The 134,947-nt window shown below is 45.1% G+C and overlaps 5 protein-coding genes across 9 annotated transcripts; 3 read left to right on the forward strand and 2 right to left on the reverse strand.

The window, feature by feature from the left end:
- Positions 1-264: 264 nt before the first annotated feature.
- On the reverse strand, positions 265-4,193 carry LOC139552514 (zinc finger protein-like 1). The gene is made up of 8 exons (XM_071364317.1): positions 3,872-4,193; positions 3,489-3,605; positions 3,261-3,372; positions 2,960-3,153; positions 2,664-2,739; positions 2,244-2,450; positions 1,279-1,402; positions 265-1,076 (listed from the first exon to the last, which is right to left on the reverse strand). The coding sequence occupies exons 2-8, from the start codon at positions 3,588-3,590 to the stop codon at positions 890-892; spliced, it is 1,002 nt and encodes a 333-aa protein (XP_071220418.1). The 5' UTR covers positions 3,591-3,605; positions 3,872-4,193; the 3' UTR covers positions 265-889.
- A 3,691-nt stretch (positions 4,194-7,884) lies between these two features.
- On the reverse strand, positions 7,885-11,724 carry LOC139552515 (putative nuclease HARBI1). Of its 5 annotated transcripts, XM_071364322.1 has the most exons (9): positions 10,604-11,724; positions 10,452-10,513; positions 10,283-10,369; positions 9,912-10,195; positions 9,797-9,832; positions 9,144-9,698; positions 8,959-9,074; positions 8,751-8,862; positions 7,885-8,656 (listed from the first exon to the last, which is right to left on the reverse strand). In XM_071364322.1, the coding sequence occupies exons 6-9, from the start codon at positions 9,613-9,615 to the stop codon at positions 8,286-8,288; spliced, it is 1,071 nt and encodes a 356-aa protein (XP_071220423.1). In that variant the 5' UTR covers positions 9,616-9,698; positions 9,797-9,832; positions 9,912-10,195; positions 10,283-10,369; positions 10,452-10,513; positions 10,604-11,724; the 3' UTR covers positions 7,885-8,285. The 5 variants fall into 5 exon arrangements, with proteins under 5 accessions (XP_071220423.1, XP_071220421.1, XP_071220424.1 ...); XM_071364320.1 differs by having other exon boundaries at positions 9,144-10,195; positions 10,604-10,780; positions 10,868-11,724; XM_071364323.1 differs by having other exon boundaries at positions 9,144-10,085; positions 10,154-10,195.
- Positions 11,725-11,912: 188 nt separating this feature from the next.
- On the forward strand, positions 11,913-15,606 carry LOC139552516 (sororin-B-like). Its single transcript, XM_071364324.1, has 6 exons — positions 11,913-11,996; positions 12,211-12,265; positions 12,738-12,805; positions 12,941-13,009; positions 13,124-13,630; positions 14,789-15,606. The coding sequence occupies exons 2-6, from the start codon at positions 12,232-12,234 to the stop codon at positions 14,867-14,869; spliced, it is 759 nt and encodes a 252-aa protein (XP_071220425.1). The 5' UTR covers positions 11,913-11,996; positions 12,211-12,231; the 3' UTR covers positions 14,870-15,606.
- An 18,678-nt stretch (positions 15,607-34,284) lies between these two features.
- LOC139552518 (RDS/peripherin-like protein xRDS35) lies at positions 34,285-37,455 on the forward strand. The gene is made up of 4 exons (XM_071364326.1): positions 34,285-34,434; positions 35,725-36,155; positions 36,337-36,583; positions 36,787-37,455. The coding sequence occupies exons 1-4, from the start codon at positions 34,285-34,287 to the stop codon at positions 36,976-36,978; spliced, it is 1,020 nt and encodes a 339-aa protein (XP_071220427.1). The 3' UTR covers positions 36,979-37,455.
- Positions 37,456-38,764: 1,309 nt separating this feature from the next.
- On the forward strand, positions 38,765-105,875 carry LOC139552517 (ribosomal protein S6 kinase alpha-4-like). Its single transcript, XM_071364325.1, has 18 exons — positions 38,765-39,768; positions 40,365-40,436; positions 40,644-40,711; positions 40,813-40,963; positions 41,137-41,252; positions 41,422-41,529; positions 41,777-41,857; positions 41,991-42,094; positions 42,458-42,608; positions 42,724-42,885; positions 51,994-52,119; positions 52,684-52,817; positions 53,545-53,638; positions 100,394-100,564; positions 100,919-101,110; positions 101,206-101,374; positions 102,804-102,967; positions 103,673-105,875. Exons 1-18 carry the CDS (start codon positions 39,675-39,677, stop codon positions 103,895-103,897), a joined length of 2,382 nt encoding a protein of 793 aa, XP_071220426.1. The 5' UTR covers positions 38,765-39,674; the 3' UTR covers positions 103,898-105,875.
- The last annotated feature ends 29,072 nt before the right edge of the window (positions 105,876-134,947 follow it).

Consider the following 134,947-nt stretch of genomic DNA (forward strand, 5'->3'; position numbering starts at 1 on the left):
GTCTGAATACTGTCCGAATGCACTGTACTTATTTTAGAGGTCCCATCAACACACCTTTCGTAGCACTTCAAACTCAGGAGAAAGTAGATCACTCTATCAAAGAGTGTCTGAGCACAGGGCACTTGTGGATTTAAGACTGCATTTGCCATTTTAATGCTAAACCAAGACCAATGTCCAATGGGTTAACCACTACTTCAATATCCTCACAGTATCTGTTGTACATTTTGTTTATCCACAAAATATGAACGTATATTGCATACAGAATTTGAGAATTGGTTAAACATTTATTCCAGTTCAACACAAAACACACACACCATCATCTCATTCAATTTCTATATTTACAGACTCATTTAATCACCATACAATACAGTGTGTGAATGTCAGACGTAGCATTCTTCCAATTCAACACAAACATCACTCAGTCAATTAACTTATCGATGCCCACTTCAAAAATGCGTTTTAGCAGATGTTGCAAAAAGCCGTGTGTCATAGAATACAGTATTTCTGTTGTGAATCTGTTTCCCCCATCACCATTCATTCCAACATTGCAATCTCATTTGATGTGGAGTGGATCAAAATATATATAAATTCATTGTACATCTAAAAGCAACGTAAATAATAAATTTGAAAGTGTGTACACACAAGTCGGTTATATATCCTATTAGTTCTGAGAAGTAGATGCTTAGGAAATCTGCACCTGCCTATCCCAAAGAAGGAAAAAGGGTGTAAGATTGCCATCATTTCCAGGACAAAATGCACCATCCCATCCTCTTTTCTTTCATGTCTGAGAGAGAGAGAAGGTATCTCTGCCTTTACTGGTCCCACCATCTTAGATGGCCTATATCGGCACCATGTTCAACACTCACTAGGACTTGGAGGTGGGTGCTGGTCAGTTGTTGCCCACTCGGATGTTGGGATTTAGTAGGGGGTCTAAGTTGGGGTCGGAGTCGGCTGAAGCACGGCCCAGTTTAGCCATAATGATGATCAAGGTAAAGAATCCCAGAACTCCAACCAGAAGGAGCATGAAGACCCTCTGCTTCCAGGACAGGCCTGTCCTCTTGGAACCCGCCCGGTTTCTGAGAACACAAATTAATTTACATTTTCAGAGTTAAGAGAAATTGGAAAAAGGACTACCTTTGGAGACAGAGTAATAGATCGGATCTATAAAAAGTAAATCAAATACTGTTGTCATATGTAAGGAGGTTTGCTAGGAAAGATGTACTTGCTGTGTAATAACAAAATGAAGCAAAACTTTAAATAAATAGTAACATTACTGACTTGAGAATCCGTGCAAACCAGCTGAGTGCTGGTCGTCGCCGGTACTTGTCGTCATCAAAGTCGATCTGTGTCACAGAGCTGTGTGCAGAGTCCCTAGTGTCATAGATCTTCCTTGGGGATGATGCTGGAAGCAATAATTCACATTAAATGAATAAACCAAATATATGAGGATACAGCATACACCCCCATCTACGTGAGGAATATCAGATGTGTCATCAAAAATGTCAGGAACTAGGATTAGAGTTGAGGCTAAGGTTTGGATTAACATGTATGGCATGTGTGGCGGATTAATCAGAATTAGTTGGGTAACATAGATAAATAAGATGTTTATTTACATAATATGCTTATGTGAGATACTTGTCATTAGAATGTATCCCTTTGGACTATACTGTTGGCAGTTGCACTTTTCCCTTCTCAGCTAGGGCTCAGTCACTTGGGGCCCAGAGAGGGGAGAGGTCAGGCTTGTCTTTTACAATGTCTTTGGACAATAAATCCTAAAGAGCATTCCAGATAGTAAAGGCAATGTTTTGGTACTATGAAGTACCAGGAACGAGATTAGAACCTCGTTTTAGAGACCAAACTGAGCGATAATTTATAGCGAATGCAATCTGGCTAAGGGATACTTCTTTCTCAAGTAAAAGGCCCTTTGTGAAGAGTTCCTAAGATCTGTGGTTCGTCATGTAACTTGAGGGGTGTATCTTTTCTATAAAAGATCTCAGTTGCCATTATGTTGGGACTCTCAACAATTCATTATAGATAGTGAATTGTTGAAAGTCACAGGGCTATGGTAAAGCGCATATTATTAAAGATGAAATTTAAGTATAACTCTGACTGGTGTGTGGTTAGTAACTCTCCTCATTTGGTAATACAGGAAATTGCCACGACACATGACAACACTGTGTGGCTGGTAATGGTTAGGATTAAGATAGCTCTACTAAACCTGGGTACCATTCATAGTCCTTTACCTGTGTGTAGGGTGATGGTGTCACTGGTGGTTGCAGTGATCATGTTGACCAAAGAGTGTTGTTCATGAGCCACCATCTCCCCGTTGTTGTGGAGACTTCCATGATCTTCCTGTACTGTGTTTGGAACTGGAGTAGGGGCGAGGCTAGGGTGTGGTTGGGAGGCGTAGGAGTGGGTGGGGTAAGCTTCAGTAGGCTCCAATGCTGGTGCTAGCAGAGTAGGGGAGAAGGGAAGGCAAATGTTACAGTAAACTCCCAGATTGAAACAAACAATTCCAACATTCAGCTTAGCATATGTCATGACGCCCTAGATAAATAAAAAAAAACACATCTGATAAATGGCATATATTATTATGTATTGCAACACAGGCTCCCTTACTGTGGACAAATAAGGCAGTATCAACAGCAGAAACAATAACTTACCATCAAACGTGGACCAGTCAGCATAATCAGTGACATCCTGTGTGCTGTCTTGAATAGCTTTTACAGGTTCTTCAATCTTGCAGTAGAGAAATGATGTACCTGTTAGAGTTGAATTGTCACAGAATACCTATTTCATAATATATGGGGTCCTAAAAAGTGAATATTGTTTAAGCTCTAACATACAGTATTTTACACTAATATAATACACAACTGAATGTCAGCCAGCATTTGAACCAGTATCCCCCTTGTCACTATCCCTGACTGCTAGTGTGACTCAGCCCACCCATATTCCTCACCAGAGGTAGGCCTAGTCCAGCTCTGGCCCAGTTGACTACGGACAACTGTTCCCTCAACATGTCAGCTATTGGGCTGGCCAGGTTGGAGGGGGGGAACACTGGACCCTGGCAGCTGGGGCACTGGTATCCTGCAGGAGCAGTGTGTAGGGGCAACCGGGCTGCCAGGTGATGAAGACAGGCCCAGTGGAATACATCTTGGATAGAGAGAAAGAGCAATGAACCAGAGGGTTTGAGCAAATCCCATACAGCAGTAATATCAAGCAACAGCAATAAGGATCTATCCTAATGTTGACATTCTTACCATAGCAGACCAATCTGATAGTATCCTGGGAGATCAGTGGGTTATTACACAGTCGACAGTTAGGGTTGTAATCACTATCCTGAAGCCACTGGAGGTAGGACTGCACTATACACTTGGGATCAGACAGGTAGAGAAAATACCTTAGTTTAGTGGCAAACACAACTACTATGTGGTCTATATTTAATTTAACATGACACATTGGGTACTTAGAACTGCCCATCCACTGACCTTGTTGTGGTTGGAGACCAGGCAATGCTCACACACATTCACCCGATGTTCAAAGCAGAACAAGTTGGTCACCTTCCTCTTAGGACACTTGCACAGACCCATGGTCTGTCTGTCGTGCTGTAGACAAGTGATCACCAAAACAATCTTCAGCAACGACATAACTAGTTAACGTAATAGCTATTAACTAAGCAATAGTCTGATAACCAAGGCAAATCTACTCATGGTTCAAATGTAGTTTTATTATTACATATTGCATAGGTGCAAGACACTACTTGTATGTATTGACAATGTAGATTTATAGTTAGAGCTAACGTTAGCTAAGCTAGTTCACGAACATCAGATGCTTTTCGTGTCGCTTTAGTTGTAAGTTAACTCAACCTTACCTGTCACACACGTTTTCTCCTCGATGATTTATCGTTTGAAGGAAAAGGTTGTACAAATAACTAAAGCTAGAAAATGCGAATGTTTTCAGAAGCGGACATTTTGCCACGTCTCTTCCGGCAGTCGCAGTATAATGATGTCACATAAACGCGGAACATATACGGTTATGTTTGGAAAGGATCCAGCTTTTATTCAAATTAAATTCAAAAGTTTCTATTTTTTTGCACTTTAGCTAACCTTTTACCTAATTATCCTAACCGTGTACGTTAATTCTCCTAACCTGCTTCGAAAAATCAAATCTGACGTTAATTTGACAAAAGGTGGAACCATTCTAGCCAGTGACCCACATTTATACCAGCTGGTCCACGGTCAGGTTTTACAGTTTGAACTTAGGTTGTCATGTTACGATTGGTTTGGCGAGAGCTGATCATCAATTATATTTTATTTTACATTAGAAAGAATCGTTGGCGCACTTAATGGGCGTGTCAGCCTCACCCACATTAAAGTTCGATTTATTCACTAATTTAAATCAAAATCAAATTAAATGTTATGTCACATGCGCCGAATACAACAAGTGTAGACCCTACAGTGAAATGCTTACTTGCAAGCCCTTATTAACCAACAATGCAGTTATAATAAAATACCAAAAAAAAAGTAACAAATAAAAGTAACAAACAATTAAAGAGCAGCAGTAAAATAACAATACTGAGGCTATATAAAGGGGGCACCGGTACAGAGACAATGTGCGGGGGCACCGGTTAGTCGAGGTAATTGAGGTAATATAGATGTTCAGGAGTCTTATGGCTTAGGGGTAGAAGCTGTTTAGAAGCCTCTTGGACCTAGACGTTGCTGTGCGGTAGCAGAGAGAACAGTCTATGACTAGGGTGGCTGGAGTCTTTGACATTTTTTAGGGCCTTCCTCTGACTCCGCCTGGTATAGAGTTCCTGGATGGCAGGAAGCTTGGCCCCAGTGATGTACTGGGCCGTATGCACTACCCTCTGTAGTGCCTTGCGGTCGGAGGCCGAGCAGTTGCCATACCAGACAGTGATGCAACCCGTCAGGATGCTCTCGATCGTGCAGCTGTAGAACCTTTTGAGGATCTGAGGACACATGCCAAATCTCCTGAGGGGTAATAGGTTTTGTCGTGCCCTCTTCACGCCAAGGAACTCTCAACCTGCTCCACTGCAGCCCCGTCGATGAGAATGGGGGCGTGCTCGGTCCTTAATGATGGTGTTGGAGTCGTGCCTGGCCATGCAGTCATGAGTGAACCAGGAGTACAGGAGGGGACTGAGCACGCACCCCTAAGGGGCCCCCGTGTTGAGGATCAGCGTGGCAGATGTGTTGTCACCTACCCTTACCACCTGGGGGTGGTCCGTCAGGAAGTCCAGGATCCAGTTGCAGAGGGAGGTGTTTAGTCCCAGGGTCCTTAGCTTAGTGATGAGCTTTGAGGGCACTATAGTGTTGAATGCTGAGCTGCAGTCAATGAATAACATTCTCACATAGGTGTTCCTTTTGTCCAGGTGGGAAAGGGCAGTGTGGAGTGCAATAGAGATTGCATCATCTGTGGATCTGTTAGGGCGGTATGCAAATTGGAGTGGGTGACCAGCCTTTCAAAGCACTTCATGGCTACAGACGTGAGGTTGGTAGTCATTTAGGCAGGTTACCTTAGTGTTCTTGGGCACAGGGAGTATGGTGGTCTTCTTGAAACATGTTAGTATCACAGACTCATACAAGGAGAGGTTGAAAATGTCAGTGAAGACACTTTCCAGTTGGTCAGCGCATGCTCGGAGTACTTGTCCTGGTAATCCGTCTGGCCCTGCGGCCTTGTGAATGTTGACCTGTGTAAAGGTCTTACTCACATCAGCTGTGGAGAGCATGATCACACAGTCGTCCGGAACAGCTGATGCTCTCATGCATGTTTCAGTGTTACTTGCCTCGAAGCGAGCATAGAAGTTATTTAGCTCATCTGGTAGGCTTGTGTCACTGGGCAGCTCTCGGCTGTGCTTCCCTTTGTGGTCTGTAATAGTTTGCAAGCCCTGCCTCATCCAACTCGCGTCTAGTTCTAATACACTCGCGTCTTTATCATAGTTTATTTATTTAGATAGAATCACATATTTATCATTAATTTAGTATCTGTGCAGTGCTGAAGTAAAAGGTTCTGAAGAACACCTCCAAAAGAAAGGCCAGGCTGTATCACAACCGGCCGTTATTGGGAGTCCCATAGAGCGGCGCACAATTGGCCCAGCGTCATCCAGGTTTGGCCGGCGTAGGCCGTCATTGTAAATAAGAATTTGTTCTTAACTGACTTGCCTAGTTAAATATAGGTTAAATTAAAAAAAGACATGTGATTTGGTAAGAATGCCCCTCTCCCAGTGACTGGCAGAACAGGTGTTGTATGTTGAGGATGAGGGCTGCAGTAAATATCTCAGATAGGGTGGAGTGAGGCCTAAGACGGTTTTATAAATAAGCATCAAGCAGTGGGTCTTGCGACGGGTATACAGAGATGACCAGTTTACAGAGGAGTATAGAGTGCAGTGATGTGTCCTATAAGGAGCATTGGTGGCAAATCTGATGGCCGAATGGAGAGCACCCTTACCTGCCGATCTATACATGACGTCTCTGTAATCTAGCATAGGTAGGATAGTCATCTGAATCAGGGTTCGTTTGGCAGCTGGGGTGAAAGAGGAGCGATTATTATAGAGGAAACCAAGTCTAGATTTAACTTTAGCCTGCAGCTTTGATATGTGCTGAGAGAAGGACAGTGTACTGTCTAGCCATACTCCCATGTACTTGTATGAGGTGACTACCTCAAGCTCTCTTAACCCTACCTCAAGCTCTAGTGTGTTAAAGGTCCCAAAAGCATACACATCCCTGGGTTGCTCCTCTTTTCAGTTCACTCCTGCTAGCGACTGGAACGAGCTGCAACAAACACTCAAACTGGACAGTTTTATCTCAATCTCTTCATTCAAGACTCAATCATGGACACTCTTACTGACAGTTGTGTCTGCTTTGCATGATGTATTGTTGTCTGTGCCCAGTAAAGTTTGTACCATGTTTGTGCTCTTGCCATGTTGTGTTGCTACCATGTTGTTGTCATGTTGTGTTGTGTTGTTACAGTACCATGCTGTGTTGTCATGTGTTGCTGCCATGCTATGTTGTTGTTTTAGGTCTCTCTTTAGGTAGTGTTGTGTTTGGAGGATCTAAAATGGCGCCAGAAGAATGGCAGCTGTTTTACGGGTGCCCAACCAATTGTGCTATTATGTGTTTTTTCACCTTTTTTGCACTATTGGGGCCTGTTGCACAAAACTAGGATAAGGGATTAAGCCAGGATATCTTGGTGATCCTGGCTCAATTGATCCGTAATCCGGTTGCACTAAAGATGGATAGGGGGCAGGAGGATATGTTATGGTATAAATTACCATGGAGATTTATTCTGTGGAGCTAGCCTGCTCCAGACCAGGCTAAATTCCAGGATCTATTTAATCTCATCCCTAATGTCAGTCAGCAGTCACCACAAATGGAAACCAATAGTTATTTCACTGCTCACTATACATTGTTATCACATATAACTAGACCCACTGTTATTATTTAAACGTTTGTGATCATTAATTTCAATGATTTTGGATAAAAAATGATTTTTAGATGATGTTGCTATCATTAGATAATTTACAGTTTCCCATAGACTATAAGGCTATATATAAAATTATAGAATATTAGGGCCACAGAGGGGAAAAAAACACAAGTCATAATATTGTAACCAGTTGTTTTAAAGGAGGACAGTTGTTAAAATGACAGATGTGGGGCATTTCGTGAAATTGTACTTCAGTATGGTTTCATAAACAAAGACATGCTGATGTGCCAGAATATTAAGTATCACATTGTCATAAGTATCAAAACTGTAAAAACAATATGTAGCTTTTCTGCAGAAAGAACCAGTCTCATAAATTTATGACTTTATCCTTTTTCTTCAGTGTGGCCCTAGTACTCTGTCATATAAACAAATACACATTCCATATGAATATAAAAACACAATGTGTAACATTATGTTCCTTTATTGAATAAGGACAAAACAAAGCAGGTAAACCATCAGCTCCTTTCGAAACTGAAGTCACAGTGACTCTACAAGATGGAAAGCACAGAATCCAAGCATATTATACAAAATGATACATACACATTCAAAGGTCTGTATATAACACACCCTGCATGTCTGCACACTAAAATAAATGCAGGACAAATCCATACACATCAACTGAACAGACAAATGAATGGATGCAGTAGCCTCCCTGCAGCCTTGTATTACACACAGTATACCGCACAAACATCATAAGAGGCCAAATTCGTCAAAAACGAACCCAAAAAAACCCAAATTCCTCTGCCACCGCAGGACATATTTAACCAAAATTGAAAGCACACATACTAACTAAAATAATTCAACACATATTGGTCCCTCAGCAGCCGACCACTGTCGTCATCAGGGAAGATTGCCGGATTGTCCCAGTCCATGGCTGGTGGCACTCTGGGGGCCCTCTCCTTCCTCAGGCAGGCCACATTGTGGAGGACAGCACAAGCCACAGTAATATCACATGCCCTAACAGGGCTGACCCTTAATTTGTGAAGGCAGTGAAAGCGTGCCTTCAGGAGGCCAAAGGTCATTTCAACTCTGGCCCTGGTCCTGGCATGGGCATGGTTGTAGGCCTGCTGTGCTTCCTGGGGGTCTGTGAAAGGTGTCAGGAGAAAAGGCTGGCAGCCATACCCCCTGTCTCCCAGCAACACACCAGAGAATTCACCTGTCAACACAAAATCTCATCATTACTACCTCATAAACACAGTGATATTCTTGACACAGCCATGATGGTTATAAATAGGGGTTGTGTGGCTTACCTTGTGATAGGCACTGATAGATTTCAGAGGCCCGAAAGATTCTGGAGTCATGGACTGAGCCAGGCCATTTTGCCACAACATTGCTGATCACACAGTCAGCATTGCAGACCATCTGAAATCATAAGATGAGGAATATTACACCAATCAATGCACATCACTGGCAATGCAGAGTGTTCGTCAATGGACAATATCAAAAAGTTATGTTCACCTGAACATTAATGCTGTGAAAGGATTTCCTATTCACAAAATCGGCCTCATGGGCACCTGAGGGGGCTTTTATCCTTATGTGTGTGCAGTCCACTGCACCAATGACATTGGGGAAACCTGTCACACAAAGTAATGAGTATCCTACTATGTGTTAACAGTTGTCCTGTAATTTGTAGATCCTCTTACCTGCAATCCTATAGAACTCCTCTTTGATGTCACAGAGTCTTCTGTGGCCAGGGAAGGAGATGAAGACATCTGCTAATGCTTTGATAGCCAGACACACACTCCTTATTGTGCGGCAAATTGTGGCCTTGTTCAGCTGTTCTGCATCCCCCACTGAGTACAGGAAGGCTCCACTAGCAAAAAAGCGCAAGGCCACACAAACCATTTGCTCCACACTCAGTGCATGGCTCCGTGCAGTGCGGTGCTTAATCCTGGGACCCAGTAGTCTGCATAGATACCTGATGCCATCTGCAGAAAACCTGTATCTTTCATATAGATGGTCATCAGGGAAGGCCAGTGGGTCCAACCGGTCCCTGAAGACCCTTTCTCGCCTGAAGGCTCTCCTCAGCACAAGTGCTTCTTCATCCACCACATCTCGCACGAATGGGCATGCCATTGTCAGAGCAGAAAGGAACACACAATTTTGGGCCTTCATATAGGCTAGTGGCCACACCTGGTGCTGGGGGGGTGGGCAAAAGAGGGCGATGCCTTATAACGATGACTTGGTTGTACTGATTGCTGGGAAAATAAAAAAAACCTTAGAAAGATGCCACCGTCCTGTGTGCTCACAATAAGAGCTCATATGTCATGGCTCACTTGACTTTACGAGAATATACCTAATTTTTATTTTGAGCTGTGTCATCTTCTTGGAGCTGGGGGAGGAAAGAAAAATAATGATTAATACATTTGTGTTACAGTTAGCATACAGTGTACATTGAAGGCATATCTCACCTCCCTCTCAAGTTTTTTTATTTCAAGGTCCAGTTTCCTAATTGTCCTCTTTTTTATTTCGGACTCCAGTGCAAGATTTTCCATCTTTTTCTTCTTGTACTGAATGTCTATGTCTGCCAGTTCTATTTGGCGCCGGAGGTGGTTGCCATACAACTTTCTGATAGCTTGTGAGCTCTGTGAACACAATACAATTAGCGCAGCTGGAATTTGGCAGGATGTGGTGTCCTTTTATTAATACGCACTATGTTGCCAGGCTGGTTTTCCCACTGTATAGCATCTGGGTCCTGTAAAAGAAATTAGATTTTTTGATTTTGATGAGGACTCCTCACCATTGTAGAGTAAATAGTACTTTCACAGTCTTAACATGATACCTCATGCCTTCTGGAATCCAGAGAGATGGTCTCCTCCTCATCATCGTCTCCATCATGTGCTGTTGCTGCTGCACTGGGGCCTTCACCCTATCACATTTAATCGGATTCATATTGAAGCTAGTAGACAAGACATGCCAGGCCTACAGTATGCCTTTGATGGAGTACTCACTGGATCAGCATCGTCTGGTGCTTGTGCTGGTGGCTCTAACAGGAACACAGTGCTGCCAGACACTGCAAGGCAATAGGTAAACCAAAGTCAGACAGTCCAAATTGATTCAATATGAATGTGGTTGTATCCCATGTAGAGATGGAAGGACATACCTTGAATGAAGCGGGTGGCATCTTGGGAGGAACCTATGCTCGTCTCTTTCCCCCCAGGGATCCCCTCTAAGACGGGCCTGCCTTTATTTAGCTCCAAGGCCATGTCCTCTGCTGGGGTAAGGTCAGCCTTTGGTGACCCACCACCCGTGCCTTGTCTGTGGGTATTCTTTTTCACTGCTAAAACAGTACAGACAATGTGTGAGCAGGCACCTTCTGGGTACAATATATGCTTGTGCTTTGTTAAATATTAGTCAGGGACCATACCATTCTGCAGAATGTTCTTGTATTTGATTTTGACCTGCTGCCATGTCCGTTTTGGCCCGTTCATGTTTAATCTACACACACACACACACACACACACACACACACACACACACACACACACACACACACACACACACACACACACACACACACACACACACACACACACACACACACACACACACACACACACACACACACACACACACACATTTAATGGAGACACACTGCAAAAAATTACTTGGTATTTTTGTCTTGTTTTCAGTAAAAATATCAAAAAATTTATCATAGCTTTATACAGTGTGATGGAGTTACTTTACACAATTTCACTCATATCTGCAGTGCATTTCAATTAAAAATTTAACCGTTTCATAATTACAGTACAACTGCATTTTTGGAGATGTGAATTAAATATTTGAATTGTAATTGTGATGTTTCAGCGGAGCGGTGAGTGTGTAATTGTGCACTACTTACGCATTCAGGCGGTCTGCAATACTTTGCCACGCTTTTTCTCTTTGCTTTATCACTGTGGCGGTGTTGCCTTTCTTCTTAATTATATCTTTTACCTCCTCGTATGCCTCCATGAGGATTTGTGCTTCCGACGGGGAAAAGTACGCGGCTCTAGTTGCCATGGTAAATCAGTTAATCTGTGATCTGTGGCGGGGTCTATTTGAGTGAGCCGTGAGCGCGCACCTATCCAGGATTGGTTTCACCTGGCTTAATGAATCCGTGTCTGCTCATCCTGGCTTGGTCTTTGTGCAACCAATTAAGCCTGGACGCACATGTTTTGGCTTCATTGAGCTCAGCTGAGTCATTTATCCCGGATGTCTTAATTCTACTTTTGTGCAACAGGCCCTTGGTTAGAGCCTGTAAGTAAGCGTTTCATTGTATTCAGCGCACGTGACAAATACACTTTGATTTGATTTGTTGTCTCTCTTGTCGTGATGTGTGTTTTATCCTATATATTTTATTTAAGTTTTTATTTTTAGTCCCCCCTGCAGGAGGCCTTTTTGTAAAGAATAATTTGTTCTTAACTGACTTGCCTAGTTAAATGAAGGTTAAAAATAAATAAAAAAATAATAACGGACAGGAACTGCACTCCAATGTCTCTTCCGGTACTTCCAGGCGGGTAATTTTGAAACTTTTAGTTATTCAGTCGTAGTTTTGCATTGGTTATTTGTTGCCTAGTTAGCTTGTGTGATATATTTATTTGCTAATTAGTTAATAATTAGTTTTACTAATTTCTCAAGTTAGCTAGCTTGTTGTCGATAGCTACTAGCCAGATAACGTTCATGTCTATTCTTGCTAGCTAATCACCCACCGAATTCATGTATTAACGTTAGTAAGTTGGACAGAAGGCAAGGATGAGCAACGAGACACATCAATCCCTTTTGGCTGGTCAGTATGTTTGCTATTTTGTTCTTTATTTCTTAATTTAGAGAAGTGTTTCTGTTTATAGTAGTGCTTGTCTGTAATTAGCAGATGTGTGGTTCACTCCAATGGCGAGATTATTCTAAATAAGTCAAATTGTCAAATGGTGCCTATTGTGCATACTCAGTTAGACAGCTAGCTATATGCATCAATCTCAAATCAATGGCGAAGATGGACAGTACAATTATGGAAATAGATGGTAGTCTTCATATTGAGGCATACAGCTGGATCTTCACAACATCTCGACATTACTCCAAGTTTTTAGATAACAAAAAAAAAACGGTAATTTCAACTTTACCAGTCAATTGACTTTATCAGTCAAGGGACCAGTCAAGTCATGTTGCTAACTAAAGATCTCACATCATTGTTAGCTGTATAAAGGGAAGCCAATGAGCCAATATTGTTGATGGTTGTGCCATTCTTTGTTTTATCATACCAGATTCTACCAGCCAGCCACGAAGGAGGTCAGCGCGGTTGACCTCTCCAAATCAAAATGTCCCCAACTCAGTAAGTAGTACATTTTGTCAGCACAACCAGTAACATTTCAATTTACCTTTTGACGTAGTCAAACTGCATCCTGCAAGCATCTTCAGTCTTGTCAGTGCTTTGTCTAAGTATATATAATGTTACTGTAATCCACAGCCTCCTACAGACACTGTGAAACGCAGCATCACTGTGAGGAAGATTGCACCCAGGAAAACACAATTCAATGTGAGTTGAAAGAACACAGCAAATTCATTTCCAGAATAAGCTGCATAGTTTTAATGTTTGGTCCTGCTATTTCATATCAGCCCAGTCATATGTGCACAATTGCTTTTGTTTCAGGTACCCTCAGAGGACAACAAAGAAAATGAACAAAGATTGTCTGAAGGCAGTCTGAAGAAGGCCAAAATTTCTATCCCAGGACCTGCCCAGGTTCCTCCACCAAAAGCCACCATGCTCTCCCCGATCTTGGCCCCCTCACCACCCTATCCCCAGGCTGCAGCGAACTCTGAGGACTCAGCATGGTCACAGAAGGTGCGTCGGTCCTACAGCCGCCTAAGCCTAGGGGACCGTTCGTTTGAGCGTCCCCAAAGCCAGGACGTGTCCTCCCCATCTCTGCGTCGGGAGACCCTGTTTGGGTTTGAGAAGCTTCAGACACCCCAGGTTCTCCGCAAGGTGGAGGGGTCCAGGGTGGGCCCTGAGGCCTCCAAGTCATTCTGTGGGGTCAGCTCCTTCACCCTGATAGAAGGGGACGACAGTGCTGCAGCTGCTCCTGAGCCAGATGTCAACATCCCTGGTGTTGCTGTGGTAAAGGAGAAGAAGAGGAGGAAGAAGGTTCCTCAAATAAAAGTGAGACCATAACTGTATCGCATTAGTGGATACCCACTGCTCTCAGAGCAGGCCTGACGGATTTGACTAGCAGAAGTGACTACGTAGGAGGTTAGGAGAACTTATGCAGCAGGTTAGGACAATTATGAATAGGGTTAGCTAAAGTTGTCCACAACTTGAACATATCTAGCTATAACTACGCCTGCCTGAGAACAGTCTTGGTTTCCAATAATGTGATTCTGTGAGAACAGAGGGCATATGATACTACTGCGGTCACTGTTGACAACATTGATTAACAACTTAACCATAGTAGACTACAGTGTACATTCAATCCAATTTATTCATGAAGCCCTTCTTTCATCAGCTGATGTCACAAAGTGCTGTACAGAAACCCAGCCTAAAACCCCAAACGGCAAGCAATGCAGGTGTAGAAGCACGGTGGCTAGGAAAAACTCCCTAGAAAGGCCAGAACCTAGAAAGAATCCTAGAGAGGAACCAGGCTATGAGGGGTGGCCAGTCCTCTTCTGGCTGTGCCGGGTGGAGATTATAACAGAACATGGCCAAGATGTTCATAGATGACCAGCAGGGTCAAATAATAATAATCACAGTGATTGTAGAGGAGTAAATGTCAGTTGGCTTTTCATAGCCGATCATTCAGTGTCTCTACCGCTCCTGCAGTCTCTAGAGAGTTGAAAACAGCAGGTCTGGGACAGGTAGCACGTCCTGTGAACAGGTCAGGGTTCCATAGCCGCAGGCAGAACAGTTGAAACTGGAGCAGCAGCATGACCAGGTGGACTGGGGACAGCAAGGAGACATCAGGCCAGGTAGTCCTGAGGCATGGTCCTAGGGCTCAGGTCCTCCGAGAGTGAATTAGAGAGAGCATACTTAAATTCACACAGGACACCGGATAAGACAGGAGAAATACTCCAGATATAACAGACTGACCTTAGCCCCCCAACACATAAACTATTGCAGCATAAATATTGGAGGCTGAGACAGTGTCTCCCAACTCCTCCTAAGGCACTGTCTGACGATACCCCCAGAGAGGGCCAAACACCATCAAGAAATGAAAAGTAACACTTGTTACTTACTTAAACTATTTTCAAGATGGAGATGTGTAAGACCCTATAACATATGTACCTTTGTATTGATCTACTTTTCCATTTCCTTCCTACCCAGCTGGCAGAGCTGGACGACCTTGCGGCAAAGATGAATGCAGAGTTTGAAGAGGCGGAAGGATTTGATTTGGTGGTGGAATAAACTCATAGGTCATCCTCAAAGACTTTGACATGTAACTAGAAATCCTTTTTGCCAAGATTGGAGAAAGTAAACTTTTTACACTTCTATGATTGCATTTCAAAGGCGATGAGGTGTGAAAGTAGTTGATATTTGCATAAATATGGCACCTATGGGAACAACAAACAGGATTAATTTACAATGCAGAAATGTAGATGTAGGCTTTTTCAACGTTCTAAATGTGAGATTGGTTTAAAAAGTGACTTAATACGAGTTGTGTAATCTTAAAACCAGTTTCTATCTTCACTGATGTTCCTGTCACTTTGATAGGTTGATATTTCTTGTCTTTTTGAGATGACAACTTCATTAGGTCACAGGGACATTATCTTGTGTTGAAGAGCACCCTTTTATATTTTAAATGATTGTAAATTGGATTACAGACATCAGGTGTGTTTTAACTTGTACGATTTATTTACAAAGCATTTTCTGTGATGTTGTGCTTACAGCTGTTTGTTTTTTGCTTTTTTCTTTGTTAATTTCCTAAGTGTTCGAATTTGGGACAGAAGATGTCCAAACTAAGAATCGTTATCATGGCAGATTGTCATGTCCTACTATGATTTCAGAACTTGTGCTTTTGGTTTTGATTGAAACCTGTATGTCATGCATTCCTTTATCACATTTGATCTCTAGGGGGTGCTCTCACCCTCATTGTGGTTTCTTCCATCACTGTTTTTACATATAAAATATTAGTTTAAATGTCATTATTTATTCCTCTCATATACAGTTGAAGTCGGAAGTTTACATATACCTTAGCCAAATACATTTAAACTCAGTTTTTCACAATTCCTGACATTTAATCCTAGTAAAGAATCCCTGTCTCGGGTCAGTTAGGATCACCACTTTATTTTAAGAATGTAAAATGTCAGAATAACAGAGAGAATGATTTATTTCAGCTTTTAGAATTTTGGCCCATTCCTCCTGACAGAGCTGGTGTAACTGAGTCAGGTTTGTAGGCCTTCTTGCTCGCACACGCTTTTTCAGTTCTGCCCACAAATGTTCTATTCGATTGAGGTCAGGGCTTTGTGATGGCTACTCTAATACCTTGATTTTGTTGTCCTTAAGCCATTTTGCCACAACTTTGGAAGTATGCTTGGGGTCATTGTCCATTTGGAAGACCCATTTGCGACCAAGCTTTAACTTCCTGACATGTCTTGAGATGTTGCTTCAATATATCCACATAATTTTCCTCCCTCGTGATGGCATCTATTTTGTGAAGTGCACCAGTCCCTCGTGCAGCAAAGCACCCCCACAACATGATGCTGCCACCCCTGTGCTTCACGGTTGAGATGGTGTTCTTCAGCTTGCAAGCATCCCCCTTTTTTCCTCCAAACATAACAATGGTCATTATGGCCAAACAGTTCTATTTTTGTTTCATCAGACCCGAGGACATTTCTCCAAAAAGTATGATCTTTGTCCCCATGTGCAGTTGTAAACCGTAGTCTGCTTTTTCTATGGCGGTTTTGGAGCAGTGGCTACTTCCTTTGATGAGCAGTCTTTCAGGTTATGTCAATATAGGACTTGTTTTACTGTGGATAAAGATACTTTTGTACCTGTTTCCTCCAGCATCTTCACAAGGTCCTTTGCTGTTGTTCTGGGATTGATTTGCACTTTTCGCACCAAAGTACATTCATCTCTAGGAGACAGAATGTGTCTCCTTCCTGAGCGGTATGACGGCTGCGTGGTCCAATGGTGTTTATACTTGCGTACTATTGTTTGTACAGATGAACGTGGTACCTTCAGGCGTTTGGAAATTGCTCCCAAGGATGAACCAGACTTGTGGAGGTCTACAATTTTTTTTCTGAGGTCTTGACTGAAATTTCTTTTGTTTTTCCCATGATGTCAGGCAAAGAGACACTGAGTTTGAAGGTAGGCCTTGAAATACATCCACAGGTACACCTCCAATTGACTCAAATTATGTCAATTAGCCTATCAGAAGCTTCTAAAGCCATGTTCCAAGCTGTTTAAAGGCAGTCAACTCAGTGTATGTAAACTTCTGACCCACTGGAATTGTGATACAGTGAAATAATCTGTCTAAACAATTGTTGGAAAAATTACTTGTGTCATGCACAAAGTAGATGTCCTAACTGACTTGCCAAAACTATAGTTTGTTAACAAGAAATTTGTGGAGTGGTTGAAAAATGAGTTTTAATGACACCAACCTAAGTATGTAAACTTCTGACTTCAACTGTATGATGGTTTAGATTTTAGGGATTTAAGACTTTATCTGATCAAATTTATTATCAGATTTAACACTTCTTTATTGGCTGTCTTCTTCATGACTGCCTCCAGTATATTGAATTTTTGTTGTTGTAAGGTCTAGCTTATAGTGGTTGCTTTTTTGCAAATTTCTGTTTCATGAATATAATAAATAGTTTGAGCTATATTCTGTCTAATAATGGTTGTACGAAACACACTGAGTTGTAGATGTTTTGTCCTTTTGTATGAGTTTGGTATTAGAACTGTACTACATGATGCCATCATTAAGGTAATTCATTTTTCTTTAAACAGTTTTTGAAGGAACATTTTACCAGGCCAGTGATCCTGAATGTCAATTTGTTTATATTAAGTATCAATGTTCTAGGTCTCTGAAAAAAGATTGTTATTAGAATTTAAAGAGTCACTTGATTTCTGAGTTATCTAACCTATATTTGGGTTGGGTCTCACATTAGCCCCACACTGCTTTGTCCTTCCCTTCTCTTTGCTGGAGGGTCTCAATGCAGTACTGCCATTGATTGTGAGTGGAGGGTTGTGCTGCATCACACAATTGGCAATCGATTCGGGGAAAGGGGCTGCGGGCGATGGACAACTACAGACAATAGGATTGTATTGCTATAACCTCAGAGCTAGAAATTAATTAAAATTAATGTCTATATAACTGGTGTCAAACATCCCGAAAGCACTTGTGTCCCTCTGTACTTACCAACTGTCAGGGTCTAGTGATATGGTAATTTAATGTGATCATTAATTGCAAACAATCATGTTTCTTGGTATGTGGTTGCTTAACATGCTGTTGTAATTCAATGGAGTTCTCAAAGCTTTCCTTCATTTTCGTTGTCATGGTGTCTTTTGCAGTGATACAATAGGGACAGGCAGGTCAATAGCAAGCTGGACATTAATAACCAGTCAATCTCCTAAACACTGGAATCCAAACAGTTGAATTGTATACATAACTTAAGGGCAACTTTATTTGAGAAAATGCACAGGCAACATATTGGTTTCAGTCTAAACTTCCTTGACATGAACATAACAATAATGAATTCTTGAATATTGTTATTGAGTAAACTAAGCTTGTTGCACAAATAAGTATTTTTTTAAATGAACATTGCCCATACCATGACACTTGAATAGATTAGCTGACCAATGTTTAATTTTATCGGGTATGATAAAAATAGAAAAAGAGCACGTGTTTTGTCTATGAAGTAGTTTTCACATGAGATTTGAAAAATCGCTTGGGGCTAGTGGATGGGTGCAAAGGATTTATTGATGTTTCATGCATGCTCCACCGCAATTGGAAAATTGTTACATCAGATGGAGGGTGCAGGCAGAATCCTGGTACAAAACATCAATGATCATCTCAACCTGTGTCATTCTTATGCGTCCTCTGACAGAGTATGTGCTAGCACTCACTGCTTATGTGGTTTAGGATATCAGAATTAATGATTAAGATCAAGTTAATTGAGTTAAGTAGATTTTTTATGTTTCTTGACTTAGACAGATTAGGATTCTTGAATTACTGGCACGTCTAAAACATTTCACACCATGTTTTAGGTAAGTCTGACTGTGATTTGAGATTGATAGTATTTGCTGATATATTATGTTTGTGTTGACTTAAAGTATTTCAAGAATAACTTAACAGATGTTAGTAGTTTTGTAACCGCTGCATTTAGGGAAAAAATTGTTGTAGTTGATGTGGTTAATGGCCTGTTTTAAGTTAGCATAACTATTATACCCTTATGAAAGTGCTCAGTTAAATTAGCTCACAGAAAATGTATTCAGCATGTAGTAATGTCCTAACTTTGCTATAATTCTGTTATTTTTCCAAATAGTTGAGCTGTGGTCCAGAAAATATATTTGAATCATCAGAAAGTATCAAGGAAATAACACAGGGAGAGGAATAGTTGCAGACCGCACAGCAGGGAAAAGATTGTCCCTGCACCCAGGGACTACCACACAAAAGCAGTGGAGGAGGACTTGGGTTTGGGGAAGCAGCAGGTGATGGAGAAGTACTTCACTCCCGTACAGCATAAGCAGGGGACCAGGAGCCACAGGCACAGCAGGCCCCACTTCCATGACCATCACGAGAGGGACCACAAGCATTGCAAGATGGCTGACCAAAAAACTGATCACCACAAACACCATCTCCGCCATCACCACAACCATGATTATCATCACCATCCTCATCACCAGCACGAGCTAGATTGGTCAAAGGATCACAATTGTCATGGGTATGTTTGATTAAATTAGTTTATTAGTTCACTAATTTCTGAAATCTTGGATGGAATTTCTTGTTTTTATATTCAACATTTTGGACATTGTACATATTTTGAGACATATTCAGATGTGACAAAATTATCTTGTCCTAGTTAATTTAACCAGCACTGCGTTATTGTAAAATGTGTAACTCACAGGAGGTTGGTGGCACCTTAATTGGGGAGGACAGGATTGTTGTAATGGCTGGAGCGGAATAAGTGAAATGGTGTCAAATACATCAAACACATGGTTTCCATGTTCCATGCATTATTATGAGCTGTCCTCCACTCAGCAGCCTCCACTGGTGTAACTGAGCCCTAAGAATATGGTCTCTGAACACTGCTGTCATCCTGTTCTCCTCTTGCAGTAGCAACCATTCAACATCAGAGGGCAACATTGTCTGCCACCATCACCATGGCCACAACAATCAACCTCACCACCACAATGAGAAATCACACCACTCTCCCCCTGACCATCCTCATCACCAACACCAACCGCATCACCATGCTACAGATGATGTGACCTCCCACCCTCAGATTGCAGCAACTTCCAGCTCCTCCTCTGGTTCCTCATCATCATCTTTCTCATCTTCCTTCTCTTCCTTAACATCATCCTCTTCCTCCTCGTCATCCTCTGGCTCTTCATCCACCTGGTCCTCTCAGACCACTATAAATGAGTCTGTGAAGGATTACAAACATCCACTACAGAACCCCAAGTACTCACAGTCCTGCACTGAAATCTGTGAGGGGAGGAAGGCCTATGATGATGAGGAAGATGAGACATCTCCTTTAATAGATGACGAAGGCTATCTCCACAAGTCCCCAAGCCAGGAAAGGAGCCTGAAAGGAAAAAATAAAAAGAAAGCTGTGTCCTCTCATCTGACCCCTGCCAAGATCACCCTGAAGAAGCAGGAGAGTGCTAAATTGGTAGGAATGGGTGGCAAAGTCCGCAAGGCAAAGTCAATGGAGGCGCTGTCCCATTGTGAGTACAGGGATGGAGATGCAGATACCATTGTAGATCAGGAGGAGTTGGGGAAAAGCAAGGAGGTAGCCAATAAGAACTTAGTGAAGGACAAGCTGAAGTTCTCTGCCTTTCTGAACGAGATCACCAGGCAGGTGCTCAGCCCATACAGACTCACCTCTCTTGGAGTCACAGCTGCTCACAGGCCTAGCAGCCCAGAACAAGCCTCCCTGAGGTTCCCCAAGGTGGAACGCACAGGGGAGCAGAGGCAAAGACAGAAGAGTAGTCGGCCTGGCAGTGCAAGCTCTACGACAGTTAGTGTTCACTCCCATATCAGTAGGCATTCCCATTCCAGGAAGCACTCTCATTCCATCAAGCACTCTCGCTCCCATCTCGGCGCAAACCAGCATCACCAACACCATTGCCACCATCAGCCTGCAAGAGACATGCACCGCAGTCCTAGCAGCCACACCGATGACAGCAGTAGCCCAGAAAATAGCCCCTCATCAAGACATCACTCCCGTTCTTCAACACCACACCATCATAACAAGCATCTCTCCCATTCTCAATCTCACCACCATCACAGAGGTCTTCAAAGTCCATCTCATCACCATAGAGACCACCAAAGCCCAAAACATCACCATGGAGACCACCACAGCCCAAGCCATCCCCATCGCCATGGAGACCACCACAGCCAAACTAATCATCATGGAGACCACCACAGCCCAACTCATTCCCATCATCATGGAGACCACCACAGCCCAACTCATTCCCATCATCATGGAGACCACCACAGCCCAACTCATCACCATGGAGACCACCACATCCCAACTCATCACCATGGAGACCACCACAGCCCCACTCATCCCCATCACCATGGACACCACCACAGCCAAATTCATCCCCATGGAGACCACCACAGCCCAAGCCACTCCCGTGATCATGGGGACCTCCACAGCCCCAGTCATCCCCATCTCCATGGAGGCCAACACAGCCCAACTCATCCCCATGGAGACCTCCACAGCCCCAGTCATCCCCATCATCATGGAGACCCCCACAGCCCCAGTCATCCCCATCACCATGGGGACCTCCACAGATCCAGTCATCCCCATCTCCATGGAGGCCAACACAGCCCAACTCATCCCCATGGAGACCTCCACAGCCCCAGTCATCCCCATCATCATGGAGACCTCCACAGCCCCAGTCATCCCCATCACCATGGGGACCTCCACAGATCCAGTCATCTCCATCACCATGGAGACCACCACAGCTCAACCCATCACCATCCCCATGGAGATCACCACAGCCAAACTCATCCCCATGGAGACCACCATAGTCCAACTCATCCCCATCACCACGGAGACCACCACAGCCCAAATCATCCCCATCACCATGGAGTCCACCACAGCCCAACTAATCACAATCACCAAGGATACCACCACAGCCCAATTCATCACCATCGAGACCACCACAACCCAACTCATCCTCATCACCATGGAGACCACAACAGCCCAACTCATCCCCATCACCATGGAGACCACCACAGCCCAACTCATCCCCATCACCATGGAGACCACCATAACCACACTCATCACCATGGAAACCAACACAGCCAAATTCATCCCCATGGAGTCCACCACAGCCCAAGTCATCCCCAACACCATGGAGACCACCAAAACCCAACTCACCCCTATCACCATGGAGACCATCACAGCCCAACTCACCCCCATCACCATGGAGACCTTCACAGCCAAACACTTTCCCATCACCATGGAGATCATCACAGCCCTAGTCATCCCCATCACCATGGAGACCACCACAGCCCAACTCATCCCCGTCACCATGGAGACCACCACAGCCGAACTCATCCCCATCACCATGGAGACCACCACAGCCTAAGCCATTCTCATCACCATGGGGACCTCCACAGCCCAACCCATCACCATCACCATGGAGACCACCACAGCCCAACTCATCACCATTCCCATGGAGACCACCACAGCCAAACTCATCCCCAACACCATGGAGACCACCAAAACCCAACTCATCACCATGGAGAATATCACAGCCCAACACTTTCCCATCACCATGGAGACCATCACAGCCCAAGTCATTCCGATCACCATGAAGGTCACCACAGCCCAATTCATCACCATCACCATGGAGACCACCACAGCCAAACTCATCCCCAACACCATGGAGACCACCAAAACCCAACTCACCCCCATCACCATGGAGACCATCGCAGCCCAACTCATCCTCATCACCATGGAGACCACCACAGCCCAACTCATCCCCATCACCATGGAGACCACCACAGCCCAACTCATCACCATGGACACCACCACAATCCTCTCCACCCAGATTCACACCATCACCACGTCTCCCATTCAGAATCTCAGCATCACCACGGCACCCATGCAGAATCTCTCCATTCCCATGGCTCCCATCCAGAATCTTTCCATCACCATGGCTCCCATCCAGAATCTCTCCATCACCACAGATCCCATCCAGAATCTCTCCATCACCACAGATCCCATCCAGAATCTCTCCATCACCACAGATCCCATCCAGAATCTCTCCATCACCAGGGCTCCCATCCAGAATCTCATGATCACCAGGGCTCCCATCCAGAATCTCCCCATCATTGCGACTCCCATCCAGAATCTCTCCATCACCGCGGCTCCCATCCAGAATCTCTCCATCACCAGGGCTCCCATCCAGAATCTCTCCATCACCGAGGCTCCCATCCAGAATCTCTCCATCACCAGGGCTCCCATACAGAATCTCTCCATCACCGAGGCTCCCATCCAGAATCTCTCCATCACCAGGGCTCCCATACAGAATCTCTCCATCACCATGGCTCCCATCCAGAATCTTATGATCCCCATGGCTCCCATACAGAATCTCACGATCCCCAAGGCCTCCATACAGAATCTCTCCATCACCGAGACTCTAATCCAGAATCTCATGATCCCCATGGCTCCCATCCAGAATTTCACAATCCCCATGGCTCCCATCCAGAATCACATGATCCCCATGGCTCCCATCCAGAATCACATGATCCCCATGGCTCCCATCCAGAATCACATGATCCCCATGGCTCCCATCCAGAATCTCACGATCCCCATGGCTCCCATCCAGAATCTCACGATCCCCATGGCTCCCATCCAGAATCTCACGATACCCATGGCTCCCATCCAGAATCTCACGATCCCCATGGCTCGCATACAGAATCTCTCCATCACCACCATAGTTCCCACCAAGATTCCCACCACCACCTTTCTCATTCAGAATCTCACCATTCACACTCCCATTCTGAACCCCATCACATTTCTACCAACCCAGAATCTCATCATCATCACCACCATCCTTCAAATTCTGAATCTCACCAACATCCCTCACCTGCAGACACACAGCAGCACCATGATGGTCACCACAGCCCATCAAGCCATTCTAAGGAGCACTTTCCTGTCAGTGCACCGGCTACAGAGCTGGAGTCATTGTCCCATTCCAGCAAGTCTGGTTCTTCCAGGAATACCAGCAGCCCCACGAGTCAGGACGAGCGGCAGACGGGCTACAGCGGCTCAACTACCTCTCTACATAAAGTATGACATTGCTCCGGGGGTTGGGTTTATCACTATCGCTAGTTATGTCAAGCATTATCTACAGTATACTGTATATTTATTGACCATTTGGTACTGTTGAACGTGTTTTACATTCTTAATTAAGCATTTATGTAAGAATGTTCCACTCATTTGTTTTCCATCGATTGTGGAATTAAACATGCAGGCTCCTTCCTAACTACGTAATCATGGATGACACATGGAAAAAGTGATCACATGCAAACTCATGCACATCAAATTATCACACAATGTGTCCCTATTGGTTATCAATGTCTATTAACTAGAAGCTACACAATCAATTTCTATTTCTGAAATGCACGTTGTGGACGACTGTAAATACTTTTTTTGTTTTTTGTCCTTACCATACAGGAATCATCTGAGGTTAATCGAATAATGTGAGTTTGATTTTGTTTAATTTGATCTCCGTCTTATTGTTTATTGGGGGAATAATTTTTAATTGAGAAAATAACGTTTTTTTAAAATCCTCTCTTCCATATGTTTGTTGTTTAACAATAAATATTTTTCTTGAAGATACACATTATTATCTAACTGAGCACTAAACCCCTCCCCCTCCGCTCTCATACTTCATTCAGGATGCTTCAGGAGCAAAATGAGGATCTGCACCACAGTTTGTCCCAGACTGTCGTGCGAATGGAGTGCATGGGCACAGAGTTTAAGAGCAGTCACCAGCTCCTTGAGTCCGAACTACAGAACACTTGTGTCGAGCTGAGCAACCTCCTGGACAAATTCAAAAGGTCAGGGGTGTGATGAGACGTTGGGACGGGTTCCTCTAGAATTATGAGAGGGTTCAGAGAGGAGTGGCAGTTCCAATCCATTTTATTTGCCTTTTACAGGAACTCATTCAAAAGTTTACAAAAATTCAAATCAGCATTCATTTTGAGTTAATATGCATGACATTGTCAAGCTTAGATAGTGCTATTATTGTACCTCTTACAGTCCTTATGTATCTCTCTCCCATTTCAGACTTACAGATAACAAATCCTACACTCAACAGACCAAAAATCTCCTGGAGCAGAAGCTTCATTCAGTGGTGAGGCACCAGAAGATCAAAAGCTCATTTTGCATACAAGTATACATTAGATACGTCAATAGAAGGGATTTTGTTCACATATCTGGAAAATTGTATCACCATTTTCATCATGTTTATGTTTGTTCTGTCTTATGTGTGTGGTCTGTCAGGCTCAGAGTATGGACGGGGAGCGTGAACATCTGAACCAGCGCATCACAGCCCTGACAGATCAGCTGTCCTCAGCCAAGACCACCATCCACAGCATGGAGACTATTAACGTGAGAACTCCTGATGAACAGATCTAGCCGAGACAAAAAGACAACCTAAAACGTGCGCAAAACCAGACCAGAGTGGCCAAGTACAGAAAAATACTACTAGTACAGGCCCTGAAACAAATTCGCCTGACCTCTATGATCCCCTGACCCTCGAGCCCCAACCTAGGAATGCATTGCAATAAGAATCAGCTATAGTGCATGGTATGCACTTACACAATGTAGCAAATTGTAACTATGTTCCTCTTTGTATAGTATAAAATGTCTCCTACCTTTCACCATCCAAATCTCCCTTTAGTTTGACCTTCTGTTTATTCATCATGCCCATTTTAGTTGAGAGTAAAACCACCAATAGAAACCATTGTTTTTGTTTCGAGCTGCATGCAGTTAATAAATGTTGTTTTACATAACCCATTGTTTAAAAAAAAAAAAAAAAAAAACATTGTTATGAAGCTATGATTTGTCTTTTAGTCTTGATTTTTTTTCTCATTTTTTTCTTGATGTATAATTGTGTGTTGTTCTTTGTCAACAACATGCCTGTATTCTGTTCTGTGTTTTTAACGTTTGACCATGATTGACGAATCGATTGATTACTCCTTCACCCTTTAGGTAACATCATTGCTGCAGGAAGCCTTGGACCAACATTTCCACCGAGATGATTCTGTCAATCAATTAAATCTCCCTGTTGCGCCACCACCGGTCCAGTTCATGGATAGTCAGCATTATGGAAAGGTCACCGCCACAGGGGAGGACCAATCGCTGGGAACATTGCCAGAAGAGGAGGAATCTGATTGGTCGGAAATGGGGGATGAGGCTCCAAAATGTGTTCTGAGGTCAGGGGGAGATCATCATGGTGGTACAGCGTTTCAACCATGGAGACAAGAGCGTATTCGCTGGGCAGGGCAGGGAGAGGGAGAGACAGAGAGTGAGTCAGGGAGTGAGGAGATTGTCAGACAACACCCTCTCCGCTCCCAGCAGGTCCCCCATCTCCATGTTACCATTCACTCTGAGACCTTACCAGCCCCCATAGATGGTGTCACCCTCACCACCATTTTCAGGAGCTCAGCTGATGGCCCAACAGAGGATGTGTACAGGGCCACTGCGAGCCGCAAACTAGGCTCTCCCATCCGCATCCTGTCAGCCAGTCTGGATGAGATACCCTCCTGTAGGGGGAAGAATCAAAGACAGGAGGAGCAGCATGGCCAGCTGAAGGGCACAGAGGCCATGATGGACCTCCACCACCCAGAGGACGGTACCATGGATGACTCAGAAGATGAGATCATCCATAACTGGAGGACAAGGAGCGGGGACATGGGTGATGATGGCGGTGTGGATACCACGAAGGCAGATCCTGGCAGCAGTCTGGAAAACTTACAGTCGGCCCAAAATATGCTCAACCACTTCATCTGCCAGCTGCAGCCTAGCGAGGGGGAGGACAAGGGATACTGGACAAAGTGCTGAATGGGGAAAGAACACAGCTGTGACACCTGATCTCTTCACAGAGACACAGATGTTGACTGGGTTGGTGCATGGTTGTTTAAGTAATTCAACTTAAGAGTGATTTTTATTACATTTGATATTCATAATTCATCTATGAGTATGTTGTATTTTAAACATAAAGCTACAGAATTGGTCTTTATAACCAATTTAATAATAATAATTTAAATTATAATTCAATTATTTAAATCTGATTTGAAAGTTTCCAGGCCTAAATATTATTAATCATTAAAAAAACAGCCAGCAACAAGTAAGAAAGAAACTTTCAAACATTATTTTTGTTCTGCACCTGAAGCTATTAAGGCAAGCGGCCCAAGTTGGAGATCGAGGATCCCCAGCTCCACGTTTTGATATTTATGATATTTTTCTCTATTCATAGTCAAAAACATGTCCTGGTGTGTTTTTGTTGTTGTTGTTACGCTATGCAGGGAATGGCTTTGATGTCCTCCAGAGGTAACATCAAACAAAAATCACGTCGCTTTGATACCTCCTGTTCTCGGTTGCGATCTCTCCGGGAAACACTGTCCAGGCCTCCCTCCCGTCTCATCATAGCAGAGCACCGAGAACTTCACAGCCCAGTGCTTTCCCATCACCATGGAGACCACGGCCGAATCTCGCCCGTTCCACTGATTTATAGAAAATAGATCCTTTCAGAACCTCTTGTGCATAATTCATTATACTGGTTGGTGTGTGTCTTTCTCTCGGTGTGTGCATGTTAGATAAGACGACAAGTGTTTCACAGAATGTAGGTCCTTAGGTAAGATGTAAGACATGTATATAGATATACTTTGTTTGTCCTCATAAATTAATTCACCTCCAGACATAATGCAAGGTGTAGTTTGGACAATGTATACCATCAAATATTTACTACAAATAGTATCCGTTGGACATTCACGGTGGATTGGAAACAAGCTTTCTTAAGACCGGTTTTAGTTAATGGTGATAAAATGAAAACAGAATTTGGGGATGGATCGTGTGGTCTGGTGTGTATGGTTCCAACTGCTAAAATATATAAAGGTTTCCTCCCTAAAGTAATAGTTAAGAATCCTTGGAGAAAACAAAGAAACATATTTATTCTTCTTGCATGCAAACTATGTTTTATCTTATAATATTGATGTTTATGTCTCCATGTTGATATGATGGAAAAAGCAACATGACATAATGTAAAACTGAATCACCATTATAATTGTGGTCACCAGAGGCATGCAACCGTCCAGTGAGATACACTACCTTTCAAGAGTTAGGGGTCACTTAGAAATGTCTTTGTTTTTGAAAGAAATCCCCCAAAAATTGTCCATTAAAATAACAAAATTGATCAGGAATACAGTGTAGACATTGTTAATGACTATTGTAGCTGTAAACGGCTGATTTAAAATAAAGGAATATCTACATAGGCGTACAGAGGTCCATTATCAGCAACCATCACTCCTGCGTTCCAATGGCACGTTGTGTTAGCTAATCCAAGTTTATAATTTTAAAAGGCTAATTGATCATTAGAAAACCATTTTGCAAGTATCTTAGCACAGCTGAAAACTGTTGTGTTGATTAAAGAAGCGATACAACTGGCCTTCTTTAGACTAGTTGAGTATCTGGAGCATCAGCATTTGTGGGTTCGGTTACAGGCTCAAAATGGCCAGAAATAAAGAACTTTCTTCTGAAACTTATCAGTCTATTCTTGTTCTGAGAAATGAAGGCTATTCCATGTGAGAAATTGCCAAGAAACTGAAGATCTCATACAACGCTGTGTACTATTCCCTTCACAGAACAGCGCAAACTGGCTAACCAGAATAGAAAGAGGAGTGGGAGGCCCGGGTGCACAACTGAGCAAGAGGACAAGTACATTAGAGTGTCTAGTTTGAGAAACAGACGCCTCACAAGTCCTCAACTAGCAGCTTCATTAAATAGTATCCGCAAAACACCAGTCTCAACGTCAACAGTGAAGAGGCGATTCCATAGATGCTGGCCTTCTAGGCATTTCTTGCATGGAATAGCCTTCATTTCTCAGAACAAAAATAGATAAATTGTTTCTAGCCATTTTGAGCCTGTAATCGAACCCACAAATGCTGATGCTCCAGATACTCAACTAGTCTAAAGAAGGCCAGTTTTATTGCTTCTTTAATCAGAACAACAGTTTTCAGCTGTGCTAACATAATTGCAAAAGGGTTTTCTAATGATCAATTAGCCTTTTAAAATGATACACTTGGATTAGCTAACACAACATGTCATTGGAACACAGGAGTGATGGTTGCTGATAAATCGCCTCTGGACGCCTATGTAGATATTTCATAAAAAATCTGCCGTTTCCAGCTACAATAGTCATTTACAACGTTAACAATGTCTACACTGTATTTCTAATCAATTTTATGTTATTTTAATGGACAAAAATGAGCTTTTCTTCTAAAAACAAGGACATTTCTAAGTGACCCCAAACTTTTGAACGGTAGTGTATGTATGATACACTATAAGCAATGTTATTATGCCACATGACATTTCTGTTTTGTCCTGTATGGGATTTCCCGCTGGTGACCATAGTAAAGATGTTTGGATGGATTGGAAGAAGCATATAGGCAAAGTTGAAAAAATACTATAAGCAACATTTATTTATCTTCAACCTAGCATATGTTGGGAACAGATTTTCAACCAAAATCATAGTCACTGTGTCACATGTCAACATTTGAGGAAAGCACAGTGTGTTGTGATGTCTATGCTGCCATGCTCTCTGCTGCCTCGCCCTCCAATCCATACCTCTGTCCTCCATGGTGTATTACAGGACCAGTGATAGATAGATTTCCACTATTTACAGTATATGTTACATATTTATTATTTAGAAATGGCGGTTGCTATCACCATATTTCACCTTGTTCTAATTCCCTAGGTTGATCATAATTGAAATTAACCTTGTGTGATATGGTTTAGCACTGTAGAGCTGCTACTGTCTGTATTTTTATCGTTGTGTTGTGTCCTATAAATGTGTCTGAATGTTCTCAATAAATATAGTCACCTATAATTTACAAATTTATTAACATCAAATAATTCCATAAAACATCTATCATAATTGATTCAGTTGAATATGTTAGAAGGTGACAGCTTTAGATTGAGGGGGAGGAGAGTTAGTCAGTCAGTTATCACCAAGGGGAGCCACTCTTTGATTTATGGTTTCTCTGCATGCAGCAGCTTTACTGAGATATGAGTAATATATGAGTAAATGTATTTTCTACCCATTTCTCAGGCCATTTTAGTGGCCTGTTAACTTAGGGGCACTCTCCGCGGTGGTTGGCAATGAAGCGGATGTTTCCCGGTTTCCAGGGTATTTTCAACCTAACTTCCGTTTCCCCTGAAAAACGGATGTGGGGACTCCACTCAAGCATATTTTTTCACCTGCTATCTTAACTTAGGGGTTGGCTTGTCCCAAGGTTTTATTAACACTGATGTACTTTCATAAGGTCATGTCAGTCCACCTTCTTTATGGTCGTTACTAGTTACCACAGCCACAAAGTGAAAATTGGCTATATCGTAAAAATTCATGAAAACAAACATTTTCTTTTTGGTATTAATGTAAGATTAGGGTTAGGTTTAAAATCAAAATTGTAGAAATAGGCAGGTTTTAGCCATTATTGTGGTTGTGATAACTAGTGGCAACCCAACCCACAGGCCTTTCTAATCGACCTGGCCCGGGTACCCTGGAAGGATATTGACCTCATCCCGTCAGTTGAGGATGCCTGGTCATTCTTTAAATGTTACTTCCTCACCATATTAGACAAGCATGCTCCGTTCAAAAAATGCAGAACCAAGAACAGATATAGCCCTTGGTTCACTCCAGACCTGACTGCCCTCGACCAGCACAAAAACATCCTGTGGCGAACTGCAATAGCATCGAAGAGCCCCCGCGATATGCAACTGTTCAGGGAAGTCAGGAACCAATACACGCAGTCAGTCAGGAAAGCAAAGGCCAGCTTTTTCAAGCAGAAATTTGCATCCTGTAGCTCTAACTCCAAAAAGTTCTGGGATACTGTAAAGTCCATGGAGAACAAGAGCACCTCCTCCCAGCTGCCCACTGCACTGAGGCTAGGTAACACGGTCACCACCGATAAATCCGTGATAATCGAAGACTTCAACAAGCATTTCTCAATGGCTGGCCATGCCTTCCTCCTGGCGACTCCAACCTTGGCCAACAGCCCCGCCCCCTCCGCTGCTACTCGCCCAAGCCTCCCCAGCTTCTCCTTTACCCAAATCCAGATAGCAGATGTTCTGAAAGAGCTGGAAAACCTGGACCCATACAAATCAGCTGGGCTTGACAATCTGGACCCCCTATTTCTGAAACTGTCCGCCGCCATTGTCGCACCCCCTATCACCAGCCTGTTCAACCTCTCCTTCGTATCATCTGAGATCCCCAAGGACTGGAAAGCTGCCGCGGTCATCCCCCTCTTCAAAGGGGGAGACACCCTGGACCCAAACTGTTACAGACCTATATCCATCCTGCCCTGCCTATCTAAGGTCTTCGAAAGCCAAGTCAACAAACAGATCACTGACCATCTCGAATCCCACCGTACCTTCTCCGCTGTGCAATCCGGTTTCCGAGCCGGTCATGGGTGCACCTCAGCCACGCTCAAGGTACTAAACGATATCATAACCGCCATCGATAAAAGACATTACTGTGCAGCCGTCTTCATCGACCTGGCCAAGGCTTTCGACTCTGTCAATCACCATATTCTTATCGGCAGACTCAGTAGCCTCGGTTTTTCTAATGACTGCCTTGCCTGGTTCACCAACTACTTTGCAGACAGAGTTCAGTGTGTCAAATCGGAGGGCATGTTGTCCGGTCCTCTGGCAGTCTCTATGGGGGTACCACAGGGTTCAATTCTCGGGCCGACTCTTTTCTCTGTATACATCAATGATGTTGCTCTTGCTGCGGGCGATTCCCTGATCCACCTCTACGCAGACGACACCATTCTATATACTTCCGGCCCTTCCTTGGACACTGTACTATCTAACCTCCAAACGAGCTTCAATGCCATACAACACTCCTTCCGTGGCCTCCAACTGCTCTTAAACGCTAGTAAAACCAAATGCATGCTTTTCAACCGTTCGCTGCCTGCACCCGCACGCCCGACTAGCATCACCACCCTGGACGGTTCCGACCTAGAATATGTGGACATCTATAAGTACCTAGGTGTCTGGCTAGACTGCAAACTCTCCTTCCAGACTCATATCAAACATCTCCAATCCAAAATCAAAGCAAGAATCGGCTTTCTATTCCGCAACAAAGCCTCCTTCACTCACGCCGCCAAACTTACCCTAGTAAAACTGACTATCCTACCGATCCTCGACTTCGGCGATGTCATCTACAAAATAGCTTCCAATACTCTACTCAGCAAACTGGATGCAGTTTATCACAGTGCCATTCGTTTTGTTACTAAAGCACCTTATACGACCCACCACTGCGACCTGTATGCCCTAGTCGGCTGGCCCTCGCTACATGTTCGTCGTCAGACCCACTGGCTCCAGGTCATCTACAAGGCTATGCTAGGTAAAGTGCCGCCTTATCTCAGTTCACTGGTCACGATGGCTACACCCACCCGCAACACGCGCTCCAGCAGGTGTATCTCACTGATCATCCCTAAAGCCAAAACCTCATTTGGACGCCTTTCCTTCCAGTTCTCTGCTGCCTGCGACTGGAACGAATTGCAAAAATCTCTGAAGTTGGAGACTTTTATCTCCCTCAACAACTTTAAAAATCTGCTATCCGAGCAGCTAACCGATCGCTGCAGCTGTACATAGTCCATCTGTAAACTACCCACCCAATTTACCTACCTCACCCCCCATACTGCTTTTATTTATTTACTTTTCTGCTCTTTTGCACACCAGTATCTCTTCTTGCACATGATCATCTGATGATTTATCACTCCAGTGTTAATCTGCTAAATTGTAATTATTCGATTTATTGCCTACCTCATGCCTTTTGCACACATTGTATATAGATTCTCTTCTTTTTTTTCTACCATGTTATTGACTTGTTTATTGTTTACTCCATGTGTAACTCTGTGTTGTCTGTTCACACTGCTATGCTTTATCTTGGCCAGGTCGCAGTTGCAAATGAGAACTTGTTCTCAACTAGCCTACCTGGTTAAATAAAGGTGAAATAAAAAATAAAAAAAATTGAGTGTGTCACATGTATATTCGTTCTGAATTGTCAAGAGCAAGCCACATCATGGCAGTTTAAAATGTGTGTTACTGTCACAAAACCACCCAGTAAACAGAGAAGTCCATGTCCTCTATCTACCTTAGGTTTTTAGGCTGGAAATGGTTTTCCATGTTAGTTTAAACTCACCCTGTTGAGGCTGTTACAGGAGCTTTAGACAGGATTATCCTCACTTTCCCCCTCTCTCCCTGTCTCTCTCACTCTCTTTCTTTCTTTCCCCCTCTCAATTCCATTAAGGAAGAGTAACTTGGTATAGTATATCCTTGGTGAGTTTATTACCAATATGCTTGTAGATCATTTTCACTAGTGCTTACCTGCATCCTTTTCAGACTTTACAGTATATTCCTGATAACCAGATGTGTTAGTAAAACATATTGATTTGTGGTCATGAGATATATATTTGACTATATCAATCTAATCAAAATTGATATCAATCACCAATAAATGTTGACCACAGTGCTTGAGAGCAAGGCCATACACATAGTTAAAAATATATATAATAATTATTAGCTTCATGCTAACATTTCAGAGAGGTTATAGGTTATAGAGTGGCAAATGTATCAGTGCCCATGCTTATACAGTATCTTTCACCCTGTCATCTTCAATTTGGTTAGTCAGAGCTCATCTATGTCCCCACCCCTGGTTCAAGGGAGGCTAGCTTTGCTGACCAGACAGTGGCCTGGATTCCAATTGGAAAGGCCTGTTTAATAGGACAGGTGAGGGATTAGTGCTAAGACTCTCCCGATGTCCAACATTGTCCAAATCCATTGTGTCTCACCTACCTAAGCATGGGCACACAGGTGCTAGAACAGGACTAAAGGGTCACCTGGACTTTCTTTAATAACTTTTTTGGGGGATCAAGCAGGTGAACTTTGACACACTGCCACTAACAAATCCAGGAGATACCAATTAAGATACCAATTAAGATACAACGTTCAGTATTTTGTGGCTTTTATTTCTCCCCACAGATTTTGTTCACTAAACCATTTTGGTCTGATTATTCCTTATTTGCTTTTGGATTACAAACCCTTCTTTCTCCTACAAGAATCCTCTTACCATCTCTCCTTTGAAAAACACTCATCGAATCAGTCAACTCCATTTAAAATTCTGAATTCTACCTGTTGCACTTCAAGTTTTTCCAGACTTACTCTTCTTCACCTTTGACCTTACCCACCCTTTCCAGGTCGCCTCTCAGATCATTCCAGCAGTCAGTCGCTGCACTCTCCTCCTTCCCCTCAGATCCAACTCATCATCCCTTCATCACCACATTCCTAATTTATTTCTCCCAGTAACCCTCGGAGCCTCCGTGGGCTCCCACCACCACCATGGTGCTGATGAAGATGAAGTTCCCTTTTGAGAAGAGGGTGAAGCTGGCCCAGGGGCTGTGGCTGCTCTCCTGGATGGCCACACTGGCCGGAGCGTTCACCTTCACCCTGGGCTGCTTCCTCAAGACCGAGCTCCGCAGGAGGGCAGAGGTAGGCTACTGCAACGCTCTACAGCTTTACACTGTACGCTCTTAGAAAATGTTTGCTATCTAGAAACTAAAAGGGTTATTCGGCTGTCCCCATAGAAACCCATTTGAAAACCATTTTTGGTTCCAGGTAGAAGCCTATTGGGTTTGATGTAGAAGCCTTTCCCCCGAGGGTTCCACATGAAACCCAAAATAGTTCTACCTGGAACCAGAAATGGTTCTACCTGGAACCAAAAAGGGTTTTCCTATGGGGACAGCCTAATATCCCTTTTGGAACCCTTTTTTCTAAGCACGTACAACGCCACTAGGGTTCTTCCAATACAATACATATGACTTATCCATAAGCTTCACTTTCTCAGGGTGTATTCAGTGAAGTTCTACAGTATGCCTGAATCAGAGTGATACTTGTAAACTTCTGATCATAAACTGCAGGAAAAGCATGAGGGTGAAAGGGGGGGAATTTCATTACACCTTATTTGAGTGTATTGTACGGCCACACTTGGTCCCGTGTGGCTCAGTTGGTAGAGCATGGCGTTTGCAACGCCAGGGTTGTGGGATCAATTCCCACGGGGGACCAGGATGAATATGTATGAACTTTCCAATTTGTAAGTCGCTGTGGATAAGAGCGTCTGCTAAATAACTTAAATGTAAATGTATTGGAGCTTAAATTAAGAGTACATTTTTTGAGTGTTTCTAGATGACAATGAAATGCATTGGAGTGTTGAAGATAACATCTCATGTAGAATTCAGGAGCCTTTGATAATGCTCTCATGAGTGGGATTGGGATGAAGTATCTATAGATCTATTGGATAGGTGGTTAGATGTGAACGTTATGAACAAGGGGAAACTGTCTCTGGTCTGAACATACCGGTGATAAGCTCATAATAGGGATAAGATGAGCTGACCAACAGAATGTGGAGTGACTGAGTGATTGACAGTTTTATTATGATCCTATTCATCATCTATCTCTTGAGATTACAGTATTTGGAATAATATACGGTCAATTATTGCACTTGTTGAGTACATCAACAGAAACAAAATTCCTCTCAATGCAGCCTTTTGCAGCAAATATTTATGTTCAATTTCAGTAAAAATAAAAACAACCTAATTGATTTCCTCCAATATACAATATAGCCTTTAGTTATGTTCCCCACTGTAAACCATGAGATTATTCACTGACCTCTACATGTTCACTTTTCCTTAAATATGGGATCAATGGGTTGACAGCCTAACATATCAGTTTATACTGTATAGTTTGCTGCATCACTGATGCATGAGGTTCTTCTGCCTACAGGTAATGGACAACACAGAGATCCATGCTGTGCCCAACACCCTGATGATAGTGGGTCTGGCCTCTCTGGGTATCAACTACTTCGCAGGCCGTATGTGCCAGGATGCGCTGGACGCCGGACGCTTTCCCCGCTGGAAAACCTTCATGCAACCCTACTGGGGTGTTTCCCTCCTCTTCACCCTGCTCATGTTGATGGCTGTGATCATGAGCTGTGCCATGAAGGGGAATCTGGAGTCCTCCCTGAAGATCGGCCTGAAGAACGGCATCCGATTCTACAAGGACACAGATACCCCCGGCCGCTGTTTCCAGAAGCAGACCATTGACCGCCTGCAGATGGAGTTCCGTTGCTGCGGAAACACCGACTTCAAGGACTGGTTCGAGGTCCAGTGGATCAGCAACCGCTACCTAGACTTTAGCTCTAAGGAAGTGAAGGAGTGAGTATTAGAGGACCGGGAGCAGTCTGACAGTCTTTGGTAAAGGAAGAATCCCATGTCAGATTATAACTTAAATAAATAATTAAGGTTATAGGAAATTAGATGGTTGAGGTAATACAAAGGCATGATGTAGACCGTTTATTCTCTATTTACTTCCCTTCTCTCCTCTCTTCTTCTTTAGCCGTGTTAAGAGCAACGTGGACGGGCGTTACCTGTTTGATGGGGTCCCTTTCAGCTGCTGCAACCCCAGTTCCCCAAGACCCTGCATCCAGGACCGCCTCACCAACAACTCAGCCCACTACAGCTATGAGCACCAGACTGAGGAGCTCAACATCTACATCCGCGGCTGCAGGGAAGCTCTAGTCAACTACTACATGGGCCTGATGAACACTATTGGTGCTGGGGTCCTGTCTGTCTTCCTGCTGCAGGTACTGTGCAGATATACAGTACATATCAACCTATACACCTAAAAGTAAGCTAATGTCCTGTGTGGCAATCAGAAGGCTCCCGGACTCCTGTGAGTGGCCACAATTATACTTGTAGCTCGCTGTTGAGTAGTAATGCAGTATATCCAACATCCTCCTGTATAACCTTTCTCCCTTCTCTTCCCTCTCCTATCCTTTCCCTCCAGTCATCTGTGCTGGTAAGTCTGCGGTACCTGCAGACAACCATGGAAGCGTTGGCAGGGCAGGAGAACACTGAGATTGAGACTGAGGGCTACCTGCTGGAGAAAGGGGTGAAGGAGACGATCATGGAGTATGTGACTCCTGTGCTGGTTTTCCTTCAGCTGAACCAGGTGGGCAGTGAAGACACTGAAGCTTAGGCGACCCCCGCCAGATAAAGTGGAGAAATCAAAATGTTTCAGACAGGGTGGTGTAGGGGACAAACGTGGCATTTTATTGGGTGATAAATAATCTAACTAGACACTGGTCAATTAATCTGGTATTTTTTTGACATCACAATCCATTTTAATGCTGATATATTTCTGTGTTTAATCTTTTACCCCTAAATGCAGTGTTTCCCAAACTCGGTCCTGGGGACCCCAAGGGGTGCACGTTTTGATTTTTGCCCTAGCACTACACAGCTGATTCAAATAATGAACTCATCATCAAGCTTTGATTATTTGAATCAGCTGTGGAGTGCTAGGGCAAAGAGTTTGAGAAATTCTGCCTAAACGAGTGACATGAATGTTGTAATCTATTTCAGTCACTTGAGGGCTAATATATTTTTGTATCAGTTGTCCGGGGACAATGCACCTCAGTCTTAGGTATCCATGGCTGCGCTAACACACACACACACACACACACACACACAATACAGGCACATATTAATCACATTAACCTCACCCCAAACCCTCCACAATTCTCCATGATTAAATAAGCTTTTCGATGTTTAATCAATTACATATACTCCCCAAAGGAGAAATAAAAAACACATTATTATTGTAATTTTGTATTTTATAACTCGGGGTTGCTATGCATGGTTATTTCCACCTCACCATTGCAGTGTTTTCTCAGTTAATACCACAACAATATTATGGTTGACACTTAATAATGCAAAGATATCTCCAATTACTAAGGGATAGAATTATATGAACATTTTACATTTTTGGGAATATTTTAAAAAGCACATGTTACATTTTGCGTAAAAGACTAACAGAAATGTAAAGCTGACTGTAGAAACATTCAATGCTCTGCTATGTAACCCTCAGCAATATGACATATACAGCACTTTATTACAGAGCTATTATTACAGAGAATTATTAAAGGTTCAAGTTTTTAATTGATTTGTGGAGTTCTGTCATTTTGTCTATGTGTCTTTGTTTTGACCAGCTTTCCTTTCCCTACCATTTCCACCTTTTGACCGCCCCACCCACCCACACTTTGCTCACACACTTTATTTTTCTCATACTCTCGCATTCGACCTGTAACCCTCTCTCTAAGGGTGCATTCATACATTCATCAGTTATTCTGCGCTCCGTAAGTGTCAGTCAGTGGGAGGAATAGAATTATGAAGATGATGATTGATGTCATTAATGCAATGAAAGCTGTGAGTAGGGCTATGTCTGTGACCTCTGTCCTGACACCTTTCACAACTCTGCTAATCCCTGGGATAATACTCCAACTGCTGCCCCAGCAGTTGCTGCTGCCCCAGCAGGCCATGCAGCGGAGAAGAGATACATACAGACGTGGTTTATTATGCAAAACAGCAATAAAACCAAGGAACATTATATGGAATAATATTAAACAACTGGTGGTTTGTTATGCAAACCAGAAATACAAGGAGCATTATATGGAATAAGATTAATCAACTGGTGGTTTATTATGCACGCCAGAAATACAAGGAGCATTATATGGAATAAGATTAAACAATTGGGAATAATTATGTGTTGGCCTACTATATATTACTGAAGATTATGATAGCTGATAATTAATCAATATCATAACAATAATCATCAGCATCGTCATCATCCCCATTACTGTCATCCCCACAGTCAAATAAGCTATTATCAGCACAATTTCGGGTAGTTAGTAGAGCTAAAAGTATTACCTGTAGGCTGTAGCAGCCCACTTCTAAGCGGTCTAACCAACAGGTCTCTCTCCAAAAAGTTCCTAAAACTGTGACATTGCGGCTTCCGTACTATGGACTACTCCAGCCACAACATCAACTATCTAGCTAATCTACTTTTACAATCATTGTTGTCAAATAACTTCAAAAGTGGTATATCACATCCTATCCCGGACGAAATAGCATAAAATAGGTATTCGCAACATGCTAGCTATAAACAGTACGCTTGCTATGAAATTAAAATTAACCGACAGTCAGCAAGCTAGCTAACGTTAGCTAGCTCTGACAGGGACAGCTAGCTTTCTAGTTAGCAAACGACGTTAACCGTTTGGTTGTGAAGTTGCCGAGGTTTTACATAGTTTCGACGTATTACTGAAGGTTAGTTAACTAGCTGTAATCGTCTATAACCGGTTAGCGTAGCTACAAATGAGTAGCTAGCTAGTTGCTAATTTCAGTTTGTCAAAAATATTGTTGCAAAAGGTAGCTCGCTAGCAAGAGATAGGCCACTCGCTACTATGTAGCCAGTTTAAAGCTGTCTGGTCAGTTCGGCGCTATATTGTAACTCAGTGCTAGAGAGATCAGCAGCAGTTAACGTTAGTCTGTTGTAGTAGGCAATAACATCCTAGTGGACACAGTTATCTGCTAGCTACAGACGTACGATTCTGGTTTATTATTAGTAACAGTGTTAGCTAGTATTTTCGTTTTAGTAGTAGATTAGGCGGAACAGCGGGATGTCTAGGGGATTAAGTCTAGCAATGATATTGTTTAGAAAATAAAGCAACAAAACTATGTTTATAATGCATGCAACGGCTCCCAAATGAATTCTTACATAAGGCTACATTTGTTATTTTCTTTGACTACATAAAATCTGATGCGTCTGAGGTTATTATACAAAACACTTAAGCTAAATCGGTTTATTTATTTTGAAGAGTAGCCACATAAACATTTGAAATGTCTGGAGACGGCTCGGATAGTAGTAGTAGCGAGGACTCCGATACTGGGATCCGGAGGAAAGCCTGCACTGTCAAACATGAGATCACCAATGGTAAGTAACCATCAAAGTAAACTACTGTTTCATAATGTATTATTTGAACCTGTCAAAGGATTTGAATATGCTATACACTTTGGGTAAATGTTGCCCATCAGTATTTCAGTGAATGAATAGAACAGGCTTCCCCAATTCAAGTCGATGGTGGACTGGCAGACATTGCGGGTGTACCCATAGGAGTAAAGCAGGAAGTAAAAGCAGGAAGTATACCCATCAATATTTTTTGATTTAGTTCTACTGACGTTACAAAAAATGCATTCCATTGCATGAGCCACATCTGGTAACTTCATTTGAATGAACATTATGCATTACCATGGAAATTATTGCATCACAATACCAGGCAGCCATTGTGAGTGTACCCATGAGTTTAACAGTCAAAGGTTCCAAGCCCGTTCTATTCATTCTAGTTCTATGACCCGACACCTGGGACCACAGCAATGGATGAATGCAAGCAGACCATCAATCATGTTTGTTGTGGTGTCACAAAATATTCACAGTTTACTGTGCTCAGCTGTGTTTCCTCAGTGTGTGTGTGCACGAGCGTGTGTTGTGTGTGTGCAAGCACCGATACTGTACTCTCTCCCCCATGCCAGCAAACCTCACGGGCCATACTGAGAGAGTGGGCATGGAGAACTTTGAGCTTCTCAAAGTCTTGGGCACAGGAGGTAAGTTTCACTTTGCCGATCTGAGGTTCATAGCATTTGGTCATGGTGTTATTGGAGACCTGGAAAACTTAATTTTACTGTCTATTTTTTGTAGAACATTTTAGAATAAACTGTATCAAATGTAGTGGAGGCTCCTGGGTGGGTGGTAGGGGCTACAATCAAATGTGATGCAGAGTTTTCCATTCTGTGCTGTGTGTCTCTGTCTAGCCTATGGGAAAGTTTTTCTGGTCAGAAAGAACAGTGGTCATGATGAAGGGAAGCTGTATGCCATGAAGGTGAGTCTCTGTGACATTGGTCCAAAGAGCAAGCATTGACATTGTCTGATGTAGGGAGAATTTATGGGCGGGTTGACTGACTGTTGATGATTATGTCTCAGGTGCTGAAGAAAGCAGCCATCGTTCAGAAGGCAAAGACTGCAGAGCACACGCGTACAGAGAGACAGGTGCTGGAGCACATCCGGCAGTCCCCGTTCCTGGTTACACTGCACTATGCCTTCCAGACCCAGACTAAGCTCCATCTCATCTTGGGTGAGCACTGGGTCAAAAAGACCCATACATGGAACTCTCCGGCTTTGATCTTGAAGTGCTGAAAGTGTATCTTTCTGTGTGTATACTGTATGTTTCTGTCTATATGCCTGTGTATGTGTGTGGTTTGTGTTTGTCTATTCAAATGTTATATGTATCTGTGCACGTGTGTATAGACTATGTGAGCGGAGGGGAGATGTTCACACACTTGTACCAGCGGGATCACTTCTCTGAGGAAGAGGTGCGGATTTACATCGGGGAGATTATCCTGGCCCTGGAGCACCTCCACAAGGTATGTTATCGAGCATTTCTGTCCTTTACATTACTTGGCAGATATTCCATTCTATTTACTTCCTACATGTTAATCTTACATAATTACGTGAAGGCTAGATTCTATCCTCTCTCTGTTAATCGTATGTTATCCTGTGTATGTAACTTCCTGTTCGGTATGATTCGTACAGCTGGGCATCGTGTACCGGGACATCAAGTTAGAGAACATCCTCTTGGACAGCGAGGGACATTTAGTGCTGACAGATTTTGGGCTCAGCAAAGAGTTCCTGGAGGAGGAGGTACGTAAAAAAGGAACCCTTTTTCATTGATGCTTCTATTTGTGTGGACGCAATCTGTGCATGTATGTATCCATGCATATATTTTTGTCACTACAGACTAGTCTTATCTGGTTTTCAGGGATACATCTAATTCAATCTAACTTCCTTTTCCGCTGAAAACTGCATGTGGGAACTCAGACGTTTTCTTTTACACCTGCTACGTTAGGTTACTACAGACTGAGACGTGTGTTTGTTTTCCCTACTACAGAAGGAAAGGACGTATTCGTTCTGTGGCACCATAGAGTACATGGCTCCAGAGATCATCAGGGGGAAGTCTGGTCATGGAAAGGTAAGAGTTAACCCATCACACAGGGAGAGAACTTTGGACATGCGCTGTGAGCTACATCATTTTATTACACATCAATTACTGTAGAACACAAAGAGTCATCTTTCGTTTATTTTATCATCATTCCTTTCTCCAGTCGGTAGATTGGTGGAGTCTGGGGATCCTGATGTTTGAGTTACTGACGGGGGCGTCACCATTCACCCTGGAGGGGGAGAGGAACTCCCAGAGTGAGGTGTCCAAGTGAGTGCTGTGTGTCATACACCCCTCCTCACAAACAGTGGTTCCGTCCCACTCTTTCATCATTGTCTATGGCCCTCGGCAACTTATCAAAATAATGACATCTATTGTAAAGGTGGCTCCTTTCACCCTCTCTTTTAGCTTGCTGTCTGAACACAATAACAAAGAAATGAGTTGTGCTGCGTCCTTTGTGTAACAAAGCCTGCAGCTTAATTAGATATTCTGTTAATGTGTTGCTTTGCAATCGTGTTCTTTATGGCCATAATGGTTGGCTTATAATTAGGGCTGGGTTTACACAGTGTATACAGTGATTGTTCTTCCCTCTTTCTCTTTTTCGTCCCTCCCCCCTTCATGCCCTTCTCTCAGGCGCATCTTACATTGTGAGCCGCCGTTCCCCTCTATGATCGGCGCAGTGGCTCAGGACCTGTTGAGGAAGCTGTTGGTCAAAGACCCCCACAAGAGACTGGGCTCTGGGCCCCGAAGGGCCGAAGACATCAAGACTCATGCCTTCTTCAAGGTGCTCGTCTTCACTCCTGCTCTGTCTCTAGGCCCATCTCACTCCCTCTCTCTATCTCCCAACTGCCACACACACACACTCTCACCATTCTCTTCCCATTGCTCTATATTCATAGGGTCTCAGTTGGTCAGACCTGGCTGAGAAGAAGGTAGTCAGCCCATTCAAACCAGAGATCAGGAGTGAGCTGGATACAGGGAACTTTGCTGAGGAGTTCACTGGCATGAATCCTCTCTACTCTCCAGCCAGCACCCCACCAAGCACTGATCGACTGTTCCAGGTACCCCTTACACCCTACTCTCTGCAATACGCAGAATACATACTCTGTGCCTACACAGTCACAGAAAGACACCTTTTGATAGTCCCTCCACAAAGAAGACTCTTCTCATTATGGTAGGAGACTATAACATAGTGTTAAGTACCTCAATGGACCGTAAAGGAAATCACTCTACAAACTATCATCACCGTGCCCTTAAGGAAATCACAAATATTATGGACACATTCGAAATAGTGGATATTTGGAGACTAAAAAATCCTGACCTAGTGAGATATACATGGAGGAGACTTAATCAAGCTAGTCGTCTTGACTACTTTCTTGTCTCGTTGTCTCTTGCATCAAAGGTTAAAAAAAGTTTTAATAGGAGACAGAATGCGATCGGATCATCATCTAATTGGCCTTCACATAACTCTTATAGAATTTCCATGTGTACGGGGATATTGGACATTTTAAGTTTACTGGAGGACAGCTTATTTTTAACTAAGACAGAATAATTTATAACAGAATTGTTCCAGTATAATATAGGAACAGCAAATGCACTTATTGTTTGGCATACCTTTAAATGTACCATCGGAGGTCATTCAATTCAATATTCATCAATAATAAAAGCAGTTTCTGGCTAAAGAGACAAGACTAACAAGGGAAATACATGAACTAATAGTACAGGTAGATAGCAATAAAAACGATACTACAGAGCAGGGGTTCTTAAACTTTTTCAGCCTGGGACCCAAATTAGAAATTCTGTGTTTTCCTGGGACCCAAGCTTACAAAAACATGCAACTATACGTAAATATCGATACTTTCATTGCCTTTATGACCATTAACAAATGCAACATAGACAAAGAACAATTAAATGAAATACCCATATAAAATAGCTATTCATGTTTATTTTTCCCCATTAAAACACTCGGTTTTCCCCATTAAAACACTCACTAGGTTGGACCTGTTGCTGTTAAAATACAATAATTCACTGGAATAAACTGATTGATCACATCACGCAGATGTAGACCATAAAACAGACGCACACACACAGTCCTAATGATAGGTGTGTGACTGGTTGAAGTTTTCAACAAGCAGGTCTATTCTGGGCTCAGTTTTTGACAGTTGAGAACCCTGACTCGCACAGGTATGTGGTGCCAAACTGGATCAGAACATCTACTGCTTTCTCAGTCAGTTTCTCAGCCTCAAAAAGCATCTTGCGTCTATCGGTTTATTCCAGTTCAGAATAAAAATGATTGCTTGTATTTTAACAGCAACAGTTTTTTTTTCATCTTCATCTGTACGGTTACTAGGGTTGCACTACCAGTAGCTAGATAGCTTGCTTTGGCTAATGTTAGCTACTACTTTGAGAGTAGTAATCCCTTATTTCCGCTTATCACCTGTTTTACAATAACAGCAATGCCTTGCTAGCTGACTTACTTTTTCACTGTCAAAGCACTGCTTCCTTAAGTATTCTGCCCTGTTCTGAAAGAACTCCCTGGGTTTAACGTCATGCTGTGGATGTTTGGTCAGGACCTGTAGTTTTAATTTGTTTGTTTTGAGAGACTCATTACTAAACACTTCCCTGCACAAAACACATTGTGGGTGCTCCTCGTTATTTCTCAAAGTTTGTATGAAACCAAGAGAGAGAAACTCATCGCTGTATTTGGGTTTAATGACAATAGAACTTGTGGCTAGCTTGAGTCGATTTGATGACAGCGGTGAGTGATGGCGAGTGGGAATTACATGCCAGTGGCTGACAGCCCATCATCTGCTGCTGAACAACAGCACTGCAGCGTGTGGGTCGCAGAGTGATCTTCAAGAAAACTGCAGAAAATATCTGTTAAACCGCGAAGCACACGGGCATCTCCCTCTCACGCAGCTGCCAAACTGAGCAGAGACACCACTGCTAAGCAGAGAGCGCACTGAACAAATCAAATTTTATTTGTCACGTACACATGGTTAGCAGATGTTAATGCAAGTGTAGCGAAATGCTTGTGCTTCTAGTTCCGACCATGCAGTAATATCTAACAAGTAATCTAACCTAACAAGCAGGTCTATTCTGGGCTCAGTTTTTGACAGTTGAGAACCCTGACTAGCACAGGTATGTGGTGCCAAACTGGATCAGAACATCTACTGCTTTCTCAATCAGTTTCTCAGCCTCAAAAAGCATCTTGCGTCTATCAGTGTATTCCAGTTCAGAATACAAATGATTGCTTGTATTTTAACAGCAACAGAGACACCGCTGCTAAGCAGAGAGCACACTGAACAGAGAGTAGAGACACCGCTGCTAAGCAGAGAGTGCACTGAACAGAGAGTAGAGACACCGCTGCTAAGCAGAGAGTGCACTGAACAGAGAGTAGAGACACCGCTGCTAAGCAGAGAGCACACTGAACAGAGAGTAGAGACACCGCTGCTAAGCAGAGAGCGCACTGAACAGAGAGTAGAGACACCGCTGCTAAGCAGAGAGTGCACTGAACAGAGAGTAGAGACACCGCTGCTAAGCAGAGAGCACACTGAACAGAGAGTAGAGACACCGCTGCTAAGCAGAGAGCGCACTGAACAGAGAGTAGAGACACCGCTGCTAAGCAGAGAGCGCACTGAACAGAGAGTAGAGACACCGCTGCTAAGCAGAGAGCGCACTGAACAGAGAGTAGAGACACCGCTGCTAAGCAGAGAGCACACTGAACAGAGAGTAGAGACACCGCTGCTAAGCAGAGAGTGCACTGAACAGAGAGTAGAGACACCGCTGCTAAGCAGAGAGTGCACTGAACAGAGAGTAGAGACACCGCTGCTAAGCAGAGAGTGCACTGAACAGAGAGTAGAGACACCGCTGCTAAGCAGAGAGCGCACTGAACAGAGAGTAGAGACACCGCTGCTAAGCAGAGATCGCACTGAACAGAGAGTAGAGACACCGCTGCTAAGCAGAGAGCGCACTAAACAGAGAGTAGAGACACCGCTGCTAAGCAGAGAGCACACTGAACAGAGAGTAGAGACACCGCCGCTAAGCAGAGAGCGCACTGAACAGAGAGTAGAGACACCGCTGCTAAGCAGAGATCGCACTGAACAGAGAGTAGAGACACCGCTGCTAAGCAGAGAGCGCACTAAACAGAGAGTAGAGACACCGCTGCTAAGCAGAGAGCGCACTGAACAGAGAGTAGAGACACCGCTGCTAAGCAGAGATCGCACTGAACAGAGAGTAGAGACACCGCTGCTAAGCAGAGAGCGCACTGAACAGAGAGTAGAGACACCGCTGCTAAGCAGAGAGCGCACTGAACAGAGAGTAGAGACACCGCTGCTAAGCAGAGAGCGCACTGAACAGAGAGTAGAGACACCGCTGCTAAGCAGAGATCGCACTGAACAGAGAGTAGAGACACCGCTGCTAAGCAGAGAGCGCACTGAACAGAGAGTAGAGACACCGCTGCTAAGCAGAGAGCGCACTGAACAGAGAGTAGAGACACCGCTGCTAAGCAGAGAGCGCACTGAACAGAGAGTAGAGACACCGCTGCTAAGCAGAGAGTGCACTAAACAGAGAGTAGAGACACCGCTGCTAAGCAGAGAGCGCACTGAACAGAGAGTAGAGACACCGCTGCTAAGCAGAGAGCGCACTGAACAGAGAGTAGAGACACCGCTGCTAAGCAGAGAGCGCACTGAACAGAGAGTAGAGACACCGCTGCTAAGCAGAGAGCGCACTGAACAGAGAGTAGAGACACTGCTGCTAAGCAGAGAGCACTGAACAGAGAGTAGAGACACCGCTGCTAAGCAGAGAGCACTGAACAGAGAGTAGAGACACCGCTGCTAAGCAGAGAGTGCACTGAACAGAGAGTAGAGACACCTCTGCTAAGCAGAGAGTGCACTGAACAGAGAGTGCAGGGTCGCGACCCATACTTTAAGAAAGGCTGCTACAGAGTTACAAAATAAATTAAAGGGGAAAAAATTATAACTTGAAGAACTTATTCAAGAACAATCTAATGTAATCTATTAAAAAAATATAACAAACTGGATGGAATATGGAGAAAAATGCACAAATTACTTCCTGAACCTCCAACACAGGAACACTAACAAAAATAATTAGCAGAAACTCGTTACTGAAGACGGAGTCATCTATGATTCTCATTCTCCAAATGATATTTTCAAAGAGGAAGCTAAATATTTTAAGCAGTTGTTCTCTTTTCCATCTCATCCTCTCCCACTGATTGAAGAATTCTTTCCAAATAATACAAAAAATGGAAAATTAACAAATGTACAGAAAGATCAGTGCGAAGGCCAAATTACAGAGGAAGAACTTTTTGAGGCTATTAAAACCTTTCAGTCTGGAAAAACCCCAGGGCTTGATGGCATACTGGTAGAGGTATATCAAGGCTTTTTTGATATACTAAAAGCTCCATTGTTAGATTGTTTTAACTACTCCTATAGAAATGGTAGTCTGTCAGATAATCAGCAGGAAGGTCTGATTTCACTATTATTAAAACAAGACCAAGATGGCAAATATAAAGATCCAATCTATTTAAAAAACTGGAGGCCCCTTACACTTCAATGTTGTGATGCAACAATAATAGCAAAATGCATAGCACTCAGAATTAAAAGGGTTTTACCAGGTATTGTTCATCCTGATCAGACAGGTTTTTTTACATGGACGATACATTGGAGATAATATACGACAACGACTATGAATAATATAACATCATGAAACATCTAAGAAGCCAGGCCTGGTATTTATAGCGGATTTTGAAAAGGCATTTGATAAAGTAAGACTGGATTTTATTTATAAATGCCTGGATTTTTTTCAATTTCGGTGATTCTCTTATAAAATGGATAAAAGTAATATATAGCAACCCCAGCTGTTAAATAGTAAATAACGCCTACTTCTCAGAGTTTTGAATTGGAAGTAATAAATGTATCACTAGTCACTTTAAACAATGCCACTTTCATCTCATATGTATATACTGCACTCTATGCCATCTACTGCATCCTACCTATGCCGTTCAGCCATCGCTCATCCATATATTTATATGTACATATTCTTATTCACTCCTTTACATTTGTGTGTATAAGGTAGTTATTGTTAGATTACTTGTTAGATATTACTGGATGGTCGGAACTAGAAGCACAAGCATTTTGCTACACTCGCATTAACATCTGCTAACCATGTGTATGTGACCAATAAAATTTGATTTGATTTTGAATTGCTAAGTGGAGTTTAACAAGGGTGTCCGCTGTCACCATATCTATTCATTATGGCCATCGAAATGCTATCTATTAAAATCAGATCCAATAACAACATTAGAGGATTAGAAATCAAAGGCTTAATAACAAAGGTGTCCATGTATGCAGATGACCCAAGTTTTATATTAAGTCTGCAAGCTAGATCCCTGCAATGTCTCATTGAAGATCTAGATAACTTTTATGGACTCTCTGGACTAAAAACCTAATTATGATAACTGTACAATATTATGTATTGGATCTTTAAAAAGCACAACTTTTACATTACCCAGCAGTTTACCTATAAAATGGGCTGCCGGTGAAGTAGCCATACTTGGTAGTCATATCACAAAATATATAAATAAGCTCTCCACAATGAATTTCAATAGAAAACTTGTAGACAAGATCCTGCAACCATGAAGAGGTAAATACCTGTCTATTTATGGAAAATTGCCCTGATTTAACTCCTTAGTCATATCTCAGTTTACTCACTTACTTATGGCGCTGCCTATTCCTGATGCTTTGTTTTTCAAATCATATAAGCAAAAAATATGTTGCTTTATCTGGGACGCTAAACCAGACAAAATAAAGCGTACTTATCTATATAATGAATATGAATTGGGTGGGTTGAGATTATTAAATATAAAAGCACTAAACCTCTCTCTCAAAGCTTCACTTATTCAAAAGTTTTACTTGAATCCTAAATAGTTCTCAAGTAGATTACTAAGAAAAGCTCATCCATTGTTTAAAAATGGCCTTTGTGCAGATTGCCATGTCTCATTTTCGATTAATTGAAAATGATACTTTTTTCAAAGTATCTCTCTTAAACAAGCATTGCAGAGCTGGCTACAATTTCAATTTCCTCCCCCTGAAAAGATAGAACAAATATTACAACAAATATTATGGCTGAACTCAAATGTGCTGGTTGACAAAATACCTCTATTTATGGGAAGGGTATTTTGTTCTTAAATTATATTGTAAATTGGAATGGTAGAGTTATGTCTTTCATGGAGTTATCAGAATTGTACGGGAAGGTCTTCTCAATCCAAGAGTATAACCAATTGATTACAGCATTACCCCAAAAATGCAGGAGGCTGGTGGCAGCGGGAGGAGGTAGGGAACTGGTCTGTCTGCCCACTATAAAGGATCAAAACTTGCGGAGGAATAAAACTATCATAAATAGGAAAGTATACCAGTTTCATTTGAGGACCAGTATGTTGACAACTGTGCCATACAGATTGCAAAATAGTTGGGAAGAGATTTTTGATGTACCGATTCCATGGTACAGGGTGTATTAGTTGATATATAAAACGACGCAAGATTTAGGACTTTGTGTTTTTCAGCTAAAATTATTATATAGAATTCTTGCCACCAACAAAATGTTGAATATTTGGGGCATAAAATCATCCAAGCTCTGCAGATTTTGTTGTGAGGATACAGAATCAATAGACCATTTATTTTGGTATTGCCCTCAGGTAGCCTGTTTCTGGTCTCAGGTTCAGGAATGGCTGAAAATGCATGCTGTAGCATTGATCTAAAATTGACCCTAGCAATAGTACTGTTAGGAGATCTGGAGAGACCGGGTCAGTCAATTACTAATATACTAATACTCTTAGTAAAAGTATTTATCTTCACCTCGCAATCTGTGGATTCTATTCGATTAGATAGATTGAAATTCTACGTTAAACATCACAGCATAGTTGAAAGATATACAGTGGGGAGAACAAGTATTTGAAACACTACCGATTTTGCAGGTTTTCCTACTTACAAAGCATGTAGAGGTCTGTAATTTTTTATCATAGGTACACTTCAACTGTGAGAGACGGAATCTAAAACAAAAATCCAGAAAATCACATTGTATGATTTTTAAGTAATTAATTAGCATTTTATTGCATGACATAAGTATTTAAGTATCAGAAAAGCAGAACTTAATATTTGGTACAGAAACCTTTGTTTGCAATTACAGAGATCATACGTTTCCTGTAGTTCTTGACCAGGTTTGCACACACTGCAGCAGGGATTTTGGCCCACTCCTCCATACAGACCTTCTCCAGATCCTTCAGGTTTCGGGGCTGTCGCTGTGCAATACAGACTTTCAGCTCCCTCCAAAGATTTTCTATTGGGTTCAGGTCTGGAGACTGGCTAGGCCACTCCAGGACCTTGAGATGCTTCTTACGGAGCCGCTCCTTAGTTGCCCTGGCTGTGTGTTTCGGGTCGTTGTCATGCTGGAAGACCCAGCCACGACCCATCTTCAATGCTCTTACTGAGGGAAGGAGGTTGTTGGTCAAGATCTCGCGATACATGGCCCCATCCATCCTCCCCTCAATACGGTGCAGTCGTCCTGTCCCCTTTGCAGAAAAGCATCTCCAAAGAATTATGTTTCCACCTCCATGTTTCACGGTTGGGATGGTGTTCTTGGGGTTGTACTCATCCTTCTTCTTCCTCCAAACACGAAGAGTGGAGTTTAGACCAAAAAGCTCTATTTTTGTCTCATCAGACCACATGACCTTCTCCCATTCCTCCTCTGGATCATCCAGATGGTCATTGGCAAACTTCAGACGGGCCTGGACATGCGCTGGCTTGAGCAGGGGGATCTTGCGTGCGCTGCAGGATTTTAATCCATGACGGCGTAGTGTGTTACTAATGGTTTTCTTTGAGACTGTGGTCCCAGCTCTCTTCAGGTCATTGACCAGGTCCTGCCGTGTAGTTCTGGGCTGATCCCTCACCTTCCTCATGATCATTGATGCCCCACGAGGTGAGATCTTGCATGGTGCCCCAGACCGAGGGTGATTGACCGTCATCTTGAACTTCTTCCATTTTCTAATAATTGCGCCAACAGTTGTTGCCTTCTCACCAAGCTGCTTGCCTATTGTCCTGTAGCCCATCCCAGCCTTGTGCAGGTCTACAATTGTATCCCTGATGTCCTTACACAGCTCTCTGGTCTTGGCCATTGTGGAGAGGTTGGAGTCTGTTTGATTGAGTGTGTGGACAGGTGTCTTTTATACAGGTAACCAGTTCAAACAGGTGCAGTTAATACAGGTAATGAGTGGAGAACAGGAGGGCTTCTTAAAGAAAAACTAACAGGTCTGTGAGAGCCGGAATTCTTACTGGTTGGTAGGTGATCAAATACTTATGTCATGCAATAAAATGCAAATGAATTACTTAAAAATCATACAATGTGACAATTTTTGTTTTAGATTCCGTCTCTCACAGTTGAAGTGTACCTATGATAAAAATTACAGACCTCTACATGCTTTGTAAGTAGGAAAATCGGGAGTGTATCAAATACTTGTTCTCCCCACTGTATATGTTGCGTAGAAATCCGAAGAGGGTGGCCAGCAGAGATAGGTGGGATGGGCTGAGGGAAGCTGAGGGTTGGGATATGGAATTGGAGACAAGTGGGAGTGGAGTTGCTGGGCAGGAGATAGAATGATGGTCAAAAATAAAGTATAAAAAATAAAGTAAAAATAAAACGTAAGTTTGAATGATACTGATGGGAAGTGTTTTTACAGCTAATGCTGGTTTGCCTGAGGCGGATGCTGATGTTTGTACACATGCAAATACACACACTCTCATTCAAATACACACATACACGGACACACACATATGTAAATAGTGCCAGACATGCACTCAAACATATACAGTTGGCCTTGCTGTTTTGATTTTAGTTGTCCTTGATGTTCTTTGTTTTTTTTGCACTGTTTTCTGTTTACTTTTGTCTTTCTTTTTTCTCATGAGCTAATTTTCTTGGTTGGTGCATAGGGGGTGTTCTTGGGGGTGGTGAATGGAATTAATTTAATTTTTAATAAAAATGTTCTTGGGGGGGGTGACTCTGGGAGGGGTCTCGTAGTTGTTGAGCGGCTTCACTGCAAGTATATTGTATGTTTTGGATGTTCAATAAAATAAAAAGACTCTTCTCTTCCATTTCAGGGCTACTCTTTCGTTGCTCCCTCCATTCTGTTCAACAAGAACGTGGTGATGGGGGACTTCATGGAGGGCCAGATGGGAGCAGAGCGGCCGGGCTCATCCACTGTCCGTCGCAGTGCTATGTTAGCGGTATGAATCTAGTCCTCACATGGCTGTAGGAAAGCCAGTGCTATGTTAGCGGTATGGATCTAGTCCTCACATGGCTGTAGGAAAGCCAGTGCTATGTTAGCGGTATGGATCTAGTCCTCACATGGCTGTAGGAAAGCCAGTGCTATGTTAGAGGTATGGATCTAGTCCTCACATGGCTGTAGGAAAGCCAGTGCTATGTTAGAGGTATGGATCTAGTCCTCACATGGCTGTAGGAAAGCCAGTGCTATGTTAGAGGTATCGAACTAGTCCTCACATGGCTGTAGGAAAGCCAGTGCTATGTTAGAGGTATGGAACTAGTCCTCACATGGCTGTAGGAAAGCCAGTGCTATGTTAGAGGTATCGAACTAGTCCTGACCTGGCTGTATGAATGTTGTTAGGTGAATGTATTACGTCAGGTCTTGCTGGTTGGCCTGAGCTCAATCTGAGCTGCTTTAATAATATCCGTCCAGCCAGCAATTTAAAGATTTAACAATTTAAAGATTTGGACACATTCTACAGTTTCCTGTGCAGTTGTATTTGACTTCCCTCTCTTGTCCTCTGCAGGACTCTACGTTCTTCCAGCTGTATGAGCTGTGCCTGCAGGGGGCGCCCCTGGGCGAGGGCAGCTTCTCTGTGTGCAGGAAGTGTCGACACCACCAGAGTGGCCATGAGTACGCCGTTAAGATCATCAGCCGCAGGTGAGTCAGCCGGGGTGTGGCGCTGGCTGAGACTCTGTCACTCGCTAATGCAATGTGTCATTGTTACACCAGCATGATGAATTACACACTTCACGCTGCTGTGTTTTAATGCCTATTCCATGGCATTTTGTTATTTATTTATTTTATTTTAAGGGGGTAGGGCGCTTGGCATTACCAACCACAGTATTTTTCAGACCAGTTAGTACATACTAGCAACACGCATAACCACCAAACCAGACAGGCAAATTCAGGGAAGCTAAGACAACCCAAGCCAAGGACAAATCATCTTAAATCTACAGTTTTATATAGAGCCATAGCTGAATGGAACTCTTTACCAATCCATATTTCTCAGGCAAAAAGTAAATCCACCTTCAAGAAAAAAATAAAAGCGCATCTAATGTGATAGACCATATGACTGGACAGGAAATAGAAAGCATCAACTGAATGTTAAATGTGTTTCCTGTCAGGTATTTTAATTGTCTATATTGTCTACTTGTTGAATATTTGTGAAGTCTTGATTTGTGTTTGTAATGTCTTGTTAATTGGTGTTGGACCCCAGGAAGATTAGCTAGCGTTACGGCGTTAGCTAATGGTGATCCTAATAAAATTACAACAAAAAAATGACCACAGCTGTCTTATAGGTTGTTTGGCGCACTGAGGTGCTTTGTGTTGTTGATCTTTAATGTGTGAATGCCTTGGAACCCTCTCTCTCTCTCCTGCTTGTTAGAATGGAAGTGAACACTCAGAGGGAGATTGCTGCCCTCAGGCAGTGTGAGGCTCACCCCAACATTGTCAAACTGCATGAGGTCTACACTGATCAGGTATAGAAGGATGATATTATGCACATGCACGCACCTTCAAGCACTAACAACTACAGGCACGCACCTTCAAGCACTAACTACAGGCACGCACCTTCAAGCACTAATAACTACAGGCACCCACCTTCAAGCACTAACAACTACATGCACGCACCTTCAAGCACTAACAACTACAGGCACGCACCTTCAAGCACTAATAACTACAGGCACCCACCTTCAAGCACTAACAACTACATGCACGCACCTTCAAGCACTAACTACAGGCACCCACCTTCAAGCACTAATAACTACAGGCACGCACCTTCAAGCACTAACAACTACATGCACGCACCTTCAAGCACTAACTACAGGCACGCACCTTCAAGCACTAATAACTACAGGCACGCACCTTCAAGCACTAATAACTACAGGCACGCACCTTCAAGCACTAATAACTACAGGCACGCACCTTCCAGCACTAACAACTACAGGCACCCACCTTCAAGCACTAACAACTACAGGCACCCACCTTCAAGCACTAACGACTACAGGAACGCACCTTCAAGCACTAACAACTACACGCACGCACCTTCAAGCACTAACAACTACACGCACGCACCTTCAAGCACTAACAACTACAGGCACCCACCTTCAAGCACTAATAACTACAGGCACCCACCTTCAAGCACTAACAACTACAGGCACGCACCTTCAAGCACGAACAACTACAGGCACGCACCTTCAAGCACTAACTACAGGCACGCACCTTCAAGCACTAATAACTACAGGCACCCACCTTCAAGCACTAACAACTACATGCACGCACCTTCAAGCACTAACAACTACAGGCACCCACCTTCAAGCACTAACAACTACAGGCACGCACCTTCAGTCACTAACAACTACAGGCACGCACCTTCAAGCACTAACAACTAACGCACCTTCAAGCACTAACAACTACAGGCACCCACCTTCAAGCACTAACAACTACAGGCACCCAACTTCAAGCACTAACAACTACAGGCACCCACCTTCAAGCACTAACAACTACAGGCACCCACCTTCAAGCACTAACAACTACAGGCACGCACCTTCAAGCACTAATAACTACAGGCACGCACCTTCAAGCACTAACAACTACAGGCACCCACCTTCAAGCACTAACAACTACAGGCACCCACCTTCAAGCACTAACAACTACATGCATGCACCTTCAAGCACTAACTACAGGCACCCACCTTCAAGCACTAACAACTACAGGCACGCACCTTCAAGCACTAACTACAGGCACGCACCTTCAAGCACTAATAACTACAGGCACGCACCTTCAAGCACTAATAACTACAGGCACGCACCTTCAAGCACTAACAACTACAGGCACCCACCTTCAAGCACTAACAACTACATGCACCCACCTTCAAGCACTAATAACTACATGCACCCACCTTCAAGCACTAATAACTACAGGCACGCACCTTCAAGCACTAACAACTACAGACACCCACCTTCAAGCACTAACAACTACAGGCACCCACCTTCAAGCACTAACAACTACATGCACCCACCTTCAAGCACTAATAACTACATGCACCCACCTTCAAGCACTAATAACTAACGCACCTTCAAGCACTAACAACTACAGGCACCCACCTTCAAGCACTAACAACTACAGGCACCCAACTTCAAGCACTAACAACTACAGGCACCCACCTTCAAGCACTAACAACTACAGGCACGCACCTTCAAGCACTAATAACTACAGGCACGCACCTTCAAGCACTAACAACTACAGGCACACACCTTCAAGCACTAACTACAGGCACGCACCTTCAAGCACTAACAACTACAAGCACGCACCTTCAGTCACTAACAACTACAGGCACGCACCTTCAAGCACTAACAACTAACGCACCTTCAAGCACTAACAACTACAGGCACCCACCTTCAAGCACTAACAACTACAGGCACCCAACTTCAAGCACTAACAACTACAGGCACCCACCTTCAAGCACTAACAACTACAGGCACCCACCTTCAAGCACTAACAACTACAGGCACCCACCTTGAAGCACTAACAACTACAGGCACCCACCTTCAAGCACTAACAACTACAGGCACCCACCTTCAAGCACTAATAACTACATGCACCCACCTTCAAGCACTAACAACTACAGGCACCCACCTTCAAGCACTAACAACTACAGGCACCCACCTTCAAGCACTAACGACTACAGGCACGCACCTTCAAGCACTAACAACTACAGGCACCCACCTTCAAGCACTAACAACTACAGGCACGCACCTTCAAGCACTAACAACTACAGGCACCCACCTTCAAGCACTAACAACTACAGGCACCCACCTTCAAGCACTAACAACTACAGGCACGCACCTTCAAGCACTAATAACTACAGGCACGCACCTTCAAGCACTAACAACTACAGGCACGCACCTTCAAGCACTAATTACAGGCACGCACCTTCAAGCACTAACAACTACAGGCACGCACCTTCAGTCACTAACAACTACAGGCACGCACCTTCAAGCACTAACAACTAACGCACCTTCAAGCACTAACAACTACAGGCACGCACCTTCAAGCACTAACAACTGCAGGCACCCACCTTCAAGCACTATCAACTACAGGCACGCACCTTCAAGCACTAACAACTACAGGCACCCACCTTCAAGCACTAACAACTACAGGCACCCACCTTCAAGCACTAACAACTACATGCACCCACCTTCAAGCACTAACAACTACAGGCACCCAACTTCAAGCACTAACAACTACAGGCACCCACCTTCAAGCACTAACAACTACAGGCACCCACCTTCAAGCACTAACAACTACAGGCACGCACCTTCAAGCACTAACAACTACAGGCACCCACCTTCAAGCACTAATAACTACATGCACCCACCTTCAAGCACTAATAACTAACGCACCTTCAAGCACTAACAACTACAGGCACCCACCTTCAAGCACTAACAACTACAGGCACCCACCTTCAAGCACTAACAACTACAGGCACCCACCTTCAAGCACTAACAACTACAGGCACGCACCTTCAAGCACTAACAACTACAGGCACCCACCTTCAAGCACTAACAACTACAGGCACCCACCTTCAAGCACTAACAACTACAGGCACCCACCTTCAAGCACTAACAACTACAGGCACGCACCTTCAAGCACTAATAACTACAGGCACGCACCTTCAAGCACTAACAACTACATGCACCCACCTTCAAGCACTAATAACTACAGGCACGCACCTTCAAGCACTAACAACTACAGACACCCACCTTCAAGCACTAACAACTACAGGCACCCACCTTCAAGCACTAATAACTAACGCACCTTCAAGCACTAACAACTACAGGCACCCACCTTCAAGCACTAACAACTACAGGCACCCAACTTCAAGCACTAACAACTACAGGCACCCACCTTCAAGCACTAACAACTACAGGCACGCACCTTCAAGCACTAATAACTACAGGCACGCACCTTCAAGCACTAACAACTACAGGCACGCACCTTCAAGCACTAACTACAGGCACGCACCTTCAAGCACTAACAACTACAAGCACGCACCTTCAGTCACTAACAACTACAGGCACGCACCTTCAAGCACTAACAACTAACGCACCTTCAAGCACTAACAACTACAGGCACCCACCTTCAAGCACTAACAACTACAGGCACCCAACTTCAAGCACTAACAACTACAGGCACCCACCTTCAAGCACTAACAACTACAGGCACCCACCTTCAAGCACTAACAACTACAGGCACCCACCTTGAAGCACTAACAACTACAGGCACCCACCTTCAAGCACTAACAACTACAGGCACCCACCTTCAAGCACTAATAACTACATGCACCCACCTTCAAGCACTAACAACTACAGGCACCCACCTTCAAGCACTAACAACTACAGGCACGCACCTTCAAGCACTAACAACTACAGGCACCCACCTTCAAGCACTAACAACTACAGGCACCCACCTTCAAGCACTAACAACTACAGGCACGCACCTTCAAGCACTAATAACTACAGGCACGCACCTTCAAGCACTAACAACTACAGGCACGCACCTTCAAGCACTAACTACAGGCACGCACCTTCAAGCACTAACAACTACAGGCACGCACCTTCAGTCACTAACAACTACAGGCACGCACCTTCAAGCACTAACAACTAACGCACCTTCAAGCACTAACAACTACAGGCACGCACCTTCAAGCACTAACAACTGCAGGCACCCACCTTCAAGCACTATCAACTACAGGCACGCACCTTCAAGCACTAACAACTACAGGCACCCACCTTCAAGCACTAACAACTACAGGCACCCACCTTCAAGCACTAACAACTACATGCACCCACCTTCAAGCACTAACAACTACAGGCACCCAACTTCAAGCACTAACAACTACAGGCACCCACCTTCAAGCACTAACAACTACAGGCACCCACCTTCAAGCACTAACAACTACAGGCACGCACCTTCAAGCACTAACAACTACAGGCACCCACCTTCAAGCACTAATAACTACATGCATCCACCTTCAAGCACTAATAACTAACGCACCTTCAAGCACTAACAACTACAGGCACCCACCTTCAAGCACTAACAACTACAGGCACCCACCTTCAAGCACTAACAACTACAGGCACCCACCTTCAAGCACTAACAACTACAGGCACGCACCTTCAAGCACTAACAACTACAGGCACCCACCTTCAAGCACTAACAACTACAGGCACCCACCTTCAAGCACTAACAACTACAGGCACCCACCTTCAAGCACTAACAACTACAGGCACGCACCTTCAAGCACTAATAACTACAGGCACGCACCTTCAAGCACTAACAACTACAGGCACGCACCTTCAAGCACTAACTACAGGCACGCACCTTCAAGCACTAACAACTACAGGCACGCACCTTCAGTCACTAACAACTACAGGCACGCACCTTCAAGCACTAACAACTAACGCACCTTCAAGCACTAACAACTACAGGCACCCACCTTCAAGCACTAACAACTACAGGCACCCAACTTCAAGCACTAACAACTACAGGCACCCACCTTCAAGCACTAACAACTACAGGCACCCACCTTGAAGCACTAACAACTACAGGCACCCACCTTGAAGCACTAACAACTACAGGCACCCACCTTCAAGCACTAACAACTACAGGCACCCACCTTCAAGCACTAATAACTACATGCACCCACCTTCAAGCACTAACAACTACAGGCACCCACCTTCAAGCACTAACAACTACAGGCACCCACCTTCAAGCACTAACGACTACAGGCACGCACCTTCAAGCACTAACAACTACAGGCACCCACCTTCAAGCACTAACAACTACAGGCACGCACCTTCAAGCACTAACAACTACAGGCACCCACCTTCAAGCACTAACAACTACAGGCACCCACCTTCAAGCACTAACAACTACAGGCACGCACCTTCAAGCACTAATAACTACAGGCACGCACCTTCAAGCACTAACAACTACAGGCACGCACCTTCAAGCACTAACTACAGGCACGCACCTTCAAGCACTAACAACTACAGGCACGCACCTTCAAGCACTAACAACTACAGGCACGCACCTTCAAGCACTAACAACTGCAGGCACCCACCTTCAAGCACTATCAACTACAGGCACGCACCTTCAAGCACTAACAACTACAGGCACCCACCTTCAAGCACTAACAACTACAGGCACCCACCTTCAAGCACTAACAACTACATGCACCCACCTTCAAGCACTAATAACTACATGCACCCACCTTCAAGCACTAATAACTAACGCACCTTCAAGCACTAACAACTACAGGCACCCACCTTCAAGCACTAACAACTACAGGCACCCAACTTCAAGCACTAACAACTACAGGCACCCACCTTCAAGCACTAACAACTACAGGCACGCACCTTCAAGCACTAACAACTACAGGCACCCACCTTCAAGCACTAACAACTACAGGCACCCACCTTCAAGCACTAACAACTACAGGCACCCACCTTCAAGCACTAACAACTACAGGCACGCACCTTCAAGCACTAATAACTACAGGCACGCACCTTCAAGCACTAACAACTACAGGCACGCACCTTCAAGCACTAACTACAGGCACGCACCTTCAAGCACTAACAACTACAGGCACGCACCTTCAGTCACTAACAACTACAGGCACGCACCTTCAAGCACTAACAACTAACGCACCTTCAAGCACTAACAACTACAGGCACCCACCTTCAAGCACTAACAACTACAGGCACCCACCTTCAAGCACTAACAACTAACGCACCTTCAAGCACTAATAACTACAGGCACGCACCTTCAAGCACTAACAACTACAGGCACCCACCTTCAAGCACTAACAACTACAGGCACCCACCTTCAAGCACTAACAACTACAGGCACGCACCTTCAAGCACTAACTACAGGCACGCACCTTCAAGCACTAACAACTACAGACACCCACCTTCAAGCACTAACAACTACAGGCACCCACCTTCAAGCACTAATAACTACATGCACCCACCTTCAAGCACTAATAACTAACGCACCTTCAAGCACTAACAACTACAGGCACCCACCTTCAAGCACTAACAACTACAGGCACCCACCTTCAAGCACTAACAACTACAGGCACGCACCTTCAAGCACTAATAACTACAGGCACGCACCTTCAAGCACTAACAACTACAGGCACGCACCTTCAAGCACTAACTACAGGCACGCACCTTCAAGCACTAACAACTACAGGCACGCACCTTCAGTCACTAACAACTACAGGCACGCACCTTCAAGCACTAACAACTAACGCACCTTCAAGCACTAACAACTACAGGCACCCACCTTCAAGCACTAACAACTACAGGCACCCAACTTCAAGCACTAACAACTACAGGCACCCACCTTCAAGCACTAACAACTACAGGCACCCACCTTCAAGCACTAACAACTACAGGCACCCACCTTCAAGCACTAACAACTACAGGCACCCACCTTCAAGCACTAACAACTACAGGCACCCACCTTCAAGCACTAATAACTACATGCACCCACCTTCAAGCACTAACAACTACAGGCACCCACCTTCAAGCACTAACAACTACAGGCACCCACCTTCAAGCACTAACGACTACAGGCACGCACCTTCAAGCACTAACAACTACAGGCACCCACCTTCAAGCACTAACAACTACAGGCACGCACCTTCAAGCACTAACAACTACAGGCACCCACCTTCAAGCACTAACAACTACAGGCACGCACCTTCAAGCACTAACAACTACAGGCACCCACCTTCAAGCACTAACAACTACAGGCACCCACCTTCAAGCACTAACAACTACAGGCACGCACCTTCAAGCACTAATAACTACAGGCACGCACCTTCAAGCACTAACAACTACAGGCACGCACCTTCAAGCACTAACTACAGGCACGCACCTTCAAGCACTAACAACTACAGGCACGCACCTTCAGTCACTAACAACTACAGGCACGCACCTTCAAGCACTAACAACTAACGCACCTTCAAGCACTAACAACTACAGGCACGCACCTTCAAGCACTAACAACTGCAGGCACCCACCTTCAAGCACTATCAACTACAGGCACGCACCTTCAAGCACTAACAACTACAGGCACCCACCTTCAAGCACTAACAACTACAGGCACCCACCTTCAAGCACTAACAACTACATGCACCCACCTTCAAGCACTAATAACTACATGCACCCACCTTCAAGCACTAATAACTAACACACCTTCAAGCACTAACAACTACAGGCACCCACCTTCAAGCACTAACAACTACAGGCACCCAACTTCAAGCACTAACAACTACAGGCACCCACCTTCAAGCACTAACAACTACAGGCACGCACCTTCAAGCACTAACAACTACAGGCACCCACCTTCAAGCACTAACAACTACAGGCACCCACCTTCAAGCACTAACAACTACAGGCACCCACCTTCAAGCACTAACAACTACAGGCACGCACCTTCAAGCACTAATAACTACAGGCACGCACCTTCAAGCACTAACAACTACAGGCACGCACCTTCAAGCACTAACTACAGGCACGCACCTTCAAGCACTAACAACTACAGGCACGCACCTTCAGTCACTAACAACTACAGGCACGCACCTTCAAGCACTAACAACTAACGCTCCTTCAAGCACTAACAACTACAGGCACCCACCTTCAAGCACTAACAACTACAGGCACCCACCTTCAAGCACTAACAACTAACGCACCTTCAAGCACTAATAACTACAGGCACGCACCTTCAAGCACTAACAACTACAGGCACCCACCTTCAAGCACAAACAACTACAGGCACCCACCTTCAAGCACTAACAACTACAGGCACGCACCTTCAAGCACTAACTACAGGCACGCACCTTCAAGCACTAACAACTACAGACACCCACCTTCAAGCACTAACAACTACAGGCACCCACCTTCAAGCACTAACAACTACATGCACCCACCTTCAAGCACTAATAACTACATGCACCCACCTTCAAGCACTAATAACTAACGCACCTTCAAGCACTAACAACTACAGGCACCCACCTTCAAGCACTAACAACTAACGCACCCACCTTCAAGCACTAACAACTACAGGCACGCACCTTCAAGCACTAATAACTACAGGCACGCACCTTCAAGCACTAACAACTACAGGCACGCACCTTCAGTCACTAACAACTACAGGCACGCACCTTCAAGCACTAACAACTAACGCACCTTCAAGCACTAACAACTACAGGCACGCACCTTCAAGCACTAACAACTGCAGGCACCCACCTTCAAGCACTATCAACTACAGGCACGCACCTTCAAGCACTAACAACTACAGGCACCCACCTTCAAGCACTAACAACTACAGGCACCCACCTTCAAGCACTAACAACTACATGCACCCACCTTCAAGCACTAATAACTACATGCACCCACCTTCAAGCACTAATAACTAACACACCTTCAAGCACTAACAACTACAGGCACCCACCTTCAAGCACTAACAACTACAGGCACCCAACTTCAAGCACTAACAACTACAGGCACCCACCTTCAAGCACTAACAACTACAGGCACGCACCTTCAAGCACTAACAACTACAGGCACCCACCTTCAAGCACTAACAACTACAGGCACCCACCTTCAAGCACTAACAACTACAGGCACCCACCTTCAAGCACTAACAACTACAGGCACGCACCTTCAAGCACTAATAACTACAGGCACGCACCTTCAAGCACTAACAACTACAGGCACGCACCTTCAAGCACTAACTACAGGCACGCACCTTCAAGCACTAACAACTACAGGCACGCACCTTCAGTCACTAACAACTACAGGCACGCACCTTCAAGCACTAACAACTAACGCTCCTTCAAGCACTAACAACTACAGGCACCCACCTTCAAGCACTAACAACTACAGGCACCCACCTTCAAGCACTAACAACTAACGCACCTTCAAGCACTAATAACTACAGGCACGCACCTTCAAGCACTAACAACTACAGGCACCCACCTTCAAGCACAAACAACTACAGGCACCCACCTTCAAGCACTAACAACTACAGGCACGCACCTTCAAGCACTAACTACAGGCACGCACCTTCAAGCACTAACAACTACAGACACCCACCTTCAAGCACTAACAACTACAGGCACCCACCTTCAAGCACTAACAACTACATGCACCCACCTTCAAGCACTAATAACTACATGCACCCACCTTCAAGCACTAATAACTAACGCACCTTCAAGCACTAACAACTACAGGCACCCACCTTCAAGCACTAACAACTACAGGCACCCACCTTCAAGCACTAACAACTACAGGCACGCACCTTCAAGCACTAATAACTACAGGCACGCACCTTCAAGCACTAACAACTACAGGCACGCACCTTCAAGCACTAACTACAGGCACGCACCTTCAAGCACTAACAACTACAGGCACGCACCTTCAGTCACTAACAACTACAGGCACGCACCTTCAAGCACTAACAACTAACGCACCTTCAAGCACTAACAACTACAGGCACCCACCTTCAAGCACTAACAACTACAGGCACCCAACTTCAAGCACTAACAACTACAGGCACGCACCTTCAAGCACTAACAACTACAGGCACCCACCTTCAAGCACTAACAACTACAGGCACCCACCTTGAAGCACTAACAACTACAGGCACCCACCTTCAAGCACTAACAACTACAGGCACCCACCTTCAAGCACTAATAACTACATGCACCCACCTTCAAGCACTAACAACTACAGGCACCCACCTTCAAGCACTAACAACTACAGGCACCCACCTTCAAGCACTAACGACTACAGGCACCCACCTTCAAGCACTAACAACTACAGGCACCCACCTTCAAGCACTAACAACTACAGGCACGCACCTTCAAGCACTAACAACTACAGGCACGCACCTTCAAGCACTAACTACAGGCACGCACCTTCAAGCACTAACAACTACAGGCACGCACCTTCAGTCACTAACAACTACAGGCACGCACCTTCAAGCACTAACAACTAACGCTCCTTCAAGCACTAACAACTACAGGCACCCACCTTCAAGCACTAACAACTACAGGCACGCACCTTCAAGCACTAATAACTACAGGCACGCACCTTCAAGCACTAACAACTACAGGCACGCACCTTCAAGCACTAACTACAGGCACGCACCTTCAAGCACTAACAACTACAGGCACGCACCTTCAGTCACTAACAACTACAGGCACGCACCTTCAAGCACTAACAACTAACGCACCTTCAAGCACTAACAACTACAGGCACGCACCTTCAAGCACTAACAACTGCAGGCACCCACCTTCAAGCACTATCAACTACAGGCACGCACCTTCAAGCACTAACAACTACAGGCACCCACCTTCAAGCACTAACAACTACAGGCACCCACCTTCAAGCACTAACAACTACATGCACCCACCTTCAAGCACTAATAACTACATGCACCCACCTTCAAGCACTAATAACTAACGCACCTTCAAGCACTAACAACTACAGGCACCCACCTTCAACCACTAACAACTACAGGCACCCACCTTCAAGCACTAAGAACTACAGGCACGCACCTTCAAGCACTAATAACTACAGGCACGCACCTTCAAGCACTAACAACTACAGGCACGCACCTTCAAGCACTAACTACAGGCACGCACCTTCAAGCACTAACAACTACAGGCACGCACCTTCAGTCACTAACAACTACAGGCACGCACCTTCAAGGACTAACAACTAACGCACCTTCAAGCACTAACAACTACAGGCACCCACCTTCAAGCACTAACAACTACAGGCACCCAACTTCAAGCACTAACAACTACAGGCACCCACCTTCAAGCACTAACAACTACAGGCACCCACCTTCAAGCACTAACAACTACAGGCACCCACCTTGAAGCACTAACAACTACAGGCACCCACCTTCAAGCACTAACAACTACAGGCACCCACCTTCAAGCACTAATAACTACATGCACCCACCTTCAAGCACTAACAACTACAGGCACCCACCTTCAAGCACTAACAACTACAGACACCCACCTTCAAGCACTAACGACTACAGGCACGCACCTTCAAGCACTAACAACTACAGGCACCCACTTTCAAGCACTAACAACTACAGGCACGCACCTTCAAGCACTAACAACTACAGGCACCCACCTTCAAGCACTAACAACTACAGGCACGCACCTTCAAGCACTAACAACTACAGGCACCCACCTTCAAGCACTAACAACTACAGGCACCCACCTTCAAGCACTAACAACTACAGGCACGCACCTTCAAGCACTAATAACTACAGGCACGCACCTTCAAGCACTAACAACTACAGGCACGCACCTTCAAGCACTAACTACAGGCACGCACCTTCAAGCACTAACAACTACAGGCACGCACCTTCAGTCACTAACAACTACAGGCACGCACCTTCAAGCACTAACAACTAACGCACCTTCAAGCACTAACAACTACAGGCACGCACCTTCAAGCACTAACAACTGCAGGCACCCACCTTCAAGCACTATCAACTACAGGCACGCACCTTCAAGCACTAACAACTACAGGCACCCACCTTCAAGCACTAACAACTACAGGCACCCACCTTCAAGCACTAACAACTACATGCACCCACCTTCAAGCACTAATAACTACATGCACCCACCTTCAAGCACTAATAACTAACGCACCTTCAAGCACTAACAACTACAGGCACCCACCTTCAAGCACTAACAACTACAGGCACCCAACTTCAAGCACTAACAACTACAGGCACCCACCTTCAAGCACTAACAACTACAGGCACGCACCTTCAAGACTAACAACTACAGGCACCCACCTTCAAGCACTAACAACTACAGGCACCCACCTTCAAGCACTAACAACTACAGGCACCCACCTTCAAGCACTAACAACTACAGGCACGCACCTTCAAGCACTAATAACTACAGGCACGCACCTTCAAGCACTAACAACTACAGGCACGCACCTTCAAGCACTAACTACAGGCACGCACCTTCAAGCACTAACAACTACAGGCACGCACCTTCAGTCACTAACAACTACAGGCACGCACCTTCAAGCACTAACAACTAACGCACCTTCAAGCACTAACAACTACAGGCACCCACCTTCAAGCACTAACAACTACAGGCACCCACCTTCAAGCACTAACAACTAACGCACCTTCAAGCACTAATAACTACAGGCACGCACCTTCAAGCACTAACAACTACAGGCACCCACCTTCAAGCACTAACAACTACAGGCACCCACCTTCAAGCACTAACAACTACAGGCACGCACCTTCAAGCACTAACTACAGGCACGCACCTTCAAGCACTAACAACTACAGACACCCACCTTCAAGCACTAACAACTACAGGCACCCACCTTCAAGCACTAACAACTACATGCACCCACCTTCAAGCACTAATAACTACATGCACCCACCTTCAAGCACTAATAACTAACGCACCTTCAAGCACTAACAACTACAGGCACCCACCTTCAAGCACTAACAACTACAGGCACCCACCTTCAAGCACTAACAACTACAGGCACGCACCTTCAAGCACTAATAACTACAGGCACGCACCTTCAAGCACTAACAACTACAGGCACGCACCTTCAAGCACTAACTACAGGCACGCACCTTCAAGCACTAACAACTACAGGCACGCACCTTCAGTCACTAACAACTACAGGCACGCACCTTCAAGCACTAACAACTAACGCACCTTCAAGCACTAACAACTACAGGCACGCACCTTCAAGCACTAACAACTGCAGGCACCCACCTTCAAGCACTAACAACTACAGGCACCCACTTTCAAGCACTAACAACTACAGGCACGCACCTTCAAGCACTAACAACTACAGGCACCCACCTTCAAGCACTAACAACTACAGGCACGCACCTTCAAGCACTAACAACTACAGGCACCCACCTTCAAGCACTAACAACTACAGGCACCCACCTTCAAGCACTAACAACTACAGGCACGCACCTTCAAGCACTAATAACTACAGGCACGCACCTTCAAGCACTAACAACTACAGGCACGCACCTTCAAGCACTAACTACAGGCACGCACCTTCAAGCACTAACAACTACAGGCACGCACCTTCAGTCACTAACAACTACAGGCACGCACCTTCAAGCACTAACAACTAACGCACCTTCAAGCACTAACAACTACAGGCACGCACCTTCAAGCACTAACAACTGCAGGCACCCACCTTCAAGCACTATCAACTACAGGCACGCACCTTCAAGCACTAACAACTACAGGCACCCACCTTCAAGCACTAACAACTACAGGCACCCACCTTCAAGCACTAACAACTACATGCACCCACCTTCAAGCACTAATAACTACATGCACCCACCTTCAAGCACTAATAACTAACGCACCTTCAAGCACTAACAACTACAGGCACCCACCTTCAAGCACTAACAACTACAGGCACCCAACTTCAAGCACTAACAACTACAGGCACCCACCTTCAAGCACTAACAACTACAGGCACGCACCTTCAAGACTAACAACTACAGGCACCCACCTTCAAGCACTAACAACTACAGGCACCCACCTTCAAGCACTAACAACTACAGGCACCCACCTTCAAGCACTAACAACTACAGGCACGCACCTTCAAGCACTAATAACTACAGGCACGCACCTTCAAGCACTAACAACTACAGGCACGCACCTTCAAGCACTAACTACAGGCACGCACCTTCAAGCACTAACAACTACAGGCACGCACCTTCAGTCACTAACAACTACAGGCACGCACCTTCAAGCACTAACAACTAACGCACCTTCAAGCACTAACAACTACAGGCACCCACCTTCAAGCACTAACAACTACAGGCACCCACCTTCAAGCACTAACAACTAACGCACCTTCAAGCACTAATAACTACAGGCACGCACCTTCAAGCACTAACAACTACAGGCACCCACCTTCAAGCACTAACAACTACAGGCACCCACCTTCAAGCACTAACAACTACAGGCACGCACCTTCAAGCACTAACTACAGGCACGCACCTTCAAGCACTAACAACTACAGACACCCACCTTCAAGCACTAACAACTACAGGCACCCACCTTCAAGCACTAACAACTACATGCACCCACCTTCAAGCACTAATAACTACATGCACCCACCTTCAAGCACTAATAACTAACGCACCTTCAAGCACTAACAACTACAGGCACCCACCTTCAAGCACTAACAACTACAGGCACCCACCTTCAAGCACTAACAACTACAGGCACGCACCTTCAAGCACTAATAACTACAGGCACGCACCTTCAAGCACTAACAACTACAGGCACGCACCTTCAAGCACTAACTACAGGCACGCACCTTCAAGCACTAACAACTACAGGCACGCACCTTCAGTCACTAACAACTACAGGCACGCACCTTCAAGCACTAACAACTAACGCACCTTCAAGCACTAACAACTACAGGCACCCACCTTCAAGCACTAACAACTACAGGCACCCAACTTCAAGCACTAACAACTACAGGCACCCACCTTCAAGCACTAACAACTACAGGCACCCACCTTCAAGCACTAACAACTACAGGCACCCACCTTGAAGCACTAACAACTACAGGCACCCACCTTCAAGCACTAACAACTACAGGCACCCACCTTCAAGCACTAATAACTAAATGCACCCACCTTCAAGCACTAACAACTACAGGCACCCACCTTCAAGCACTAACAACTACAGGCACCCACCTTCAAGCACTAACGACTACAGGCACGCACCTTCAAGCACTAACAACTACAGGCACCCACCTTCAAGCACTAACAACTACAGGCACGCACCTTCAAGCACTAACAACTACAGGCACCCACCTTCAAGCACTAACAACTACAGGCACCCACCTTCAAGCACTAACAACTACAGGCACGCACCTTCAAGCACTAATAACTACAGGCACGCACCTTCAAGCACTAACAACTACAGGCACGCACCTTCAAGCACTAACTACAGGCACGCACCTTCAAGCACTAACAACTACAGGCACGCACCTTCAGTCACTAACAACTACAGGCACGCACCTTCAAGCACTAACAACTAACGCACCTTCAAGCACTAACAACTACAGGCACGCACCTTCAAGCACTAACAACTGCAGGCACCCACCTTCAAGCACTATCAACTACAGGCACGCACCTTCAAGCACTAACAACTACAGGCACCCACCTTCAAGCACTAACAACTACAGGCACCCACCTTCAAGCACTAACAACTACATGCACCCACCTTCAAGCACTAATAACTACATGCACCCACCTTCAAGCACTAATAACTAACGCACCTTCAAGCACTAACAACTACAGGCACCCACCTTCAAGCACTAACAACTACAGGCACCCAACTTCAAGCACTAACAACTACAGGCACCCACCTTCAAGCACTAACAACTACAGGCACGCACCTTCAAGCACTAACAACTACAGGAACGCACCTTCAAGCACTAACAACTACAGGCACCCACCTTCAAGCACTAACAACTACAGGCACCCACCTTCAAGCACTAACAACTACAGGCACGCACCTTCAAGCACTAATAACTACAGGCACGCACCTTCAAGCACTAACAACTACAGGCACGCACCTTCAAGCACTAACTACAGGCACGCACCTTCAAGCACTAACAACTACAGGCACGCACCTTCAGTCACTAACAACTACAGGCACGCACCTTCAAGCACTAACAACTAACGCACCTTCAAGCACTAACAACTACAGGCACCCACCTTCAAGCACTAACAACTAACGCACCTTCAAGCACTAATAACTACAGGCACGCACCTTCAAGCACTAACAACTACAGGCACCCACCTTCAAGCACTAATAACTACAGGCACCCACCTTCAAGCACTAACAACTACATGCACGCACCTTCAAGCACTAATAACTACAGGCACCCACCTTCAAGCACTAACAACTACATGCACGCACCTTCAAGCACTAACTACAGGCACCCACCTTCAAGCACTAATAACTACAGGCACGCACCTTCAAGCACTAACAACTACATGCACGCACCTTCAAGCACTAACTACAGGCACGCACCTTCAAGCACTAATAACTACAGGCACGCACCTTCAAGCACTAATAACTACAGGCACGCACCTTCAAGCACTAATAACTACAGGCACGCACCTTCCAGCACTAACAACTACAGGCACCCACCTTCAAGCACTAACAACTACAGGCACGCACCTTCAAGCACTAATAACTACAGGCACGCACCTTCCAGCACTAACAACTACAGGCACCCACCTTCAAGCACTAACAACTACAGGCACCCACCTTCAAGCACTAACGACTACAGGAACGCACCTTCAAGCACTAACAACTACACGCACGCACCTTCAAGCACTAACAACTACAGGCACCCACCTTCAAGCACTAACAACTACAGGCACGCACCTTCAAGCACTAACAACTACAGGCACGCACCTTCAAGCACTAACGACTACAGGCACGCACCTTCAAGCACTAACAACTAACGCACCTTCAAGCACTAACAACTACAGGCACCCACCTTCAAGCACTAACAACTACAGGCACCCACCTTCAAGCACTAACAACTAACGCACCTTCAAGCACTAATAACTACAGGCACGCACCTTCAAGCACTAACAACTACAGGCACCCACCTTCAAGCACAAACAACTACAGGCACCCACCTTCAAGCACTAACAACTACAGGCACGCACCTTCAAGCACTAACTACAGGCACGCACCTTCAAGCACTAACAACTACAGACACCCACCTTCAAGCACTAACAACTACAGGCACCCACCTTCAAGCACTAACAACTACATGCACCCACCTTCAAGCACTAATAACTACATGCACCCACCTTCAAGCACTAATAACTAACGCACCTTCAAGCACTAACAACTACAGGCACCCACCTTCAAGCACTAACAACTACAGGCACCCACCTTCAAGCACTAACAACTACAGGCACGCACCTTCAAGCACTAATAACTACAGGCACGCACCTTCAAGCACTAACAACTACAGGCACGCACCTTCAAGCACTAACTACAGGCACGCACCTTCAAGCACTAACAACTACAGGCACGCACCTTCAGTCACTAACAACTACAGGCACGCACCTTCAAGCACTAACAACTAACGCACCTTCAAGCACTAACAACTACAGGCACCCACCTTCAAGCACTAACAACTACAGGCACCCAACTTCAAGCACTAACAACTACAGGCACCCACCTTCAAGCACTAACAACTACAGGCACCCACCTTCAAGCACTAACAACTACAGGCACCCACCTTGAAGCACTAACAACTACAGGCACCCACCTTCAAGCACTAACAACTACAGGCACCCACCTTCAAGCACTAATAACTACATGCACCCACCTTCAAGCACTAACAACTACAGGCACCCACCTTCAAGCACTAACAACTACAGGCACCCACCTTCAAGCACTAACGACTACAGGCACGCACCTTCAAGCACTAACAACTACAGGCACCCACCTTCAAGCACTAACAACTACAGGCACGCACCTTCAAGCACTAACAACTACAGGCACCCACCTTCAAGCACTAACAACTACAGGCACCCACCTTCAAGCACTAACAACTACAGGCACGCACCTTCAAGCACTAATAACTACAGGCACGCACCTTCAAGCACTAACAACTACAGGCACGCACCTTCAAGCACTAACTACAGGCACGCACCTTCAAGCACTAACAACTACAGGCACGCACCTTCAGTCACTAACAACTACAGGCACGCACCTTCAAGCACTAACAACTAACGCACCTTCAAGCACTAACAACTACAGGCACGCACCTTCAAGCACTAACAACTGCAGGCACCCACCTTCAAGCACTATCAACTACAGGCACGCACCTTCAAGCACTAACAACTACAGGCACCCACCTTCAAGCACTAACAACTACAGGCACCCACCTTCAAGCACTAACAACTACATGCACCCACCTTCAAGCACTAATAACTACATGCACCCACCTTCAAGCACTAATAACTAACGCACCTTCAAGCACTAACAACTACAGGCACCCACCTTCAAGCACTAACAACTACAGGCACCCACCTTCAAGCACTAACAACTACAGGCACGCACCTTCAAGCACTAATAACTACAGGCACGCACCTTCAAGCACTAACAACTACAGGCACGCACCTTCAAGCACTAACTACAGGCACGCACCTTCAAGCACTAACAACTACAGGCACGCACCTTCAGTCACTAACAACTACAGGCACGCACCTTCAAGCACTAACAACTAACGCACCTTCAAGCACTAACAACTACAGGCACCCACCTTCAAGCACTAACAACTACAGGCACCCACCTTCAAGCACTAACAACTACAGGCACCCACCTTGAAGCACTAACAACTACAGGCACCCACCTTGAAGCACTAACAACTACAGGCACCCACCTTCAAGCACTAACAACTACAGGCACCCACCTTCAAGCACTAATAACTACATGCACCCACCTTCAAGCACTAACAACTACAGGCACCCACCTTCAAGCACTAACAACTACATGCACCCACCTTCAAGCACTAACGACTACAGGCACGCACCTTCAAGCACTAACAACTACAGGCACCCACCGTCAAGCACTAACAACTACAGGCACGCACCTTCAAGCACTAACAACTACAGGCACCCACCTTCAAGCACTAACAACTACAGGCACGCACCTTCAAGCACTAACAACTACAGGCACCCACCTTCAAGCACTAACAACTACAGGCACCCACCTTCAAGCACTAACAACTACAGGCACGCACCTTCAAGCACTAATAACTACAGGCACGCACCTTCAAGCACTAACAACTACAGGCACGCACCTTCAAGCACTAACTACAGGCACGCACCTTCAAGCACTAACAACTACAGGCACGCACCTTCAGTCACTAACAACTACAGGCACGCACCTTCAAGCACTAACAACTAACGCACCTTCAAGCACTAACAACTACAGGCACGCACCTTCAAGCACTAACAACTGCAGGCACCCACCTTCAAGCACTATCAACTACAGGCACGCACCTTCAAGCACTAACAACTACAGGCACCCACCTTCAAGCACTAACAACTACAGGCACCCACCTTCAAGCACTAACAACTACATGCACCCACCTTCAAGCACTAATAACTACATGCACCCACCTTCAAGCACTAATAACTAACGCACCTTCAAGCACTAACAACTACAGGCACCCACCTTCAAGCACTAACAACTACAGGCACCCAACTTCAAGCACTAACAACTACAGGCACCCACCTTCAAGCACTAACAACTACAGGCACGCACCTTCAAGCACTAACAACTACAGGCACCCACCTTCAAGCACTAACAACTACAGGCACCCACCTTCAAGCACTAACAACTACAGGCACCCACCTTCAAGCACTAACAACTACAGGCACGCACCTTCAAGCACTAATAACTACAGGCACCCACCTTCAAGCACTAACAACTACAGGCACCCAACTTCAAGCACTAACAACTACAGGCACCCACCTTCAAGCACTAACAACTACAGGCACCCACCTTCAAGCACTAACAACTACAGGCACCCACCTTGAAGCACTAACAACTACAGGCACCCACCTTCAAGCACTAACAACTACAGGCACCCACCTTCAAGCACTAATAACTACATGCACCCACCTTCAAGCACTAACAACTACAGGCACCCACCTTCAAGCACTAACAACTACAGGCACCCACCTTCAAGCACTAACGACTACAGGCACGCACCTTCAAGCACTAACAACTACAGGCACCCACCTTCAAGCACTAACAACTACAGGCACGCACCTTCAAGCACTAACAACTACAGGCACCCACCTTCAAGCACTAACAACTACAGGCACCCACCTTCAAGCACTAACAACTACAGGCACGCACCTTCAAGCACTAATAACTACAGGCACGCACCTTCAAGCACTAACAACTACAGGCACGCACCTTCAAGCACTAACTACAGGCACGCACCTTCAAGCACTAACAACTACAGGCACGCACCTTCAGTCACTAACAACTACAGGCACGCACCTTCAAGCACTAACAACTAACGCACCTTCAAGCACTAACAACTACAGGCACGCACCTTCAAGCACTAACAACTGCAGGCACCCACCTTCAAGCACTATCAACTACAGGCACGCACCTTCAAGCACTAACAACTACAGGCACCCACCTTCAAGCACTAACAACTACAGGCACCCACCTTCAAGCACTAACAACTACATGCACCCACCTTCAAGCACTAATAACTACATGCACCCACCTTCAAGCACTAATAACTAACGCACCTTCAAGCACTAACAACTACAGGCACCCACCTTCAAGCACTAACAACTACAGGCACCCAACTTCAAGCACTAACAACTACAGGCACCCACCTTCAAGCACTAACAACTACAGGCACGCACCTTCAAGCACTAACAACTACAGGCACCCACCTTCAAGCACTAACAACTACAGGCACCCACCTTCAAGCACTAACAACTACAGGCACCCACCTTCAAGCACTAACAACTACAGGCACGCACCTTCAAGCACTAATAACTACAGGCACGCACCTTCAAGCACTAACAACTACAGGCACGCACCTTCAAGCACTAACTACAGGCACGCACCTTCAAGCACTAACAACTACAGGCACGCACCTTCAGTCACTAACAACTACAGGCACGCACCTTCAAGCACTAACAACTAACGCACCTTCAAGCACTAACAACTACAGGCACCCACCTTCAAGCACTAACAACTACAGGCACCCACCTTCAAGCACTAACAACTAACGCACCTTCAAGCACTAATAACTACAGGCACGCACCTTCAAGCACTAACAACTACAGGCACCCACCTTCAAGCACTAACAACTACAGGCACCCACCTTCAAGCACTAACAACTACAGGCACGCACCTTCAAGCACTAACTACAGGCACGCACCTTCAAGCACTAACAACTACAGACACCCACCTTCAAGCACTAACAACTACAGGCACCCACCTTCAAGCACTAACAACTACATGCACCCACCTTCAAACACTAATAACTACATGCACCCACCTTCAAGCACTAATAACTAACGCACCTTCAAGCACTAACAACTACAGGCACCCACCTTCAAGCACTAACAACTACAGGCACCCAACTTCAAGCACTAACAACTACAGGCACCCACCTTCAAGCACTAACAACTACAGGCACGCACCTTCAAGCACTAACAACTACAGGCACCCACCTTCAAGCACTAACAACTACAGGCACCCACCTTCAAGCACTAACAACTACAGGCACCCACCTTCAAGCACTAACAACTACAGGCACGCACCTTCAAGCACTAATAACTACAGGCACGCACCTTCAAGCACTAACAACTACAGGCACGCACCTTCAAGCACTAACTACAGGCACGCACCTTCAAGCACTAACAACTACAGGCACGCACCTTCAGTCACTAACAACTACAGGCACGCACCTTCAAGCACTAACAACTAACGCACCTTCAAGCACTAACAACTACAGGCACCCACCTTCAAGCACTAACAACTAACGCACCTTCAAGCACTAATAACTACAGGCACGCACCTTCAAGCACTAACAACTACAGGCACCCACCTTCAAGCACTAATAACTACAGGCACCCACCTTCAAGCACTAACAACTACATGCACGCACCTTCAAGCACTAACAACTACAGGCACGCACCTTCAAGCACTAATAACTACAGGCACCCACCTTCAAGCACTAACAACTACATGCACGCACCTTCAAGCACTAACTACAGGCACCCACCTTCAAGCACTAATAACTACAGGCACGCACCTTCAAGCACTAACAACTACATGCACGCACCTTCAAGCACTAACTACAGGCACGCACCTTCAAGCACTAATAACTACAGGCACGCACCTTCAAGCACTAATAACTACAGGCACGCACCTTCAAGCACTAATAACTACAGGCACGCACCTTCCAGCACTAACAACTACAGGCACCCACCTTCAAGCACTAACAACTACAGGCACCCACCTTCAAGCACTAACGACTACAGGAACGCACCTTCAAGCACTAACAACTACACGCACGCACCTTCAAGCACTAACAACTACACGCACGCACCTTCAAGCACTAACAACTACAGGCACCCACCTTCAAGCACTAATAACTACATGCACCCACCTTCAAGCACTAACAACTACAGGCACGCAGCTTCAAGCACGAACAACTACAGGCACGCACCTTCAAGCACTAACTACAGGCACGCACCTTCAAGCACTAATAACTACAGGCACCCACCTTCAAGCACTAACAACTACATGCACGCACCTTCAAGCACTAACAACAACAGGCACCCACCTTCAAGCACTAACAACTACAGGCACGCACCTTCAGTCACTAACAACTACAGGCACGCACCTTCAAGCACTAACAACTAACGCACCTTCAAGCACTAACAACTACAGGCACCCACCTTCAAGCACTAACAACTACAGGCACCCAACTTCAAGCACTAACAACTACAGGCACCCACCTTCAAGCACTAACAACTACAGGCACCCACCTTCAAGCACTAACAACTACAGGCACGCACCTTCAAGCACTAATAACTACAGGCACGCACCTTCAAGCACTAACAACTACAGGCACCCACCTTCAAGCACTAACAACTACAGGCACCCACCTTCAAGCACTAACAACTACATGCATGCACCTTCAAGCACTAACTACAGGCACCCACCTTCAAGCACTAACAACTACAGGCACGCACCTTCAAGCACTAACTACAGGCACGCACCTTCAAGCACTAATAACTACAGGCACGCACCTTCAAGCACTAACAACTACAGGCACCCACCTTCAAGCACTAACAACTACATGCACCCACCTTCAAGCACTAATAACTACATGCACCCACCTTCAAGCACTAATAACTACAGGCACGCACCTTCAAGCACTAACAACTACAGACACCCACCTTCAAGCACTAACAACTACAGGCACCCACCTTCAAGCACTAACAACTACATGCACCCACCTTCAAGCACTAATAACTACATGCACCCACCTTCAAGCACTAATAACTAACGCACCTTCAAGCACTAACAACTACAGGCACCCACCTTCAAGCACTAACAACTACAGGCACCCAACTTCAAGCACTAACAACTACAGGCACCCACCTTCAAGCACTAACAACTACAGGCACCCACCTTCAAGCACTAATAACTACATGCACCCACCTTCAAGCACTAATAACTACAGGCACCCACCTTCAAGCACTAACAACTACAGGCACCCACCTTCAAGCACTAACAACTACAGGCACCCACCTTCAAGCACTAACAACTACAGGCACCCAACTTCAAGCACTAACAACTACAGGCACCCACCTTCAAGCACTAACAACTACAGGCACCCACCTTCAAGCACTAATAACTACATGCACCCACCTTCAAGCACTAATAACTAACGCACCTTCAAGCACTAACAACTACAGGCACCCACCTTCAAGCACTAACAACTACAGGCACCCACCTTCAAGCACTAACAACTACAGGCACCCACCTTCAAGCACTAACAACTACAGGCACGCACCTTCAAGCACTAACAACTACAGGCACCCACCTTCAAGCACTAACAACTACAGGCACCCACCTTCAAGCACTAACAACTACAGGCACCCACCTTCAAGCACTAACAACTACAGGCACGCACCTTCAAGCACTAATAACTACAGGCACGCACCTTCAAGCACTAACAACTACAGGCACGCACCTTCAAGCACTAACTACAGGCACGCACCTTCAAGCACTAACAACTACAGGCACGCACCTTCAGTCACTAACAACTACAGGCACGCACCTTCAAGCACTAACAACTAACGCACCTTCAAGCACTAACAACTACAGGCACCCACCTTCAAGCACTAACAACTACAGGCACCCAACTTCAAGCACTAACAACTACAGGCACCCACCTTCAAGCACTAACAACTACAGGCACCCACCTTCAAGCACTAACAACTACAGGCACCCACCTTCAAGCACTAACAACTACAGGCACCCACCTTCAAGCACTAACGACTACAGGAACGCACCTTCAAGCACTAACAACTACACGCACGCACCTTCAAGCACTAACAACTACACGCACGCACCTTCAAGCACTAACAACTACAGGCACCCACCTTCAAGCACTAATAACTACAGGCACCCACCTTCAAGCACTAACAACTACAGGCACGCACCTTCAAGCACGAACAACTACAGGCACGCACCTTCAAGCACTAACTACAGGCACGCACCTTCAAGCACTAATAACTACAGGCACCCACCTTCAAGCACTAACAACTACATGCACGCACCTTCAAGCACTAACAACTACAGGCACCCACCTTCAAGCACTAACAACTACAGGCACGCACCTTCAGTCACTAACAACTACAGGCACGCACCTTCAAGCACTAACAACTAACGCACCTTCAAGCACTAACAACTACAGGCACCCACCTTCAAGCACTAACAACTACAGGCACCCAACTTCAAGCACTAACAACTACAGGCACCCACCTTCAAGCACTAACAACTACAGGCACCCACCTTCAAGCACTAACAACTACACGCACGCACCTTCAAGCACTAACAACTACAGGCACCCACCTTCAAGCACTAATAACTACAGGCACCCACCTTCAAGCACTAACAACTACAGGCACGCACCTTCAAGCACGAACAACTACAGGCACGCACCTTCAAGCACTAACTACAGGCACGCACCTTCAAGCACTAATAACTACAGGCACCCACCTTCAAGCACTAACAACTACATGCACGCACCTTCAAGCACTAACAACTACAGGCACCCACCTTCAAGCACTAACAACTACAGGCACGCACCTTCAGTCACTAACAACTACAGGCACGCACCTTCAAGCACTAACAACTAACGCACCTTCAAGCACTAACAACTACAGGCACCCACCTTCAAGCACTAACAACTACAGGCACCCAACTTCAAGCACTAACAACTACAGGCACCCACCTTCAAGCACTAACAACTACAGGCACCCACCTTCAAGCACTAACAACTACAGGCACGCACCTTCAAGCACTAATAACTACAGGCACGCACCTTCAAGCACTAACAACTACAGGCACCCACCTTCAAGCACTAACAACTACAGGCACCCACCTTCAAGCACTAACAACTACATGCATGCACCTTCAAGCACTAACTACAGGCACCCACCTTCAAGCACTAACAACTACAGGCACGCACCTTCAGTCACTAACAACTACAGGCACGCACCTTCAAGCACTAACAACTAACGCACCTTCAAGCACTAACAACTACAGGCACCCACCTTCAAGCACTAACAACTACAGGCACCCACCTTCAAGCACTAACAACTAACGCACCTTCAAGCACTAATAACTACAGGCACGCACCTTCAAGCACTAACAACTACAGGCACCCACCTTCAAGCACTAACAACTACAGGCACCCACCTTCAAGCACTAACAACTACAGGCACGCACCTTCAAGCACTAACTACAGGCACGCACCTTCAAGCACTAACAACTACAGACACCCACCTTCAAGCACTAACAACTACAGGCACCCACCTTCAAGCACTAACAACTACATGCACCCACCTTCAAACACTAATAACTACATGCACCCACCTTCAAGCACTAATAACTAACGCACCTTCAAGCACTAACAACTACAGGCACCCACCTTCAAGCACTAACAACTACAGGCACCCACCTTCAAGCACTAACAACTACAGGCACGCACCTTCAAGCACTAATAACTACAGGCACGCACCTTCAAGCACTAACAACTACAGGCACGCACCTTCAAGCACTAACTACAGGCACGCACCTTCAAGAACTAAAATCTACAGGCACGCACCTTCAGTCACTAACAACTACAGGCACGCACCTTCAAGCACTAACAACTAACGCACCTTCAAGCACTAACAACTACAGGCACCCACCTTCAAGCACTAACAACTACAGGCACCCAACTTCAAGCACTAACAACTACAGGCACCCACCTTCAAGCACTAACAACTACAGGCACCCACCTTCAAGCACTAACAACTACAGGCACCCACCTTGAAGCACTAACAACTACAGGCACCCACCTTCAAGCACTAACAACTACAGGCACCCACCTTCAAGCACTAATAACTACATGCACCCACCTTCAAGCACTAACAACTACAGGCACCCACCTTCAAGCACTAACAACTACAGGCACCCACCTTCAAGCACTAACGACTACAGGCACGCACCTTCAAGCACTAACAACTACAGGCACCCACCTTCAAGCACTAACAACTACAGGCACGCACCTTCAAGCACTAACAACTACAGGCACCCACCTTCAAGCACTAACAACTACAGGCACCCACCTTCAAGCACTAATAACTACAGGCACGCACCTTCAAGCACTAACAACTACAGGCACGCACCTTCAAGCACTAACTACAGGCACGCACCTTCAAGCACTAACAACTACAGGCACGCACCTTCAGTCACTAACAACTACAGGCACGCACCTTCAAGCACTAACAACTAACGCACCTTCAAGCACTAACAACTACAGGCACGCACCTTCAAGCACTAACAACTGCAGGCACCCACCTTCAAGCACTATCAACTACAGGCACGCACCTTCAAGCACTAACAACTACAGGCACCCACCTTCAAGCACTAACAACTACAGTCACCCACCTTCAAGCACTAACAACTACATGCACCCACCTTCAAGCACTAATAACTACATGCACCCACCTTCAAGCACTAATAACTAACGCACCTTCAAGCACTAACAACTACAGGCACCCACCTTCAAGCACTAACAACTACAGGCACCCAACTTCAAGCACTAACAACTACAGGCACCCACCTTCAAGCACTAACAACTACAGGCACGCACCTTCAAGCACTAACAACTACAGGCACCCACCTTCAAGCACTAACAACTACAGGCACCCACCTTCAAGCACTAACAACTACATGCACCCACCTTCAAGCACTAATAACTACATGCACCCACCTTCAAGCACTAATAACTAACGCACCTTCAAGCACTAACAACTACAGGCACCCACCTTCAAGCACTAACAACTACAGGCACCCACCTTCAAGCACTAACAACTACAGGCACACACCTTCAAGCACTAATAACTACAGGCACGCACCTTCAAGCACTAACAACTACAGGCACGCACCTTCAAGCACTAACTACAGGCACGCACCTTCAAGCACTAACAACTACAGGCACGCACCTTCAGTCACTAACAACTACAGGCACGCACCTTCAAGCACTAACAACTAACGCACCTTCAAGCACTAACAACTACAGGCACCCACCTTCAAGCACTAACAACTAACGCACCTTCAAGCACTAATAACTACAGGCACGCACCTTCAAGCACTAACAACTACAGGCACCCACCTTCAAGCACTAATAACTACAGGCACCCACCTTCAAGCACTAACAACTACATGCACGCACCTTCAAGCACTAACAACTACAGGCACGCACCTTCAAGCACTAATAACTACAGGCACCCACCTTCAAGCACTAACAACTACATGCACGCACCTTCAAGCACTAACTACAGGCACCCACCTTCAAGCACTAATAACTACAGGCACGCACCTTCAAGCACGAACAACTACAGGCACGCACCTTCAAGCACTAACTACAGGCACGCACCTTCAAGCACTAATAACTACAGGCACCCACCTTCAAGCACTAACAACTACATGCACGCACCTTCAAGCACTAACAACTACAGGCACCCACCTTCAAGCACTAACAACTACAGGCACGCACCTTCAGTCACTAACAACTACAGGCACGCACCTTCAAGCACTAACAACTAACGCACCTTCAAGCACTAACAACTACAGGCACCCACCTTCAAGCACTAACAACTACAGGCACCCAACTTCAAGCACTAACAACTACAGGCACCCACCTTCAAGCACTAACAACTACAGGCACCCACCTTCAAGCACTAACAACTACACGCACGCACCTTCAAGCACTAACAACTACAGGCACCCACCTTCAAGCACTAATAACTACAGGCACCCACCTTCAAGCACTAACAACTACAGGCACGCACCTTCAAGCACGAACAACTACAGGCACGCACCTTCAAGCACTAACTACAGGCACGCACCTTCAAGCACTAATAACTACAGGCACCCACCTTCAAGCACTAACAACTACATGCACGCACCTTCAAGCACTAACAACTACAGGCACCCACCTTCAAGCACTAACAACTACAGGCACGCACCTTCAGTCACTAACAACTACAGGCACGCACCTTCAAGCACTAACAACTAACGCACCTTCAAGCACTAACAACTACAGGCACCCACCTTCAAGCACTAACAACTACAGGCACCCAACTTCAAGCACTAACAACTACAGGCACCCACCTTCAAGCACTAACAACTACAGGCACCCACCTTCAAGCACTAACAACTACAGGCACGCACCTTCAAGCACTAATAACTACAGGCACGCACCTTCAAGCACTAACAACTACAGGCACCCACCTTCAAGCACTAACAACTACAGGCACCCACCTTCAAGCACTAACAACTACATGCATGCACCTTCAAGCACTAACTACAGGCACCCACCTTCAAGCACTAACAACTACAGGCACGCACCTTCAGTCACTAACAACTACAGGCACGCACCTTCAAGCACTAACAACTAACGCACCTTCAAGCACTAACAACTACAGGCACCCACCTTCAAGCACTAACAACTACAGGCACCCACCTTCAAGCACTAACAACTAACGCACCTTCAAGCACTAATAACTACAGGCACGCACCTTCAAGCACTAACAACTACAGGCACCCACCTTCAAGCACTAACAACTACAGGCACCCACCTTCAAGCACTAACAACTACAGGCACGCACCTTCAAGCACTAACTACAGGCACGCACCTTCAAGCACTAACAACTACAGACACCCACCTTCAAGCACTAACAACTACAGGCACCCACCTTCAAGCACTAACAACTACATGCACCCACCTTCAAACACTAATAACTACATGCACCCACCTTCAAGCACTAATAACTAACGCACCTTCAAGCACTAACAACTACAGGCACCCACCTTCAAGCACTAACAACTACAGGCACCCACCTTCAAGCACTAACAACTACAGGCACGCACCTTCAAGCACTAATAACTACAGGCACGCACCTTCAAGCACTAACAACTACAGGCACGCACCTTCAAGCACTAACTACAGGCACGCACCTTCAAGAACTAAAATCTACAGGCACGCACCTTCAGTCACTAACAACTACAGGCACGCACCTTCAAGCACTAACAACTAACGCACCTTCAAGCACTAACAACTACAGGCACCCACCTTCAAGCACTAACAACTACAGGCACCCAACTTCAAGCACTAACAACTACAGGCACCCACCTTCAAGCACTAACAACTACAGGCACCCACCTTCAAGCACTAACAACTACAGGCACCCACCTTGAAGCACTAACAACTACAGGCACCCACCTTCAAGCACTAACAACTACAGGCACCCACCTTCAAGCACTAATAACTACATGCACCCACCTTCAAGCACTAACAACTACAGGCACCCACCTTCAAGCACTAACAACTACAGGCACCCACCTTCAAGCACTAACGACTACAGGCACGCACCTTCAAGCACTAACAACTACAGGCACCCACCTTCAAGCACTAACAACTACAGGCACGCACCTTCAAGCACTAACAACTACAGGCACCCACCTTCAAGCACTAACAACTACAGGCACCCACCTTCAAGCACTAATAACTACAGGCACGCACCTTCAAGCACTAACAACTACAGGCACGCACCTTCAAGCACTAACTACAGGCACGCACCTTCAAGCACTAACAACTACAGGCACCCACCTTCAGTCACTAACAACTACAGGCACGCACCTTCAAGCACTAACAACTAACGCACCTTCAAGCACTAACAACTACAGGCACGCACCTTCAAGCACTAACAACTGCAGGCACCCACCTTCAAGCACTATCAACTACAGGCACGCACCTTCAAGCACTAACAACTACAGGCACCCACCTTCAAGCACTAACAACTACAGTCACCCACCTTCAAGCACTAACAACTACATGCACCCACCTTCAAGCACTAATAACTACATGCACCCACCTTCAAGCACTAATAACTAACGCACCTTCAAGCACTAACAACTACAGGCACCCACCTTCAAGCACTAACAACTACAGGCACCCAACTTCAAGCACTAACAACTACAGGCACCCACCTTCAAGCACTAACAACTACAGGCACGCACCTTCAAGCACTAACAACTACAGGCACCCACCTTCAAGCACTAACAACTACAGGCACCCACCTTCAAGCACTAACAACTACAGGCACCCACCTTCAAGCACTAACAACTACAGGCACACACCTTCAAGCACTAATAACTACAGGCACGCACCTTCAAGCACTAACAACTACAGGCACGCACCTTCAAGCACTAACTACAGGCACGCACCTTCAAGCACTAACAACTACAGGCACGCACCTTCAGTCACTAACAACTACAGGCACGCACCTTCAAGCACTAACAACTAACGCACCTTCAAGCACTAACAACTACAGGCACCCACCTTCAAGCACTAACAACTAACGCACCTTCAAGCACTAATAACTACAGGCACGCACCTTCAAGCACTAACAACTACAGGCACCCACCTTCAAGCACTAATAACTACAGGCACCCACCTTCAAGCACTAACAACTACATGCACGCACCTTCAAGCACTAACAACTACAGGCACGCACCTTCAAGCACTAATAACTACAGGCACCCACCTTCAAGCACTAACAACTACATGCACGCACCTTCAAGCACTAACTACAGGCACCCACCTTCAAGCACTAATAACTACAGGCACGCACCTTCAAGCACTAACAACTACATGCACGCACCTTCAAGCACTAACTACAGGCACGCACCTTCAAGCACTAATAACTACAGGCACGCACCTTCAAGCACTAATAACTACAGGCACGCACCTTCAAGCACTAATAACTACAGGCACGCACCTTCCAGCACTAACAACTACAGGCACCCACCTTCAAGCACTAACAACTACAGGCACCCACCTTCAAGCACTAACGACTACAGGAACGCACCTTCAAGCACTAACAACTACACGCACGCACCTTCAAGCACTAACAACTACACGCACGCACCTTCAAGCACTAACAACTACAGGCACCCACCTTCAAGCACTAATAACTACATGCACCCACCTTCAAGCACTAACAACTACAGGCACGCACCTTCAAGCACGAACAACTACAGGCACGCACCTTCAAGCACTAACTACAGGCACGCACCTTCAAGCACTAATAACTACAGGCACCCACCTTCAAGCACTAACAACTACATGCACGCACCTTCAAGCACTAACAACTACAGGCACCCACCTTCAAGCACTAACAACTACAGGCACGCACCTTCAGTCACTAACAACTACAGGCACGCACCTTCAAGCACTAACAACTAACGCACCTTCAAGCACTAACAACTACAGGCACCCACCTTCAAGCACTAACAACTACAGGCACCCAACTTCAAGCACTAACAACTACAGGCACCCACCTTCAAGCACTAACAACTACAGGCACCCACCTTCAAGCACTAACAACTACAGGCACGCACCTTCAAGCACTAATAACTACAGGCACGCACCTTCAAGCACTAACAACTACAGGCACCCACCTTCAAGCACTAACAACTACAGGCACCCACCTTCAAGCACTAACAACTACATGCATGCACCTTCAAGCACTAACTACAGGCACCCACCTTCAAGCACTAACAACTACAGGCACGCACCTTCAAGCACTAACTACAGGCACGCACCTTCAAGCACTAATAACTACAGGCACGCACCTTCAAGCACTAACAACTACAGGCACCCACCTTCAAGCACTAACAACTACATGCACCCACCTTCAAGCACTAATAACTACATGCACCCACCTTCAAGCACTAATAACTACAGGCACGCACCTTCAAGCACTAACAACTACAGACACCCACCTTCAAGCACTAACAACTACAGGCACCCACCTTCAAGCACTAACAACTACATGCACGCACCTTCAAGCACTAACAACTACAGGCACCCACCTTCAAGCACTAACAACTACAGGCACGCACCTTCAGTCACTAACAACTACAGGCACGCACCTTCAAGCACTAACAACTAACGCACCTTCAAGCACTAACAACTACAGGCACCCACCTTCAAGCACTAACAACTACAGGCACCCAACTTCAAGCACTAACAACTACAGGCACCCACCTTCAAGCACTAACAACTACAGGCACCCACCTTCAAGCACTAACAACTACAGGCACGCACCTTCAAGCACTAATAACTACAGGCACGCACCTTCAAGCACTAACAACTACAGGCACCCACCTTCAAGCACTAACAACTACAGGCACCCACCTTCAAGCACTAACAACTACATGCATGCACCTTCAAGCACTAACTACAGGCACCCACCTTCAAGCACTAACAACTACAGGCACGCACCTTCAAGCACTAACTACAGGCACGCACCTTCAAGCACTAATAACTACAGGCACGCACCTTCAAGCACTAACAACTACAGGCACCCACCTTCAAGCACTAACAACTACATGCACCCACCTTCAAGCACTAATAACTACATGCACCCACCTTCAAGCACTAATAACTACAGGCACGCACCTTCAAGCACTAACAACTACAGACACCCACCTTCAAGCACTAACAACTACAGGCACCCACCTTCAAGCACTAACAACTACATGCACCCACCTTCAAGCACTAATAACTACATGCACCCACCTTCAAGCACTAATAACTAACGCACCTTCAAGCACTAACAACTACAGGCACCCACCTTCAAGCACTAACAACTACAGGCACCCAACTTCAAGCACTAACAACTACAGGCACCCACCTTCAAGCACTAACAACTACAGGCACCCACCTTCAAGCACTAACAACTACAGGCACGCACCTTCAAGCACTAACAACTACAGGCACCCACCTTCAAGCACTAATAACTACATGCACCCACCTTCAAGCACTAATAACTAACGCACCTTCAAGCACTAACAACTACAGGCACCCACCTTCAAGCACTAACAACTACAGGCACCCACCTTCAAGCACTAACAACTACAGGCACCCACCTTCAAGCACTAACAACTACAGGCACGCACCTTCAAGCACTAACAACTACAGGCACCCACCTTCAAGCACTAACAACTACAGGCACCCACCTTCAAGCACTAACAACTACAGGCACCCACCTTCAAGCACTAACAACTACAGGCACGCACCTTCAAGCACTAATAACTACAGGCACGCACCTTCAAGCACTAACAACTACATGCACGCACCTTCAAGCACTAACTACAGGCACACACCTTCAAGCACTAACAACTACAGGCACGCACCTTCAGTCACTAACAACTACAGGCACGCACCTTCAAGCACTAACAACTAACGCACCTTCAAGCACTAATAACTACAGGCACGCACCTTCAAGCACTAACAACTACAGGCACCCACCTTCAAGCACTAATAACTACAGGCACCCACCTTCAAGCACTAACAACTACATGCACGCACCTTCAAGCACTAACAACTACAGGCACGCACCTTCAAGCACTAATAACTACAGGCACCCACCTTCAAGCACTAACAACTACAGGCACGCACCTTCAAGCACTAATAACTACAGGCACGCACCTTCCAGCACTAACAACTACAGGCACCCACCTTCAAGCACTAACAACTACAGGCACCCACCTTCAAGCACTAACGACTACAGGAACGCACCTTCAAGCACTAACAACTACACGCACGCACCTTCAAGCACTAACAACTACAGGCACGCACCTTCAAGCACTAATAACTACAGGCACCCACCTTCAAGCACTAACAACTACAGGCACGCACCTTCAAGCACTAATAACTACAGGCACGCACCTTCCAGCACTAACAACTACAGGCACCCACCTTCAAGCACTAACAACTACAGGCACCCACCTTCAAGCACTAACAACTACATGCATGCACCTTCAAGCACTAACTACAGGCACCCACCTTCAAGCACTAACAACTACAGGCACGCACCTTCAAGCACTAACTACAGGCACGCACCTTCAAGCACTAATAACTACAGGCACGCACCTTCAAGCACTAACAACTACAGGCACCCACCTTCAAGCACTAACAACTACATGCACCCACCTTCAAGCACTAATAACTACATGCACCCACCTTCAAGCACTAATAACTACAGGCACGCACCTTCAAGCACTAACAACTACAGACACCCACCTTCAAGCACTAACAACTACAGGCACCCACCTTCAAGCACTAACAACTACATGCACCCACCTTCAAGCACTAATAACTACATGCACCCACCTTCAAGCACTAATAACTAACGCACCTTCAAGCACTAACAACTACAGGCACCCACCTTCAAGCACTAACAACTACAGGCACCCAACTTCAAGCACTAACAACTACAGGCACCCACCTTCAAGCACTAACAACTACAGGCACCCACCTTCAAGCACTAACAACTACAGGCACGCACCTTCAAGCACTAACAACTACAGGCACCCACCTTCAAGCACTAATAACTACATGCACCCACCTTCAAGCACTAATAACTAACGCACCTTCAAGCACTAACAACTACAGGCACCCACCTTCAAGCACTAACAACTACAGGCACCCACCTTCAAGCACTAACAACTACAGGCACCCACCTTCAAGCACTAACAACTACAGGCACGCACCTTCAAGCACTAACAACTACAGGCACCCACCTTCAAGCACTAACAACTACAGGCACCCACCTTCAAGCACTAACAACTACAGGCACCCACCTTCAAGCACTAACAACTACAGGCACGCACCTTCAAGCACTAATAACTACAGGCACGCACCTTCAAGCACTAACAACTACATGCACGCACCTTCAAGCACTAACTACAGGCACACACCTTCAAGCACTAACAACTACAGGCACGCACCTTCAGTCACTAACAACTACAGGCACGCACCTTCAAGCACTAACAACTAACGCACCTTCAAGCACTAATAACTACAGGCACGCACCTTCAAGCACTAACAACTACAGGCACCCACCTTCAAGCACTAATAACTACAGGCACCCACCTTCAAGCACTAACAACTACATGCACGCACCTTCAAGCACTAACAACTACAGGCACGCACCTTCAAGCACTAATAACTACAGGCACCCACCTTCAAGCACTAACAACTACAGGCACGCACCTTCAAGCACTAATAACTACAGGCACGCACCTTCCAGCACTAACAACTACAGGCACCCACCTTCAAGCACTAACAACTACAGGCACCCACCTTCAAGCACTAACGACTACAGGAACGCACCTTCAAGCACTAACAACTACACGCACGCACCTTCAAGCACTACCAACTACACGCACGCACCTTCAAGCACTAACAACTACAGGCACCCACCTTCAAGCACTAATAACTACATGCACCCACCTTCAAGCACTAACAACTACAGGCACGCACCTTCAAGCACGAACAACTACAGGCACGCACCTTCAAGCACTAACTACAGGCACGCACCTTCAAGCACTAATAACTACAGGCACCCACCTTCAAGCACTAACAACTACATGCACGCACCTTCAAGCACTAACAACTACAGGCACCCACCTTCAAGCACTAACAACTACAGGCACGCACCTTCAGTCACTAACAACTACAGGCACGCACCTTCAAGCACTAACAACTAACGCACCTTCAAGCACTAACAACTACAGGCACCCACCTTCAAGCACTAACAACTACAGGCACCCAACTTCAAGCACTAACAACTACAGGCACCCACCTTCAAGCACTAACAACTACAGGCACCCACCTTCAAGCACTAACAACTACAGGCACGCACCTTCAAGCACTAATAACTACAGGCACGCACCTTCAAGCACTAACAACTACAGGCACCCACCTTCAAGCACTAACAACTACAGGCACCCACCTTCAAGCACTAACAACTACATGCATGCACCTTCAAGCACTAACTACAGGCACCCACCTTCAAGCACTAACAACTACAGACACGCACCTTCAAGCACTAACTACAGGCACGCACCTTCAAGCACTAATAACTACAGGCACGCACCTTCAAGCACTAACAACTACAGGCACCCACCTTCAAGCACTAACAACTACATGCACCCACCTTCAAGCACTAATAACTACATGCACCCACCTTCAAGCACTAATAACTACAGGCACGCACCTTCAAGCACTAACAACTACAGACACCCACCTTCAAGCACTAACAACTACAGGCACCCACCTTCAAGCACTAACAACTACATGCACCCACCTTCAAGCACTAATAACTACATGCACCCACCTTCAAGCACTAATAACTAACGCACCTTCAAGCACTAACAACTACAGGCACCCACCTTCAAGCACTAACAACTACAGGCACCCACCTTCAAGCACTAACAACTACAGGCACCCACCTTCAAGCACTAACAACTACAGGCACCCACCTTCAAGCACTAACAACTACAGGCACGCACCTTCAAGCACTAACAACTACAGGCACCCACCTTCAAGCACTAACAACTACAGGCACCCACCTTCAAGCACTAACAACTACAGGCACCCACCTTCAAGCACTAACAACTACAGGCACGCACCTTCAAGCACTAATAACTACAGGCACGCACCTTCAAGCACTAACAACTACAGGCACGCACCTTCAAGCACTAACTACAGGCACGCACCTTCAAGCACTAACAACTACAGGCACGCACCTTCAGTCACTAACAACTACAGGCACGCACCTTCAAGCACTAACAACTAACGCACCTTCAAGCACTAACAACTACAGGCACCCACCTTCAAGCACTAACAACTACAGGCACCCAACTTCAAGCACTAACAACTACAGGCACCCACCTTCAAGCACTAACAACTACAGGCACCCACCTTCAAGCACTAACAACTACAGGCACCCACCTTCAAGCACTAACAACTACAGGCACCCACCTTCAAGCACTAACGACTACAGGAACGCACCTTCAAGCACTAACAACTACACGCACGCACCTTCAAGCACTAACAACTACACGCACGCACCTTCAAGCACTAACAACTACAGGCACCCACCTTCAAGCACTAACAACTACATGCACCCACCTTCAAGCACTAATAACTACATGCACCCACCTTCAAGCACTAATAACTAACGCACCTTCAAGCACTAACAACTACAGGCACCCACCTTCAAGCACTAACAACTACAGGCACCCACCTTCAAGCACTAACAACTACAGGCACCCACCTTCAAGCACTAACAACTACAGGCACGCACCTTCAAGCACTAACAACTACAGGCACCCACCTTCAAGCACTAACAACTACAGGCACCCACCTTCAAGCACTAACAACTACAGGCATGCACCTTCAAGCACTAATAACTACAGGCACGCACCTTCAAGCACTAACAACTACAGGCACGCACCTTCAAGCACTAACTACAGGCACGCACCTTCAAGCACTAACAACTACAGGCACCCACCTTCAAGCACTAACAACTACAGGCACCCACCTTCAAGCACTAACAACTACAGGCACGCACCTTCAAGCACTAATAACTACAGGCACGCACCTTCAAGCACTAACAACTACAGGCACGCACCTTCAAGCACTAACTACAGGCACGCACCTTCAAGCACTAACAACTACAGGCACGCACCTTCAGTCACTAACAACTACAGGCACGCACCTTCAAGCACTAACAACTAACGCACCTTCAAGCACTAACAACTACAGGCACCCACCTTCAAGCACTAACAACTACAGGCACCCAACTTCAAGCACTAACAACTACAGGCACCCACCTTCAAGCACTAACAACTACAGGCACCCACCTTCAAGCACTAACAACTACAGGCACCCACCTTCAAGCACTAACAACTACAGGCACCCACCTTCAAGCACTAACGACTACAGGAACGCACCTTCAAGCACTAACAACTACACGCACGCACCTTCAAGCACTAACAACTACACGCACGCACCTTCAAGCACTAACAACTACAGGCACCCACCTTCAAGCACTAATAACTACAGGCACCCACCTTCAAGCACTAACAACTACAGGCACGCACCTTCAAGCACGAACAACTACAGGCACGCACCTTCAAGCACTAACTACAGGCACGCACCTTCAAGCACTAATAACTACAGGCACCCACCTTCAAGCACTAACAACTACATGCACGCACCTTCAAGCACTAACAACTACAGGCACCCACCTTCAAGCACTAACAACTACAGGCACGCACCTTCAGTCACTAACAACTACAGGCACGCACCTTCAAGCACTAACAACTAACGCACCTTCAAGCACTAACAACTACAGGCACCCACCTTCAAGCACTAACAACTACAGGCACCCAACTTCAAGCACTAACAACTACAGGCACCCACCTTCAAGCACTAACAACTACAGGCACCCACCTTCAAGCACTAACAACTACACGCACGCACCTTCAAGCACTAACAACTACAGGCACCCACCTTCAAGCACTAATAACTACAGGCACCCACCTTCAAGCACTAACAACTACAGGCACGCACCTTCAAGCACGAACAACTACAGGCACGCACCTTCAAGCACTAACTACAGGCACGCACCTTCAAGCACTAATAACTACAGGCACCCACCTTCAAGCACTAACAACTACATGCACGCACCTTCAAGCACTAACAACTACAGGCACCCACCTTCAAGCACTAACAACTACAGGCACGCACCTTCAGTCACTAACAACTACAGGCACGCACCTTCAAGCACTAACAACTAACGCACCTTCAAGCACTAACAACTACAGGCACCCACCTTCAAGCACTAACAACTACAGGCACCCAACTTCAAGCACTAACAACTACAGGCACCCACCTTCAAGCACTAACAACTACAGGCACCCACCTTCAAGCACTAACAACTACAGGCACGCACCTTCAAGCACTAATAACTACAGGCACGCACCTTCAAGCACTAACAACTACAGGCACCCACCTTCAAGCACTAACAACTACAGGCACCCACCTTCAAGCACTAACAACTACATGCATGCACCTTCAAGCACTAACTACAGGCACCCACCTTCAAGCACTAACAACTACAGGCACGCACCTTCAAGCACTAACTACAGGCACGCACCTTCAAGCACTAATAACTACAGGCACGCACCTTCAAGCACTAATAACTACAGGCACGCACCTTCAAGCACTAACAACTACAGGCACCCACCTTCAAGCACTAACAACTACATGCACCCACCTTCAAGCACTAATAACTACATGCACCCACCTTCAAGCACTAATAACTACAGGCACGCACCTTCAAGCACTAACAACTACAGACACCCACCTTCAAGCACTAACAACTACAGGCACCCACCTTCAAGCACTAACAACTACATGCACCCACCTTCAAGCACTAATAACTACATGCACCCACCTTCAAGCACTAATAACTAACGCACCTTCAAGCACTAACAACTACAGGCACCCACCTTCAAGCACTAACAACTACAGGCACCCAACTTCAAGCACTAACAACTACAGGCACCCACCTTCAAGCACTAACAACTACAGGCACCCACCTTCAAGCACTAACAACTACAGGCACGCACCTTCAAGCACTAACAACTACAGGCACCCACCTTCAAGCACTAATAACTACATGCACCCACCTTCAAGCACTAATAACTAACGCACCTTCAAGCACTAACAACTACAGGCACCCACCTTCAAGCACTAACAACTACAGGCACCCACCTTCAAGCACTAACAACTACAGGCACCCACCTTCAAGCACTAACAACTACAGGCACGCACCTTCAAGCACTAACAACTACAGGCACCCACCTTCAAGCACTAACAACTACAGGCACCCACCTTCAAGCACTAACAACTACAGGCACCCACCTTCAAGCACTAACAACTACAGGCACGCACCTTCAAGCACTAATAACTACAGGCACGCACCTTCAAGCACTAACAACTACAGGCACGCACCTTCAAGCACTAACTACAGGCACGCACCTTCAAGCACTAACAACTACAGGCACGCACCTTCAGTCACTAACAACTACAGGCACGCACCTTCAAGCACTAACAACTAACGCACCTTCAAGCACTAACAACTACAGGCACCCACCTTCAAGCACTAACAACTACAGGCACCCAACTTCAAGCACTAACAACTACAGGCACCCACCTTCAAGCACTAACAACTACAGGCACCCACCTTCAAGCACTAACAACTACAGGCACCCACCTTCAAGCACTAACAACTACAGGCACCCACCTTCAAGCACTAACAACTACAGGCACCCACCTTCAAGCACTAATAACTACATGCACCCACCTTCAAGCACTAACAACTACAGGCACCCACCTTCAAGCACTAACAACTACAGGCACCCACCTTCAAGCACTAACGACTACAGGCACGCACCTTCAAGCACTAACAACTACAGGCACCCACCTTCAAGCACTAACAACTACAGGCACGCACCTTCAAGCACTAACAACTACAGGCACCCACCTTCAAGCACTAACAACTACAGGCACCCACCTTCAAGCACTAACAACTACAGGCACGCACCTTCAAGCACTAATAACTACAGGCACGCACCTTCAAGCACTAACAACTACAGGCACGCACCTTCAAGCACTAACTACAGGCACGCACCTTCAAGCACTAACAACTACAGGCACGCACCTTCAGTCACTAACAACTACAGGCACGCACCTTCAAGCACTAACAACTAACGCACCTTCAAGCACTAACAACTACAGGCACGCACCTTCAAGCACTAACAACTGCAGGCACCCACCTTCAAGCACTATCAACTACAGGCACGCACCTTCAAGCACTAACAACTACAGGCACCCACCTTCAAGCACTAACAACTACAGGCACCCACCTTCAAGCACTAACAACTACATGCACCCACCTTCAAGCACTAATAACTACATGCACCCACCTTCAAGCACTAATAACTAACGCACCTTCAAGCACTAACAACTACAGGCACCCACCTTCAAGCACTAACAACTACAGGCACCCAACTTCAAGCACTAACAACTACAGGCAGCCACCTTCAAGCACTAACAACTACAGGCACGCACCTTCAAGCACTAACAACTACAGGCACCCACCTTCAAGCACTAACAACTACAGGCACCCACCTTCAAGCACTAACAACTACAGGCACCCACCTTCAAGCACTAACAACTACAGGCACGCACCTTCAAGCACTAATAACTACAGGCACGCACCTTCAAGCACTAACAACTACAGGCACGCACCTTCAAGCACTAACTACAGGCACGCACCTTCAAGCACTAACAACTACAGGCACGCACCTTCAGTCACTAACAACTACAGGCACGCACCTTCAAGCACTAACAACTAACGCACCTTCAAGCACTAACAACTACAGGCACCCACCTTCAAGCACTAACAACTACAGGCACCCAACTTCAAGCACTAACAACTACAGGCACCCACCTTCAAGCACTAACAACTACAGGCACCCACCTTCAAGCACTAACAACTACAGGCACGCACCTTCAAGCACTAACAACTACAGGCATCCACCTTCAAGCACTAACAACTACAGGCACCCACCTTCAAGCACTAATAACTACATGCACCCACCTTCAAGCACTAACAACTACAGGCACCCACCTTCAAGCACTAACAACTACAGGCACCCACCTTCAAGCACTAACGACTACAGGCACGCACCTTCAAGCACTAATAACTACAGGCACGCACCTTCAAGCACTAACAACTACAGGCACGCACCTTCAAGCACTAACTACAGGCACGCACCTTCAAGCACTAACAACTACAGGCACGCACCTTCAGTCACTAACAACTACAGGCACGCACCTTCAAGCACTAACAACTAACGCACCTTCAAGCACTAACAACTACAGGCACGCACCTTCAAGCACTAACAACTGCAGGCACCCACCTTCAAGCACTATCAACTACAGGCACGCACCTTCAAGCACTAACAACTACAGGCACCCACCTTCAAGCACTAACAACTACAGGCACCCACCTTCAAGCACTAACAACTACATGCACCCACCTTCAAGCACTAATAACTACATGCACCCACCTTCAAGCACTAATAACTAACGCACCTTCAAGCACTAACAACTACAGGCACCCACCTTCAAGCACTAACAACTACAGGCACCCAACTTCAAGCACTAACAACTACAGGCACCCACCTTCAAGCACTAACAACTACAGGCACGCACCTTCAAGCACTAACAACTACAGGCACCCACCTTCAAGCACTAACAACTACAGGCACCCACCTTCAAGCACTAACAACTACAGGCATGCACCTTCAAGCACTAATAACTACAGGCACGCACCTTCAAGCACTAACAACTACAGGCACGCACCTTCAAGCACTAACTACAGGCACGCACCTTCAGTCACTAACAACTACAGGCACGCACCTTCAGTCACTAACAACTACAGGCACGCACCTTCAAGCACTAACAACTAACGCACCTTCAAGCACTAACAACTACAGGCACCCACCTTCAAGCACTAACAACTACAGGCACCCAACTTCAAGCACTAACAACTACAGGCACCCACCTTCAAGCACTAACAACTACAGGCACCCACCTTCAAGCACTAACAACTACAGGCACGCACCTTCAAGCACTAACAACTACAGGCACCCACCTTCAAGCACTAACAACTACAGGCACCCACCTTCAAGCACTAATAACTACATGCACCCACCTTCAAGCACTAACAACTACAGGCACCCACCTTCAAGCACTAACAACTACAGGCACCCACCTTCAAGCACTAACGACTACAGGCACGCACCTTCAAGCACTAACAACTACAGGCACCCACCTTCAAGCACTAACAACTACAGGCACGCACCTTCAAGCACTAACAACTACAGGCACGCACCTTCAAGCACTAACAACTACAGGCACCCACCTTCAAGCACTAACAACTACAGGCACCCACCTTCAAGCACTAACAACTACAGGCACGCACCTTCAAGCACTAACTACAGGCACGCACCTTCAAGCACTAACAACTACACGCACACACCTTCAGTCACTAACAACTACAGGCACGCACCTTCAAGCACTAACAACTAACGCACCTTCAAGCACTAACAACTACAGGCACGCACCTTCAAGCACTAACAACTGCAGGCACCCACCTTCAAGCACTATCAACTACAGGCACGCACCTTCAAGCACTAACAACTACAGGCACCCAACTTCAAGCACTAACAACTACAGGCACCCACCTTCAAGCACTAACAACTACATGCACCCACCTTCAAGCACTAATAACTACATGCACCCACCTTCAAGCACTAACAACTACAGGCACCCACCTTCAAGCACTAATAACTAACGCACCTTCAAGCACTAACAACTATATGCACCCACCTTCAAGCACTAATAACTACATGCACCCACCTTCAAGCACTAACAACTACAGGCACCCACCTTCAAGCACTAACAACTATATGCACCCACCTTCAAGCACTAATAACTACATGCACCCACCTTCAAGCACTAACAACTACATGCACCCACCTTCAAGCACTAACAACTATATGCACCCACCTTCAAGCACTAATAACTACATGCACCCACCTTCAAGCACTAATAACTACATGCACCCACCTTCAAGCACTAATAACTAACGCACCTTCAACCACTAACAACTACAGGCACCCACCTTCAAGCACTAACAACTACAGGCACCCAACTTCAAGCACTAACAACTACAGGCACGCACCTTCAAGCACTAATAACTACAGGCACGCACCTTCAAGCACTAACAACTACAGGCACCCACCTTCAAGCACTAACAACTACAGGCACCCACCTTCAAGCACTAACAACTACAGGCACCCACCTTCAAGCACTAACAACTACAGGCACCCACCTTCAAGCACTAACAACTACAGGCACCCACCTTCAAGCACTAACAACTACAGGCACCCACCTTCAAGCACTAACAACTACAGGCATGCACCTTCAAGCACTAATAACTACAGGCACGCACCTTCAAGCACTAACAACTACAGGCACGCACCTTCAAGCACTAACTACAGGCACGCACCTTCAGTCACTAACAACTACAGGCACGCACCTTCAGTCACTAACAACTACAGGCACGCACCTTCAAGCACTAACAACTAACGCACCTTCAAGCACTAACAACTACAGGCACCCACCTTCAAGCACTAACAACTACAGGCACCCAACTTCAAGCACTAACAACTACAGGCACCCACCTTCAAGCACTAACAACTACAGGCACCCACCTTCAAGCACTAACAACTACAGGCACGCACCTTCAAGCACTAACAACTACAGGCACCCACCTTCAAGCACTAACAACTACAGGCACCCACCTTCAAGCACTAATAACTACATGCACCCACCTTCAAGCACTAACAACTACAGGCACCCACCTTCAAGCACTAACGACTACAGGCACGCACCTTCAAGCACTAACAACTACAGGCACCCACCTTCAAGCACTAACAACTACAGGCACGCACCTTCAAGCACTAACAACTACAGGCACGCACCTTCAAGCACTAACAACTACAGGCACCCACCTTCAAGCACTAACAACTACAGGCACCCACCTTCAAGCACTAACAACTACAGGCACGCACCGTCAAGCACTAACTACAGGCACGCACCTTCAAGCACTAACAACTACACGCACACACCTTCAGTCACTAACAACTACAGGCACGCACCTTCAAGCACTAACAACTAACGCACCTTCAAGCACTAACAACTACAGGCACGCACCTTCAAGCACTAACAACTGCAGGCACCCACCTTCAAGCACTATCAACTACAGGCACGCACCTTCAAGCACTAACAACTACAGGCACCCACCTTCAAGCACTAACAACTACAGGCACCCACCTTCAAGCACTAACAACTACATGCACCCACCTTCAAGCACTAATAACTACATGCACCCACCTTCAAGCACTAACAACTACAGGCACCCACCTTCAAGCACTAATAACTAACGCACCTTCAAGCACTAACAACTATATGCACCCACCTTCAAGCACTAATAACTACATGCACCCACCTTCAAGCACTAACAACTACAGGCACCCACCTTCAAGCACTAACAACTACATGCACCCACCTTCAAGCACTAACAACTATATGCACCCACCTTCAAGCACTAATAACTACATGCACCCACCTTCAAGCACTAATAACTACATGCACCCACCTTCAAGCACTAATAACTAACGCACCTTCAACCACTAACAACTACAGGCACCCACCTTCAAGCACTAACAACTACAGGCACCCAACTTCAAGCACTAACAACTACAGGCACGCACCTTCAAGCACTAATAACTACAGGCACGCACCTTCAAGCACTAACAACTACAGGCACCCACCTTCAAGCACTAACAACTACAGGCACCCACCTTCAAGCACTAACAACTACAGGCACTCACCTTCAAGCACTAACAACTACAGGAACGCACCTTCAAGCACTAATAACTACATGCACCCACCTTCAAGCACTAACAACTACAGGCACTTTCTTTCTCTTCTCCTTGGCTGTGTTTACTTACAAGGTTTCAGGTCTTGAATCACAATAATGTTTGACATTTGGGGTATTTATTGGGGAACTTAATCAATCATGCAGCAAGAAACTATTTTCTCATCATACAACCTTATTATTTTCTCTCTCCCCACCCCCTCTTTTCCATCTCCCCCCACCTCCCTCTCTTTCCCCATCCTCCCTCCTTCTCTCTCCCTCCTCTCTCTCAGTTCCATACATACCTGGTGATGGAGCTGCTGCGTGGGGGGGAGCTGCTGGAGAGGATCAAGAAGAAGAAGCTGTTTGGGGAATCAGAGGCCAGTCAGCTGCTCAGGAGCCTGGTGTCAGCTGTCGGCTTCATGCACGAGGCTGGAGTGGTGCATAGAGACCTCAAACCAGAGGTGGGCCAACAGACAGACACAGACAGCGAGAGAGAGGGAGTCTAAATATATTCTATAGAAATGTATGGCCCGAAAGAAGTCATTGAGTTTGCTGCAATAGTACTCTGTACCAACCAAAGCCTGTAGCCAGTGAGTATGATGAGATCAAAGTCTTTAGCAATGCTGTAAAAACCACTAAGCATGGCCTATCAGGTTTATGATTTTATTTTGTTGGTTCAGGCTAAAATAAATTGACATTTGTTGCTCCATTACATCAGCCAGTGACTGTAACCTTCTGATGACTGTGTTGTTCTTGCACGGCCCACTCACTTCTCGCTCGCTCTCTCTCTTTCTCTTTCCTTTTCTCTTTTTCAGAATGTGCTGTTTGCAGACGAGGGGGAGGACTCGGTGCTGAAGGTGATAGATTTTGGTTTTGCCCGGCTGTGCCCTGCGGGCAGCGCCCCCCTGCAGACTCCCTGCTTCACACTGCAGTATGCTGCTCCTGAGCTCTTCCACAGCACCGGTTACGACCAGGCCTGCGACCTCTGGAGCCTTGGGGTCATCCTGGTACTTACTCTCCTAACCTGACTCTGTAATGTGTCATTAGTAAAACGAATTATCGTTATGTTATTAATGACTGTGTGTGTCCGTCCGTCCGGCAGTACACCATGCTGTCAGGACAGGTGCCCTTCCAGAGTAAGCAACAGCAGCGAGCGGGGATGACCTCATCTTATGCTGTTGACATCATGCATAAAATTAAAGAGGGAGACTTCTCGTTGGCTGGAGAAGCCTGGAAGGGTGTGTCAGGGGAGGCTAAAGAGCTTGTGAAAGGTATGTTCTGAATCCCTTACATTATCCTTATTCACTCATTGACATGATCCAAATCACATTTTATTTGTCACATGTGCCGAATACAACAGGTGTAGCCTTACAGTGAAATGCTTACTTACAAGCCCTTAACCAACAATGCTTTGAGAAGTTTTTTTAGAAAAAAAAGTGTTTAATAAAAAGCAAGGCTATATACAGGGAGTACCGGTACAGAGTCAATGTGCGGGGGCACTGGTTAGTTGAGTTAATTGAGGTAATATGTACATGTAGGTAGAGTTAAAGTAAATATCCAAAGATAATAAACAGAGTAGCAGCAGCGTAAAAGAGGGGTCTGGGTAGCCCTTTGATTAGCTGTTCAGGAGTCTTATGACTTTGGGGTAGAAGCTGTTATTAAGAAGCCTTTTGGACCTAGACTTGGCGCTCCTGTACCGCTTGCTGTGCGGTAGCAGAGATAACAGACTAGGGTGGCTGGAGTCTTTGACAATTTTTAGGGCTTTCCACTGACACCGCCTGGTATAGAGGTCCTGGATGGCAGGAAGCTTGGCCCCAGTGATGTACTGGGCCGTACGCACTACCCTCTGTAGTGCTTTGCGGTCGGAGGCCAAGCATTTGCCATGCCAGCCAGTGATGCAACCAGTCAGGATGCTCTTGATGGTGCTGCTGTAGAACCTTTTGAGGATCTGAGGACCCATGCTAAATCTTTTCAGTCTCCTGAGGGAGAATAGGCTTTGTCGTGCACTCTTCACAACTATCTTAGTGTGTTTGGACCATGTTAGTTTGTTGGTGATGTAGACACCAAGGAACTTGAAGCTCTCCAACCTGCTCCGCTGCAGCCCCGTCAATGAGAATGGGGGCGTGCTCGGTCCTCCTTTTCCTGTAGTCGACAATCATCAATCAATCACGATGCAATTATTCCTTCTCCATTCACTCAATCTTTTAAACATTTCCCCCGTCTTTATCTGTCCCTGCCCTGCCCTCGCTCACTTTCCTCTTTTCTGTCATGCTTTCTCTGCCCCTCCCTGCTCCTTCCTTTCCTCTCTCTCTCCCTCTTCTAAACTAACCCCCCTCCCTTCCCAACCTTTCATATTTTTCATTTTTGCTTTCCCTCCCTAACTCTTCTAAACCTCCCTCCTTCCCTCACTAACTCTTCTAAACCTCCCTCCTTCCCTCACTAACTCTTCTAAACCTCACTCCTTCCCTCACTAACTCTTCTAAACCTCACTCCTTCCCTCACTAACTCTTCTAAACTTCACTCCTTCCCTCACTAACTCTTCTAAACCTCCCTCCCTCCTTCCCTCACTAACTCTTCTAAACCTCACTCCTTCCCTCACTAACTCTTCTAAACCTCCCTCCTTCCCTCACTAACTCTTCTAAACCTCCCTCCTTCCCTCACTAACTCTTCTAAACCTCCTTCCTTCCTGTTTGTGTTCAGGGCTTCTGACGGTGGATCCAGAGAGGCGTCTCAAGCTGTCTGCTCTGAGAGAGAACAGCTGGCTGCAGGGCGGGGCCATCCTATCCTCCACCCCCCTCTGCACCCCAGATGTGCTAGAGTCCAGCGGCCCCATCGTCCGCTCTTATGTCAACGCCACCTACAAGGTAATGGAATTCCAGTGGGAAGAAAGTATAAATTTTCTATAACCAGTAGATTACATTCCTTGTGTTCTTTTATTTATATATATGTTTTGTATTTTTTGAATCTCCCAATCAAATCAAAGTTTATTTGCCATATGCAGAGTATAGCGTATAGTACGCATTATAATTAAATGCTTACTCACTCGCCAGCTCTCCTCTCCAACAGTGCAACATCTATAAAGTATTCAATCAAAAATTACGTTAAATGTAGTAGTAAAACAAATAGAGAACACAATATAACACCATAGGAATATAATAAAGGGTATGCGCAATATAATGACAATAGAGAAATAACCACAATAGAGAAATATAATGGAGGTGTATGTGCGTTGTAATAGAATAGGTAGGTTATATTTAAGCAGTAAGGCCAGAAGTGTGGCATATGGTACATACCATACCACTGCTAAGGGCTGTTCTTCAGCACGGCGGAGTGCCTAGACACAGCCCTGAACCGTGGTATATTGGCCATATACCACAAACCCCAGAGGTGCCTTATTGCTATTATAAACTGGTTACCAACGTAATTAGAGCAGTAAAAATAAATGTTTTGTTGTACCCGTGGTAAACGGTCTGATATACCACGGCTGTCAGCCAATCAGCATTCAGAGCTCAATTCACCCAGTTTATAATTTTGTATGTACTATTGTATGTACATCCTCTCTCTATTAGGCGTTCAACAAGGGGAAGAGGGAGGGCTTCTTTCTGAAGAGTGTTGACAACGCCCCCCTTGCAAAGCGACGCAAGCTCAAGATGACAAGTACAGGTGTGGAGACTCGACGGAGCTCCTCTTGCTCATCCTCTTCCTCCTCTTCCTCAGCTGCCTCTGCCGCTGCAACAAACTCAAAAACACAGCCACCACACCAAACTCTGTCCCCGAAGCTAGAAAAGCACTAGAAGGGGAGTAGGGGGAAGAGTGAGAGGAATAAAGTTAGGAGAAGGAAGCACATTAATTCAGATATGACAGATTGGGATACTGTCTCTGAAAGACCAGAGATGACTTGATTTGAATTCCAAAGTCATCTAGAATCTCCAAATTCTAAGTCTAAGAGCTTATTTATGAACCAACTAAGAGACTAGTTAAATATTTAAGGATTCATCTCCCTGTTTTCTAGAAAGATGATGCTATTTGCGTTATCGTAATGATGCAATGACTTTATCTATGTGTTTATACCATTTGCAGTAAACTGCAGTAGCTTGTACCATCTCATTTAATTTTCTCAAGAAATTAACTAACATGTAATTTCTTGAATGGAAATAAGCTTTAGATCAGTGTTTTCATAACTCCGGTCTAGAGGATAAATATCAGTATGGTAGGTTATGGAAGACTGTTGGCTTTAAGGTCATACTAATGAAGGTTTCAGTGACCTTGCCAGGGTGACGATGATGAGCATGCAGTTATCCTGATGTTAACATGTTCTCAGTACCAGAGGGAGGGAGGGAGGGAGGCAGGGTGGCGGGAGGGAGAGGTAAAGGGAAATGAGGAGCCATAATGAGCACAAGCCATATATACATAGGGAGGTCATGACCTCTACACCGGAGCACTTGTAGATACATACACAGCACTCATCGCATGACAAACCGAGGCAGTGGTTAGGAGTCTGTTGGAAGTCTCACTGTATCTAATGGTGTGGTTGAGATTGAGAAATAATGGTGCTACTGTACTATATAAAAGAAAATCTATTATTATTACTGCGGACAGCTGTTCAAGTGAACTTTGACCCTGCGTAATGATCCCAGTCCATGGGACGCAGTCTTTGTGACCCAGATGTCCCATACTGCCAATTTACAGGAACCTTAGTATCATTCCCTTTGGCTTGAGATTTCAGCGTTCTATTGACATTGGTCTCGCTGTGTATACTTAACTGGTTCACTGAACTTCACCTGCAAATCAAATAACGGCATCCATTGTCCTGTGTGTGTGTACATGTGTGCTTCATTAATTAACAACCATCATGATTCTGACTAAATAAGATAAGACGGGGAAATAAAACACTGGGTTATGATAAACATTCTGATTTGATATTATATTATCATACACAGATGACAGTGCCCTACAGCTCATGGTGTTGAGTTCTTATGAGCAGAGCAACTTTTCGCTATATTTCTCAAAGGGACAAATCAAAATATGAATTATTTTGTACTGTGAGTAAGAATTGTCACCCTGATTGAAAGAATTTAGTGTTTTTTTAAGACATTTCGGTATCTTATCATTGAATGTCAGTTACACTGATCATTTACCAATCACTTTTTTACCCAAATATATTGACTGTTGATTAGATTTGTACCTGGACATTGCACAAATGTAGTCATTTAATCAGTGATACACATTTCAGCTTTAAACACAGTGCTTATTTGAGTATTTATTACATTTTATGGGTTGTGATGTGTTTTTCTGATGCTGTGGTAATGGTTTTCAGACTGATTTACCTTTGGTGGGTTTGAGTGTATGTACTGTATGCATGTTGATTGGTTTGCGTGTGCGCAGCGTGACTGGTTCTGGGTATTATATGTGCTCTTTTCCTTAGTCTCCAGATAAACCATTATTGCAGGTTAATGTAGTAAATATAATTTTTATTCGTTATTTCTTATAAACATTATTTTGTGTCGGGAACTGTGCTTTTGTTCTATGCTATTGTTTGTATTTTCATTTGGCTGTTGATGTCGTATGTTGTCTTTTTAATGTTATGAATTTGAGATACTATTTTTAATGAGCTACTGCCCATGCCATGTATTGTTGTCCTTTTTGGCAAAAGATATTAAATGTTCTTCAAAGCATATCATGATATTGAGATACACTATGTCACAATAACTTGTAATGCTTTGTTTTGTGTCGAACACTTAAATGTGGAGAAAAATAAATGATTTTACTCAATATTTATTCATTTTCTTCAGTTCTTAGTCTCTTACATAAATTTGCCGTGAGTCTTTTTGCTTAGGAGATAATGATTGATGTATATTTTTAATTCAACTTTGTCTTGAATTTTATGCATCCAGGAAATATTTGTTACATGAGGTACAGTATCGGTTGTGACAGTTGACAGAAATGGACTTTAATGTTAATGTAACCAGTAGGGGACAGTAGGGTGCTTACCAGTAGCAGGCCAACAGGCACAATGAGCCATTGAAAACCAATAGACAACATGGCTATAACTTGATTATCATTTTGAAATTTATCAAAACTATACTTGAGTGGATCATTTGAATGGGAAATTGTGATATATTGAATGTGACACAGATGGATATGGATGAAACTGTAAATCAAAACCATTCCAATAATTTCAGTACAATCTGCAGTCTTGGAAATGACCGAAGGCATGAGCCTGCCTTTGGTAAGAGAGCACGCGAACACACACACACACACACACACACACACACACACACACACACACACACACACACACACACACACACACACACACACTGGGATGGATTAAATGTATACGTGAGCAGATACAGCTAGCCCTTTAACACAGATCCACGCAAACTGCTTTGGCAGACCCCAGAGCCCTACAAACACCACACATAGACTTTGTCTTACATTCCTCCACCAAGCTTTTAAATAATTAAAACAGTAGAGAAGCTCTACTCGTGTCAATGCATCAAGGTTGATTTCATGGCAAACCAACCACTCTATTCTCTGCCATCAAAATTGTATTATTTATTTCTAAAAACTCCTTTCATTATTAAGTACCGGTACCTAAACATGACTTCTGTGCACCATATAACCCGAGGAGGAAACATTCCATCACCAGCATGTTCTATACTGAACCCAAACAGTTCCAGTGCTATCAGGTAGAAAAGGCAAAACCAGCAATCATGTGACTGGAGGCCAAGAGGGTGTCCGCATGCAAGGTCACTGGTGGTGAGTGCTCATTTGTAAGCCCAAGCACTAGAGTCACATTGACGGATGTGTTGCTGGCGCAGGGGAAAACATGGAAGGAATATACGTAAGCAAGGCTAACATACAGTGCCTATCGAAAGTCTACACCCCTCTTGGATTTCTTCACATTTTATTGTTACAAAGTGGGATTGAATTGTCATTTTCTTATCAACGATCTCCACAAATTCTAACATTTTTTAAAGATTCATGAAATACAAAACAATAATATACCTTGATTAGATAAGTATTCACCCCCCTGAGTCAATACATGTTAGAAACACCTTTTGCAGCGATTACAGCTGTGTCTTCTTCAGGAAAAATCCTAGGGGAAAACCTACTTCAGTTTACTTTACACCAGTAACCAGGAGAGGAATTTACCTTTCAGCAGGACAATATCCTACAACACAGCCAAATATACACTGGAGTTGCTTACCAAGACGACAGTAAATGTTCCTGAGTGGGCAAGTTACAGTTTTGACTTAAATCTTCTTGAAAATCTGTGGCAAGACTTCAAATTGGCTGTTCAGCAATGATCAACAACCAACTTGACAGAGTGAGGCTCCCTGGTCTTGTAGTTGAATCTGTGTTTGAAATTCAGTACTTGACTGAGGGACCTTACAGATGTTGTATGGGGACAGAGGAAGAAGTAGTCATTAAAAAATGATGTCAACCCCTATTATTTCACACATAGTGAGTTCATATAACTTCTTATGTGATTTGTTAAGATACATTTTACATCTGAACTAATTTAGGCTTGTCTAAACAAAGGGGGAGAATACTTTTGCAACAACGATATTTTAGTTATTCTAAAAATGTTATTTTAACTTTGATATTATGGAGTATTTTGTGTAGATCAATGACAAAACATTACAATTAAATCTATTTCAATCCCACTTTGTAACGCAACAAAATGTGAAAAACGTTCAAGGGGGTGTAGAATTTCTATAGGCACTGTATAAGCTAAATCTACATATAGGCTATTTATCCATTGTGTGTGTGTGTGTGCGTGCGTGCGTGCGTGTGCGCATGCGTGCGTGAGTGCGTGCGTGCGTGTGCACTTCTCCATACAGCATGTGTGGGTGGCAGTGTTAGTGTCCTTATGCTTTGGGAGATGTCTTGCTGAATACTGCATTAGCCATCTGTCATAAGGAGAAGAGGAGGTAAGAGTGATCCTCAGTGTCTGTCCTGTCCCCTTTTACCTCTCCCTGCCTCTCACTCAATAACATTTACACAAGACACTTTAATATTGCAACAGTCAACATCTGTGAGTAGGTCTGAGACATCTGACTTAGAGAGTGTGTGAACAGTACACACACACCCAATCACAGTACACTCTCTCCTTTTCCTGTCATTGCGGTGAGCGTCCACTTTACCACTGGCAGTTAAATAGCTTGAAAAATAACAAAACTATCTTTCATTGTTTTTTATGCCAAGACTTTTTAAACATTAATACACATTTCATTTGAATAGCTCGGCTGTTGAGAGCCTTGGCTTATCATGATCAGTGATCAATATTGAATTGGATTATATTTAGGAACAGATTTGAATTTAGGGGAGGATTGACAAAATTGATTTGGATTATATTTAAGGACCGATTTAAATTTAGGGAGGGTTGTCAAACTGTTTGTTTTGCTTTGGGGAGGGTTGTGTTGTTTTTATTGGGCACAGGGGAGGGAATTGCGGTTTTTCCCTGGTTTACAATTGCTCTTTTGCGAATATTTCTTCCATCCTAGCCAAATTTCCTCATCTGCTTGCGGGCACCATCCTTATACCAAGGTGTTTTGGTATTTCCCTTATGCACTATGCTTTTCTGCGCGCTAACTTTTACTATGCCACAGGTCAATATAGTCTACCAGTGTAACTGTATATCCTGCCCTGTATCCACCATTCATAGTGTCAATAGTGGTAGGTGGATCGTTTGTCTGGATCTGCAATAGGCCAACTAGCAATCATACCACACATAAAAGTATTTAAAGCTGCATACATTTTCAATATGAATCCACAAGAACAAATGGGAATAGCTGATAGGCAGCAGACCGGAGAGGCCAGGTGCATTATTGTGCATGAAAGAACAATGAAGACATGAAGCATGCAGTTCAAAAAGCCCCCCTATTGATCAGGACAATACAACTATCCTACCCAAGTCTAACTTACAACAACACCACAATTCAAGATATAATTGCATTATTGTTTTCAAGAGTGCAAAATTCTGCAGTGAAAATGTCATTTGAATAGCGGCGCAAAAGACCTGTGATTTGAAGGTTTCATTCCATTTGGATCAGTTGTGGGCCTAATCTCAACTATTTATAAGGTCTAGAAAAGCACAGTAGCATTCTGGCTGTATTTTTACTTCTGATACTAAATGCGCTGTCTGTTGCAGATCATGATTCTCCCAAGTCATCCTATAATAATATGGACACATAGCTCCTGGCAGGCCCAGTTTTTCAGGAAAGCTTAATAAATTCTCTGCATCCTCCAATCCGAGCGGCTTTTATGTGATAACCATCTTATGGGTTGATATAAATACTTTCCCCAAAACCTTCTCAATTAAATGTTAACTGCAAAGTAGGCTTACCTGGCAGAAGTATATCACGAGTAAGTATATAAATTATTTTAAAATTTTCCCATGAAATGAGCAGCAGCAGTACAGAACCATCACTAGCCCTTATATTAGATGCACATTCCTCACGTGCTATATGCGCAATTAAAGGGGAATTACACTCACAAATCCAAATGTGTTTGTTTTCTGTTTTCCAGACCTAAAATAAATGTGTCTTATGTGATTTAAGCATTGACATGGACTCAGAGCTGGTGCCTATATATGCAGGGAGTCAGGAAGCAGGTGCAGAAGGTGAGTTTATTAATAAGAAACATGATGATAAACAAAACAGGAGTAGCGTACTGAACGTAAACAAAACCAATACTGCCTGAAGACTGAGGCTACTGAGGGCTAAATAAAGGGGAACTAATCAAGGTAATGATGAAGTCCAGGTGTGCATAACGATGGGGAGCAGGTGTGTGTAATGATGGTTGCCAGATTTGCATAATATGGGTTGCTAGGACCGGTGATTAGTAAACCGGCGACATCGAGCGAGAGAGGGAACCGGAGTAAGCGTGACAGTACCCTCCCCTCCCATCTCCGATGCTCAGCTCCAGACACAGGACGGCCCCAAGGGCGAGGAGCAAGCCGGTCCGGACGGCGGAGATGGAAATCGAAGACAATGTTGGGGTTCAGGATATCGGCCTCCGGAACCCAACAGCACTCCTCTGGGACATACCGTTCCCAATCCACCACGTACTGAAGCCTACCCCCACAACGTTGGGAGTCCAGTAGGGACCTGATGGCATAGGCAGCCACGAACCACCGGTCCTTAGGAACCTACCCAGCTCCTGGTTGGTCCTCTCCACCTGCCTGTTTGACTGAGGCCGGTGTCCGGGATGTGAGGCTGACCGTGGCCCCCAGCGTGGCCCCCAGCTTCTCCATAAAGGCTTTCCACGAACCACCGGCCTGGGGAGGGAAACATGAAAAGAGGGTGAGATCCGGTAGTTGGTGGGGAGTTGTAAATGGTAAGTTACCTCATTAACCCTCCGGAGGACATTGAAGGGCCCCACAAACCGGGGGCTCAGCTTCCGGCAGGGCAGGCAGAGCGGGAGGTTCCTGGTGGAGAGCTACGTAGATGCGATCACAAGGATGGAACACGGGAGCCTCACTGCGGTGGTGGTCCGCCTGATCCTTCTCACGGCGGACAGCAGGCTCGAACCTCATGTGGGCATCGTTCCATACTTTCTCTGCACGTTGGAACTACTCTGTCCACTGCAGGGGCCTCGGTCTGGCTCGGAGTCCACAGAGCCAGGGCCGGCTGCTATCCGAGGACGCACTGGAAGGGAGTCAGCACGGTGAAGGAGTGGCGAAGTGAGTTCTGGGCGTATTCTGCCCAGGGAAGGAACCGGGCCCACTCCCCCTGCCGGTCCTGGCAGTGACTCCTTAGGAACCTACCCATCTCCTGGTTGGTCCTCTCCACCTGCCTGTTTGACTGAGGCCGGTGTCCGGGATGTGAGGCTGACCGTGGCCCCCAGCTTCTCCATAAAGGCTTTCCAGGCCCGCGACGTGAATTGAGGGCCACGGTCAGAAACGATGTCCTCCGGAAGGCCATCGTGCCTGAAGACCTGCTGGAATAGTGCCTCAGAGACCTAGAAAGCGATAGGTAGACCGGAGAGAGGGATAAAACGGCAGGATTTAGAGAATCTGTCAATAACGACCATAACAGTGGTTAAACAATCAGAAAGGGGGAGATCAGTTACAAAGTCTTCGGACAGATGTGACCAAGGCCGCTGAAGCATAGGAAGGGGAAGTAGTTTTCCTGCTGGAGCATGCCAGGGAGATTTGGATTGGATACCAACGGTGCATGAGTTAACATAGTATTTACCGGAGAGGGATTGGATGATGCGGGTGATACCTGGGTGTCCAGCGGTGATGGATGTGTGTGCCCAGGTCAACAGCTGATCTCTCACCCCCGTGGGGACATAGATGCTCTCTGGTGGGCAGGTAGAAGGAGCGGGTTCGCTCTCCAGAGTCTGGCAGATGTCTACATCTACGTCCCAGTACACAGGGTCAATGATTCGGGAGGACAGATTGATAGGCTGGAGAGCACTTACAGGACCCTCCACCAACGTGGAACCACAAGGTGCAGGAAAGCAGGTCCTCCGGCATCCTCGTCCCCAGGCGGTGATTCTCATCCTCAACCAGGAGATGGTGGGGTTATGAAGTTGGAGCCACGGGACGCTGAGGATGACTTTGTGACATGTGTAATTGTGCCGGATCCCAATGGTATGAAGTTAAGTTCAGGGAGGAGGCGAGGGCCTGGTTGATGAAGTTCCCAGCGGCACCGGAGTCCACTAGAGCTATAGAGACAACACTTGAGGGACAGACAAGGTTTGGCGGAAAACAATGATAATGGAATACTCACACCTACCCTGGGAGACGATAGGTCACGGCGCCGCCCCTCTACTCTAGTGTACCCCGGGTTGGGATGCTGGTGCCCCTCCTGGCCACAAAAGGGACAGAGCCCAGAGGCAGTACTCTGTAACGTAAATGCAGGGAGTCAGTAAGAAACATGAAGATAAACAAAACAGGAGTAGAGTACTGAACATAAACAAAACCAATACTGCCTGAAGACTGAGGCTACTGAGGGCTAAATAAAGGGGAATAAAAAGTGACGGGCTACACCGGGCCAGTTGTGCGCCGCCCTGTGGGACTCCCAATCACGGCCGGTTGTGATACAGCCTGGAATCAAACCAGGGTGTCTGTAGTGACACCTCAAGCACTGAGATTCAGTGCCTTAGACCGCTGCGCCACTTTGGTAATGATGATGTCCAGGTGTGCATAACTATGTGGAGCAGTTGTGTGTAATGATGGTTGCCAGATGTGCATAATGTGGGTTGCCAGGACAGGTGGTTAGTAGACCGGCGACGTCGAGTCCCGGAGAGAGGGAACGGGAGTAGGCGTGACAAGAGCATCCAATTGTTGTTTCTTTAAGAACAATTGTAAAAAAAAAAATCCCATATTTTGGGAAAACATAAACAGAATTTGGGAGAAAAAAGTCACTGATTTTATAGGGCACCCCTTAGAGTGGTTTATTAACCATTATTTTACCATGTATATTGACAGAAAACAGTGCACTACTTTCATTTGTACACTAAGGACCCCGGGAAGAGTTGCAGGGGAGAGGAGAAGAGAAGAATGGGCCTATTTGAAAGCTAGAAACACTTTTTGTAGCTTGTGAAATGTTTCATTAGCTCTCATGCTAGAAATGTTTGGAGACCCATGACCAGGTGAATCCAGGTGAAAGCTAGGGTATGATCCGTTATTGATGTCCCCTGATAAATCCACTTCAACTTTTTAAGCCTTGAGACAATTGAGACATGGATTGTGTGCCATTCAGAGGGTGAACGGGCAAGACAAAAGATTTTATATGTAATTGTATATGTATTTAATTGTACAGTGTATGTAATTGTACATGTATTTATGTAAAAAACATAGGGACCACAATGGTAATAAGTTCCCGACTTTATTGTGCAATCCTTGAAAAAATATTTGTACTGTGTGTCTATATGTATTTTTTTAACTGACAAATAAAATCAATCAATCCAAACTGTGCAGTGGCCGTTTGATGAATGGAAAGAGACATCTGTTACAAAACATCAAAAAGTTTAATGACATTCTGAGATTGTCAAGCCTTCAATACTGGGTAGGCCTACAAGGATGTATTTTCTGTTTGTCGAGATTGACATAGTATTTGTATTGTGGTGTTGAAAACGCAAACCATGATACTGAAGTGCCCGAAGTCGGTATGATTTTTTAATTGGTTGTGTGGTTCATTGGGACCAGTGGAAATTTTAGCATGTAAATCTTGGTGGGACAATTTTTTAAAATGTGGGATGCATGCAAGAAAGCCAATACACAACACAACACTAAACAATACATTATTGGAATATAACGGTGACAAACGGTGCCCGCAAACTGTTAGGGCCTACATAATGCTGTCCCAATGTCACGACTCCCGCCAAATTCGGCTTCTCTCCTTGTTCGGGCGGCGTTCGGCGGTCGACGTCACCGGTCTTCTAGCCATCGCCGCTCCACCTTTCATTTTCCATTTGTTTTGTCTTGTTTTTCCGCACACCTGTTTTACATCCCCTCATCACTCTCCGTGTATATTATCCTCTGTTCCCCCCATGTCTGTGTGTGTGATTGTTCGTTACTGTCACGCCCTGACCATAGTTTGCTTTGTATGTTTTGTATGTATGTTTTGTTTGGTCAGGGTGTGATCTGAGTGGGCATTCTATGTTGTATGTCTAGTTTGTCTATTTCTATGTGTTTGGCCTGATATGGTTCTCAATCAGAGGCAGGTGTTAGTCGTTGTCTCTGATTGGGAACCATATTGAGGTAGCCTGTTTTGTATTGTGGGTTGTGGGTGATTGTTCCTGTTTCTGTGTTTGTTCACCATACGGGACTGTTTCGTGTTCGTTCGTTTATTCGTTATTTTGTTTGTTTGTTTCAAGTATTCTAATTAAAATGGATACTTACCACGCTGCATTTTGGTCCTCCGATCCTTCTTACTACTCCTCCTCAGATGAGGAGGACGACGATCGTGACAGTTACGTGTCATGTGTGACGCTTCATGCTGGTTTTTCGCCGGGTCTTTTTTGGAAACCGTGGTATTGTATGCTGTACATTATTTGTGTGACGAGTGCGCTATTCGCTTTTGCCTTTGGTGGGAGTGTCGTTACGCAGTTGCGTCCGACTGTTTTCCTTCTGCCAAATAAAGTGTGCCTGTTCACTCATCACTGCTCTCCTGCACCTGACTTCAGTTGACCAGTTGCACACACTGTTGACACTCAACACCTTACCACTACTACACCTGGCTATCATTGGAGCCTTGTCTGGCCACGAAACAGTTCATTCAGCCTCATTTACTGCCTTTTTAAAAAACATAGCTGATATGGCTGACTTGCTTAAACAAATGTGGTTTCTACTGACAATTGAGAAGTAGAAACTATGGCATAAGGGGATGATAAGCAAATAAGAGGCAATCCGTAATTTAAATTAAGACGTTAATGAGCGAGCTAGGACGGACGTAGTCAATATATCTATTTGTTCAGCACTTTTGAAATGTACAGCGACAGAATTCCGAACATGGGCCGTTCTTAAAGTGTTCTCCTAGTACACCAAATCAGAACCATAGGATAAATAAAGGGGGCATATAAGCAGACAATGAAAGCTCTTACAATATTTGATGGTTAAGGGTTGCCTTCCAGAAAGACATTAAAGATTGTAACATTCTCTGTTTCACGGAAACATGGCTCACTCGGGATACGTTATCAGAGTCGGTACAGCCACCTGGTTTCTTCACGCATCGCGCAGAAAGAAAGAAACATCTCTATGGTAAGAAGAAGGGCGGGGGTGTATGCCTTATGATTAACGAGTCATGGTGTGATCATAACAACATACAGGAACTCAAGTCCTTTTGTTCACCTGACCTAGAATTCCTTACAATCAAATGCCGACCGCATTATCTACCAAGAGAATTCTCTTCGATTATAATCAGGGTCGTGTATATCCCCCCAAGCAGACACCTCGATGGCCCTGAAAGAACTTCATTGGACTCTATGTAAACTGGAAACCACATATCCTGATGCTGCATTTATTGTAGCTGGGGATTTTAACAAGGCTAATCTGAAAACAAGGCTCCCTAAATTTTATCAGAATATTGAATGCACGACCCGGGCTGGCAAAATTCTGAATTACTCTAACTTCCGCTACGCATACAAAGCCCTCCCTCGCCCTCCTTTCGGCAAATCTGACCACGACTCCATTTTGTTGCTCCCAGCCTATAGACAGAAACTAAAACAGGAAACGCCCGTGCTCAGGTCTGTTCAACGCTGGTCCAACCAATCTGATTCCACTCTTCAAGATTGCTTCGATCACGTGGAGTGGGATATGTTCCAGATAGCGTCAAACAACAACATTGATGTATACGCTGATTTGGTGAGCGAGTTTATTAGCAAGTGCTTCGGTGATGTTGTACCCACGGCGACTATTAAAACCTTTCCCAACCAGAAACCTTGGATTGATGGCAGCATTCGCGCAAAACTGAAAGCGTGAACCACTGCTTTTAATCAGGGCAAGGCAACGGAAACATGACCGAATACAAACAGTGTAGCTATTCCCTCCGCAAGGCAATCAAACAAGCTAAGTGTCAGTATAGAGACAAAGTAGAGTCACAATTCAACGGCTCAGACACGAGAGGTATGTGGCAGGGTCTACAGTCAATCACGGACTACAAAAAGAAAACCAGCCCCGTTACGGACCCCGATGTCTTGCTCCCAGACAAACTAAACAACTTCTTTGCTCGCTTTGAGGACAATACAATGCCACCGACACGGCCCGCTACCAAAACCTGCGGGCTCTCCTTCACCGCAGCCAAAGTGAGTAAAACATTTAAACGTGTTAACCCTCGCAAGGCTGCCAGCCCAGACGGCATCCCTAGCAGCGTCCTCAGAGCATGCACAGACCAGTGTTTACGGACATATTTACGGACATATTCAATCAATCCCTATCCCAGTCTGCTGTTCCCACATGCTTCAAAAGGGTCACCATTGTTCCTGTTCCCAAGAACGCTAAGGTAACTGAGCCAAATGACTATCGCCCCGTAGCACTCACTTCCGTCATTATGAAGTGCTTTGAGAGACTAGTCAAGGATCATATCACCTCCACCCTACCTAACAACCTAGACCCACTCCAATTTGCTTACCGCCCCAATAGGTCCACAGACGACATAATCGCAATCACACTGCACACTGCCCTAACCCATCTGGACAAGAGGAATACCTATGTAAGAATGCTGTTCATCAACTACAGCTCAGCATTTAACACCATAGTACCCTCCAAACTCGTCATTAAGCTCGAGACCCTGGGTCTCGACCCCGCCCTGTGCAAATGGGTCCTGGACTTTCTGACGGTACGCCCCCAGGTGGTGAGGGTAGGAAACAACATCTCCACCCCACTGATCCTCAACACTGGGGCCCCACAATGGTGCGTTCTCAGCCCTCTCCTGTACTCCCTGTTCACCCATGACTGCGTGGCCATGCACGCCTCCAACTCAATCATCAAGTTTGCAGACGACACTACAGTGGTAGGCTTGATTACCAAAAATGACGAGACGGCCTACAGGGAGGAAGTGAGAACCCTCAGAGTGTGGTGTCAAGAAAATAACCTCACACTCAACGTCAACAAAACAAAGGAGATGATCGTGGACTTCAGGAAACAGCAGAGGGAGGTTGTTGTGAAATTGTTAGATTACTTGTTAGATATTATTGCATGGTCGGAACTAGAAGCACAAGCATTTCGCTACACTCGCATTAACATATGCCAACCATGTGTATGTGACCAATAAAAATTGATATAATTTCATTACATTTCCCTAAAACAGGTTATAGGCTACATGTGTACCACCAAGTCAGAACAGTAAGCGAAATTAAGAGGGGAAAATAGACCAAATTATTAGGGTGAGGCACATGGGCTACTAACAGGTTACTACACAACATACACTTAGTATTACTTTCTTAGCTATAGTATACATATCTCCCTGGCATATTACATAATTTATGCAGCAGCATACAAGACATTTTTGGACATTTTTGGACCTTGTTGTGCTGTGCTCACTTGAACAGGAAGGTGGCATGGCGGTCCTTCGTGGGCAAATCATCAAACCTTGTCATCAAAGTCTGGCATTCTCTGGATTTATGGTGCTTTCAAGACAACTGGGAACTCTGAAAAAAACAAGGTTGAATCATGATGACGTCAGTGATCCAATCAAAGCTACTGTAGATATGACGTGATTTGATGTAATTTAATCTGTGGCCAATGGTCTTGAGCCTTCTTGGATGGGCACTTCTAATGTAACTCTATGGCAGCACCCAAGGGGCTTGAATTTTCAAGCTCTACCCTTAGACTTGGCGGTGACGTAGTGTCCCATGAGTGAACACTGAGCCAATCACGGCGCAACTAGAGAACATTACCAACACCTATGCTCTGTATCTTCCGCTGGCTAACCCACCATCAAAGAAAGCACTGAGCTAGGCTGAAACCCCTGCATTTTGGAGCTGCCTTACTCAATAAATCAAAAAAGGGACCATGTTTGTATGTGGCTTTATTAACTCAATGAACTGATTTATGACACGTATATTAATGCCAAAATAACATGCAAAACAGGCAAGCCACATTTTTATAAAATGTTTTGTTTTTCATTTTATTTTGAGCTAAAAATGTGGGGCTCTGCCCCACCTGCCCTGAATGACGGGTCACCGCTGATTGAACACAGAAACCTGTTGGTGGGAAATTTGTAGCATATATTTTATATAATTATAAATATAGCATCAAAATGTAAAAAATCTGATATCCCCTAGCTGATCATTGTCTGCAGCCGGTTCTGATCGTAGTGTAATGAAACAGGCAAGGAGAGTGAGCTCGTCCGTGGTGATCGGCGAACCCTCCACCTTCTGACCCGTAGCCCTGCAAGGCATCGATTGTGCCACAAAAGCATACTGAAGTAGCAAAGTCAATATCCACCTTTATAAACACAGGGTTGCTACAGTTATTGTTATTTGTGGTTGAAAACATTATTTTGAGTTAATAATTTTTTTATGACACCTTGAGTTGGACCAGAACTGTCCCTTATATCATAATTATACCTGCCTTAGGCTATGCTAGGGATCCACTCTGTTCTTCTATGGTAATTAGAATGTCGATTTGGTTTGTGACTCGTGATTGATGGAGGTTATTGCTTGAAACACTCAGATGGTGGTCTTTTGTGCTAATGAAAAGCTGTTGTGTTTCCTTTTAAACAAATTAAAACCATTTCCATAATAATAAATAAGAGGACATATTCATCTTCAATTTGGCTGCCCCACGTCCTCTGCATAATGCTTTCATTGCATGCTGATGAAAGTGATTCGAGGTATGTCTTTGCATAACCTTTCACAGATATATAGGAAATGATTAATCGGTTGTTTGTTTATTGGTAAAAAAATAAAATAATAATTTCGTAAAACCAATTAATTTATAGCTCAGTATTAATTTGTCTGAGATGTGCAACGGTAACCTAAGCAACTACAGCATTGGTCTCAGGGCTGAAAGAAATGAGATTGTTGATGTTTCGTTTCTAATTCCTTGAACGTAAACAGCAGTTTACCCCAGTTTCTCCTCACTCAGTCTACACCCATTCACCCCTATACCACGAGTCATCACTAACCCCATCCCCAACTGTGACAGGCTCTCAGACAGCGAAGCAGTACATCGATTCAACGGCTAAAATGGCATTTTCAATTCAAATGCCATTTCACCCCCCGTAACTCAATTTACTCCTGCAATTCCATTAACCTCGCCCTCCATACTGACCAACCCCCCTCTTCCATCGCCCTCTCTTTTCACCCCACCCCCTTTATTCTCATCCCTTCATTTCTGGTTCATTTGAGAGAGAAAGGGTAAGAGTGAGGGATGACCCCTGTCTTCTTTACTCTCTGTCCCTTGTCTGTGATGTTACATTGACCCCCACCCCTAACACCAATTATCATTATCCTGCCCCGCTCTGCCCTGACCGACCACCCACCAGCCCCACCTCTCTCTCTCTCTCTCTCTCTCTCTCTCTCTCTCTCTCTCTCTCTCTCTCTCTCTCTCTCTCTCTCTCTCTCTCTCTCTCTCTCTCTCTCTCTCTCTCTCTCTCTCTCTCTCTCTCTCTCTCTCTCTCTCTCTCTCTCTCTCTCTCTCTCGCTCTCGCTCTCGCTCTCTCTCTCAGCGCTGAGCAGAGGATGATACGGCTGCTGAAGGTGTCAAACTTGTCAAATTAGAGGAGGAGAGGTGAAGAGGGAGCACACAGAAGAGAGGGTTTCAGGCGGATGCCCTTTGGTTGGTATAATTTCCTATGAAATAACGACTCATCTTTCTCTCTGTCATTGTTAAGTGCACCTCCCTCAGTATCTGATCTACAGGGCCGTGAGCAGTTTATTAAAAAGTGAAAGTCATTCTAAATGAGCTTATAATGCTCAACCCTATCTGGAAACAGCAGACAGACCCTAATGGGACGCTACAGCGTTTCTCTGACAAGGTTAAACACAATGGGATGGACAGTGGAGGATATGGGGGATGTAGGACCACAGGCAGTGGGATTAACTAACCAACACAAGCATATTTCTATCCTCAAATAAACAAGCTGCCCCACCCATTAGTACTTTCTTAGTAGTTTACTGTCCCTTGTAAGTGGGGGGACCGTTCAGAGTAATTTATAATGCAGGCCTGAGGGCATCAGACACTGAGGCTGTGAAATGGACAGCCTTGTCTATTGGGATGTTGAACTGTCATGAATTGTCGTGTCCATCTGTGATCTAGGTCAAGGCCTTCTCTCTCTGTGTGTGTGCAATTACGTGTCCGGTCAGGCACGCGCAGAGACAACGCATGCAGCGCCATCATTTCAAAGGCAGCACAATCAACTGCATTGTGGAGACGCCACTGCTCTTATTAGCCTCTCTCCATCTCTCTCTATTGAACTGAAGCTGAATCGCAGTGTGGACTTCACAGTGCATACAGTCACGGAGTCCTCACAGGCCTGATGCCTTTTATAGGTTCCCTGTGTGTTGGAGCTAGCTCTAACCACTGAGGGGTGCACTGTTGACTACATTCTCGCCCTTGTGCACAAACAGAGTGTCAGTGTAGCATAATGATTACATTTGAGGTGATTCATACCAGCATTGCGAGGCAGGGAGTAGTGGAAGATGGGGGGGAGAAAGGTGACAAGTAGAGTAGAGAGGAACCACACGAAGCAAACAGGAGGAGTGGAGTGCAACCACATTGTTCACAACCAGTCAGTCCCCCCTCATCCCTCCCCTCATTATCATCATCATTAAGATTGATCTAATACAATCTAGTGTATGTGTCAGGATAAAACAGTTTGGGGCAGTCATCATTACAGTTGTGCCCAGCAGGAAGAGCTCAGAGGGATTTTAAAGTATGCACTCCCCACTCTGCCAGCTGGACTGAAACCTTTAGAGCTGTTGTGTCATCTTTTCAATGGAAGCCTGTCAAGTGCTGTCTCTGTCAATCAGCCAGCCTGACAAGCCCACCAGTTTAGTGGGTGTTTGTCCAACATGTGATCTGAAGGGAGAGGATACTGAAATAGAAACTCTACAATTTGTTATTTTTGTATGATTGTGTGGTGTGTTAATTGTATTATATGGTAGTAATATACTGGTAATATGCTGTAAAATAAATACTATTAATGGGTTACAGTACTGGATTGTTCATTAAGGATTATATTCTGGGGTTCCAAAAGTGTTCTCCGGCTGTTTGGGGTTCTATGTAGAACCCTCTGTGGGAAGGGGTTTACATGGAACCCAAAAGGGTTCTACCTGGAACCAAAAAGGGTTCTCCTATGGGGATAGCCGAAGAACCATTTTAGATTCTAGATAGCATATTTTTTTCTATGAGTGTAGCATAAGCACATTGAACCTTTTTGTATACACATGTTGATAGCCAAAATGTGGCCTTAGATGCTGGTCTTTGATATGTAACCCTGTCATGCTACAGTAGAATTAGAGTTTAGTGACAGGACTTAATCCAGAGATGTCTGAAGGAGTAAAGCAGATCCAGTTAAGACACATTCTGGACTACATATCAGAAAGCATTCTACCAGAGTCTCAACAGACACACACCACTTCTAACCATATGCATCTATGGCAACTCCTCCAACCTTCCCCACCTCCAATATTTCAGTCCCTTACTGACCCAGTGGTGTGGAAAATTAGATCTCTAATTGGGAATCTTCAAGAAGGAATCCTTAACTAGTAATTTCACACGTCTTTGGAGTCTGTGGGGGGTGAGCCCTGTTTGGAGAATAGCTCACCCCCCAGACAGACGAGGGGTACCACAAACAGAGAGGGTGTGGTGTTGCTGAGATGCTCCTCTTTCTGCACCCCCACTGTTCCCTCTTTCTTTCTCTCTCTCCACCCTGCTGTGTGTGCTTGTACCAACCCCAGGCCCTTCTCTCTCTCTTTGTGTCTGCACTGAATGGCTATGTGGATGCTGCATACATACTTTTGATATATCTGTGATTTATGTTAGCCTCTGTGTGATGATTGGCCTCTTCATATAAAAGGCCAGGCCAGACGTGTGCGCTGACTCAACACAACTCTCCGTTCCCCACACCTCCCTGTCCTCAACCTTACTATAGCAGTCCCAGTGTGACGCCTTTTACTCTCCCCCCAGCAACAACAACAGTAGGAACAAGGAACCCAGGTGGCGCTACAGAGATGAGAGAGAGAAAACAGCCACAATAGACCTGCTGGGATGAATGATATCAACATATTAATCATAGGTTGGTTGGTTACCTCATATAATATTTCATAACAATGATAACACAGATGACATCATCAAGGCCGCATAATAAACAGCCAATCAGCATTCGGGGCTCGAACCACCCACTTTATAATAAACAGTATAAATACTTTGAACGGGTTACTAGTTATCTGTTCATCTCAGTTCTGTGTAGCTCATTGGAGTATTTCCTGTCAAGTCAAATGTTCATTGGATTTGATGAGAGTGGTTGAGGGAGATTGCGCAGTCTACCCCGGTCCTCTGAAAGGTTTGTGGCGTAACAGAATTCTTGTGAAAGGGGGAGGCGTTTATCATATGCCATGTGATTTTATTGATTGCATTGACAGGCAAATTATATATTAAAGCAGGAAATTAAAAATTAACTCCTCCTCTCCTCCTCCGCCCCTTTCTAGCTGTCCTGTTCCTCTGCTATGATGGCTTATTTACAACCTCGTTCCATTCCTGTTTACAGCATCGATTGGCCCTGTGTTTGTTTTACCTGTCACCTAGGCCATACATCAACAGAAAGAGGGAGTAACGGAGAGAGAAAGAGGGGAAAGAGGAGAGGGAGAGAGAGAGAGCATTACCCAAAGAGGCAATATAATCTTGTTTGCTCATTAATTTGATCAAAAGATTGCAATGTGTACAGCACATTCAGTCAACGGAACCCATCAGTAGTGCTGTTAAGTCAGTTATGTCTCAGCACAAGTTCAAATTTAAACATCTCAAGAGCATGTGTGTGGGCCGCGGATTTGCTTGCAGAAAGTCGGTTTATTTATAAGTGGTTTTACTTTTGTTGTCAGTGGTGGTATGGGACAGCGAGATGGCTCACCAGTATTGGTCATCCCCATTGGTGCTCAGCGGAGCCGACCCTCTGACCATACAGTGCCACAAAAGCATCCCTGGCCTCATTCCCTGGGGATATCTGCTCATTTTACCCGTCGTTCTCTCTCACTGTCCTGCCTCCCCCTCAGCCCTGACTCCTCTCAGCCATGGCCCTTTCCCAACCTGCTCTCTCAGGTGACCAGCCAATGAAAATAGGAATCTATAAACAGGAGAAAAGGCACTTGAGTTGAGATCAGATAATACAATTGATTAATAATGACATTAATAAAATGAGGGATTTGGTGGTCTTTCTGTCTGCGAAATTATATACCTCCAGAATGCTTTTCTGAGGGTGTTTTCCCTCAAAGCCATACCAATTTTTTTTTACACCTTTTTCATGGTATCCAATTGGTAGTTACAGTCTTGTCTCATTGCTGCAACTCCCGTACAGACTCGGGAGAGGTGAAGGTCAAGAGCCGTATGGACTCCGAAACACAACCCAACCAAGCCACACTGCTTCTTGACACAATGCCCACTTATCCCAGAAGCCAGCCACACCAATGTGTCAGAGGAAACGCCATACACCTGACGACTGTGTGCACTGCACCTGGCCCGCCACAGGAGTTGCTAGTGCGCGATGGGACAAGGACATCCCTGCCAGCCAAACCCTCCCTAACCCGGACGACACTGGGCCAATTGTGCGCCGACCCATGGGTCTACTGGTCACAGCCGGCTGCGACAGAGCCTGGACTCAAACCCAGAATCTCTAGCGGCACAACTAGCACTGCGATGCAGTGATTTTGACCACTGCACCACTTGGGAGGACCTCAAAGCCTTACATAACAATTAAGAAATGTAATATCAAGTGCAGTCAACAATAGAGAGGGCGTATTTGAATGTAAAACATGCTGCCTACAGGTGTAGGATCTTAATTTGAGGCAGTTTGTGAATCATTTTGTGGATTATAATTAATGGCCATTTTTGTAGGAGTTAATACATTTAAAATTAAGTCTGAAATTTCTAACTCTACAATCACATCATTTAGCAGACACTCTTATCCAGAGTAAGTTCATACTAGTCCCCTGTGGGAATCAAACCCACGCAAATGGCGTTGCATGTGCCATGCTCTACCAACTGAGCTACACGGGAAGCCTTTTTAAACCTCAAATACACTGTATATGAAATGTTGCTGCAAGGTAGCTAGCTGTACATAGCTTTTAGCTACTGTACATACATATCCACTACATATACAAAAGTATGTGGACACCCCTTCAAATTAGTGGTTTCGGCTATTTCAGCCAAATTCGTTGCTGACAGGTGTATAAAATCGAGCATACAGCCATACAGTTTTCATAGCTGCTGCTACTCTCTGTGTATCATATATGCATAGTCACTTTAACTATACACTCATGTACATACTAGCTCAATTATGCCGACCAACCAGTGCTCCCGCACATTGGCTAACCGGGCTATCTGGATTGTGTCCCGCCACCCACCACCCGCCAACTCCTCTTTTATGCTACTGCTACTCTCTGTTCATCATATATGCATAGTCACTTCAACCATATCTACATGTACATACTACCTCAATCAGCCTGACTAACATCTGTATGTAGCCTCGCTACTGTATATAGCCTGTCTTTTTACTGTTGTTTTATTTCTTTACTTAACTATTGTTCACCTAATACCTTTTCTGCGCTATTGGTTAGAGCCTGTAAGTAAGCATTTCACTGTAAGGTGAATACCTGTTGTATTCGGTGCACGTGACAAATAAACTTTGATTTGATTTGAGTCATAGACAAACATTGGCAGTAGAATTGCCTTAATGAAGAGCGCAGTGACTTTCAATGTGGCACTGTCATAAGATACAACCTTTCCAACAAGTCAGTTTGTCAAATATCTGCCCTGCTAGAGCTGCCCCGGTCAACTGTAGGTGTTGTTATTGTGAAGTGGAAACGTTTAGAAGCAACAACGGCTCAGCCGCGAAGTGGTAGGCCACACAAGCTCACAGAAGTCCTGAAGCACGTTGCACGTAAAAATTGACTGTCCTCAGTTGCAACACTCACTACCGAGTTCGAAACTGCCTCTGGAAGCAATATCAGCACAAGAACTGTTCGTCAAAGCTTCATGAAATGGGTTTCCAAGCCTAAGATCACCATGCGAAATGCCAAGCGTCAGCTGGAGTGGTGTAAACCTTGCCGCCATTGGACTCTCAAGCAGTGGAAACGCGTTCTCTGGAGTGATGAATCACGCTTCACCATCTGGCAGTCCGACGGCGGACGCCAGGACAAACGCTACCTGCCGAATGCATAGTGCCAACTGTAGAGTTTGGTGGAGGAAGAATAATGGTCTGGGGCTATTTTTCATGGTTCGGGCTAGGCCCCTTAGTTCCAGTGAACGGAAATCTTAACGCCAGAGCATACAATGGTATACTAGACGATTCTGTGCTTCCAACTTTGTGGCAACAGTTTGGGGAAGGCCCTTTCCTGTTTCAGCATGACAATGCCCCCGTGCACAAAGTGAGGTCCATACAGAAATGGTTGTCGAGATCGGTGTGGAAGAACTTGACTCGCCTGCACAGAGCCCTGACCTCAACCCCATCGAACACCTTTGTGATGAATTGGAACACGGACTGCGAGCCAGGCCTAATCGCCCAACATCAGTGCCCAACCTCACTAATGCTCTTGTGGCTGAATGGAAGCAAGTCCCCTCAGCAATGTTCCAACATTTAGTGGAAAGACTTTCCAGAAGAGTAGAGGCCGTTATATATACAGTAATGTGCAAAAGTTTTAGGTAGGTGTGAAAAAATGCTGTATAGTAAGAATTCTTTCAAAAATAGACATGTTATTAGATTATATTTATCAATTACCTAAATGCATAGTGAGTGAACAGAAGAAAAATCTAAATCAAATCCATATTTGGTGTGACCACCCTTTGCCTTCAAAACAGCATCAATTTTTGTAGGTACACTTGCACAAGGTAAAGGATTGATCAATTTGATGTTATTTTCATGGTCAAAAAATGTGCTTTTCTTTCAAAAAACAAGGACATTTCTAAGTGACCCCAAACTTTTGAACAGTAGTGTACATACTGTTCAATATACAACGGGCTCGGGAGAGGCAACGGTCGAGCCATGCGTCCTCCGAAACATGACCCACCAAACCACGTTTCTTAACACCCGCCCATGTAACCTGGAAGCCAGCTGCACCATTGTGTCGAAGGAAACACCGTTCAACTAACAACTGAAGTCAGCCTGCAGGCACCTGGCCCGCCACAAGGAGTCACTAGAGCACGATGAGCCAAGTAAAGCCCCCTCGGCTAAACCCGCCCCTAACCCGGACAACGCTTGGCCAATTGAGCACCTTGTCTGTAGTGACACCTCAAGCACTGCGATGCAGTGCCTTAGACCGTTGCGCCACTCTGGAGGCTGCGTGAGTGTACATTTTATACAAACACGGTATTTATGTTGGCATTATAAAAAACTATTTTAATACAGATTACAATAAATAAAGGGAAGGAGAAAGGACTGTTAAAAAAACACTCTAGATTAGACTGACAAGAGGAGCACAGTTGACATGACTCATTGTAACCTAAAATTGTGTGACAATGACAGACAACAAAACACCAAAGATGGGATCTGCACTTCATAAATGCCATGCTTTGAACCTCGTTCTCTTTTCAACATTTAAATGTGTAACATCGTTGATGTTGCCTGCCTAAGAAAGGGTTTAATTTGTGTTAAGTGTTGCATTCATCAATTGTCTTCATGCTTTGATACATGCTGAATATCTTGCATGCCATTAACAGTGAACATAATTCAGAGAGAAAGAGAGCGAGCGAGCGAGCGAGAGAGAGAGAGAGAGCATGTGTGATGCATCTGTACATCAGCAACTTTCTTTGTGAGAAACATAGAGGAACGTTGGGGATGAGGATGTGTAAGGTCACGTGGGCGTTCGCTGATGTTAATTAGCCACAGAGGGCAGAGAGACCAGACGCTGGGTCCCCATGATGATGTCTTCTGTTTGTTTCTCTCTTTCTCTGCTCCACTGGGGTGAGCCTTCCGGTGGTACACAGGTTGGCTCAGGGACCCCTATCACCAACAACAAATCCCCCAAAACACCCAAACAGTCTCAAACACAAGACCAGACCCCTCCTGTATTTGACTACCTTTCAACTCTAAACTAAACTACAAAGTCTCCCTGCTGCACATACAGTATCCCTCCTGCCGCCCCACCGCCCCTCTCCCTCTAGAAGCAGCCCCATGCAGTGGTACAACACCCTCAATGGGCCTCCGGGCCTGCTAACCAACCAGCGACTCCCTCTACCCATGCTCAGCTAGCTGCCCCTCCCTCTCCCCATGCTCAGCCCAGGATCTACCCATGCTTACACCAGAATAGCGAACTACTACTCTTCTGCCACATCCATGTCTGACACATGATATCTTGGGACCGGTTCCAAGGACCCAGATTAATAATCTCTCAGGCTAAACAGTATGATGACCTTCTCCCTTCTTCCTTAAAGTAACAGGACGGTTAGAATGTTATCCCCCATCTGGCGATACATCATGCATCTACCACTCAAACGTGTACTCCAATTCTAATAAACACAAACACTTTGGAAGCCCATGGAAAACACACACATGAGCACATAATACACTCTGGCTTTCCCCCCTAGAGACAGAGACTCTCTGTAAATAGGAAGACCAAGCACTAAAAAGCTTGACGGACGACACCACTTAAGGCCCAGACAGAGTACCTCATGCTGTTTGATCTGGCCTCCATGGTGAATGGGGGGGTCCTCTGACTGTAAATATTCAATGTATGAAGTGCTAATGGCCACAGCAAGACTGACATTAGCCACACTGACTAATGGCCACAAAGTCATTGACCGTTTTGGAACCACATTGATAAACGTGGCGTTTGACGTCATCGAACACAGTATCTGAAATGTCACTGCAGGCCATCCAGCTTGTCACACTGGATATTAATATTAATGGATGATATTAATAAAGCTTCAACAGTCCGCACGCAAACACAACATACCTTCCAGGGACATGAATGAATGGCCAGATTTAAGAGCCATTTTAATGTAGATCATTGGAAATATTTTCCTTTCCTATGGTTTGTTCTTCATGGAATTGAAAAGATTTTACACCATTGTCTCTCCGGAGGAATCCACTCTTGAACAGATTATATTTCCAATTGGTTTCAACAGAAAAGGGTCAAATCCCTTCCAATTTCTTGTCGGGCAAAGTCTTTCAATAGAACTGAAACATTCAATGAAAAGGCCTAGTAAATTGGAAAAATATTCTTAAATCTCTTAAAGAGGCAATCTGCAGTTGCTACATCAATTTTTGGACTTAGAAATTAATGATATTCACTTATTGATTCTTGAAGAATATAACTTATAAATGTTTGATGAGCTTAGTTCAACTGTCATACCCCATCAGAACCCATGATATAACCTTATTTTACTCCAATGTGTGTAAACGATGTAAATGTTAACAAACACAATATAGCATTAAAACATGGTTAAAACTATAATTTTGATATCATGGATGGTCAGTCCTTGCATCCATAGCTCTGTCTATGCAACAGCGCCTCTTCAACCTCAGGAGGCTGAAGAAATTTGGCTTGTCACCCAAAACCCTGACCAACTTTTACAGATGCACAATCGAGAGCATCCTGTTGGGCTGTATCACAGCCTGGTACGGCAACAGCACCACCCTCAACCACAAGGCTCTCCAGAGGATGGTCTGCACAATGCATCACCGGGGGAAAACTACCTGCCCTCCATGACACCTACAGCACCCGCTGTCACAGGAAGGCCAAAAAGTTCATCAAGGACAATAACCACCCGAGCCACTGCCTATTCACACCGTTATCAGCCAGAAGGCGAGGTCAGTACAGGTGCATCAAAGCTGGGACCGAGAGATTGAAAAACAGCTTCTATCTCAAAGCCATCAGACTGTTAAACAGCCATCACTAACTCAGAGAGGCTGCTGCCTACATTGAGACCCAATCACTGGACTCTTTAATAAATGGATCACTAGTCACTTTAAACAATGCCACTTTAAATAATGCCAGTTTAATAATGTTTACATATCTTAGATTACTCATATCACATGTATGTACTGTATTTTATACCATCTACAGCACCATGTCTATGCCGCTCGGCCATCGCTCATCCATATACTTATATGTACATATACTCATTCATCCCTTTAGATTTGTGTGTATTAGGTACTTTTTGGGGAATTGTTAGATTACTTGTTATATTTGTGTGTATTAGGTAGTTGTTGGGGAATTGTTAGATTACTTGTTAGATATTACTGCAGTATCGGAACTAGAAGCACAAGCATTTCACTACACTCACATTAACATCTGCTAACCATGTGTATGTGACCAATAACATTTTATTTTATTTGATTTCTCCAACCCCTTCCCTTAGCTTTTTACCGAAACAGGGGCGGGGAGGCGGCTTTGTTATTGTTTCAACTACTGATTGCCACTTTAAAGCATGGTATGGTAAGCAGGGTAGTGTACAGTGTGTGGGGTCAATACTATAATACTGTATAGGCTCTCTCTCTCCCTCTCACTCTCTCTCTATTTCTTTTTTTTCTCTCTCCTCTCTCTCTCTCTCTCTCTCTCTCTCTCTCTCCTCTCTCTCCCTATGAGGTGTGGGAGCTATAAATTAAAGTGGGGAATTACTGCTAACTGTTGGAATAAATTTAAGCGCTTTTGCATCTGTAAACACAGTCTGACTGCGTAATTACTGCACACTCCCACTGAGAGCATCGGAGGAGAGCGAGAGGGATGGGGGAAGAAATGGGAAAGGAGAGAGAGAGGGCGGCGGGGGGGGGGGGGGGGGGGGGGGTACATGGAGGGGGATCTGACTTGGGCCTCGTGAGTCGAGGTTGGATAGTAGATTTATTTACACATTTTGTTTATCTTGTTGTTAAGTGTAAACAAGAGCAATCTGAATCATTTTGTTGATTTATTTGAGCATGTTTCCAAGGCTTCTGTGCACATGTGTACTCTGCTAAAAGGGAATTAATTCCGTCTTAATTTATATAATAAAGGCACAGATTGATAATATCAATATTACACACATTAACAATAGCTGCATCATCATGCTTTTGAAAAACAGGGCTGCTACCTTGTGTGTAGGCTTAGCCAGGCATTCATGGATCCCAACAGAGGTAACTGAGACAATAACATTTTAAAGTATTTATTTTCACTGTGATTGTCCATGTGAAAAAAACCTTTAGATTTTGGTTCAGTTGATCTTTGCTGCCCTGCAGGTAGAATAAGAGTTGGAGATAATCAAGCAGGAACCAAAGAGCTTGAGAATGCTCAATCAGTAATCAAAGGGAGAAGGATTCTTCACATGTCACTCACACTCCAAGGAAAATGATGACAGCCACTTAAAAAAGATATAGGAACATCAGGCTGACTGGAGGGGGAGATACCATGAAGGCTCGAGGGAGAGATGAGTTGATGTAGTATGTGAACAAAAACACAGTGGTAAAACATGGTGAGGATGAGGAAAAATGTACACTGCAGTAAGAGCAAGAAGAAAAATCATAGAACTGGACGAGAACAACATAAACACAACCGGTGATGTTAACACAGTATATCACATGGAAGAGATTAGGGGAAACAGCGAGAGGTTGAGCTGGGGGGTGTAGAGGACGGAAGGGGAAGGAGGGAGAGAGAGGGCAAACATGTTGGAGCTCTTATCAGTGCGGAGTTGATTGAGAGGCTGTGCAGAGTGCGTCAGATAGTGAGAGAGCAGCGGTTGCCTTGGGGATCATTGGCTTCTCTGTGTCACATACACCCCACACCTCCTCTTCACACACACACGCGCACACACGGCGCACGCACACACACGCATACTCACAAACTCACACACACAAGCTTCTTAGCAGGTGCAAACAGGCCCAGCACTAACCAGGTAACAAGGTCTAAAGCCTGTTCATTCCAAAACACTATATATCCATTTTCATTCCAAAACACTATATATCCATTTTCATTCCAAAACACTATATATCCATTTTCATTCCAAAACACTATATATCCATTTTCATTCCAAAACACTATATATCCATTTTCATTCCAAAACACTATATATCCATTTTCATTCCAAAACACTATATATCCATTTTCATTCCAAAACACTATATATCCATTTTCATTCCAAAACACTATATATCCATTTTCATTCCAAAACACTATATATCCATTTTCATTCCAAAACACTATATATCCATTTTCATTCCAAAACACTATATATCCATTTTCATTCCAAAACACTATATATCCATTTTCATTCCAAAACACTATATATCCATTTTCATTCCAAAACACTATATATCCATTTTCATTCCAAAACACTATATATCCATTTTCCGAAATGTTGGTAAATTGGCTTTTCTCTTTAAAGAACTTACAAAAGAGATTGGTGTGTTTTTCCACTATCTAATCATGGCATGGGGTCGTTCAATGAGGGCTCCCGAGTGTCGCAGCAGTCTAAAGTACTGCGTCTCAGTGCAAGAGGCGTCACTACTGTCCCAGGCTGTATCACATCTGGTTGTGATTGGGAGTCCCATATGGCAGTACACAATTGGCCCAGCGTTGTCTGGGTTTGACCAGTGTAGGCCGTCCTTGTAAATAAGAATTTGCCTGGTTATATAATTTTTATTTTATTTTTTATCTATCATTTGATGGTTTCATTTCAGAGAGACAAATATCATGTTTATTTGCATAACGCTATATATCAGTGTCACTCTCAAAGAAATAAGTATTAAAGTGGTAATATGTAACTTTTTGGGCGACATGACCAAATTCACATAGAAATGTGAGTTAAAGATCTATCATTCTACCTGAAACAAGTCTAATAGCGGTAGATATGTTCTATGTGCGCTATTTCTATGCTTCCCATTCTTAAGAACGGGAAGGCCAGATCTATAACTCACATTTCTATTTGAATTTGGTCGGGTCGCATAAAAAGTTACATATTGCAGCTTTAACAACTAACAAACACTTTGTGCTGTTTAAAACACTTTTAACACAGGCCAGGCCCTGTTGTAACATAGGCCAGGCCCTCCTCATATCCCAGGGATAATGCCTTGCATTACGCCTGGGAAGAAAACACTTCAATTTGCTCAACTTGCCATTGGTTTAACCATGGGTTCAACTTACCCCAAGGCCATTGGCACAACTTACCCCAAGGCCATTGGCTCAACTTACCCCAAGGCAAACATTTTGACTACATTAGCCCACACAGGCACAAGGATGCACTTTCATGCTAGGTATAGGACCTCATATTGAAGCTTATAGAGATCCCAACTGATGTATTAATCAATCTTAAAATGAACTACTTGTTTTAGAAACCTCATATTTTGGGCAAAATCCGTTTTTTAGAGCTAACTTATTTACCAGTTTTCCCATGTGGTTTCTTTCTTACCCCACTCTCCCCTACTGCTAGACTTTACACAGTCAAATCTAACAAATAACTACATTTTTAATAAAGAACTTTACAAATGCTTTGTGACATCAATATCTAAAAACACTTTCAAAAAATGAACCAATACAGTAATATGAGATATGTATGTAAAACATTTACATTTGACATTTTAGTAATTTAACAGATGCTCTTATGCAGAGCCACTTACTGTTTGTGCATTGATCTTAAGATAGCTTGGTGAGACGACCACATCACAGTCAAATATACAGTATACCAACTTTCCATTCCAGCTAACCAATGGATATACAGAATAGCGTTTAAAAATACATATTTTTTAATACACCTCTAAAATCTATGAATAACAAAATCTGAGAACACACACATGGAGGTACCCATAAGCAATCATTTCTAGTGAAAAAATAAATGTGAAAAATGTGTGGATATAGCATTTTGGAAATAAACTCTTCATATACAGATATATTAAGCACCTTTCTACATTTCAATTGGCTGAACAGTTCTAGGTGCTGACATGTCTAACTGACTTTTCCTGATGTTTTATCACAACTTCACTTTGGCTCTCTGACACACTCGCTCTTCTTCCTCCCACTCTACCTTTCACTCCCCATCCCCTGTCTCTCGCTTCATCAGACATACTGTATCCCTTGGAAATGATCTCCTCTCTCTCAGTCCCTCAATAATTAACACCAAGGTTCTATGCTTGTCTGCTCTCAGCAAAACCCAGGGGGACGTGAGAGAGGGAACGAGAGAGAGAGAGAGAGAACGAGAGAGAGAGAGAGAGAGAGAGAGAGAGAGAGAGAGAGAGAGAGAGAGAGAGAGAGAGAGAGAGAGAGAGAGAGGGAACGAGAGAGAGAGAGAGAGAGGAACGAGAGAGAGAGAGAGAGAGAGAGAGAGAGAGAGAGAGAGAGAGAGAGAGAGAGAGAGAGAGAGAGAGAGAGAGAGAGAGAGAGAGAGAGAGAGAGAGAGAGAGAGAGAGAGAGAGAGAGAGAGAGAGAGAGAGAGAGAGAGAGAGGGAACGAGAGAGAGAGAGAAGAGAGAGAGAGAGGGAACGAGAGAGAGAGGGAACGAGAGAGTGAGAGAGAGAGAGAGAGAGAGAGGGAAGAGAGAGAGGGACGAGAGAGAGAGAGAGAACGAGAGAGAGAGAGGGAACAAGAGAAAGAGGGAACGAGAGAGAGAGAGAGAGAGGGAGACAAGGAAAGAGGGATGTGGGATGATGTACATTTCACTCCTACTCCAGGTACATGTGCAGAAACCATCAAGGCATTACTGAAACTAGTACTGTTGATTAAGTACATGCTCCATCAATAGAAACATCAGTTTAAATTCTGATCACTTTCCCTCTGAACAGAGAAAAGTCATTCTGTCTCCATCGGTGATAGAGATATGGGCAGAATTGAATGTGTATGGGCTGGTAGAACTGCATGTTACTAAAAAGCCTGTACTGCCTATGAATGTGACATAATTACAATATTTCTGAGACTCTACAAGAGTCTGGGTGACAAATGGAAAAATAAATCTATACTTACTATATCTATTCTATATTCAATTGGCTGCAGTAACGCCAGGAACTGAAACAAAACTCGCTCTGAAAAATATGGTCACAGCTACTGACAAAGACCATCGCAAACATTGAAATAATGTCCCTGTCACAGGTGATAAACTGAGCCTGCAGTACAAAATCACACAGGTACTGCCTCCCAGACATCAGTCCTAAAAAAGAGCAGCATGCTCTTAGATGCCTCTTCAATGAGTTGACCTACTATCTTACTGGCACACTGCAGAGCACCACACAGCTCTCCCCAGAGAGGCCATCATGCCAGTGTACACGATTCCCACCACTGGGCTCCAAAGATAAACTCCCAGCAGCAAAATCAAACAAATGCATCTGCCAATGCAACAGTGTCTCTGCAGTAGCAGAATGTGGCATGATGTAAGGCAAGCACAATAAATCTTAAAGAAGTAGAAAAATGTTTTGTCTAGAGGCAGTTTGTTTGAAATGGTTTGTTGATCTATTGGCAAAATTAACTTGACAGGCTAAGAGAAATATAAGCGAGAAGGTCAAAGCGAAACAGAAGCAAGGGAGGTGGTGGAGGAGGAGGAGGAGAGTGAGACTTTTGATGATTAGGTATTAGCAGTGCAGATATATCACTGGTATTGATCAGTGCACAGCCAGGCACTTAACAGCCCCCCCCCCCCCCCCCCACCCCACCCCACCCCACACACACACACCAGCGCAACACCCCAAAGTGAACTGAGTCAACACTCAGATATAAATTAATATTTACATAGCGGTACACTTCACACCATAAATTACAATTGCATGACACGCAAAGGAAGTTGCTGATGCACAGATGCATCACACATGCTCTCTCTCTCACTCTCTATTTCTCTCTCTCTTTCTCTTTTATCTCTCTCATACATACAAATATTGTGAAACCACAAAACACATCTACAAATAGAGCTGTTGTTGAAAGGTGGCCCACTCACAGTTTTTTTGTTCATTCATAGCTAATGCACATTTATATAGCCAAGCATCTGGGTTTGCCCTATCAGACACACCATCACCCTTGCACCCCCGGCAGAGCCATTTGTAGATACCGCCAGTATGCATGCTAAAGGAACAGGATGACATGAAAGAGTGTAGGGGGAGAGAGCAGAGCAAACCACACAGTAACTGTGGCATATATGAAGACAGCTCATGCATCATTGATCACACTTGCACTAATTTACAGTATTCATGCAGAGGTTGATATTCACTATCATCAACCCTAGTTGTACAACTGACTAGGTATCCCCCTTTCCCTTTCCTTTCCTGCTGTCTTTACAGCGT

The sequence above is a fragment of the Salvelinus alpinus genome, chromosome 24 (assembly GCF_045679555.1).
Source record: "Salvelinus alpinus chromosome 24, SLU_Salpinus.1, whole genome shotgun sequence".
Taxonomy (NCBI): domain Eukaryota; kingdom Metazoa; phylum Chordata; class Actinopteri; order Salmoniformes; family Salmonidae; genus Salvelinus; species Salvelinus alpinus.

Coding starts and splice junctions, on each gene's coding strand:
- LOC139552514 (XM_071364317.1), bottom strand. CDS start 3,590: ATGGGTCTGTGCAAGTGTCCTAAGAGGAAGGTGACCAACTTGTTCTGC. Junction 1,403..2,243: donor CACCATCACCCTACACACAG/GTAAAGGACTAT, acceptor TATTGCTTCCAG/CATCATCCCCAAGGAAGATC. Junction 1,077..1,278: donor TGGTTTGCACGGATTCTCAA/GTCAGTAATGTT, acceptor TTGTGTTCTCAG/AAACCGGGCGGGTTCCAAGA.
- LOC139552515 (XM_071364320.1), bottom strand. CDS start 9,615: ATGAAGGCCCAAAATTGTGTGTTCCTTTCTGCTCTGACAATGGCATGC. Junction 9,075..9,143: donor GGAGTTCTATAGGATTGCAG/GTAAGAGGATCT, acceptor TTTGTGTGACAG/GTTTCCCCAATGTCATTGGT. Junction 8,657..8,750: donor CTATCAGTGCCTATCACAAG/GTAAGCCACACA, acceptor TTGTGTTGACAG/GTGAATTCTCTGGTGTGTTG.
- LOC139552516 (XM_071364324.1), top strand. CDS start 12,232: ATGAGCAACGAGACACATCAATCCCTTTTGGCTG. Junction 12,266..12,737: donor ACATCAATCCCTTTTGGCTG/GTCAGTATGTTT, acceptor TTATCATACCAG/ATTCTACCAGCCAGCCACGA. Junction 12,806..12,940: donor ATCAAAATGTCCCCAACTCA/GTAAGTAGTACA, acceptor TGTAATCCACAG/CCTCCTACAGACACTGTGAA.
- LOC139552518 (XM_071364326.1), top strand. CDS start 34,285: ATGGTGCTGATGAAGATGAAGTTCCCTTTTGAGAAGAGGGTGAAGCTG. Junction 36,156..36,336: donor AGCTCTAAGGAAGTGAAGGA/GTGAGTATTAGA, acceptor CTTCTTCTTTAG/CCGTGTTAAGAGCAACGTGG. Junction 36,584..36,786: donor TGTCTGTCTTCCTGCTGCAG/GTACTGTGCAGA, acceptor CTTTCCCTCCAG/TCATCTGTGCTGGTAAGTCT.
- LOC139552517 (XM_071364325.1), top strand. CDS start 39,675: ATGTCTGGAGACGGCTCGGATAGTAGTAGTAGCGAGGACTCCGATACT. Junction 42,095..42,457: donor TCCCAGAGTGAGGTGTCCAA/GTGAGTGCTGTG, acceptor CCCTTCTCTCAG/GCGCATCTTACATTGTGAGC. Junction 100,565..100,918: donor ATAGAGACCTCAAACCAGAG/GTGGGCCAACAG, acceptor TCTCTTTTTCAG/AATGTGCTGTTTGCAGACGA.